General features: G+C 34.5%; 15 protein-coding genes, 1 non-coding gene and 1 pseudogene across 17 annotated transcripts; 9 read left to right on the top strand and 8 right to left on the bottom strand.

Moving 5' to 3' along the window:
* The first annotated feature begins 2514 nt into the window (after positions 1-2514).
* Positions 2515-3018, top strand: LOC122611297 (histone H4). Its single transcript, XM_043784305.1, has one exon. It carries the CDS (start codon positions 2574-2576, stop codon positions 2883-2885), a length of 312 nt encoding a protein of 103 aa, XP_043640240.1. The 5' UTR covers positions 2515-2573; the 3' UTR covers positions 2886-3018.
* Positions 3019-8028: 5010 nt separating this feature from the next.
* LOC122589340 (uncharacterized mitochondrial protein AtMg00810-like) lies at positions 8029-9204 on the top strand. The gene has a single exon (XM_043761631.1). The coding sequence runs from the start codon at positions 8029-8031 to the stop codon at positions 9202-9204; it is 1176 nt and encodes a 391-aa protein (XP_043617566.1).
* Positions 9205-36000: 26796 nt separating this feature from the next.
* On the top strand, positions 36001-39102 carry LOC122602473 (ubiquitin-conjugating enzyme E2 7). Its single transcript, XM_043775123.1, has 6 exons — positions 36001-36142; positions 36228-36330; positions 36959-37056; positions 37154-37254; positions 38151-38228; positions 38865-39102. The coding sequence occupies exons 1-6, from the start codon at positions 36094-36096 to the stop codon at positions 38940-38942; spliced, it is 507 nt and encodes a 168-aa protein (XP_043631058.1). The 5' UTR covers positions 36001-36093; the 3' UTR covers positions 38943-39102.
* A 2323-nt stretch (positions 39103-41425) lies between these two features.
* Positions 41426-43031, top strand: LOC122585672 (CASP-like protein 4C2). The gene is made up of 3 exons (XM_043757800.1): positions 41426-41786; positions 41975-42110; positions 42645-43031. Exons 1-3 carry the CDS (start codon positions 41542-41544, stop codon positions 42864-42866), a joined length of 603 nt encoding a protein of 200 aa, XP_043613735.1. The 5' UTR covers positions 41426-41541; the 3' UTR covers positions 42867-43031.
* A 561-nt stretch (positions 43032-43592) lies between these two features.
* LOC122596396 (12-oxophytodienoate reductase 1-like) lies at positions 43593-46060 on the bottom strand. The gene is given in 5 exon segments (XM_043768968.1): positions 43593-44281; positions 44283-44319; positions 44412-44588; positions 44967-45420; positions 45677-46060. Coding segments are annotated over 4 exon segments (915 nt in total). The 5' UTR covers positions 45115-45420; positions 45677-46060; the 3' UTR covers positions 43593-43728.
* A 149-nt stretch (positions 46061-46209) lies between these two features.
* On the bottom strand, positions 46210-46281 carry TRNAH-GUG. Its single transcript has one exon. It is a non-coding gene; the product is annotated as a tRNA-His (tRNA).
* A 2545-nt stretch (positions 46282-48826) lies between these two features.
* LOC122596386 (UDP-glucuronic acid decarboxylase 3-like) lies at positions 48827-53155 on the top strand. Its single transcript, XM_043768958.1, has 13 exons — positions 48827-48927; positions 49303-49404; positions 49504-49590; positions 49677-49764; positions 50472-50563; positions 50742-50806; positions 50885-50973; positions 51139-51216; positions 51322-51415; positions 51669-51735; positions 51819-51882; positions 52246-52286; positions 52795-53155. Exons 2-13 carry the CDS (start codon positions 49324-49326, stop codon positions 52978-52980), a joined length of 1032 nt encoding a protein of 343 aa, XP_043624893.1. The 5' UTR covers positions 48827-48927; positions 49303-49323; the 3' UTR covers positions 52981-53155.
* Positions 53156-53725: 570 nt separating this feature from the next.
* Positions 53726-55202, bottom strand: LOC122585806 (annotated as a pseudogene).
* Positions 55203-63306: 8104 nt separating this feature from the next.
* On the bottom strand, positions 63307-64707 carry LOC122589370 (malonyl-coenzyme A:anthocyanin 3-O-glucoside-6''-O-malonyltransferase-like). The gene has a single exon (XM_043761661.1). It carries the CDS (start codon positions 64705-64707, stop codon positions 63307-63309), a length of 1401 nt encoding a protein of 466 aa, XP_043617596.1.
* A 2506-nt stretch (positions 64708-67213) lies between these two features.
* Positions 67214-67695, bottom strand: LOC122597962 (histone H4). Its single transcript, XM_043770560.1, has one exon. The coding sequence runs from the start codon at positions 67605-67607 to the stop codon at positions 67296-67298; it is 312 nt and encodes a 103-aa protein (XP_043626495.1). The 5' UTR covers positions 67608-67695; the 3' UTR covers positions 67214-67295.
* Positions 67696-76322: 8627 nt separating this feature from the next.
* On the bottom strand, positions 76323-76932 carry LOC122597942 (histone H3.2). The gene has a single exon (XM_043770538.1). It carries the CDS (start codon positions 76852-76854, stop codon positions 76444-76446), a length of 411 nt encoding a protein of 136 aa, XP_043626473.1. The 5' UTR covers positions 76855-76932; the 3' UTR covers positions 76323-76443.
* A 7125-nt stretch (positions 76933-84057) lies between these two features.
* Positions 84058-86845, top strand: LOC122589378 (probable receptor-like protein kinase At1g30570). Its single transcript, XM_043761673.1, has 6 exons — positions 84058-85072; positions 85469-85734; positions 85838-85973; positions 86072-86208; positions 86368-86440; positions 86535-86845. The coding sequence occupies exons 1-6, from the start codon at positions 84058-84060 to the stop codon at positions 86843-86845; spliced, it is 1938 nt and encodes a 645-aa protein (XP_043617608.1).
* Positions 86846-91159: 4314 nt separating this feature from the next.
* Positions 91160-91722, bottom strand: LOC122597951 (histone H3.2). The gene has a single exon (XM_043770550.1). The coding sequence runs from the start codon at positions 91682-91684 to the stop codon at positions 91274-91276; it is 411 nt and encodes a 136-aa protein (XP_043626485.1). The 5' UTR covers positions 91685-91722; the 3' UTR covers positions 91160-91273.
* A 6987-nt stretch (positions 91723-98709) lies between these two features.
* Positions 98710-102836, top strand: LOC122603758 (ACT domain-containing protein ACR9-like). 2 transcript variants are annotated; one of them, XM_043776564.1, is made up of 6 exons: positions 98710-99139; positions 99865-100083; positions 100180-100285; positions 100826-101177; positions 101735-102002; positions 102476-102636. In XM_043776564.1, the coding sequence occupies exons 1-6, from the start codon at positions 98986-98988 to the stop codon at positions 102538-102540; spliced, it is 1164 nt and encodes a 387-aa protein (XP_043632499.1). In that variant the 5' UTR covers positions 98710-98985; the 3' UTR covers positions 102541-102636. The 2 variants fall into 2 exon arrangements, with proteins under 2 accessions (XP_043632499.1, XP_043632491.1); XM_043776556.1 differs by having other exon boundaries at positions 98725-99139; positions 101735-102019; positions 102476-102836.
* Positions 102837-103531: 695 nt separating this feature from the next.
* On the top strand, positions 103532-106965 carry LOC122583661 (cellular nucleic acid-binding protein-like). Its single transcript, XM_043756045.1, has 4 exons — positions 103532-103609; positions 104146-104257; positions 105533-105625; positions 106148-106965. Exons 2-4 carry the CDS (start codon positions 104154-104156, stop codon positions 106749-106751), a joined length of 801 nt encoding a protein of 266 aa, XP_043611980.1. The 5' UTR covers positions 103532-103609; positions 104146-104153; the 3' UTR covers positions 106752-106965.
* Positions 106966-113628: 6663 nt separating this feature from the next.
* Positions 113629-116753, top strand: LOC122583652 (DNA-binding protein HEXBP-like). Its single transcript, XM_043756039.1, has 4 exons — positions 113629-113952; positions 114170-114281; positions 115155-115247; positions 115724-116753. The coding sequence occupies exons 1-4, from the start codon at positions 113676-113678 to the stop codon at positions 116319-116321; spliced, it is 1080 nt and encodes a 359-aa protein (XP_043611974.1). The 5' UTR covers positions 113629-113675; the 3' UTR covers positions 116322-116753.
* A 425-nt stretch (positions 116754-117178) lies between these two features.
* Positions 117179-118322, bottom strand: LOC122584707 (ER membrane protein complex subunit 4-like). The gene is made up of 2 exons (XM_043756754.1): positions 118211-118322; positions 117179-117914 (listed from the first exon to the last, which is right to left on the bottom strand). Exon 2 carries the CDS (start codon positions 117912-117914, stop codon positions 117375-117377), a length of 540 nt encoding a protein of 179 aa, XP_043612689.1. The 5' UTR covers positions 118211-118322; the 3' UTR covers positions 117179-117374.
* Between the last annotated feature and the right edge of the window lie 15525 nt (positions 118323-133847).

Genomic DNA, 133847 nt, shown 5'->3' on the forward strand with positions numbered 1-133847 from the left:
TGAGAAAAATCAAGTCTATAGGTTGACATGTCGTTATTCGGGTTAGGTCGAGTATTGACAATCACTAATCTTCCTATCCTACTAAAGAAGGATACCAAGTGACATAAGAATAATTTATGTGTTGGCTATCTAAGGTGACCAACAAGGTTTTTTTTTATGTCAGTATAATATCATATATTATTTATATATATATCCATTACTATTTATTTGTATATAATATTAAGGATGTGTATCAGTGTATGTAAGGGGTTTTAAAATGAGCGGGTCTTTTGAAAATTGAAATAAAAAGATTCCACACATCTTTCTCTATCTATCAATTAGTGGTAATACATGGCAAATTCATTTGAGGTTTTATCTTTTTAGTTAATTAAGCAGATGCTATGTTGGTATGCTCCTGTGAAATTCATTTGAGTTTGGATTTACTGACAATTAGTATAACTCTAATCGGTGGTGTGTTATACAAGTTATCTGGACATCTATCGAGTAGAAACATGGGCTGTATCACTGAATATGGAACCGAAATAGCTAATTCCTCATATTTTTTTTGGGTAATTTCTAGGTTCAAGATGCCTTACAATATTTGGTGTGATAGTTGCAATTCTATGATTGTAAATGCCTTGAAGAAACAAATGGGGAATTATTATTCTACAAAGTTGAGAGTGGTTGTACGAAATTATAAGTGTCTAGAGCATCCATAATGATTAAGTCATCCAATAACTTTTATTAATTCTATCTCATATTTTCATTTTCTTTTTTTATTATTAATATAATAAAAATAGTAATTAAGATGTACTTTTTCAATAAGTTAAAAAGTGATAAAATTATAATAAATTTAGGCTCATTAGATTCGTTTTGACAAGATGTTTTCGATTATAAATTTTGTTTTTAAAAAATATAAATATTAAGTGTGATTATCAAACAAACTAGATTATTATGCAATTTTAATTAGAAAACAAAAATATAGAAAAGCAAGGTTACAAATGAAAATTTTAAGGGGATAAAATGAAACTTTCTATAAAAAAAAAAGTTTTCCTTCAAAAGCTTGAAGATTTTCAACCTTTTGTTTAAAAAAACTTTTACTCATAATGGTGTCAACCTTTTATAAGAAAAAAAAAAAGCTATCCTTCAAACATCATTGGAGAAGGAAAAAACTGTGTTTCAAATTTTTATATACTTTTATATTTTCTTCACCACATTTCATATTAGCTTTGTATTTATTTTTATATTTTTTTCTCCATATCTTTGTCTCCACATTTTTATATATATTTCAAGTTTATAGTTTTCATTTTGACACATTTCATAGTCACCAATATCAATTTTTATGGCAACTCAATGATAAATGTAGACATGAAAATTACTTGAAATTTAATAAATGTATAAATTAAATAGACCAATGATAAATGTAAACAATAGAATATTTAAAACAAATTAATTCAACAGCTCGCATTTTATGTGGGAACTAAATCTAGTATGATACAAGTCACAGTGCACATTTGCTAAAATATATCTTAACTTTATGTTCATTTTATCATACTAAAAGAAAATTTTTATAATTATAAAAAGTTGTAAACACATTTTAAAATAAAAATAATAAGTAAATGATCGGAACAACAACAAAACTATATTGTTGTCCTTACATTCCCTTTTCCTCACGTGATTTAATGGGGAAAAAAAGTTGATATAAAAGAGTGATATGTACAACAATTTTTATTATTTCCTTTAAAAAGATACAAGTAGTAATATAAAACGTAAAAAAAAAATATTAAAGTTAACAACCAAACATTTATTTTAGACAAAACTGTAAGACTTTTTTCTCTTTTCATAATACATCTTCAATAATTTGACATATATTTCTTGGTATATATAAGTTTATTTTCTTACCCGGTCGGTGATCGGGTATTAAGCTTACGTTTTATAGGTGTAAAAGAAATAGTTTAAAGATGAAGTAAATAGTTTTTATATGCATATCAATATCATATATTCAAAAGAAATACTTATTGATTATTTTTGTATGTGGTTAAGTCAGACAGTCTGATAGTTGTTTAAAAATGTGATAGTTACGACTTACGATTGATTTGGTAGAGATTAATGGACAACCGTATACAAATGGAAAAGGACGTTAGTCTTTCCGTGATTAATCCCTATTATATAAGAGTGGGTAATGAGCGTAGTATAGGTTATTCGAATGGTTTATAGCCGATGTGTTGGTGCAAATAAGATAGGACGAAAAATAAAATTGGACTACGAAAACCTATGGATCAAGTGAGGATGTTTTTGACAACTTTTGAATGTAACAGGTGAAATGTGAAAATGGAAATTTCAATTACCCATAGTCCACGTCATGGATCCGCAATCTACACCCTTTATAAAACGCATAACACGAATCGTGAATATCCACCGTCAGATCTTAAATGAGTAGTATTTTTTCACAGCCCGCAAAAACACAAATTCAAAATCTCCCCAAAATTTCAATCCCTCCCATTTCCCTTATTTAAAGGAGCCCTCCCTCCCTCACATTTCAAAACATTCAAACCATCAAATCTGAAATTTGAAAAAATCAAAATCATTAAAAAATGTCAGGGCGAGGAAAGGGAGGAAAAGGGTTAGGAAAGGGAGGAGCGAAACGACATCGTAAGGTGCTTCGAGACAATATCCAGGGCATCACCAAACCGGCCATCAGGAGGCTCGCAAGGAGAGGGGGAGTGAAGAGAATCAGCGGGCTGATTTACGAGGAGACCCGCGGAGTGTTGAAGATCTTTTTGGAGAATGTGATCCGTGATGCCGTTACTTACACGGAACACGCTCGTAGGAAGACCGTCACTGCTATGGATGTTGTTTATGCTTTAAAGAGACAGGGCAGGACTTTGTATGGTTTTGGTGGTTAGATATTTTTAGAGGTTTATGTATGTATCGTGTATGTATACATGCCTTATTATTAAGTTTATTAGTATTGTGGATCTGTAAGTGGTGATGAATTTAATTCATCTTATTATAATGTTTAGTTGAATTTCACCTAAATTGTGCTTCGTGTTGATTTTGGGTTTTTCTTATTTTATAATATATATTGCTTAATTTGATTGTTCACGATTGAGTTATTAAACTGATCAGGGAGCATAATAATGGTTTTTTTCTTGATTATTAATTTCAGAGTATGAGTACTTTTAATTAGCATCTTATTATTCTAATTTTTTGATTTTTTTTATATCGTTAGATTTTCATATTCACCGTGTGTATATAAAAACTTTTTTAAAAAACAATATTTTAATGAGAACACAAACCATTTCAAAGTGTTATCTGTAAAAAGTCAACTTTAGCCATTAACAATGAAATACGCAATTTTTGTAGAATATTTGTTTAGGCTTATTGTGCTTTAATAACTCAATAAGCTAATAAGCTTCCTTAATGGATTATTCGATAGTTTATATAACGTAGATGAAGGTTGGAAACAAACCACCACGAAAATGACATAGTGGATAGATGCTTTTTACAAAACGTTTTCAAGTTACCAGGTAAAATGCTCAAAAAATAATTATCACTCCGATTAGTGAGGTGATATAGTCATATAGGTACGACCGTACGACCACTGTTTTTGTCAAATTACTTGCATTAACAGTCTAACACGATATAAACCGGGCTTATGAATTTTAAACTCATGGGCTAGAGCTAGAGCTAGGTGGTGAAAATAGTTTATTTTGGGCCTTTTATAACAAATACAAGTATACAACGCCCTCAAACTTGACCCGTTGACCGTATCTGATTGGATTTGAGTGGCCCAGTTTGAATATACATAACTCTCCTTGTTCATTAGTGTTAAATATACATGTTGGTTTTTTATATTTCAAACTTGAAAACTCAAGTTTTGCTAGAATTGTAAAACAGGTAAAAGGTAAGGGTTTTATTTCTATTGCTTTATATTTTCTTAAATTGCAGGGGCTGTTATTGTAACTTGGTGGAAGGTCGGTGAAGGCTGCATATATATATGTTATTTCTCTATTTTTAGGGTTAAGTTCTTTTCCTCTTTTCTGGTTCTCTCCGTTTTTTTGATCATCTGTATTCTGTCTTTATATTTTGTTCCTGTAAAAGATCATCTTGATCTTCAGTGTTTCTTGTTCATCTGAGAGGTGTAGTGAGGTAAGTTGTATAAGTGTGATTTGTTTAGTTAATCGCATCCATTAGGGGAACGATTATTTGTTTGTTTGTATTGTTGATAGCACTCGATTGAGGACTATCTTGATTAATAAAAGTGTTCATTCCACCGGGTATATAATTTTTACATGGTATCAGAGCCAGGTTTCCGGTGATTTGAAGGTCTAGGGTTTGAAGGAAAAATTAGGATTCGTATTTTTTGGGGGTTTTGTGATTCGCAAGATCTCTGGTATATAAAATTAGGGTTTTTCATCTTATAAACCCTAATTTTGTTTCTCTAGTTGTTGGTTTGTTGCTTCCGCTGAGTATCATTGGTGATACTCTCTTCTTCCTCAACTCCTTCTTTTCAGATAGCACTGTAAGTCTTCTTTCCATTGTCTGGTGGATTGCCTTGGCTTGATATATAGCGTTTTGTACGGCTGCCTTGACCCTCTTCCTTGAAGAAGAGTGGAATCCTGGTAGTAGTCTTACCTGCAAACTATATTGAACCTTGTGTGATCTGTTAAACTCCAGATAATTTTTTTTTTATTATTATCTTCTTATTTGTGCTTTTGTTTCTGTGTGTTATTTGTTCTTGTCTTTCTTTATTTGTTGATTTGCTGTCTATTTGTTACTCTGTGTTTGTCTGCATTGCTAAATATGGGTGACACTAGTATAACTACTGTGAGTGGTCTTGATATTGGTAGTCCTTTGTACCTTCATGCTAATGATACTACTGGTGTTCCTATTGTGTCTATCAAACTTGTTGGTACTGAGAATTACAGAATTTGGGCTAGTGCTATTAAACTTGCATTGCAAACAAAAAATAAAATGAGATTTATTGATGGTACTATTGTGAAAACTGCTTATGCTTCTAGTCCTGTTTTATCCCAGCAATGGGACAGATGTAATGCTGTTGTTTTATCTTGGTTGCTTGGTTCTGTGTCTCAAGATGTGTATTTAGGGCAAGTGTTTTCTGAAAATGCTTCTGAAGTTTGGACTGAGTTAAAAGAAACATATGATAAAGTGGATGGTTCTGTGATTTATAATCTGTTGCATAAAATTAACACTTTAAAACAAGGTGGTTTATCTTTATCTGAATACTATCATAAATTGAATTCCATGTGGAGAGAACTTGATACTCTTACTAAACTGCCTACTTGTACTTGTGATGCTAGAACTGAGACTGCTACTCATGATAAATTGATTAAACTTATGCAATTCTTGATGGGTCTTGATGATGTGTATCAACCAATTAGAAGTACTTTGTTAACTAAAGATCCTTTACCTGATGCTAAAAGTGCTTATGGTGTGTTATCTAGAGAAGAGTCACTTAGGTTTAATCATAAATTATCTGCTTCTGAGAATAAACCTAATGCTACTGCTTTTGTGTCTAAAACTGTTGATTATAAGAAGAGAATTGGTAATAATAGTAGAGGTCCTAATCCTAATCTGGTTTGTAAGAATTGTAATATGATAGGACATACTATTGAAAGATGCTATGAGCTTGTTGGTTATCCTCCAGGTTTTAAGAAACATCCTAATCCTATTAGACAAAATCATGGTTATAAACAAGGATTTAATGCAAATTGTGATGTTAAAATGAAATCTGATCAAAATTCTAATGAGAATGTGAAACCTGTGCAACCTGTTCCTTCTTCTATGCCTTTCACTAATGAACAAATGCAGATGTTAATGTCTTTGTTGAGTGACAAGCAGTCTGCAGCTGTGCAGTCTAATATGGCAGGTATACCTACTTTTATGAACAACAATGTGTTCTTCAATGCAAATTTTCATAGATTTTTCTGTGCTAATACTATTAAGAACTTCATAATCTGGTTAGGTTGGATCATAGATTCTGGGCTAATCAACATATAACTGCTTCTGATGAAAATATGTTTAATGTTGTTGATATTTCTAGTCTTAACCTAACTGTTGGTCACCCTAATGGAACTTTGGCTAAAGTCACTAAAGTTGGTAATTTGAAACTGACTTCAAGTGTTGTGTTATATGATGTTCTTGTTGTTCCAAATTATTGTGTTAGTCTTATGTCTGTACATAAAATGGTTAAGGATAGCAAATTATTTGTTGGTTTTGATGAAACTACTTGTTATATTCAGGATTTGAGAATGGAGAATGTTCTGGGGACTGGTAGTGAGAATAATGGTCTTTATCTATTTGATATGTAAAGTAATGTTATTGGTAAGTCTAACAATGCTGTGTGTATGTCTTTTCATGTTTCTAAGTCTCTATGGCATTGTAGATTAGGTCATCTTGCTGAACAAGTATTAACTGTCTTAAAATCTGATTTAAATCTTGGTAATATTGAACATTCTTCTGTCTGTGATGTTTGTCATAAAGCCAAACAAGTTAGAGAACCTTTTCCTCTTAGTGATCATAAAACTTATAAAATTGGTGATTTGATTCACATTGATTTGTGGGGTCCTTATAAGGTTATTAGTAGGGAAGGTTATAAATATTTTCTTACATATGTTGATGATTTTTCAAGAGCTGTCTGGGTTTATTTGTTAAAAACAAAAGATGAAGTTTTCAGTTTATTTAAGTCATTCTATGTTTTTCTGCAGAATCAGTTTAAAGTTAATATAAAAACTGTTAGGTCTGATAATGGTACAGAATTTGTAAATTCTAAGATGAATGAATTTTTTAATGAAAATGGTGTGATCCATCAAACTTCTTGTAGTCATACTCCTCAACAAAATGGTATAGCTGAGAGAAAACATAGACATTTATTAAATGTGGCTAGAAGTTTAATGTTTCAGGGAGGAATTCCTCTCAGTTATTGGACTGAATGTGTTCTAACTGTTGTTTATCTTATTAACAGGTTACCCTCATCTGTTTTAAGTGGCAAATCTCCTTTTGAAATGATTTATAAAAGAAAACCTAACCTCTCCCATTTAAGAAGTTTTGGATGTTTGTGTTATTCTACTGTTTTAAATAATAATGATAAATTTGCTCATAAATCTGTGAAGTGTGTTTTAATTGGTTTTTCTCCTACTAAAAAGGCTTATAAACTTTTAAGTCTTGAAAATAATGATATATTTTACTCAAGGGATGTCAAATTTTATGAAACCATTTATCCTTTTAATATAAAAAGTTCTGAAAGTGTTGAAAAAGTTTCTAATCTTGATCTTGTTAATTTCTTTAATAGTTTAGAGTGTAATATCCAAAACAGTGTTGCTTCTAATCCCAATGATGAAGGGAGAGGTACACTTAATGATGATGGCAACTGCTCCCAGACTTTTGGTAGAGCACCTGCAACATCAATAAGTGATGAATACCAATCTGAGGGAAATTCTTTAATTATTCAGTCTGGTATTTCTAATAATGTTGATAACAATGAGGGTAACCTTGGTATTAGAAGGTCTGAAAGAACTCATAAACCTTCTGTCTGGTTAAATGATTATGTTGTTGAGTCAAATTTGGTTTATGGACTAGAAAAGTATGTGAATTATAGTCTTCTTAATAATGTGAATTATTGTTTTTCTACCACTCTTAATAAGAGTTTTGAACCTTCTTTTTATGATGAGGCTGTTAAGGATCCTAAATGGATTGAAGCTATGAACTGTGAAATTGAGGCTCTTAATAGGAATAATACTTGGACTTTAACTAGTTTACCTAAAGATAGAGAAGCAATAGGGTGTAAGTGGATATATAAAATAAAATATAAGGCTTCTGGTGAAATTGAGAGGTTTAAAGCTAGACTTGTTGCTAAGGGTTTTAGTCAAAGATTTGGTCTTGACTATGAAGAGACCTTCAGTCCTGTTGTAAAAATGACTACTGTAAGATGTTTTATTAGTATTGCTGTGAAAAAGGGTTGGTCCTTATTCCAATTAGATGTGAACAATGCTTTTTTTATATGGTGACTTAGAAGAAGATGTATATATGACAGTTCCTCCTGGTTGTTTTTCTGAAAGTAATAATCAAGTTTGCAAGCTAAACAAGTCTTTATATGGTCTTAAGCAAGCTCCTAGGCAATGGAACACTAAATTGACCAATGCTTTAATTGAAAATGGTTTTATTCAAAACAAATTTGATTATTCTTTGTATACTAAGAAGTTTGATAAGGGCTTTGTTGCTCTGCTAGTGTATGTTGATGATATTTTTGTCACAGGGGATAATGTTTCTGAAGTAAATGAAGTTAAAGATTTTTTAAGTAAGAAATTTTTGATTAAGGATTTAGGTTTCCTAAAGTATTTTTTGGGTATTGAAATATTGCAAAATGATCAAGGTGTATGTATGACACAAAGAAAGTATTGTTTGGAAGTTTTACATGAATATGGCTTACTTGCTGCCAAACCTATTGATACACCTATTCCTGCTAATGTTGTTCTTAGTTCTACTGAATCTGAACATGACAAATTCTTGACTAATATTTCTAAGTATCAACAACTGGTTGGTAAACTTATATACTTGACTCATACAAGACCTGATATATCTTATGTTCATTGTCTGAGCCAACATATGCATGCTCCTTTAATGTCTCATTTCAAGGCTTCTTTAAGGGTTCTCAGGTATTTGAAAGGTGCTCCTGGTACTGGTATTCAATTTAATAAAAAAGATAACTTTGATCTTATTGTGTATACTGATTCTGACTGGGCAAAGTGTCCTAGCACTAGAAAATCAGTTTCTGGTTTTTGTGTTTTTCTGGGAGGATCTCTTGTTTCTTGGAAGAGCAAGAAACAAGCCACTATTTCTAGATCTTCTACTGAGGCTGAGTATAGATGTATGGCATCTGCTACTTGTGAAATTATATGGCTGAATAATCTGCTTCAAAGTCTTCAGGTTAATTCTTCTCTCCCTATAGATATGTTTTGTGATAATAGCTCTGTTATACAACTTGCCTCTAATCCTGTATTTCATGAGAAGTTTAAGCACTTTGAATTAGATTGGTATGTTGTTAGAGAAAAAGTTACTTCTGGTCTTATAAAAGTTGAGAAGATTGATTATAAGAATCAAGTAGCTGACATTTTTACTAAAGGGTTGAGTATTACTCAACACAAGAGTTTGAGCAAGAGATTGAATCTGTTTGATATGTTTGGAAAACTAGGAAACATTTAAGTGTTAGTGGTTTTCAAGTTTGAGGGAGGATGTTAAATATACATGTTGGTTTTTTATATTTCAAACTTGAAAACTCAAGTTTTGCCAGAATTGTAAAACAGGTAAAAGGTAAGGGTTTTATTTCTGTTGCTTTGTATTTTCTTAAACTACAGGGACTGTTATTGTAACTTGGTGGAAGGTCGGTGAAGGCTGCATATATATATGTTATTTCTCTATTTTTAGGGTTAAGTTCTTTTCCTCTTTTCTAGTTCTCTCCGTTTTTTTGATCATCTGTATTCTGTCTTTATATTTTGTTCCTGTAAAAGATCATCTTGATCTTCAGTGTTTCTTGTTCATCTGGGAGGTGTAGTGAGGTAAGTTGTATGTGTGTGATTTGTTTAGTTAATCGCATCCGTTAGAGGAACGATTATTTGTTTGTTTGTATTGTTGATAGCACTCGATTGAGGACTATCTTGATTAATAAAAGTGTTCATTCCACCGGGTATATAATTTTTACAATTAGACTATTAGGCTATCTCCAATGTTAAAGACGTCCTTAGTCGTATGAGCTGCTACATCATATCCTTACATATCTTTATACATCCTTATAAATCTTTCAAATCCTATGATTTTATCTCCAACCATACGAATATTCTTAGATATCCTTACATATCCTTACATATACTTTTACCTCCAACTAAAAACAAAAATATATTAGGTAAGGACAATTAAGGCATGCCCTTAGGTAAGAGCATCCTTTAAAAAATCCTTAGTTTTGGACAAACTTCAATGGCAATGGATATCCAATGGCACCTAAGGGTACCCCCATTGGAGATAGTCTTATGAGTGGGGGGACTTTGGGACACCACATGGGGACGACTTCCGCCATGTGACGGTGGCTCTCCCAAAGAGATGTCCATCCTTTTTTTTGGATTGAGGTATCCATTTGGGGCTCACCTCCTTTTATTTTAATTTTTAGTTTTTTGTTCTTAATGCAATTTCTATAAATATATATATATACATAATATATAACTCAAATACATTAATCTATTACACTAAAATTAAAATACAACTAAAAAAAATTATTGCTGTTCTAAAAAAATACAACTAAAAATACATTACTTCATTAAAATAAAACCGGGGTCGTCACCACATTTTGTCCAACTTGCATTACGAGATTAACGGCCATAATCGCAATACTCTTGACTGTGTCATCTTACTCATCGGAAATGGAACTAGGTGTAGATTCATTTTGACTAGCGGGAGCAACTAATGATGCGTAAGACATAGTTTGATTTTTTAGAAAAAATCAAATTATTTTAGAGAAATTTGGTAGAAAAGAGTTTAGTTTGTGTCAAAATGAGATGGTTTGGGGTTTATATAATAAGTAAAGTTTCTTTTTAAAAAAAAAATTTTTAAAATGGGAAGGAGCCGTTAAGCGGCTATTCGGTATTTTTTTTGGCAATACAAATTTTTGGGGCGGAAAATTGGTACCGAAAGGAACTTTTTTTTTGCACTTGCCGCCCCTCCAGGCAATGTGCTGGGCGTAGGGTTGTCAATGGGTTCGAGTTCGGGTTGGCAAGTTCAAGTTGGCGGGTTGGTGAGTTGAAAAACTCTGACCCTAACCTAACCCAACCAACTAAAAGTTTCAAGTCAGAAATTTCAACCCTGACCCACAACCCGTCAATCCGTCAATCCATGACCCAACCTATGTGACCTGATAAGCAAATATATATAAATGTAAAATGGAATAAATTAACCGATATAAAGCTTTATGATTGATGGTGTAAGCTGAAAACGAATGGTACAAAAAAAGAAAGAAATACAAGGGTATTATTAGTACTTGGCGCAAAGTTAATAAAGTTACCGTTTCATCCTACATCACTTGTAATCTCATAGAATTTTGAATGCTCCGCTTAATTCATATTTAAAGTTACTTTAGGTTAAAATATAGAAAATGAGAATGAGAGGTATGAATTAGTGTAATGTGGAGTATGACCTATTATGTATAATTCAATAATTTTAAAATTATCAGGTCGACCTGACAACCCAACAACTCAACCCGGACCCAACCCAAAAAAATCAGGTTGGTGGGTTGGTGGGTCAAAAATACTCAACCCTAACCTGATTTTTTTCGGGTTAGGTCAAAATTGAAGGCCCTAGCTGGGCGGCATACGGGCGGAATTGTGTGGCGTTGTAGCAAAGTCACCCTCACTCGAATCAATCTTAGGACGCTAAAAATATGAACTTTTGAACGCAAACTCTAAAATACTAGTGTATATCTAAATTCTATAGATCTCAAAACACACGAGACTTCGTAAAAGCTTTGGGAAATTTGTAGAGTCGAAGAACTCCAGGAATATGAAGCACACACAAGTCATAACTTTGTGGGTAGTTATTTTAAATTTGTAACAGCAACACTTTTCTTGAATTCTTAATATATTTTTTTTAAGAACGGCAAATTTAGAGTTAGCGGAGTATTTTTTTAATTTATAAAAATGGCTCCAATTTCAAAGCAACTCATTTTGGGAACATTTTTGTTCACAACAAAATTTAAACACAATAAACTTCAAGGTCTTATACTCTCATGTCTCTCAAATACCAATCCATATATTTATTCTTGGTACACTATTTTTATATTTACTTTCCTTTTTTTTAGGTAAACTATTTTTTGGGGGACAAAGTAAGCAAATTCTATCAAAAAATAAATAGCCACTATAGATAAGGTTATGTTTGGATAGGGGTCGTTACCGGCTTTTCAGTGTGAAAGGCTCATGACCTACAAAATCAATTAGGGATATGGATACTACCAACATACAAAATCTAAAGGGAGTGAGATCTACACAAAAGAAGAGAAAAGATTTTTCTTTTTTTTCAAAGGAATGCCATCTTTACATATAACTCTTATGGTGGACGATAAAATTTTATTTTATTTTTACCTCAAAGAACCTTTTTTAAAAGATTCAAACAGTAAAATATGAAGTAATTAATAATGGAAAGGCATTTCTGACTTTAATAGGGTGATGCCCACCTTTAGCTTTTTTCTCATGGACCATGTCAAAGATACATCTACTTTATAAAGTTTCATGGCCATGTTTCCTCAAAGAACGATCCTTTGGACCATAGAGTACAAAAAGAAAATTGTCACTTAACAAAAATTGATGTTGTCATATATTTTTTGCATCTTTTTCTTTACATTTTAGACCAAGTGTGTTAAATCCACTCATCATATCATTATCAATGTCATATATTTTTTCATATTATTTTTTACTTTTCCACTCCTATGTGGCATCATCATAACTCTAAACGTCCGTGAAAACATTTCACTTTCACATAGTACTAGATTAACAATCCGCATATTACGTGGACATATCAAGGAAAAAAATTAATTTGATATATCAAATATATTTGTATATATCATGTAATTCGATAGTACGGAGTAAAATAGAATATATATGAATAAACTTCTTAACGGAGTAATTAAAAATCAAAGTTTAATTAAATGTGATTTCATAAATTAATTAAATAAAAACAAATTATTAATAAGAAAATGTCTAATGCCAAGTAAGTTTTTTTTAATAATAATGATATCATCGTAATTTTATAAAATATCTTATGACAAAATTGTATAGATCACGAAAATGTAAAACACTAGGTATGAATTATTAGAGTTTTGAAAAGAGAATATAATTTCTTTCTTTAAAGATTTATGACATCATAAAATAAAATTTAAAAGTAAAATTAATATTAAAAAAAGTTGTTATTACATCATAATTAAATAAATGAAGAAAAAATAATATTTGAGAAAATTTGGATGTGCCATGTAAATAATTTCTATAAAATGTTTATGTTCTCACAATCTTGTTTTGTTTAATATAAAGATTAAGATTTTTTAAATACCAAACTCTCCAAGTATTACTTCATAGAAAATGTTAAATTAAATCCTTATATTTTCATTTAACGTGCATAAAAAGATTATATATTTTCATAACAAAAGTTCAGCCTTTTATGAGTGTACAACTATTTAATTATCCATAACAAAAGCTCTTAGGCAAGGCTGCAGAAGTCACTAAACGCTCATACGTCGGTCGAACAGTGAGTTGAGAGTACTCGGGCCTCTACGGGGAGTACTCAGGGGTCAAAGCGGCCAAAGCGGGAGTACTCGGAGTAATCGGCCGACTCGGGTTGACTCGGCGCCTTGCCTTTAGTGAGTATTCGGTGAGCACTCTCTGTTTAGCAAACTTTTTCTTTTATAACTTTAGGAAAGAAAATGTTAATTTTTTTTAAAAAGGACCATCGGTGTAATTAACTATAACAAATATCTTAGCTATATCCAATGAGATTAAATCCAAAACTTTCAAAATATCTCAAGATTAGTCTAAATAATGATCGAACCTTTATCCCTATCTCCAAACCAAGATAAACAAATAGCTTTATCTATACATGGGTTTTGATCATTTGAAAACTAAATTTTTCGTGAAAACTAGAAAACTGTCAAAACACATTGTGTTCTGAATTTAACACAATGTGCTTTTAATATTGATGGTGTACCCACTACCACCTAGGGTCAAATACTACCCTGGGTAGACCGCAGAGTAAGAAGCCACCCTGGGTATAACATACCTCGGGTGAAAGAAGATAAACATGAGAAAGATACGATCCTATCACTTCCTTAAATAAAGGAAGGCGTTGCTAGAAAAGAATAGTCGTGGTGGAAATTGACTCCCCACGATTACCATTATAAAAGGGGAAAAACCCTAAAAAGAGGATTCATTCACGATTCACAAGGAAAAACCTAAAACTAATATACTATCAAACCCGGCGTACAAAGGAGCCAAACTCCTACCAACAGGGAATCGCCGATCAATTCACCAAAACACCCCAAATCTTTTAACCTAATTGGCTGTACAAACAATTGGCGCCATCCGTGGGACATCCACCACTCATCACCACAAACTACACCGGAAAAGGTTGAAACCCAGGAAATTTTTCTTAAAAACAATAACGCCCAGATTCCCTGTCACGATATTTAGACTCCAATAATGTACGCCGGCGCAGAAGTTAGCAATCTATCGACGAAACGAAAGGACCCAGAGGACACACAGATCCCGTATAGAGACCTGTGCTTTCCCGCATTGGGAGACAAAAAAGCTAGTAAAGACCCGTTAATAATACGAGTAGATATATTCAACATTTCGGTACGAAGAGTATATATCAACAATGGAAGTGAATGTGACATCATATACGAACATTGCTTTCTACAATTACCAAAGGCGATAAGGGCAAGACAAAACCCATAGGCTTACTCGCAGGATTTGCCGGAGACCGCGTATGGCCCCTGGGGGAAATAGATCTTGACGTCACCCTAGGGGACCCTCCGTTTGTACGAACGGAAACCCTAGACTTTATAGTAGTACGAGCAACCTCTCCATACAACTTACTCTTAGGAAGACCGACAATCCAACGGATGGAAATGGTGCCTTCTACAGTCCACGCTATGGTACTATTCCAAACAAAATCAGGAGTTGGAATGATAAAGTCATGCTATGACCAAATAAAACAAATCAGCGAGGTTAAGAAGTCGAAGGAAGAAATAGAAGAAACAAAGAATCCCAGCCAAAACGATGACGGACAAGACAACGACAAGGTACTCGTGAACCCAACATTTCCTGACCAGCTAGTCACCATAGGGAAAGGATTACCAGAAAACTTCAAAAAGAAATTACAAAAACTACTGCAACAAAATATCGATATATTTGCATGGGAATATACGGATATGACAGGAGTACCCAGGCTACTGAATCTGGGGGAACAGAACTTTGTCATGGAACATAGGCTGAATGAACGGAAGAACATGGAACCTGTAAGACAAAAGAAAAGAAGCCTGTCAAAAGATAGGGACGAGGCGACATGCAAAGAGGTAGAAGAGTTGGTAAAAGCAAGAGTCATAAGGGAAGCCACATACCCTACGTGGATCGCCAACCCTGTAATGGTGAAGAAAGGAGACGGAGGTTGGAGGATGTGCGTAGATTTTACGGACATAAAAAAGGCATGTCCAGAAGACTGTTACCCGTTACTCGAAATAGATTGGAAAGTTGAATCTCTGGCAGATCACAAATGGAAGTGCTTTTTGGATGCATATAAAGGATATCACCAGATACAAATGGCCAAGGAAGATGAAGAGAAAACATCCTTCCACATAAGCAAAGGAACATTCTGCTACACAAAGATGCCATTTGGATTAAAAAACGCAGGAGCAACCTATCAACGACTCGTTGACAAAGCATTTCATAAACAAATTGGGCGCAATCTGGAGGTCTATGTAGACGACATGGTCATCAAAAGCAAAATAGAAGAGGAACTGCTTGAGGATATCCAAGAAACCTTTGCCACGCTTCGGAGAATTAATATGAAGCTTAACCCCAAAAAATGCTCTTTCGGAATGGAAGCTGGGAAATTCTTAGGATATTATATATCAGACAAGGGAATACAAGCGAATCCATCCAAGGTGAACAAAATACTTGACTTGCCAGCACCAAAAACAGTAAAGGAGGTACAAAGCCTAAATGGTAAGCTGGCAGCATTAAGTCGTTTTCTTTCAAAGGGGGCGGATAAGCAATTGCCATTTTTCAAGACATTGAAGAACTGTGGAGTCAAAAAGGGTTTGAATGGACAAGGGAAGCCGATGAAGCGTTCGAACAAATGAAAAAGCATATAGCTGAACTCCCCACTTTGACATCCCCAAGAAAGGGAGAAACCCTATTCATATACCTCGCAGCCTCCGCAGAGTGTGTAAGCGCATTTCTGTTAACGGAAAGGGACAGAAAACAAATGCCAATTTACTTTGTAAGTAGGATACTTCAGGGGGCATAAACAAATTATCCATAGATGGAGAAGCTTGTGCTAGCACTGGTTCACGCAGCAAGAAGATTGCGCAGGTATTTTCAGGGACACCCAATTGTGGTTCTTTCAGATAAACCACTACGACAAATTTTAACAATGTAATATACCAGAAATTGTTCGTGTTCGGGTGCGGAAGTAAGGTGTATAACAATGGTGGATGTGTGTGTGTTAGTGTGTGTATTGAGAGAGAAGATATGTATGTGTGGAAAGCTTGGAAAATGTTATTGGCAAAATGTGACAAAAGGTTACAAAAGGTTAAGGCTTGAGGGGTATTTATACTCTACGTAAAATACATAAGCTCCCCCTCAACCTTATATTAAACATACAAATTAACAATGTAAAGAAATACAACTAAGCACTATTTTGAATTTCTAACATTCTCCCCCTTAGTGCTTGGTTGTCTTTCATCGGTTCCTCCTGTTTCTCCTCCTTCTTTTCTCTGCTCGTCTTTTCTTGTTCTTTCTTTTCTGGTAATCTTGAGCTGCTTTTGATGTTGATGGCTTATCATTCATAGAACTCCAGAAAGCTCTTTTCTTGTAACTATTCCAAGAGTCATTCCAATACCTCTTAGGAATGAAATGCCAGTTAGTACCTTCTGGACGTTCATCGGGCAATCTGATGTTGTCTTTAAAAGTTAACTGGAGGAATATTATGAGGACCTCGTTCATGACTTGGATTCCAAAGAACCCATGAACCTGTCTCAGTATGAATAATTCCTTCTCTTGGTCTAATTGTTCTGGCAGCAATAAGATCTCTAACCCTTTGACGCATATCAATGGTCTCTTGGATCCGTCTTATGTGTCTTTCTCTCTGAGTCTGGATGTTTTCATTTTCACAAGGATCAGGATTATCATGTATGGCTCTGAGGAAGAATAAACAATATTTCAAAGTGCCATCTGAATACTTGGGAAAATCAGATGTACGGACAAAGATTTTTCCTCTGAAGCTGTTGATGAAAACAAATCCATCCAATTCTTTGGATCTCCAATCTGATAAGACTTCAATTCATATCCTCCTGCTCTCTGATTTGGTCTCGTGAGATTGATTCTTCTTGTTCTCCTTTCTAGACCAATTTGGAAATCATTAAACTCATAATATCTGATTAAAGCCTGAATGTGACTCTTCAGAGCTTCATAAGCAATGAGTTGATCTGGAGTCTTTGTAATCAGATGAGCATACTGATTGTAGAGAAAAAGGATGTCAGAGATTGGCAAGTATTGGAAAGATTCTTCTTGAACAACATAAATGTGACCATCAGCTCTGCGAACTCTAAATCGAACAAGTCTTTGGTTCTGGTACTTGATAGGAGCAAACAATGTTAACACACTTGTAATTGGACTCTGGAACTGATTATACCACTCTTCACTTCTAACTGAACTTTTAGCATGCATCATCTCTAAGTATGCATCCCTTTAATTTTGATGTCTGAATAGAAAGAATGCTCTCAACCTATTCAAGGTCATGTTGAGTCTTTCCTCAGATGAGCAATAAATCGGGAAGGTTCTTTCTTCAATGTATCTTGCCCTGCATACTAACTCTTCAGGCCTGGTATTCAAATCTAGCATTTGTGCATAATTCTCATAGAAATACCCTTCATTGATTTGCCAAATTCTGTCTCGAGTAATTCTTGAATGTCTAACTCCCATGCTAAGCTCTCTTGGAGTATCAAGATTATTTGTATCTTTCAGATCATAGATAATCTCTACAAAGATATCTTTCTCAAATTGTTCTTGAGACATAGCTGGTCTTGGTGGAGCATCATTAGAATCATCCGAATCAGAATCACTATCATTATTAGTCCCATTCCCTGGTTGAAACGGATCAGGATCACTTGATTGATCAGAACTTGACGTTGTTGAGTAATAATGAGAGATGTATTTAACAAGCGGAGGCAAATCATCTGAATCAGAATTATGAACTTGATAAGCTTGAGATGATGAAGGAATATCTACATTTGACTTTGATCATGCTTTTCAACTTCTTCTTCAACTTCTTCCACATTTTCAAATCTTACTTGCTCAAGTATCTCTTGATCTTGATTTCCTTCTATTGTATCATTTTGAGCAACATCAGCAACATTTTCTTGACTACTTACTTCTTGTGTTATGTTATGACCTTCTCCACTATCTTGAATATTCTCCCCCTCGGGTTGATCATCAGGATTTTGATCATCCCGACTCCTTAAGGTAGTGGTCGGTCGACATTGTTGTTCAAGCTCAGTGATTCTCTTTTGAAGAGCTTCAGTTTCAGCCTTATGCTTAGTGTCAGTACCCAAGAAATGGAGATATGAAAGAATTGAATGACATATGGCTCTCTTTGGTGGGTTCAGATTAGGCTCTTCAGATCTTAATCTACGAAGGACTGCCACAATGAGAGTATCAGTGGATATACCACTTTCATGAAGCTGACTAGCAGTATAGTCATTCAGATAAGCATCACTAATATCAGATTCTGACGAAGATGAAGAACTTGAAGAATAATCAGGAGAATCAGGATCAGGGAATGATTGTTGAATTGGAATAGTTGTGGTAGATATTGATGTTGGTGAAGCTGGAATTTCTGGGAGTGTTGGTGATGTAATTGGGGATGATTGAATAATCGGTGGTGTTGATATGATTGGTTGAGAAGACAAAGGAATAACAGTTGTAACAGTTGAAATATGAGGTGTAGAAGGTGTTGGTCTAGATGGAGGTGGAGAAATTGGAGTAACAACAGATGAACCAATTCTAAGTGTACCACCAGTAAGCAATCTACGTGGTGATGAACTGGTTTGAGCCATGGGAAGTTTACCAGTAATAGTGTATCTTGAAGCACGTAATACACTGTCTTGACCTTGTTCAATTCCTTCAACCAAATGAGTCACTAAATTACGAACAATCGGTGATATAGTGTCACAACAACTGGAGATTCAGAAATCGGAGTATCAGGAGTAACAGAAACTGGCACATCAGTAGTTCCAAGTGGTTCTACTGAGTGACCTGACGACATCATAACTGTCACAGGATTTCCTGTTGGTTCAAAAGTTTGAACAACAGTTGATGATTCGGCTTCACAACCAGAATCTTTTGGAAAGAGGACAAACATAACACCGGTGTCACTTAGATCAACCGTTAAACCCAAAGCACGAATAGCCGCAGCAACTGCTCGAGCTCGAGAGAGTTCAAACTGTCGCTGAGCCAATTCAGCTACACGGGTGCCTTCGTTCAAAGCTGGCATAATGTTAGCAATGGAAGGACTTCCAAACAATCCTCGAGAGGGCACTGAAGTCGAGCTCTCTATGTTTGTTCCGGCAGCATCACTTAGATGTGCAAATGGTACAACAATCGGTGTAAGTGTCCTAGGGGTTCTAGACAAACGTGCAGAAATGATAGGCAAGAGAGGGGCAGATGTCTCTTTAGCTTCAACATCCACAGACTCTGAAGGAGACTGGGATGGATTATGTGGATTTTGCCCATGCAATAATGAGACGTCAGTCTGTAGAGAGACTTCCGAATTGCTAGAGGAGGTTTGACCTTGCAAGAGTTGGGAGCTCTTGTCTTCTACCCTAGGTCGAACCCGGCGTTTATATGTGTTTTTGACTAATTGGAGGCCAACGTTTTCTTTTTGCCTTTCACCTAGCCCGGACCTCTCATCCTCTCTAACATTTTTGACTCCTCCCTCATTTCCTCCTTGTCCCTCCGGGATGTCCATGACATCATCAGCAAACTGATTGGCATCATTATCAGATGAATCAATATCAGAATCAACTACATCCTCTGGTTCAGCTTGTTTGAAACGATCATACTCAAAGCGTGATTTCTTGAATGTTTTCTTTTTAATATTGACAGGAATGGACTTCCTACGGCCTTGATGGTATGTCGGTGTGGGAGATAGCATAATGGATGAAGATATGGTTGATGATTGAATTTGAGTTGGAACTGATAGTGATTGAGGCATTACTGGGGGTTCAGGGGTGATGATTTCTGGAAGTGGTGTTGATTGAAATGGTGATGAATGTCTTTGTGGTGATGGTGTTCTTGGTGATGGTGATCTTCTGATATTTGAAGTTTTAGGAGGTGGTGATCGGATAGGTCTTGGAGTCCCAGACTCAGAGATAGTATTCTCAGAAGATGTAGGAGAAGAAGGTTCAGCTGGTGTTTTTCTTTTCAACTGCTTTTTCTTTGAAGAACTTCCCTTCTTCTTCTTCTTCTTCTGTTGATGCACTTTCTTACTTAACTTTAACACAAACATTTCACCTTTCTGTTTCTTACTCTTTGGCCTACCTGAACTGGATTCACCCTCATTCTCTTTTCTTTTCCTCTTAGACCCCTCACTTGGCAACCTATGCACAACTTGGGTAGGAACCGGGAGGCTTTCCGGTCCCAAAGTTGTTCTAATCCAGTCCAGATATGCCTTCTTGATATCATCAGAATCGGGAACCATATCAAGTAAAAATGATGGAATCAGATAAGAATAGTTAGGAATACTAGAGTCTCTCACAAACTTGAAAGGATGAGTAACAACTTTCCCTGTTTCAAGAAGTCTTGGAATATGCTTCTTGTTCCTGATTATACTGCGAACAATTGCTGAGAGAAATCTTATGAAAGGAATATACTTCTTGGGAGCGGATATCTTTCCATTGACTCCTACTATCAGTTGATCCCAAAGAAGTTGAGCAATGTCGTAGTGTTGATTGAACACAAACCCATAGAATATGTACAGCATTGACTGCGTCAGGTTATCCATGCCTCTTGTATATGGAGTGAGGCAGTTGCTGAGAATAGAAAAGACATAATACCAAATTCTTGGTAACTTCTTCAGCTTAAAGTCTGTCGTCTTGGTTAAAGGACCTTCATAACCAAGTGAAATCAAGGCAGCAAACATCACATCATTTGACTCAAATGTATCATAATCATTTCTCCCATTTGAGTTTGCTTCTGGTAGCCTTAAATATCTTCTGAAATCATCTAAATTGAATTCGAAGTCATATGTATTCTCTCCAGAACGAAGTTCAAATTGAAAATGGCCTTGTCGACGAAGTTCTGGAGATTTAACTTTGGCTTTAGTCCTTGAAGAAGATGGATCTTGTGGTTGCACAAAGATAATAGATCTCCACATATCAAATAAATGTGATTCAGCAAGATCAACATTTACTGTGAGAGCATGAGTAAGATGATGATTGTGGAAGATTGCTGAAATGATTGGAAAGCCGGGAGAATTGAAAGGATCATTCAGATATCTATTATTTCTCATATTGATGGAATTTCCGGCTGTGAGAATTTCTTCAATCGATTCATTAATGGCAATCTCTTCATCATGTCCAACCTCTTCTTGATGATCCATTATTTTTAGATATTTCTGATTTTAAGACATAAAACTTTTAACACACACAGAAAAATAATATTTGAATAGCAAATAACAAGGTTCACACAAACAAGTTATATAAGATACAAAGAGGTTCACAAAGGCGATCAACTCAGTGTATCCTTTATAAATCATTTGTTATGAGAAAATAAACACAGAATAGTTAAACACATATTTTCCATATATAAATTTACAAAGAAGTTCACAAAGGCGATCAATTCTTTGTACTCTTATATACTTTGATATGTATAGAACTTTGAAAATAAGGTATAATCATATAAGTACAATATACTTGAGAATAGTAAGGAAGTACACAAAGGCGTTCGATTCCTCGTATTTCAAATATATTACAATTATATGATCATACAAAACAGTTTGTCACACCACACAATAATAAAATAAAAAAAAAATTAAAAAATTTTGGAAGGAAAAAAAAATTCTAAGTATAGAAAACCAGAACGATCTAAATTAGATCGTTCTAAGTTGAACTTAGTTGAAGAAATGAAACGATCTAAATTTAGATCGTCTTGAAAACTTTAGATTGAAAAAACAATTGAAGTATGGATAAATGAAGATGAAACGATCTAAAATTGGATCGTTTTAAACATTTATTTGAGAAAAAGTTTAAGTATGGGAAAAGAAGTGAAACGATCTAAAAGAGATCATTTTACAATTCACCAGTTAAAATCAATTTTGAAGTGAAGAAAAATGAAACGATCTAATTTAGATCGTTTTGGAAAAATTTTGAGAAAAACTTCACTTCACCTTTTTAAAGATTTTCTAACACTTAAAAATATAAAGTGAAATCAAATTCATGATCTCTCCTTACACTTAAAAGTATCAGTTGAGCAATCCAAACTCATAAGAATTCAGTTACCCATCAACTGAAATCCAAACACAATTCATCAATCACACAGCGTTCAGACCCCAAGACAATCCTGACAAGATCGTCTTGGTCTCAGTCACAAGGGTTTTCAAATTAATTACATGAAATGAGAATAAAAAATGGTCTTTTATAAAGTCGTTTTATTTCCAAGTCATTTAGAAGCTAAAACGATCTAAATTAGATCATTTTAGAATCAAACAACTTAGACATAAAATAACTTTGCCAAACACGAAATATTAGCCAAACAGACAATTACTTCAGCACACACAATGTATCAAAATGAAATTTAAGCATAGCTAAAACATTTAGAAACATAATAACCAACATCACAATGACATAAACCATCTAAAATGAACTTAACAGAATTTAAAGATCAAACACTGATCATACTTTCACAAGAACAGAGGGGAAGGGTGTTTTTTTATTTGAATTTTCAAAATCATCAAATAAAGCATTTAAACATGTAACAATCATTCACACTTATCCTAAACATACTTTTAATGTACATGATTAACATAGAAACACTAACAGGCATGAGAAATTCAAGAAAAATCAAAAAATGAGATCTACATTCAGTTTCGAAATAGTACCTGTGGATGTGATTAGATGATGATAGTGTTATGGAAAGAAATGATGACAAAAAGATTTGCAACAAAACCCTTAATTTTGTTTTGATGATCAACAACAAAGATTATGATGATGATATTGGGTGTGTGAGTGTGTGTGAGTTTACGGGTATATGTGATCGGATAAAAGACAATAAAAGGAGATTTCCCTCCTTAAAGAAGAAGATAAAGAAAGTGGGTCGGGTCAGGCTGACTGGATCGGGTTTGGTTATCTGGGTCGGGTATGGATTAAATCGATATTGGGCTCAATTGTTTTTGGGCTTTTTCATATAACAGAATTTAAAACAATAATAAACAAAACAAAACAAAACAAACAAAAAAATATTTTTATGAATTTTAAATTTTCAAATTTTATATTTAGTTTTTCTAAAATAACAATGAGTTTCTAATCAAATAGTGCAAATACACGAACTCCCCCTCGATTCATGAATTATCCTTTCTCTCCCCCTCAAACATTGCATGATATAAAACATATTGCACGTAAGCATAGCATCAATGTTTGACAGATAATGAATGAAACTAAAGAGATGGAGGATTTTTTTCAAAACATGCAGAGGCAAGTAAGCGTATTGGTAATGAGCACTTATTTGAGATGGTTTCTTTGAACAGAAACTCATTCCAGGATCATGTGTTGAATATCTTCCAAAGTGGAAATACGTAACACATACCTTTATTACCTACAAAAAAAATTAAGTTGTTCTCGGTACCTACTGTTGAATGGGTCCTTTTGGGTTAGAAAAATTGGTCATGGTATACAAATGAGGTTTACGAACAAGAGGTTTACTAATTGAACTTTTCACTTGATGGTGATTTTTTGTTTTATTGTTTGAATATGTGGGATTCTGTTTCTTTGGAGTTTTAACAGTGAACCAACCAACTTATCCCTATAACTAGTTATACCCTTAGATGCTTCTTTTGTGAGGAAAATTTGATTAGTTTTTGACATCTTGGATATTGAACTATGTTTAGAGATAGTTTTAAGAGCAAAGGTTCTAGAAACAGATGAAACATGAACCTTAATGGTGTTCTTACCTTTGACAGCTGGTGCAAGCTGACTTTTGGGTGAGTAAAATGAAGTTGGAGCAATCTTAGATTTAGATTCCTTCTTTGGTTCAACTTTAGGCTTTTTGAAAGAAAGTTGTTTAACTTCTTTTTCAATTTTTGATTGACTTTTTGGTAGAGAACCAGTTTTTGTAGTCATCTTTTCAATCAATGCTTTTGCTTTAGCCTTAAGATTTTCAGGAATCTCAATTTTATGCTCTAAAGTCACTTTACTTTGGTCATTAGATGTGATCACAGGGGTTTCAAAAGCTACCTTCTTGACAGAAGCAAGATGTTTAGCCTTCAAAGCTTGAATTTTCTCTTCAATCTTGAAAAATGATGATAACATTGTTGTGGACATATCTTGAATTTCTTGAGAAGAGATGCTATCATCCTGCAGTACTTTTTTAGAATTCTCACTCCCATTGGATGGAGTAGAGCAATCATCAGAATTATGATTAGTCATCATATGGGTAGGGGTGGTCTCACTTACCTTTGGGAAATAATCTTGAGTTTTCAGATGTTCAATGACCTTTTGTTGAGACTTAATTTTTTGTTTTAGGTTTTCAATTTCTTTTTCCAATATGATAGTTGGAATATAAGCTCTGTGAGAAATTGATTGTGAAGACACTTGTTGAGACTCATTTTCTTTCACTGAAATGTTGTCTATTTCTTCTAACTCATAAATTGATCTGTTGTGAGTTTTCTTGTAAGTATCATTAAGAGCAACATAATCAATGTTTATTTGAATTGGTTTTGGTCTTTCAACATCATCTGACTCAAAGTCATCCTCAGATGGTCTGATGAATTCTTGAATCATGCCAAGGCGAAGAAATTTTTCATCATACAAAGCACCAAGATCTTCTTTTTGAATTTTCTCTAAATGTGCTGGATTCTCACAACCTAAACCAAAAAGAAGTTCTGATCTATCAATCTTTGATTTATTGTAATAAGCAGTGAAATCCAGAAAAGGATTTTGTTCTATTTTGTAGATTTTCTCTTGGTAGAACAAAATGTTTGCTTTCAAATCCTCAATCTGTTTTTGAAGAGTTTCAATTTCAACTCCTTTGAAAAAACAAGAACTGTTTAAGTCAGAAATCTGTCTTTCATGTTTTTCACAATTTGGTCTCATATCTTTCATTTTGTTTGTGAGAAACTCTGTTAGGTCGAAAATCGACTAAGTATAATTTGTTCAAAATAGTTGAGGTTCAGTGAAGAAAGCTTGCTCAGGATTCTGAAGTCATTCAGAATATAGCTCACTGAAGCTTCACTTCAGATTCAGAATCAACCAACACTGAAGACGTTCAGACGAAAGTCAAAGACTGAAGACTGAAGAAGAAGACCATCTCAGAAGCAGAGCTCAGAGAAGATCTTACCTGAAGTTGAATCTGAAGAGGTTCAGTGAAAAAGTACTTACAACACTTTTTCACTGATTACGAGGAAAGTCTTTTTGCAGTTTTAACTACCTTTACCCGGTTAATTACTATCAACCTGGGATTGGGAAAGTTTTAGCAAAAGGTTGGGAATAAAGTATGTCAAGTCACATCAAAGAAACTTAAATACTTTACCTTAAACAAGCGTGTTATGGATTTGTCCCACAAATCCATCCAACCATATTTTGTACGGCATACTGCCATGTCATCAGGACATGTTTGCCTATAAATATAAGACTTCTCACACTTGCAATATTGCTTGGAACTTTGGCAATTGCAACGTGTGATATTACTCTAAGTATTCTTACGAGTAATTCCTCGTAGCATAGATAATTTGTATTTCTGGGGTTGTTTAGATATTTTCACAAGTGTGATTATCTTTGTTCCGCAACAACTCTTGTATTTTGTTTATAGAAATAAATAAAATACATTGAAAAGTACATCTTGACTCATTGCCATAATACTTGATTATATTTAGTAATTTATATAGTTTCAAGCAATCATACTTTATTACTCTTATCCATTATCTGGATCGTAATTCTAACTAGTCATATCTAGTTTCGATTTACTTGTCAGTCGGGTTTCTTGATATAACTTGTGATTATTATTGTCTAACCTTATATCTTGTTATATCTTGATCTCTTGTACATCTTGTTAGGTGGACTTACAAACTCAACATCTGCTTGTCTTGCATTTGCTCTTATCCATTCATTGGTTTTCTCAAGCTGTAAGGTCTCAATGGTTTGCTTGAGTGAATGGAGAGTCTTTTCAAGGTCTTGACATTTATTGGTTAAATGGGCATTGGGTGAAACAACTTGAGAACTGTTACTTGACAAATGCATTTCTTTCAAAGAGTCATAGTTAACTTTGAGAGCATCATGAGCTATTGAGAGTTGAGAAAAATCTTCGTTAAGTTTATCAAACTCTTGTTTAGCTATGTTCAAATTTGTTTTCAAAGTAAGATTTTGCTTTGTCAAAGTATCAGCAGTTGTTTGAAGAGACAAGTAGTCAGTTTGAGTAAAAAATTGTACCTCTCTAGATGAAATGTCTGAATTGATTTTGATTGTTGTCATTTGAAATGATTGATTTACAACTTGAAAAAGAATATATTTTTTTTAAATTTTGAATTTTATAAAAAACTTGGATTAGAAAATGAAACTAGAACGATCTAAATTTAGATCGTTTTAGATTTTTGGAAAAAATTTCTAAGTATTGAAAAAAAAATGAAACTAGAACGATCTAAATTAGATCGTTTTAGAATCTTGAAAAAATTTTCTAAGTGATGGAGAAGAAAGAAGAAAGAAAAAAAATGAAACGTTCTAAAAGAAATCGTTTTGAGGAATTGTAAAGAAAAGTTAGAACGATCTAAATTTAGATTGTTTTAACAATTTTGGGTGAAAAATTTTCTAAGTATGTAAACTTTGAAAATTTGGGCAGAGTAACACAGTGATTTGGAAGTTTTTGAGCAAAACCAATCTCAAGGAGATCAGTTACCCAAGGAAGTGTGTGATTCCCAATCACAACAACTTCAGAATCACGATCCACACAACACACAATTCACACAGAATCACAAAAGCTAGAACGATCTAAATTAGATCGTTTTAACTTCAAAATGGCCAAAAACTAGAACGATCTAAAAGAGATCGTTTTAGTTCCTCCAAAAGAGATCGTTTTGTATACCAGAAATACAAACAGAACAGACAAAATAGTCGGTTTTTGATACAAAATTGGTCAATTCTCACTCAATTTTGAGAATTAGGATTTGATCCAAACATCAAAATGCTCAGAAAATGATCGCGCACAACCCTAGAAACAATTCCATATCTCAAATCAACTTAATTGTGAAAATCAAATTTTGATCAAATTTTCTAAAATTTTGATTTTTAATCAAAACTTTGAATTTAATTCTGAAACTTAACAGGATGTTTTGAAATATGATTTGGAATGTTTTTGTGAACAAAAACTGGAAAATTGAATGATAATTGAAGGTAAATTGTTGAAGAACAGAAATGGCGGCAAAAGTTTGCTTTGAACACGAAGAAGAAGAATTTGAACAAAAATTCAACGAATCTGTATTGAGTTTGTTCTGGATCGTCAACAAATTGTTGTTTTGCTCTGATACCACATGTAATATACCAGAAATTGTTCGTGTTCGGGTGCGGAAGTAAGGTGTATAACAATGGTGGATGTGTGTGTGTTAGTGTGTGTATTGAGAGAGAAGATATGTATGTGTGGAAAGCTTGGAAAATGTTATTGGCAAAATGTGACAAAAGGTTACAAAAGGTTAAGGCTTGAGGGGTATTTATACTCTAAGTAAAATACATAAGCTCCCTCTCAACCTTATATTAAACATCCAAATTAACAATGTAAAGAAATACAACTAAGCACTATTTTGAATTTCTAACAAACAAAGCCCGAAAAATCGGGAAGGATGGAAAAATGGGTAATCGAATTAGGAGCATATGACATCGAATACAGAGCAAGACATGCAGGTAAGGGGCAAACACTGGCATACTTCATCACTGAAATTAAGGAAACAGGAAACTCAACAACTCACTCCACTACACTTGTAGTTACGGGGGAGGCGGATTCAGAAACCTGGGAATTATATACAGACGGAGCATCGAGTTCAGAAGGCTGCGGAGCAGGAATAAGATTAGTAAGCCCAGACAAACAAGAATATACATATGCCCTAAGATTCGAGTTCGAAACAACGAATAATGAGGCAGAATATGAGGCACTAATAGCAGGATTAAACTTGGCAAAAGATATGAAGATTCGGAGTATTAAAGCATTCGTAGACTCCCAGCTAGTAGCTAACCAAGTAAAAGGAGAGTACGAGGCCAAAGGAGAAATAATAAAGTTATATTTGGGAAAAATGAAGGAATTGATAGAGCAATTCGAAAGCTTTGACATCAAACATATACGAAGAAATCAGAATAAAAAAGCCGATGCTTTAAGTAAGTTAGCCTCATTGACATTTGAACACCTGGGAAAGAAAGTGCTGATAGAAGTGTTGAAAGAAAGATCTATATATGAGATACAGGTGCATGATTTAGTCAAAGAAGAAGGGAAAAACTGGATGACCCCAATAATTGAGTATTTGATAAGTGGAATATTGCCGGAAGACCAAAACGAAGCTACGAAGATAAGAATAAAGGCACCACAATATAAGTTGATGGACGGAAAGCTTTACAAGAAGGCATTTCTAAGCCCATGGTTACGCTGCGTAGGACCCAAACAGGCGGAAACAATAATTTTTGAAATTCATGAAGGAATCTGCGGACTACACGCGGGTCCAAGGTCAGTCGCAACAAAAGCGCTACGCCTGGGGTACTTTTGGCCATCAATGCACAGAGACGCAGCAAAGCTTCTGCAAAACTGCGAAGGATGCCAGCTATATGCAAACGTCCCCAGACTACCAAAGCAAGATATGACGTCAGTGACGTCTGCATGGCCATTCACGAAATGGGCACTTGATATAGTGGGGCCACTGCCAAAAGCACCAGGGAAGGTAAAATTTTTAATTGTGGCTATTGATTATTTCACAAAGTGGGTAGAAGCCAAGCCAGTAGCAACAATAAATGGAAAAGCAATTGAGAACTTTGTCTGGGAATATATTATATATCGCTTTGGGTTACCACAAATGATTGTCTCAGATAACGGGAATCAATTTGCGGAAGGAACCTTCACGGAAATGTGCCAAAGATTGAACATAAAACAATCATTTACGTCAGTATATCACCCACAAGGCAATGGACAGGTAGAAGCGATAAATAAGCAGATTGTGAAAGGAATGGAGAAAAGGTTGGGGCGTAGCCATAATGGTTGGGTAGATGAACTACCACTAGTACTATGGGCACACCGAACAACACCCAAGCAAAGTAACAGCGAAACCCCATTCTCCCTAGCTTTTGGATCAGAAGCAGTGTTGCCCGAAGAAATACAGGTTTCCACATGCCGGACAGCGAATGTGAGTGAGGAAGAGAACGACACAGAAATGCGAATCAACTTAGACTTGCTGGAAGAAAGAAGGGAAATTGCTTCAATAAGGGAGGCTGCGTATAAGCAAAGAATTGAGAAATATTACAACAAGAGAGTACACCCAGACAGTTTCAAAGTTGGAGATTATGTCCTCCGACTTAATAGCGCAAGCCAAGTGGAATACCAAGGTAAAATGGGACCAACGTGGGAAGGCCCATATAAGGTGGACACAGTCATCGGGAACGGGGCCTACAAGCTTTCAACACCAGATGGAGACCCCGTAAGCAGGATGTGGAATGCAACAAACCTGCGTAAATTTTATTGTTAAAAAAATAAAAATAAATAAATAAATTTATTGTTTTTATAATAAGCATGAAGATAATAGAAGATAAAACCTTCAACTCTTATCAGCAGATGAAATAAAATTTGTATTTCAAACAAAGTGCACTAGATTTATAATTGCAAGCCTGAAACATTAAAGAACGGTGGGGACGCCTACCAGACCAATACAAGGACGGGTTACAAACCCTCCAGTATGAATATATACAAAAAAAAAAAAGAAAAAAAATAAATAAAAGAGAGAGATAACAAATCAAAAATAGAAAGATAAAGTTATCAGTAACAAGGAGAGCTTTTAAGAAGCAAGAACTACGAGATGGGTAAGAAGAACCCAAACAACAACAAGCTCGGATGAAAAATCCGACAATAAAATTAAGACCCGGTGGATGAATCCGGGCATAACTTATAAATATCAAAATCTTCACCAGCAGCTTGGTCAACAAGAGACTTCCCGGAAAATGGGTTAACCTTGGTCAAGTGATGCACAAAAGGAATCACTTCCGTCATCACCTTCTTATATTTCGCCTGAAGAACGGACAGTTCAGATCGGAGAAGTTGGACCTGATTTTCTCTATTCACCATCCCATCTCGAGCAATTTGTAACTGGATATCTTTTCTATCAAGGGCGCGCTTCAAACCCTGAACGTCGGAAGAACAATCATCAGTAGCAGCAACAAAGCCTTGAGCACCAACGCCATTGTCAGAGCGACGTCTCAAATTTTCCAGATCCGACTCCAGTCGACGAATTTTTATCATATCAACATAAGACCTTGCACCGAGTTTAAACTTTTGACCGATGGTTTTTATCCGGCCATGCTTACAGAAGACGCTTCTCTTTTTCCGGCAGCCCTACTCCATTTATGTAAACCTAACAATGAAGAATAACGATCCAGATCTAATCGCTAAACCTTTATATATCGGGATACGAGACGCACTACCATGAATTTACAGAAAGAACCACAAAGTATATGCTTTTGTCCAAAATTACCCCTCTTGGAGATCTTCTAGAAGACAGCAGATATGGCAGAGACTAACAACATGATATTGGCATCTCACATTATTAGTCTGGGGGGCTTGATGGTGTACCCACTACCACCTAGGGTCAAATACTACCCTGGGTAGACCGCTGAGTAAGAAGCCACCCTGGGTATAACATACCTCGGGTGAAAGAAGATAAACATGAGAAAGATACGATCCTATCACTTTTTTAAATAAAGGAAGGCGTTGCTAGAAAAGAATAGTCGTGCTGGAGACTAACTACCCACGATTACCATTATAAAAGGGGAAAAACCCTAAAAAGAGGATTCATTCACGATTCACAAGGAAAAACCTAAAACTAATATACTATCAAACCCGGCGTACAAAGGAGCCAAACTTCTACCAACAGGGAATCGCCGATCAAAACACTCCAAATATTTTAACCTAATCGGCTGTACAAACAAATATGTTTTTCGAAAACACATTGTGTTAAGTTCATATCGCAGTGTGTTTGAACAATTTTCTGATTTACAACGCTATCAAAAACACACCATGATTTAAAACTTAACACAACGTATTTTAGATTACACAATAAAAACACATTGTGTTTTATAAAAACACATTGTGTTAAGTTCAGATCACAGTGTGTTTTGACAGTTTTCTTAGTTTCACAGAAAATTTAGTTTTCAAATGAACATTCCACATCTATACATACAAAAACTCAAATTCAACTTTACATCTAATCTAGCAAAAAACTTAATATGTTGCCAATTTTAAATCTAAAAAGCTAAATTTTCTACAACATCAGTAATGTCAAAAGTTCAAAATCATATTCCTAGTTTGCACAATGACCAAAAATGCATATATACATCATTTTATAATGATGATGACTATCTAAGTCACAAAACTTTAATGAAATACATCAGATAATATCATAATATCATTCTTTTCTTTCAGCCGAATCTAAACCAATAAATTGTCATTGTCAAATTTCAAAGCATATTAAAAGTCTCAACAAATTATCTTTACTTACTTTATAAAAAGGATAAAGACATGGGAGTGTAACCAACTATGACCAAAAGGTTATGTAATGTACCCATTTACTCGACTTGCTATCTAGTGTAATCAACTTTGTTTTTTTGGTTATGTACGTAATGTAAGCAACCGGCTACAAAAGGTTTTCATTCGGTTATATGTAATGTATCTGTATCTATATCATATCATACTATCATCATCATTATCATCATCATCCTCACTAATATCGCCGGAAAAATTAAAATCGCGATAACTTTGTTGTTTCTTCGAATTAAGACTTAAAACTAACACCAATCGACTCAAAAATTGATCCCGCACAAACCCTAGTCAAAAGATGTTGAAAATAATACATATATATATATATACCCTTTAAATTTAATTTACACTCTTTTGATTTCCATCGTAAATTTATACTTTTTACCCAACTCGTGTAATACGTAGAAACATATATAATTAATGACATGTTAAATTTTTATAATATCATAAGTCAACAATTGTATACATATATGAGACTCTTATTTTGAAAACCCACTTTTTTTGTAAGAGTCGTGATAACTCTTAAAATTCATACTGGAACACATGGTTTTTTTGTTCATTCACATGTGAAACGTTATAATAAAAGTCCATATTTCTTCAATTATGAATTAATGTTTCCTTATCATTATGCTAGTGTTTTATAATAAGCATAGTCCAATATCAAATTACATAATTTTTATTGTATTAAGAAATAAATATTTACTTTATTGTAAAGTTAGAAAATACAAGTTTCAAAAAAACATTTTAATAGAAAGAACAATCTTATAGATCGGATATATGATCAGATATTCAATCTATATTTTTATATCATTGAATACAAATTTTTAATAGTAGAATTTGCAATATATATATATATATATATAAATAAGGGAAATGATCTGTGCTACAGATTTTACATAAGCTTAGGTACTGTCACTTTAAAAAATGTTACAAATTAAACCTTTGAATTTGATAAACATACATAACCCCCTTTATTTTACATAACCTCCCCCTGAATTTTACATAATCTCCTATTGCTTTACTTAAGATAGGTACTACATGTTTTACCTAACCTTTCCCCCTATATATATATATATATATATATAAGACTGTTAGGTACCTAAGCTTAGGTATGGAACACTCACATATTTTTTTTTTAATCCATAAAATTCATGGGGGCCGAAGTATTTATTCATTAATCAAGAAATATTAAAAAATTTGTATGTGAGGGGTTCCACACCTAAGCTTAGGTGTCGGATAACCTTATATATATGTAAAGCAAATAAGGTTTCAATTTTCAACTTTTAATTTCAACAATGTATACATGATAATGCATGATATATCATACATCAATGCCCCACAACTTTCAATTTTCATTTTCATCTCTCTCCTCAAATCTCAACCACTCATTTTTTTTATTTTTCCTCCATAAATCATTTTATTAATCGCATTCATTCATAATCTTTTATCTCATAAACAGTACATCGATAAATTATAAAATTACTCGTATATGGGTGTTCTTCAAATTTCATGTTCTTTCATTAAAGATGTCATATTATTATTATTATTATTATTATTATTATTATTATTATTATTATTATTATTATTATTATTATTATTATTATTATTATTGTGATTCCCTTGCTTTATTTAAATTTAGGGGGTGCCTGGCTGAGGGTAGGAAAGACAATGAATAAAGATGTTTGATTGTATAAAGCAAAAGTATTGAATGCTTAGAAGTGGGTAATGAGACATTACCCAACAAATTGAGGGGTAAGGTAATCATTACTTACCAAGCTTATCCTTTCACTTTTCCTTTCTCCCGCCAAGATCCGTTGGAATCCACCACATCCATTCGTCGTCTTCTCCAACATCCCCACCAACCATCCTCCATGGAAAGCAAGAACAGTCGGCGGCCCGCACGCCACCACCTCCGACAATCTCATCAACCACCACCATACTTAACCCATCAAAACCCAAACCCACTTCTGGCCATCACTGATAGTTGTGCATCGCCACCCATACCACCATCAAACACCTTTTTCTAATCTATTATAACTAGCCGAGTACCCGTACAATGCAGCGTAAGTGATGGTGATGTGGTTATTAATATATAAATAACTAACGTAATTGAGATAATGTAGTTATAATAAGGGTTGAATGATATACGTTGTAAATAATTGTATTAAACATATTATATGTATATTAGGTGAAAAATATTTAAATTAATGAATAAAAAAAGGTATTTCAATATTATAACTTATAATGTTTTAACTTATAAATAAATAAAATAAAATTATTTATATTGTATATCTTATATTTTCATGTATATAAAGTTTTATATATTTGTATTTCTAATATCATCTAACTGGTACATGGATTTAAAATTTATCAATAACTTTTGGCATTTAATAATTTATTAAATCAGTAAAACTTAATGAATAACACAATAAATTTTTGTGAAATTATCAATGTAAAAAAACAAATGTTAATAGAGTGAAATTAAATATTTTAATTCATTATTATTACTTAAGAAAATTGTATTTTTGATATATATAAGTATAAAAATATATCTATTCGCGTATTACGCGGGACAATAATCTAGTATATATTAAAAGACAATTGACTTATTGAACAATTACAACTCTCAATTTGTCAAAATTAATTAATTAATTAACACATGTCTAAATTAATTTATATTTTTGTCACCAAGTTACACTTTAATCCAATGTCAAAACAGTTACTCTATTTTTTGTAATTGTCTATCTAATAACAAAATACACCTAAAAAGTAGAGATTTGGATTAGTTAGATATAATATTAATATCAATTTTTTATTTTATTAATCTCAATTAACTTACACTTTTTATTTTATTTTTATCATCAAATCACACTATAATCAAATATCAAAATAGTTAATAATTTTATTATATACTGTCTATTTAATAGCAAAATAGTAGATTTTAATATGATATAATATTTATATCCATATTTTATTTTAAAACTTATCTAGCTTATTAAAAAAATATGAATAAAATAAGTTATAATTCTATATCTTAAAATATAAATAGATACTTTTCAAATGATTAAATATATTATATATATATATATAAATAAATTTTTTTTTATCATTTATCTATAATATAACGGTTAGGGATATGCTTGACACCTTTTAAAACTTTTTATAGGGTGAAAACTCTCTCCAAATTCTCTCTCTCTCTTTTTTTTTTATATATATAGATTTTTTCATTTGTTTATTAAATAAATAATTATATTTTAAACTTCATCATAAATCTTTTTCTATCAAAACAAATATTTTAAAATTTTAAAGATATATAATATTCTTAAAACTCTCTCAATATATTATTATATACAATTACCATCCAATTACCCTTTTTTTAAAATTATTATATATACAACCTAATTTTTTTTTAATTAAATATTGTCATTCATATTATTTTTCTCTTTCATATTTTAAGAAAAAACATATATCATTTTAATTTTATTTTTGATATTTTGTTCGTGTTTGTTTATTATTTGATATGGAATTCTTATGTTATTGCTATTTTTCATATCTTTTAATTTAGTTTGTTGTCAATTATACTTTGATTATGACTTCTTCTACTATAAAAAAGTTTATGCTTTTAAATTTGTTTTTGTTCGTGTTTTGTTATTTTTTACCTGTTTTATCATTTATTATTTTGATATTTACCTTGAAATATATATATACATATATATATATATATTGAGACTATCCATTCATCGAATGAGCCTAAAAACTAGTTAAATATATAAAGTAACGTCATTGTAATTAATAATATAATATATTAACAAAACTAAATTTAAACTTACAATGATATTTTGATAAATAAAATTAATATTATCTACAATATATGATAAATATCTCGTGTATTTGACACTTGACTAAATTTAGTTTGCATTAATTTACACCACAACTATTGTCTTCTAAAATATTTCAGTTACTACTTTTACATCAATTGCATTTATATCAACCACTTCACTTGACGTCGCCATTACTATCAATAATCCTCGCCATCACCAACAGTCACCGTCATTTGCAGGCCGCCGCGTCGTCACGAATACCATACTACTAATTTACATTTATTATTTTTAAAATTTTTTTTATCAATAATCTTCTACAAATAAATATTCTAGAATTTACCACCAAATTTATTTATTTTAATCAAGAAACAAAGCCACTAGTATTGGGGGGCATAGTTTATAAATCAATTGAAAGGGCTTACGCTAAAATTCTCCTTTCATTTTCCTTCTCTCTCACATCGGCCTCCATTCAATCAAATCCATCCATGGCTTCTTCTTCCCAAGCAAGTCTCCTTCTTCAGAAACAACTCAAAGGTAATCTTATCATATATATCTATCTCTATCTATATGCATATATAATATATGATGATCTGGGGTGTTTTGTACTTTTGTGTTATAGATCTATGTAAAAACCCTGTTGATGGATTCTCTGCTGGACTTGTTGATGAAAGTAATATTTTTGAATGGAGTGTCACTATTATCGGACCGCCTGATACTTTATAGTAAGCCCCTTTTTTTCCCTTTTTCATTTTCTCTTCCATTATATCATAATATATTGAATCTATATATATATACTTTTGTTGCAAATTGATTTTCCGGGTTTTGTTTAATTTGGTTTTAGGGTCTTAGTTGGTTTTATTTTGTTGATTGAATGTAATATTTTTAAGGATTTATATTATCATAAATCAGTGAATCATAAGTTAATATCTTTAATATAATTAATATAATTGTAAAAGTTTTTTGTTTTTTTTTTTTTGCTTGATTATGCTGCTTTAGTGTATATAGCTTCGTTCTAGTGAGTGTTTTTTCATATAAAGATTGAAGCTTTATGTAATATAGGTTAATTATATTACTGGATCTTTTGGGTTTTGGAATTATATGGATCGTACACGATATAATTGTTAAAAGATTAAAGTTTGATGGGATTTAGGTTAATTTTTAAATCATGATAAAGAGTTTGTTCATCAATTGTTGAATTTGCTGCTGATTTGTCGTGAACAAGGCTATCTTTATTGGCTTAATATGTTTGGCTGTCTTTTTTTGGAGCATATGATAGGAAATATAATTGTTTAAGATTATATTATATGAAGGTTATGTTCTGACTCTTCGTTTTGGAATTCATTGTTTCAGTGATGGAGGTTTTTTCAATGCTATAATGACCTTTCCACAAAATTATCCGAACAGCCCTCCAACCGTAAGGTTTACCTCGGAGGTGTGGCATCCAAACGGTTAGTAGGGAACGTTTGCGGCATTCTTTCTTATTTTTGAATATTTAGATTTCACCCGTGTTAAATTTGACTAGATGTGACTTTTGGTGTTGTATAGTTTACCCTGATGGAAAGGTCTGTATATCGATTCTTCATCCCCCTGGTGATGATCCTAATGGCTATGAACTAGCAAGTGAGCGCTGGACTCCAGTTCATACGGTAAGTCATTTCCCGTTTTACTATAAAAAATGTATGTTTTATGCGCACGTTTATGAGTTTTCATCATGTGTGATGTTCATAATCTGATTTCTTTTACACAAGAAATGCCACAGTTTTGTGCTTGTCAATTAGGAAATGTATCCTTTTTGCAATTCGTAAAGCCCTTGTTGAAATAGTGGTCATAGTTGATCGTATTGGTGATCACAGATTTAGGATTAACGATACAGGATTTTTCGTTGCATCCCATATAGGGTTAACAAGAAGACATGATTTTCTTATATATGTGCATGTAATTTAGGTAAACTTGTATTGAGGCCCAATAGAAGGGAGAAACTTTTTATGAATCATATTTTAAATATACAAGAAGTAGATAATTGAGCTTGAGCATCATATTGCTCATTATAGTATAGGTATAACCATTGTAATAAAGAGTATGGAGGAGTAAGAAATAGGAATGTTCCGATTGCAACAATATTCAATGTATGATGGGTTAACAAGTTGATCACCCATAGTTCCATAGTGGTTAAATAGTTCAAAAGCAGATTGCAGTATAATCAAGTGTCCTCAACCTTCTATATAGCTCATTAGCTCTATCCAAATTTTTTTTATCAATTATCATGCTAATAATATTTGTAATCATACAAGTTTTGGTACTACTCTTTATATATCAATTATTCTTGAAAAATAGTTGTGCTGATACTTGAATTTATTTGCCATGTTTTCTCGTCCTATACTTCAATTTATCTGCCACATTCTTTCCACAAAGCAAAATATTTGTGCTCACATAGCTTGTGTTATTATGCTACTCGATTGGCTGATTTACAATATGCTTACTCTATTTCTCTCGCTTGTATCTTTAGGCTTCCCACTAATTGATCAAAGTACAATGTTTACAGGTAGAGAGCATTGTTTTAAGCATTATATCAATGCTTTCCAGCCCTAATGACGAATCGCCTGCTAATGTGGAAGCTGCGGTAACAAATATATGCTCCTTCTATATTTACACATTCATATTGCATAAAAAGGGTAACATAGTTGGGTCATATTTCTATTTAGAGGAACATGGTAGTATCTGATGCAAATCCCTGCAACTAAACTTGGTACACAAATCAAGCCGCGTTCTTTTATTAAGAAAATCAACCACCAGAAAATATCGAATGTTCCAGCATATAAGCATAATAGTTCCCTTGAAAATAGCTAAACATCTGCTAATAATTAGGGATAAGAACAAGACTCAAGTTCTAAAAGATAAGAACAACTTATTAAGCTAAAAAATCAATGTAAAATAAAACCAGCTTTGAGTGGGCCTCCTGGACCGGGTAACCTTGTTACTCTGTCAAGCCAGCTGTAAATTTGACCTTGTTGACTCTTATTAATGTGACACTGGTGTGGCGGTGGCTTGGCGCATGACATTTGGTTAACTGTGCTTTTAAACAAAAGGTGGATGATCTTTTAGAGTGAAAGTATTGTGATCCCCATCACAGAAAGTTGACCAAAGTATTTGTCTTTTGATGTACTTGTAGACTTGTACATTCTTACAAATTGTTGTTTCAACCATATGATGTCTCAACATGCTTTAAATGTGTTATAATCAAATGTTGTGTTTCCAGAAAGAATGGAGAGACCGAAGAGACGATTTCAGGAAGAAAGTTGGCCGATGTGTGAGGAAGTCGCAAGAATTTGACTGAATCCAAAGTGGTGAGTCCTTATGGCTGATTTGGCCTGTGTGGAACTGCCATGTTAAGTTTCTTATTTTATATATCCTTCTACACTCTTGTTTCGCTTTACTTAATGTTAACGACTTATGGAATACGTTCAAAATGTCATTTTTTGGGATGCTTTTTTGTTTCTGGTTCCTCTGCTTGGTAATTTTTGACTTAAATGTTATTAGTCTGATAAGCTTGTTAAGATGGACCGGTGTGAAATGGACAATGCATGTTCTTTGTTCAAACGACTTGCATCAGTTAAATGAACATTGCTTGTATCGTGAAGTCATTAGCTGGTGAAAAGCTGTACTTTTAACATGCAATTTCTATTGCTGGCATTTTGAGGGCTCAGGATGGATGACCTGTTCCGGTGTTCTTTTAACAATGTGCTGCACAGTCTTTTGCTAACTACAAATAACAAGTTGGTGATTGATGTGCTTGACATAGACCAAAAAAGGACCCTGGAAAACTATTAGTAAGAGAAGCTTTGGATAAATTATGTCAACCATTACATATTGTTTATTTAACTGTTAACTATCGTATCTAATTGAAAGTGAAAGGTTTAAAATTGAATGATATTGATATTAAACTATAACGCTGAGGATCATCATCTTCGGCCTCAGGTCAGGCTTGGAGTGGTCGTGTTATTAAAAAGTTTTGTAAAAACATATATTAAATAAGGTAACAGTCGCTAAGTTGTCTTAATCCAGCTAAGTTGTCTCAATCAGTCGATCCCATGTTATGTGCTACAAGGTGTAAAGGTGATTTGATATGAGGTCCATGAGGATAGAGAATCAACTAATATGCAGTAATAATAGAACGAAGCATATGCAAAGAAAACTTATAATCGTAATATCTATAGTTAACTTTAGTGTGTAGTCATTCTTTAATAAATTACGAGTACACATCACGAACGTATGACTCAAGAAATACATAGAATTAAGAGTCGACTCTTGACTTTCTTATCATGTTTTCATTCGAATTCTATGGTTACGAGGCCTTCATATTCGTTCTTAGTACAAAATTTTTTTTTTTTAAAGGTGAATTTCGCTGGAAACTTCATGTCGCGATTCGACAACGGAAGGTCTAACATACGTTGTCTTAACCGAGTCCGCGCTAGAGAATTCCCTTGAAGTAAAAATGTCTATTTCAAATACCCGATGAGGGGAAAACCCCTACTAATCCGTCTGAAGGCACGACGATCAATAGGGGTAAACCCTGTCCCCTCAGCCTTGAACATGAGTATACCCAAGCCAAACCCTCATAAAGGAACTTTCTTATGTCCTTTCTAAGGCTTGAACTCAAGACCTAATGGATAAAGGGATGGTATTTCAACCCTTGAACTAATGCTCAAGGACAGTACAAAATAACTAGTAGCGACAAGTGTTATGGGTCATGGTTTAGTGTCGTTAATGTTCATCTCTTGGGTTCTCGTCCCGCTATGGTAGGTTTTGGCTGTGTTCATCGAGAGTCTTTGACTGCTTTTTTGGATTAGTTTTATTCATAAAAGTTCGTTTCTGCTAAGGTCATATTTGTTAATCGTCTTTACATCTTGTTGTACTACTACTACCATCGGCTCTCATTGTGTGATGGAAACTATTTGGTTTGAAGTTCCATTACTATGTTAGAGTCATGGTCAGTTTATGCCCATTTTCATCCCAAAAAGCTTTCTGCCTATTATTATGTTTTGTTGGGTTTGGATAGCAAGGTTCTCCTTCGATTGTAGGCTTGTATCTAGGATACTAGTAATTCTTATAAACGTTGTAGATTTAGTGTCGTTGTATCAGGATTAGAGTGATTATATTTATTTATATACTGCTAAGTTTATTAATTTATAATACTAATACATTGTCAAAGATCATTTATAGCAGTATAGTATAATTACATGCCATGGTCAAAGTCAATAAAAACATGTATTGAAAAAGGCTCATCGTCCATTCTTCCTATAAACTTTTTGATGTCTATCAGTTATACCAATATCATTATAATGAAAAGATAAAAGGCCAATGTTAAATTTCATAATTATTAAGCAAATAAAAGTCTTTTAAAATATATGTAACTAAGTATAAGAACATCGAATTAAAAGATGAAAACAATAGATGGATTGATATTTAAAAGAATTTAGTAAATTTGAGTCTAAGTCCAGATCGAAATATAACCGAGTTTTGGATAAAAATATAACTGAGTTTCCATTATAATTGGAGTTAGATTTATAAAAAGACAATGATACTAGGCTTAAATTTTTATACTTGCTATAAACCTTTAAAGTCAAATGAAACACCTTTACGGCTTTACATGCTTGTTTTTAGTAAATCTAATATATCTGAACAGTGAACACACACACACACACATTACTTTTATTCCAAAGCAGATAATAATATATCTAAGCAAAGAATGTGGAAAATAAAAAAGAAAAAGTAAAGAAAAAGACAGAAGCATTTTGAAATCAAAAGCATCCCTCTTTTTTCACACATACTTCACATTTTCACACACAAAAACACACACCCACTCTCTGTACTACTTTGAGACACTACTTCACTTCAACCATGAAAATCAAACCAAACAAAATCCTAGATTAAAAATGGTTCGAAACGGGGGTGTTGAGAGTCCGTCTCCACGACCACGAATCCATCAAACACATCCACACGACACGCCTGTGTTTCAATCAACTGTCTCCCAACGCAACCTTCGACGTTTCAATTACATCATTCTCACATTCCGTCTACTCGCCTTTTGCTTTTCGCTCTCTGCCGCGGTGTTTATGCTTACCACCAACTCTGCCTCGCCTTCTGATTCGCCTAGATGGTACCACTTTGGTGCCTTTAGGTAATTAAGCTGCTAATTTACTATACTTATTTTTCCCTTTTATGTCAGAGAGAGAGATATGACTGCTTACATCTCACCTAACCCGGCCCTAATTGGATTGGGTACCTTTTTTTTTTTCATTTTAAAGACGAAATTGTTGGGAATCTATAAGCTGCTAATTAATGATGTAATGAAATGTGAATATGCAGATTTGTTTTTGCTGCAAATGGAATTGTTGGGTTGTATTCTTTTTTCGAAATTGGAGCTTCTGTTTGGGAAATTTACAGTGGTTTTACTGTTTTTACCGAGTTTTCTCAAGTGTGGTTTGATTTTGGCCACGATCAGGTTTGTGTTTCTTTTCGACTTTTGATGAAAGTTTATGTTGTGTAATTGGAATGAGTCGAGTTGATACAGTGTCAAGTTAGTGTTAGTTAATTAGGTATGTAAACAAGTCGAATTTATGTCTACACTGTAACCTCGGTCTTGAAGCTTTTAAGGGTTTGTTTGGGAAAACTTATTTGAAAATTCTTATCTTTAAATTAGAAAATAAAAAACCTAGTATCACCCCGCTTATATTGTCAATGTGGGGTTAGCCTACTTGGTAGAGGCTCATGTCTTCTGGAGTGTAATCTGGGTTTAATCGTTGGCATATATGTATTTGGATAGTTTGGGCATTTTGTGTTATCAAACTTATTTCAAATGTATAGTTATGTTCAAATACTTGGTTCAACTAAAAAATCCACTCTCAAACTTCAACTGGAATTTCGTTGATTCAAGTATTTTCCAATTTATTCTTGAATAGCTCCCGTGTTAACTCAGAATGTTTTTCCTATAAAGAATGTTGTATCTATAGCTAAAATCAGGTTTTCAACGGTACAGGTTCTTGCCTACTTGTTGTTATCTGCCGGATCTGCAGGGACCGAGTTAGCCAGGCAACTGAAAGCTGTCACCACATGTACGGCCAATAATGCATTTTGCATTCAATCAGACGTCGCACTGGCATTGGGATATGCAGGGTTTTTATGTATGTTAATATCGTCTTTGCTTTCTGGATTTAGAGTAGTTTGTTTCATAATCAAAGGCTCTCGTTTTGTTCACTAGTATTAGTAGTAGTATGAGGACTTAAACAGGTGATTGCTGACTGTAGGTAGACTTATTGTGTGTAGTACTGGTAGTATGACATGATTTGGTATGGTGTAGGTTGCCAAATTTGTTCTTTAATCGTGCCGAGTGTTGTTATAATAGATGATTCTATTTGTCTCTTGATTTATGTTAGTGTTCTGTCTTGAAAAATAATGGCTATTTCATCAGTTTTTATCATAGAAATTGTTTCAAAAAACTTGGACTTTGTATGAACTTACACAGGCTAGCTGATAACAATAAGTTTGTGTTCTAGATTGACTAGTCGGACCACGAGTCCCACACAAGATCGTGAGCTCGTGTTTGAGGTTTGCACGAGTCTTCAGCAAGCCTTTCACCGACCATTGTTAATGGTCTAATGCGAGAGTTTAAAGTTTGAATATAAAAATTAAATGTGATCAGTAATAAAATGGAATTAGTATCTGTGTTTTGTTGAGTCTTCCATTGAATGTTTGAATATGACACTTCCACTTTTGAATTAGATTCTCTATAATCTATATGTACGTCAGATTTGGATTGTACCATTAGCACTTGATACTTTCTCCCAAAATAAAATAATCTTAGAAAGTGAAATGTTGTGCTGGAATCTTGCTTCATTATATATTAACAAAAACAAAACAAGAACAAACTTTACACTAATCATAAATTAAAAAGAAAAAGAAAACCCTGGCAGCAAGTTTGGAAAGATCAGATTTGGAGACAAGATTCTGTTGAAGTGGTTGAACATAATCCATTGTATTACTCTATATGGTATTTGACCAAATGTTTTACAAGAAATTTGAAGCTTCCAACTTATGATGAGTTTTGTCAAATTTTAACAGATTCAAACTGTGGTTTCGAGAAAAGGATAGTCAGTGTACCCAATAACCGGATCAGGGGTATAAAACGTCTCCCTATTGTACTTATTAAGTGGGGCGTTAAGCTCAAATCTTTTTGGCAAATCTGGATTTGCCAAAAACAAACGACCATAAGCAACAAGATCCGTTCGGTTTTCAGCCACAGCCTTGTTACCATCTTCTATATCAAAGCCTCCAGCAGAAATAAAAGTACCTTTAAATGCTTTTCTCATTGGCACAAGACTATCTGGGCATTCAGCTTTTTCACCAACAGATTTCATTCTTGGTTCAACCACATGACAATATGCAATCTTATATGCATCCAAAGATTTAGCCATGTAAAGCGCTAAAGCATTTGGATCTGAGTCACCTGACTGCATATAGTTCGCGAATGGGGATAATCTTATCCCGACTTTGTCAGCTCCTATTTCATTTACAATGGCTTCAACAATTTCTAGAGCAAATCTGCAACGGTTTTCTAGAGAGCCACCATACTTGTCGGTTCTGTCATTTATTTGGTCTTTCATAAATTGGTCAACGATATCCATGAGCGCCATGGATCTCAACTCCATCAAAACCTATATGTTACATATGAAAATCATCAAAAGTGTTGCATGTCCATTTCAAGAAAAGCATCAATAGTATGGAAGAAAACAAAAGGTATTCTTACCAGCTTCGATTGCATTTCTTGCAGCAATTCTGAAATCATTAACAATATCAGGAACCTCCTCTGTACTTAGCTTTCTTGGAGGTGAGAATTGTGCAACATCAATGCCATTGCTTCGTACTTGAGGCATTAGTTCTTTATCTGAGGAAGATACAGGGGCTTGCCCATTTGGCTGAAATCCTGGTTGATACATGAAGCAGATCGAAATTATAACTAAAACTATTAATTATAGCTATATTAAAGCTTAGTGAAACGGTTCAAAGTTATGGTTAAAATATATTCTACTAAAAAGTTTAAAAATATGTATCTTGAGGAAAACCATGCCCGATATGGTTAAACGTCACCAGGTACTTTACATTATGCAATATCATTTAGCATTTTCATGGTTTGGGTCCTTTAATATGGTTCAAGTGAGATTAAATTAGATGTTTTATTAAGCAAACTATCCTATGCCTACTCTTAAACTAGCTCGAATGCCCAAGATGAAACCAGCTTCAAGTTTAGACCATTGTTTAGCTCATCACAATATATAGAAAAGCAAATGGAAAAAAAGGATACCTGTATTTGAAACCCTCCCAACATGCCAAATTTGACAGAAAAAAATTCCGCCTTTAGCATGAACAGCATCCACGATTGGCTTCCAGGCCTCAACCTGTTCCTTCGTCCATATACCCGGTGTGTCTGGATAGCTGAAAAAAGACACCATCTGTAATCAAGAAACTACTACGCCTACTACTTCCATCTCAATGTTTAATCATATCAAACACACAGGTTCATATATCCTTCTGAGTATAAAGAAACCTTGTGTCTCTATACTCAGTGCTAAAATAAGTAACCATGTAATGAAAGACGGATTATTTGGTCACAAATTAAAACTTATCGAAAATGGTAATAGAAATAGAATTATCCTCGGGCAGTTTCTGAAATTACGGTTGCTTCAGAAATGAGTAGGCCTCCTTTGGTTGAGGGACATTGCCAAAAGACCTGTCTTGTTAGTGGTGCCAAAACAACTCTGTAAAAGAAAATTGCATCAAATGTTTCTACACATTAGGAGTCAGGAAATCAGCTAATTGGAAATATGGAGTCAACAAACTGTAAATGATGAATATAACATTATCAAGCTACCACAATCAGAAAAAGATGATTATATCTTCATGTTTCGACATAATGGATTAGATTAAAATCAGTTTTTACTAAATATCTATAACTTATTATTGCAACTTGAACTCACAACAAGCTAGATAATGATGGCCGTAAAGAGTTGACACCTTTTATCAAGTAATTTGATCTCGGTCATGAGCCCGCCTCTTTCAAACCAAAGTTTATGAAGCTCAAAATGAGCAAAAGACTCGGGTCATGGGTCAAGTTTTTGTTGCATTCCTGGGTCACTGGTCGGGTCGGGTCGGGTCGGGCGGGGTGATGCTAAAAACCGAGAAAATGTTAAGGAAACTCGTGACCCAATCCGAACCTTCACGTGTAGGGTTGCAGTTCCGTTTTTCATGCACTAGCGGGTCACAGGCTAACCCAGTTCGGGCCGGGTGTCGACCCAATGTTGTTAAGCAATGAAAAACGAAACTGACAAAGCATAATTTAGACAAAGCATAGCAAATTAAGTAAGACTAATCAATAAATCAAAGCATGTTCTTTATCAGCACAAAGATAAATGAAACTGACATGCCGATCAAGATTAGTGCAAAGTGTATGTTTGTTTGTGTGCTAAGGTATTCTGGTCCACGTAGATAATTCAGTGTTTCTACCAATCACTGAAAACACCATTTTCTTGAAAAAAATCAGAAAAAGATGTGGGTGCTGGGATTCGAGCCCAGGTCTCCACGGCCACAACGTGGAATTCTCACCACTAAACTACACCCACCGACATTTGTTAAATCGGATCTTAAATTTATATATACTTTAAACTGCTTTCAACATTAGTTTTTGATCAAATGTGATATTGAAGTTTCACAATTGGTATCTTCTGACTTACATATATGATTAAGGAATTTTAGCAAGATAACAACATTTTATATTGGTCAAACATTCCTATCAATTAAAAACTTATTGATTAAAGTGAAATTAAGAGGAATGATACATTCAAAGCTTGCACGTCATAAAAAAAAAACTAAAAAGTTGTCTTCTTTGCTCATGTTGTTATGTTCAAGTCATAAATATATAAGATATGTCTTCATTAAAGCTAACATTAAGCTTTTAAAAAAGTTCTTTTGAAACTAAATACTATGAATTTTGATTTATGCGACCAATTTAAAGATATTTTTTTTAAAGGGTTGTTTAATCCATGAGTAATATCGCTTACGTGTTTGTTTTAACAACTGTTTATACAATTTCTAAAACGTATTGTAATTGCCAGTTTAGTTTCCTCTAGCTAAAAAACAAGTCTATAACTTTGGCCTTCGTGAAATTGACAAACGTAAATATTGTGGCCCTTATAAATTTTCTTCTTAATCTATGTTACGTAATTTATCACATAGGTGTATAATGATCTAACCAGAATTTGCCCCACATATAAGTACATACATTAATAGTCATTAATTTAAGTTCGACTCTTTCATCCACGTTTATATCTATTCCATCTGATAAAATGGGTTTTCTTTTGATCTTAAAAAAACCCTACTCGTATCTTATAACAAAACTAGATTAAACCCGCACGTTGTGCGGGATTAACTAATAACATAAGTAAAAAATACAATTACAGATAGTTACATTATTATTCATAATATTAAAATATGTCTGATTACGACTGATTCAAACAATAAAATTATAGTTTATGAATATATGATATACGTCAAATATGTTTTTTTTTAATGGCAAATATAATACACTACTAAATTACACCATTGTCAAGGATTGAACATTGGTCTACACTTCAAAAGGCAAGACTCTCTACCACCTCACCTAAATGATAATAACTACGTCAAATATGTAGTATAACTACATCAACAAACAAATTACAAACAAAACTATACAAATTTAGGTGTCACCAATAGAACATGAAGAGATAAACATAAAAAATAAAAAAAAAGAATTAATTTAGTTGGTGCATCCCATATGACAAGTGAGTTTGTATAATTTTGTTTGTAATTTGTTTGTCAATTTAGAATTTCCCATTTATAAATCATAAAAAATTGTATATCTTTGTGAAAAAGAAATCCATCCATTAAGTTTTAAGAAATATACATGAAATAAAATTAAAATTAAATTAGGAAAACAATGTTTAGCCGATATACATTAATATAACATAAGAAATCTATCCCTCCATTCCATTAAGATATACTTTGCTTCCATTAAGATATACTTTGCCGTCTTATTTTATTTTAACTTTTTTTTATTATTACTTAATTAATGATGATGATTAGGCTAAAGTATAATTTTTAAATTGTGCTTTAATGATGATTAGGTTAAAGTGTAATTTTTTTAAAGTATGCTTAAAATTAGGAATTTAATGTAAGTATGACACCTAGGAAAAAATACTACATGACATGATTTCATAATTGTCACATAATCAAAAACATATCCTCTCTTAGTTATATAGAGAGATACCAAATTTCAAATGAAATCAAAATATTGGTTGTCACGAATAACAATATGATAAACACTTAAACAGTAGAACTAATGCCATGGCCCATGGGGGCTTAGACACAAGGCAAACTGGGCGATCGCACATGACCTATTTTTTAAAACCTCGTATTTAAAAACTTATAGACATGTGTAAAATATAAATATACACATTATTATATGTTATATACGGTATCGTTACTTTTAATAATTAATTATAAGCATTCTGACGGATGTTATCATACGTCGCCAAGTCAAATTTTTCGCTCCTGGCTTAGGGCCTTTTTCTTTCGGCTTGTCCTAGGGACGACCCTAACTAATGCTATTTAACAATGTTCACTCTATGAAAATAAAACTAACACGTAATTACGTCATATTAGCGAGACCAATTACTTCATGGTTAAAACCACACGATCATGTATGACTCGTTTTAATTTACTTTAACGTAATTCTACACTTAAAAAATTTGTATGTTTATATTCCTTTTATCTTTAACGGCGCAAATTTGTGATTGTTCGTTGAAAAGTATTGTAAAAAGATAGAAACGATTCCGACGTGTAATAAACGTGGAATCGACTTGACTACTCATTATTCACGATTCTTGCTTGCTTGTTGAGAATTACGTGACCATTCTCGACGTGGCAAATTAATCCCATCATCAAAATAATTAATCCACAACCAATCCCATACATCGCACCTCACCATAACTTACCATAAACCTCCATATCTCACTCTCCATAACAACCCGACCCCACAATCATCCTTAATCAACGTCTCTCATTCCACCTCCACCACTGCACCATCACGTAGCGTAAAATCACTCACCACTCGGATCTCATATCTACCTATACATACAATGCATGTGTATATATACATCAAATAAACATCTCACATTTTTACAATTTTTTACCAAATTTTTATAATCAAATCACCGCGTAAATATCTTTGTGTAAGTATATCTAGTTTTGAATTTTGCTTATTTATTAAGATTCAGATCTGTTTTAAAATGTTTGGTGATACATAACTTTCATGTGATGATATATTCATGATCTGTATGTATAGTTTTTTGCGTGATTTTTAAGATTAATAATTTAGCTGCTAACAAACTTGTTGTAATAATAAATGTTTTGATTTGATGTATTTAATTGCCTATTTAATCTCAAGTTTTAGCATTTAGAATTTCAGTATATTCTTAGGATTTTACTGCCAATTTAATTATCCAGTTAGGTAATAACTTAAATTAGAAATTTGATATTGTTAAAGTTTGTATATTTAATGTTTGTATTGACATTGACTTAGATGTTTATTTTTATTTTTTTTATAGGAAATAAGTGATCTAAAGAAAATGGCAGCTACTGGAACAAATAATTCTACGGCTAGACCGCCACCGAATCCGTCTCCGTTACGTTCTGCAAAGTTTTTTCAGGTACAATGTGGTGAATATTGGCAAATGATCATGGTTTGTTTTTTTAAAAAAATATTTTGAGATGTGTGGTTTGGTAAAAATTGGTTGATGTTGATATAGGCGAATATGAGGATATTGGTTACTGGAGGAGCCGGTTTCATTGGGTCTCATTTAGTGGATAGGTTGATGCAAAATGAAAAGAACGAGGTATACGGGTTCTTATGAATGTATTCTGATGTATTTGAGATCCGAATAATATGTAGTAACGTTGTATGGATTTGTTTTTATGTTAGGTGGTAGTTGTAGATAATTACTTTACTGGATCAAAGGATAATTTAAGACAATGGATTGGTCATCCAAGATTTGAACTTATTCGACACGGTATGTGTTCCTAGTACAACCGTTGATTATACTAGTTCAAGGATAATCATGTTGTAACGTTGCTTAGTTTAAATTTCTGTATATGAAAGATTATTTACTTTTGATTGCCTATCCCATAGTGTCGCCTAGCAGAGTGTCCGGTCTGTACAGTGTACCCCTTGGGTTTCGATGACCCGTCTGTGTAATGTTATTTTATAAGAAATATAATAAGTGGATCCATGTCATACGGTTGTTAGCAATCAGTTACCTTATGATATTGGTGACGAATGTTCTTGCTGAAGAGTCATGCTTAGTTTATTTAATATTTATACTTAATGACACAAAAGTTACTGTTTCATATGAAAGATTAAGCTTTGAGAGGATCAGAACATAAGGTACTTGTAGACTGAAACCATATCTTTGATTCTTTGTTTGGTTATGCATCACTAGAAAATGACTTGGAAATCATGGTCAACCCTTCTAACCTCATTCCAGAGCAGTTGCTCGGGCATCAAAGAAAAACCGATGTATTCACAATCTCCTAAAGTCGGAATGCTCTTAAGGCCAGATAATAACACAACTTTGTGATCATGATCTTAATTAGATATAGCCAAGTTTAGGGAGTTATCATGTAGCATTCTAGTTGATTAAGGGAAATTTAATCTTATTGCAACACATGGTGCAAACCTTTCAACTTGTTAACCTAATTTATCTTCTTCGCAATGCAGATGTCACAGAGACATTGTTGGTTGAGGTTGATCAAATATACCATCTTGCTTGTCCTGCTTCCCCAATTTTCTACAAACATAATCCTGTTAAGGTATTTTACTTTTATTCAGCACCCAAGTGCAGTTACCATTTATATTTCTGAAAATATTTTCTTTGTTGTTACTTTTTGAAATTTCATCATTGCTTAATCATTTTTATGTCATTCTGGAGTTAATTTCATGTGCCATTATTACCACTTGTTTTTTTTTTAATGTATGGATCATAAACAGACGATAAAGACAAATGTCATTGGAACTTTGAACATGTTGGGACTTGCCAAGCGAGTTGGAGCAAGGTTTGAATGTTTACTACCTTCTTGTTCTATTCCGATTCATATTTGTAGACTTAACTAGCTCTTCTTCTTTTTCTACAGGATTTTGTTAACTTCAACTTCAGAGGTTTATGGAGATCCTCTTGTGCATCCTCAGGATGAGAGCTATTGGGGAAATGTCAACCCTATTGGTAAATTTTATGGCACTCAAAGTTCTTGTAATATGTATATTTGAGCACTTGTGTCTTATATATAAGTCCTGTATTTTCTAACCAACCAACGTAGAGGTTCTGTCATAGTCAAAATTTGGATGGTCATGAAATGATGACATGAATCTGCTCTTGTATGTATTTCAGGAGTTAGGAGTTGTTATGATGAGGGAAAGAGAGTAGCTGAGACTTTGATGTTTGACTACCATAGGCAGCATGGGATAGGTGAGTAGTATATTACTCTACTAGTTATACTCAAATACATATAACATATCTGGTATGTGTCAGAAGATAACGGATTATGTTTTTATATATGGATGTTGATAACAGAAATAAGAATTGCTAGGATCTTCAATACTTATGGACCTAGAATGAACATTGATGATGGTCGTGTCGTCAGCAATTTTATAGCTCAAGCCATCCGGTAAATTGTTTCTACAACATTGCTTCTTCTTTTTTTTGTGCTAAATGATAGTAGTTTTTTATACTTTTTCAGACGTGGCAGTTGTGACTCATTTACTTATGAATTTGTAGATTTGGTTGTGTTTAATCTCAAATGGGTCAGATAAAACTTATTAGCTAAAAGTGGGATGGGTCAAAAAATTTGTATTCAACCTAGTTTTTGTTTGTTAGTACTCCATGATTTGTCACCTAAAATCTATTTCTCCTTAATGCAGAAATGAACCGTTAACTGTTCAGTCACCTGGAACTCAAACTCGAAGTTTTTGTTACGTCTCTGACATGGTAAGTAACATTTTTTTTGGATATTATTTACATTCACCAGTTCCAGTTTAGTTATGTGCGTCCCTTCGTTGTTTTTTAATCAGGTTGATGGTCTTATTCGACTTATGGAAGGAAATAATACAGGCCCAATCAACCTTGGGAATCCAGGTTAGTAGATATAGGCATAAATACTAGAGGTGACAAAATGGGCCAGTTGGGTAAGGTAACGGGTCATAACAAGAAAATGCATAAATGTTGTCATGTTGAAAAGGAACATGTTGAGTTGAGTGGTTGACCTGAAAAACTTCTTTTCAAACAAAATCTAAATTCTCATAAACAATCAGTGTGTCAATTATGAGTAGAAAAGCTATATAACTTCAATAGTAATCCCTTACCATTTTATTTTTGAATTAAAATGATTTACGCGATTCATCCATTAAAATTACAATTTGGCCAATTTACAGCCCAAATTACACTTTAGCTACTGAATAATCAGTATCAGCAATACTGACTCTTAATTTTTTCACTCAGGTGAATTCACAATGCTTGAACTTGCAGAGAATGTGAAAGAGGTCAGTTCTGACTTCTGAAGTTGCTTTTTATGATACTCGTAGTTTCATAATTCGTGTTTTATAAATGGCATTCGAACGGTTTTTCTCATTAAATGAAGTAGACCTTTCTTCCTCCCATAGTCCCATGAATCTAGTGATGTCTAATTTAAAACCTCCATTATTTGAAAAATATCCAAAGTGCTCTGTGCTCTGTTCTCTTACGAAATTAAAATAGACAAATAGCTAATGTGAATATTTCTGAAGATAGAATATTAACTTTGTCCAAAAAATTGAGTTTAAAACTGCATTAGAAATATTTGATCCTTCACATAATAGTTCGTCTTTAAGAAACTGCTTGAAAATACTTTAAGCAAGACAAAATAGGAAAAACCATGTGAACCCACATCAATATCATCATATTTTATCATCAGGTTAAATGAGAAAAGGAAAAATGTATCTTTTAACCTTACTAAAATAGGTATTTTGCAATATGATTAATATGAATTTTTATTTTGGGGAAATGCTTCAGCTGATAAATCCTGAAGTGAAAATCATACATGTGGAAAACACACCTGATGATCCTCGACAAAGAAAGCCAGTGATTACCAAGGCAAAGGAAGAGCTAGGTTGGGAGCCCACAATTACATTGCGCGATGGCCTGCCCCGTATGGAGGACGACTTCCGCAAGAGGCTTGGAATTCCCAAGACTGCATGAGGGCTGTGTTGATCACAAGTTTAAGAGTATATCATATGAGTGCCCTTGAGAGACAATACCCTGTTTTTGCAATTTCATCTTGTGTGTGTTCTAATTGTTACATTGTATACTCGTTTTCTTTTATTGGAAATGAGCAGTCGATTATCAAGTTATATGCTGAAATCATTTTTGTGTATGGCAATGGTTGATTTTGTTGCATATCGAGTCCTATATTTGAGCCAAGGTGAGTGATCAAAAACCATGCACCTATATAAACCCTTTCAACAAGTTTCAAGTAAAGGAATGGGTCCAAGAGCATTAGTTCAGGTCTAAAAGATATGTAAAATCAAACCCAGATATGATAAAATACGAAATTAACAAGTAAAATATTTATAACTCCATTTGCCATTTATTAAAAACAACCATATCCATCAGCTACTACAGATCCATTCAATTTACCTTTTAATCTAATCTAATTAACTTCCAAAACCATACTAAGTTCTGCCCTGCCTGTTCAAAGTATAGACGACATCCATAGGCTTAACAGTCTTCCTAAAAGCATGCTTCGTGTAAGTAACAACATCATCACATTCTCATATATGTTCCTGTCACATCCATAGAAATCAATAGTCCCAATTTTACAGAAAATGTACGAATTTCTTAGTGCCCAATTTTAGAGAAAATGTACTAATATCATAGTGCTGTACTCTTTATATAGAAGTCAGATAATTTCAATAGATAATAATTCTTATTTCATATGAGCGCACAACATTTAAATTGGAGATAAACAAATAAACAAGAACATTGCTAAAAGTGATAATATAAATCATACTCGTTCTTGTTGAGCAAGTATGCTTTCTAATTCATTTCTAGATATTGTAAGGAAGGCATCCATTTGTTTAGCAGGAAGACACAGACCAATTTCAATGTCTTCGGGTGAATCTTTGCCCACATTGACAGATATCGAATTATTAAAATCAAGAGATATAGTTTCATATTTTTTCGGATTCCCCCACCCAAAATCAAGATTGTAAACATTCAGCTTTGGGGTTCCTGCCACACCTATTGTTGGAACCCGAACAAAAACCTTCTCCAACCATGTCTCGGCATCTTTTAGCACTCCTTGCTTATTGCTTACTATTCCCTTTATAGCCGTTACTATTAGTTCAACCGCAGTAGGAAATCCATTAATTCCTGTCAGCAAAGAGGTTTTAGTTGGGGCATAACATATACTGAGACAATTCCCAAAATAAGTTTGAGGAACAGGTAAATCTAAACGAGCTCTCTAATCTACAGCACAAACAAACCGTTCCAGCTCATATTCACCCTTTTTTCCTTCAACCTGAAGACGTGATTTTGCTGTGCAACTCCACACGAATCCACAACACACCGTGAACGCTGATACATATTCTAGTGTTGGAAGTTGAACCAGTAGCCATTTCTTTACCCGATTTATTTGTGAACGGGTCAACACAACTGTGGCTCGAACTTTATCAGGCAGGGGAACTAACTGACATGCCTTGTATGTTTCATCAAGAGATTGGATTTGCGGTAGACTCAACACCATTTCATCTAGAGAATTTTGGTATTTGATCACTACTCTATCATAACACGGCAAAGATCCACTGGCTAAGAATAACTCATCCTTGCCAGATTTCATTATTGAAGTCCACGCCATCAAAAAATGATACTGAGTTTTTGCATCACAAAGAACATGAAGGTTTGTTAGCCCGATGGTTATGCCATTGTTTGGGAAAATTGTTACTTGAATTGAAAACAAGGGGATTTTCACGAATCTAGACACCTTAAATGCATCTTCAAGTAGAGGCACTAGAGGGTGAAACTTGTTACAATCTCTAGGATGGTTTCCTTTAAGATCATTGAAATCAAGATGATTACACTCGGCAAAAGTAAGCATCACGGAGTCACCTTCCACATGAAAGATTTCGGGTCGTTTTTCAAGTCCTGAATGATTTGCATTAGGCAACACAACCAAGTTGCTTGCAAATGGAAAAAAGTGTTGAAGGGTGATGGATAAGGAGTGTCTGAGGTTGGGAATGACTGTTTCAATAAAATGCGATTTTGAATGCGGGAAGTCGTAAAAGAAAAGCTGGCGAACCGGATGGAAGAGAAGCCAAGCAAGATCGAAGAAAGTAAGAGGGAGTGATCTTTCTCCAACAGAGTTGGGTGGTGCTGAGATCTTGCATTTCTCAATCACATTCAAGCAAGTCATATCAGCCATTTCTTTGTAGCACACCACACCACCTCTTTTCTTGTCTTAGAGTTAATATAAAGATATAGATCTCAGCTTATAAGTATTTGAGTTTAATCAAAGGTTTTGTCAATACTATAATATAGTATGGGAATCAAATCCTAATATTCGTTTAGTAGATATAAGTGATTTTATTGATCAGTCCAAAAACTCCATTGTTAAGACAAATGTAGTTGGTATTACAATGACAAAATTGTTGTTCTGTTTTTTGCTTTGCTGTTGTTACATGTAAAATGTAAGGGTTTAGTGTGCTGGAATGCAACAAACTATACCCAAAAAGTTATAGTGTGCACGAACTAACGTTTTTTTTTATTGTATGCATAAACTTAATAAAGAAGTTTATATCATACCACTTTTTGTGACCGACCAATAAAAACCTTACACGTGGCCGGTCCAAAAAAAAAAATTTACACGTGACAGCTCATACGGGCTGCCACGTATACACATTGCATGATTTGAACATTTTTACTAAGTTTATGCATACAATAGATTAAAACGTTAGTCTGTGCACACTATAACCTTTTGGGCATAGTTTGTTGCATTCCGGCGCACTAAGACCAAAATGTAAATCATTTTATTTCTTTTAACACAAAGCTGGTAAAATGGGTGAGTTGGGTGGATTCATTTAACCGGATTCGTTTATTGGGTTGTGGGCTTGCATTTATTGTTGAGTTCGAGATTTATATATCCTCAAACACGAAATTGGGTAGGCAAGCTTTTGGGCACACACACAAAAAAAAAGGAAGTGGGTGGAGGGTGCTTTTCCGCTAGAGTTTGGGGTATAATAGCTAGATAGAAGAAGCTGAAGTTTGTTAATAGTCCTATTGGTTAAGAATATGGTTCTCGCCTGTCGGCATAATAAATTAGATATATAATTTGGTAGGTGACGATTTTAATGTCAAATTGGAACTATAACTCATTTGTGCATTGTTCATTTTAAGTTGGATTTCTCAAGTATTAACTAGATTTATACCCGGTCGTTAACCGGGATAGAAACAATAAAATATATTGATAAGCATACAAAACATGATCAACTTTATCTCATAAACTTAAACAAAATAATCTTACATTAAAATAGTCATTGGTATAAGATGACATTGTGAAATCTACAAAGAGATTTAAATTTAATTGTCCTAACCAGATCTTCCTTCGAGAGTTACCCGGATTTAATCAGTTTGATATATATTAAAATTTTCAATGCTTGATCTTACCCCAATTTTGACTTGAAACCGACTTGAAAGATTGGGTTAGGGTGGTGAAATCTTGACCTGGTAACCCGCCAACTTGATTTTTTTTGGTTTGGGATCAGGTTGACTTTTGGGGTTGATAAGTCAACCTGCCAACAAACTCATTTTATCCCACAACCAATTTGACTTAGAATCAACCCCTCAAGTGTCAACCCACCAACACACATGACACGGGATTAAACCGCCAACTCATTTAACTTGCCTACATACCTTTACTAACCCATGTGACCTGAAATCAACTTACCAACCCACCTGAAATCAACATATTAATTAGATCGCTTCGGTAGAACTGACTCAGGTTCGAGTTGAAGTTACTGTCTTAAAAAATTTATGAGGTTAAGTTGGGGTAATAAAGTTTCAATCCGTCAACCGTATGCAAATCCGAAATAGGCTTACTGCAAAGTATATGATTGGTCTTAGTTTTAAATAATAAGTACCAATATACCATATTAAGTCTCTACCTTATAGCTTTAATATTTATATTATTTATACATAATTATTCAATCTAACCTTTTTTTTTAAACATTCCACCATTAAATTTTAATCAAATTTAAAATAGATGATTGACAAAGCTGGTCACCATTACCCCAGTTACCGCATATAGTACCGAACTAATATGTTTGTTTTGATATAAACATATGACATAAAGTTGGAAAAATATAAATTTATCTTGTATAGAAAGCTTTAAAATGTAAACTCAGATAACTATTATTTCTTATGACTTTGAACTTAGATTCAACAAACTAACATTTTTATAACATTTTTACTTGACATATGAACTCTTAATTAAACGTTTATATTATAGTTTATCATAGTAGCATTCAAACAATCTTATAGATTTATTCGACATGCGATCTCACAATTAAATGGTAATTTATTTTATTTTTAATTATTTAGAAAATCTGTAAGCCAAACTTCTTATATATTTGTTTAATTCATATTTTAAATATTGTTTAGTCTATAGATGTGTTACTTGGTAATTATAACACAACATTATTATTATTATTATTATTGTATAGATACATATATATAATTAAAAGCTAACAAAATAAGGAATAACAATACAATTAAAGAAACAAAACTAAAGATTTAATATGATTAAAAAAAAGGGACCGATCAGTATACATATTGTTAAAAGGAAAAAGAAAAATTGATCTCCTACAAAAAATAGTATGATGATATTAAATTGTTGTATGATAAAGAATTTAGAAATCTAAAATATATATATATAAATTAAATGATGATATACAGGTATACTAATTTTCAAACAGTTGAAGAATAATAAATTATGAGATTGCAAAAGTTTTCAAAAATTAAAGCTAATAATTAAAATGATTATGTACGTCTGGTTTTGAGTAAGCTTTTCCACAGCAACCATAAATAGTTTCCACCTCACACCCCATCGGTCCTTTAATATAATCACTATCCCCTTCCATTTTTAATCTTTTCTTCTATTATATTACATTGCATCATATTAATAAATTAATAATAGTGTTGATTTTTATCAGTTGTTAAAACATAAAAACCATTATACGGTAAAGTTTTTCTCATGTCGTGTCACTGATTTGTCGCAAAAAAAAAACATGCAAGGGGGCTTTGGAGGCTTTTAGGAGTTTAAAAGCCCCAAGCTTTCACCGTTAAAATGATAGTGCTGTTTGGATATTCATTTGAGATCAAAAGTCTCAACCCGAAAAAAGCTCCTAAAGAACCTGAAAAAGGGTTTTTAAAATAAAAGTTTTGTGTAAAAAGGTTGAGATAAAAGTTTCAGCTCCTAACTACATCTCGAAGCTGCTAGACACAACCCTAGCTTGAAAGTTTTATACCAAACATACCCTAAAACTTAGTTAAAGTTTTAAAGTTTATGTTTTCTATCTACACTAAAAAACATCATAAATACTAATGGAATCCTATACAATATCTATCTTAATTAAAATGTTTTGTATTTATTAAAGCATCTAGATGCTACAACGTTTTTGTCATAAGCTTTTGCTACCTCTATCTATGTATCATTAACTAAGTTAACGTAAAGAAGAATTATTAACAAAAGTTGGTATATAAGACTGTATATATGTAAATGTCCATAAGCAACTTACACGAAATGCACAACTTCATCACTTACAATATTTGTTAAACTCTAAAAAGCAAGTTTATTAATGTGATGTATAAAAATAGTTACATTAAATATCATAAAAGATATACCATAGTTAGATAACATAGTTGACTTTCAATTTAAATGGTGGAGATTAATTTGTGGGTTTATTTTCAATGGTTTAGATCAAAAGATAATCTTATTTTTTTCTCTTTGTAGTGGTAGTCATATATATATATATATATATATATAATTAGTTGTTCATACAATCAATTTATGTCTTTTACATGAAATGTCAAAAGTGATTACGTGTGTTCATGGGCAGGAAGCGATCTTCAATATAATTAGCTTAAGATCTTGCAAAAACAACGTGATTAGAGCTAAATGTGTAGTTCTACGACGTTTTTTCCACAAGTTTTGGTAACAAAAATGAACCAATCAATACGTGACATGTGTTTGTGCCAAATGTTACCAAATAATAGGGTGTAGTGCCAAATAACGTCAAAACCTTTGACCGTAAAACATGAATCTTTGACCAGAAAACATGAACATTTGGCCGGTAAACTGCAACTTGCGGCCGGAAAACAACAACTTTTGACCGGAAAACATGAACTTATATGAATAGAAAACTTGAAATCAAAAGTAAAATTGGGCTCAGAAACTGAGAGTCAAGAATTCGGAAGTCAGAGATGTCATAACTTTCAACCCAAAGGTTTACCCCACCAAGATATTCACAAGATCATCCGAGTTTCATTTTACAAAAATCTTTTTATCATCATCACCCTTTCAACGACAACCTAACTTGTCCAACGATATCATCATCGGAAACCTATTAGTTTTCCGACCATTATTGCTTTGAATGTAACAAAAACGACAGCCGAACAAAGATTCCGGCAACGCTACCGTAATATTAACACTACTAAGTTAATCACATAATAATGTACGGAAATATAAGGAAACAAATATATATATATAGGGATAAGTACCCAGAAATACAGCCAACTAATGCTTAACAGTTATTGTGTGCACTAACTTTAGATCAACTTTATTATATTCAAGAAACTTGTTCAATAGTCCTATAACATGCAAAAGTGACCGGGTCAAAAGTTAGTCGGTCACCACTTTCACGTTGACCCGTTGACTGCTTACATGACATGCACACAATAACTTTTTTGGGATTAGTTTATGCACACAATAACTTTTTGTGATTAGTTATTGTGTGCATGCCACGTAAGCAGTCAACGGGTCAACGTGAAAGTAACCGGTCCCACATAGCCATAATCCCGTTTTATGCTCACAATAAACAAAACTTCAAGTTTCGTGAACACAATAAAGCTGACCCAAAGTTCGTGCACACAATAACTTTTGAGCATTAGTTGACTGCATTTCTGGGCACTTATTCCTATATATATATGGGTTAAGTACAAAAATCGTTTGGAGAAGTGGAAGCTGCCCACCAGGATATAGCTCCCTATTTAGTCCTGATGTGATTGTTTTTTGTTATGTTTTGTAACTCTTGTCTGGTCGTTTCCGTCGTGCGTCTAGATAGGTTGATGGATATGTAAAGTGACATGTCGCTTTACACTTTGTGCATGGTATTGTAATTGTCGTGCTAACACTAAGTTAGTATGCCTGGACCTTATATGATTTTGATAAATTTAAAGCTAACAAGGGTTTAAGAAGAACTGTTTTAAATTTATAAAAATGTTGTACAAGTAAATACCTTAACAAAACGCAAACTAACGAGCAGTGGACCCGATCGAAAGTAGATAGTGTTGTGGTAAGTACAGGATCATTCGCATGGACACTTGCACCATTTAGTCTAATAATGTGTGTAATTCTATCGGTTGGGGTTGTCACGATTCCTATTAAAAATAATGCAAATAAAAGTAAAATAGAAGCCGCAACCGCTTATTCAGCAAGAAACTTCAGTTAAATCTGAAAATTGAATTGAAAGCAAATAACAGGTAATAAATTAAAATACTTGTTTGGCATCTCCGATCTCATGGTACGACCAGATTACTTATCCTACCTACTTGCTAATCACGGCTCAGATTCTCGTTAGATTTGTAAGTCTATCTGGTCGCCCTCGTTTGTTGGACTGTCGAAACGAGATTGACTAAGGATATGTCGAGGTGCGGAATCCCTCGAGATAACCCATGGTTTCTATATATATATATATATATATATAGGGTGACAATCAAATAAGAACAGACTTAATATAAGAACACAGTGAAAACACTTAAAAACTACATTTTGATGCATTAAAAGTCTCTAAAACTAACATAGTGTATAACTAATTATCATATATAAGTGTTTAACAACATATTGGTCTGTCAAAATTGAGAAAGTCATGTTTTTTTATTTTGTGCATACATCTTGGATGCATATTCATCAAAATGATGCATCCAACAAAAAACGTGATTTTTTCGATTTTGACGCATCAATGTGTTGTTAAACACTTAAATAATGATAATTAGTTATGCACTATGTTAATTGTATGGACTTTCAATGCATCAAAATGATGTTTTTAAGTGTTCTTACCAAACTTATTTTAGGAGTGATCTTACCGAAGTGTTACCCTATATATATATATATATATATATATATATTAGGGATGAGCATATGGACCGAAAACCCGAAGCCCGACCAAGACCCGACCGGACCGGACCGACCGAGCCACAAACGGTCCGGTCTTTAGTCTTGGATTTCAATGGTATATCGGGTTCAGTCCGGTTCGTTCCAAAACCCGGAAAAAGACGGTCCATGACTGAAAACCGACATGTGCTGGTGGGCTTAATTTATTTATGGGCTTTAGTCTTTAGTTCCCTTTCCATTGAGTCCAAAACTCCAAATGTAGCAGCCACAAGCCCACAAGCTAGCATCCCAGCAGGTTTTAGCCCATCGCCCCAGCAGGTTTTAGCCTAGAAGTTGTATATTGTCTTTAGCCCAGCAGGAAAAAGCCCATTTTTCAAAAATTTTGTAACATTTCGGTCTGGCCCAAGAATAACCGAACCGACCCGGAGAAGACCGAGACCAGACCGGACCGACCGAGCAGGTATCGGGTCGGTCTTCGGTCTTTGTTTTCTGCCACTTCGGTCTACGGTCCACATCGGTCCGGTCCGGTCCGGTTCGATCTTTTGACCGTGCTCATGCCTATATATATATACATATATATATATATATATGCGTGAACATAAACACTCATATTTGGTTAATATAGTGAGGCGGCTTTCCGGATAAACTATATCCACTTGGTATCCTAAATCCTAAGCCAACCAACACGAGTGTGTGTTTTGCGGTTCATGCGTGAGACGAGTGACACCACAAGATCTACTAGATTTGTGTATTCTTAGCTCTAGTAGTTTCTCTCTCAAAATTTTGCTCGTTTCTCTCTCTACCACTCGTGCTTCCTTGAAACCGCGCACCACACACTCTATTTATAGGTCAGGGCAGGTGACACTCAAAATCCATAGGGTTTGCGTGTTCCCATGACAGCCCATCAGGCTCATAAGGGTTTGGCCCATATGCGTGTTTATTGGAATAACGCCATAAATCTAATCAGATCGGAAAAACAAAATCGATCAACAATCACCAAATACTGATGAAGGCTCTGATACCATGTGAAGATTACCTTAATCAGATTAATGATTGATTAATAATGGCAAAATATATGAACAGAAAAATTAGTATTATTATAATTATTACGAAGTTCATTATTACAATGAATATAATCAATAGAATCTGAATCAAGAAGATTATCCAGTCAAATAATACATAAATTTTGAGGAAAAATACAAGGGAAATATAGAATGGGTTGATTGAATGAGCCCTAAAAAGTAGATAAGGATGCTCATATACACCCACAAGTTTCTCTTCAGCCCTTAGATTATAACTTCCTCTTTTGTACAACTTTAGTCCTTAATCAACCAACTTTTATCATCAGAGCAGTCCTTTATCCTATATTAAAACACATTGTTTTAATTGAACATGAACTTGTGTAGAATAACAATGAGATATCATTACATTGTTTCTTTCTATATTGGCAGCTAAATTTCAAATGATAACCATAAATAACCATAAAGCAAATGGTAATGCTGAAAACGAGTAAAGCTGCAGTTCCTCTAGGCGAGTCGAGTAGTCGACCTTAGCTTGCTTCTTTTGGCAGAGTTCTAAGTTTGGATTGTTTACTTGACTATCCTTCATGAGTTCATGGTGCAAGATTGAGTGCAACTTGAAAAGAATTTTCAGCACGGCCTAAAAGGGTAAAAGCCCAAATTTTAAATACAAACTTAACTGTTGATAACTTAAATTTGTTCATAAAGTAGTTAAATTTAATAACCAAAAACCATTAAAACTAATTGGAGGCTGGCCCTCAAACACAAGCTCGATTCATTTTCTGTTTAGGTACAAAACTAAGCTTATATTCTATGTTCATTAAGCAAACGAATGATCATTAAGCAGTTATAAGGATCCAAATAAAAAAACAAATAAAGCTGCTGTAATGTGAAAACGAATAAAGCAGGAATTTCAGAAGACAAGTCGAACTTGACTGAAGTTCTAACTTTGGATTGTTTACTCGACTATGAGTCATGGTGTAAGATTGAGCTCAACTTAGAAAGGTTTTTGAGCACCGCCTAAAAACACAAAGTTTAAATAAAAACTTTATTGTTGATAACAACTTATTTTGATTGAGCACGGCTTAAGAACATTATTAAAATTGATCAGATGAATTATACTCATTCTTGCAGAGCAAGTATGCTTTCTAATTCATTTCTAGATATTGTAAGAAAGGCGTCCATTTGCTTAGCCGGAAGGCAGAAACCAATTTCAATATCTTCGGCTGAATCTTTGCCCGCATTGACAGATAGTGAATCACTGAAATCAAGTGATATAGTTTCATATTTTTTCGGATTCCCCCACCCAAAATCAAGATTGTAAACATTTTGCTTTGGGGTTCCTACCACACCTGATGTGGGAATCGGAACAATAAACTTCCCCAACCATGTCTCTACATCTTTAAGCACTCCTTGCTTTACGTATTCCCTTATAGACATTCCTATTATCTCAACCGCAGTAGGAAATCCTTCCAATCCTGTTAGCAAAGAGGTTTTAGTTGGGGCGATACATACACCGAGACAATTCCCAAAATAAGTTTGAGGAACAGGTGGATCCAAACGAGCTCTTAAATCTACAGCACAAACAAACCGTTCCAGCTCATATTCACCCTTTTTTCCTTCAACCTGAAGACGTGATTTTGCTGTGCAACTCCACACGAATCCACAACACACCGTGAACGCTGATACATATTCTAGTGTTGGAAGTTGAACCAGTAGCCATTTCTTTACCCGATTTATTTGTGAACGGGTCAACACAACTGTGGCTCGAACTTTATCAGGCAGGGGAACTAGCTGATGTGCCTTGTATGTTTCATCAAGAGCTTGAATTTGCGGTAGACTCAACACCGTTTCATCTAGAGAATTTGGGTATTTGATCACTCTATCATAACACGGCAAAGATTGGCTAGCTAAGAATAACTCATCCGTACCAGATTTCATTATTGAAGTCCATGCCATCAAAAAATCATACCTAGTTTTTGCATCACAAAGAACGTGATGGTTTGTTAGCCCGATGGTTATGCCAGAGTTTGGAAAAATCGTTACTTGAATCGAAAACACTGGGATTTTCACCAATTCAGACACCTTAAATGCATCTTCAAGTAGGGGCACTAGAGGGTGAAACTTGTTACAATCTCTAGGATGGTTTCCTTTGAGATCATTAAAATCGAGATCATCACACTCAGCAAAAGTGAGTGCCACTGAGTCACCCTCCACATGACAGATTTCGGGTGGTTTTTCAAGTCCTGAATGGCTTGCATTTGGAAACACAACCAAGTTACTTGCAAACGGAAAAAAGTGTTGAAGGGTGATGGATAAGGAGTGTCTGAGGCTGGGAATGACTGCTTGGATAAAATGGGATTTGGAATGGGGGAAATCGTAGAAGAAAAGCTGGTGAACCGGATGGAATAAAAGCCAGGCAAGATCGAAGTAAGTAAGAGGGAGTGATCGTTCTCCAACAGAGTTGGGTGGTGCTGAGATCTTGCATTTCTCAATCACATTCAAGCAAGTATTGGCAGCCATTTGCATGTGGCACAGCAAACTACCTCAGCTTATAAGTATTTGAAATGTTAATATTATAATACTGAATGGGAATCAAATGCTAATTAATATTCGTTTTGTAGATATAAATGATTTTAGTAATCAATCTAAAAACTCCACTGTTAAAGACAAATATCAAGACAAGTGCAGTTGGTATTACGATAACGTTGAACTTATAAACTATTTTCTAAAGGAAACCATTCCCATATAGTATAATATTGACAAAAATTTTGCCTCGGCATGGTGGAGGGGTGGTGGGTTCAAACTTCTAAGTGGTACGGCTTACGACGGTGGAAGGAAGGCTGCGTATTATGTGGGTAAAGTTTTTAGTGTCAATGTTATCGGGAATGCTCTTATAACTTTATAAATCAATTATCCTGTTTTGTATCGCAATCTCTCAACTGGAAATGAGTTTCAAGAAAGTACTTGATTTGTTTGGTAAATTCTCTTCTGGTACCTAACTATACATCAACAAAGTTTCCCGGTCAACTACCTCATACGCATTTGACTATGTTGAAGTCAACATTGTTACAATGGGGATGATGCAATTTCTCAAACAATCAAATTGACCCAACAACACAATGGACTGGTCTGTCTGATCCGCTTGAGTTTGATACGCCATCAGGGGACAATAAAGCCAACTTAGGTTCGGCTATTAGGGAATAAAAAAGTGACTATGACAAAAGGGACATTAGAAAAGCTAAGTTGCTAATGCATGTGATGAATAAAACGAGTGAAGAGATTAAAATGTAACTAAAAACTTTTGAAACATGGAAATGTTGCAATATATTTGATTATGACTATGAGATGTGTCAATGAATTGCAGCTGATAAACCCAAAAGTGATATCGATATATAAATGTGGAAAAGCCAACTGCTTATCCTTGCCAAAGAAAGAAGCGATCAATGACGCCAAGGAGGTGTTGGGTTGGGATGCCATCTATTGATTTAGATGACTGCGTTCCTTGTATCAGGGCAGGGAAGACTCCAGGGGCGGAGCCACATTGGCATTAGGATGGGCCAAGGCCTACCCCAGCAGACTACTTATACTGTAATTATATGTAGAGGAATAATAAAGTTGTGGGTTTATAATGAAGTTGACTCATCCCACCATAATAAAATGAAAAATAACATTGGCTCATCCCACCAATGTCTCTTACTTTGCACAACATGACAAACATGTTTTTATCCGTCATTCTTTCTTGGACTAATAGAGCCTCAACTATGGAAGTTTAATAGTTTTCATTCTCTTTTTCTTATTTCAATCTAACAAAGGTATTTTAATTGATTCATTCTATTTCTTTCTTCTTTTTTTACTACTTCGTAGGTTTTTATTCCAATCAAACAAGTGTATTATTTATATATCTAATAACTAATACTATCTTATGAAGTATTTTGCCTTTTTTTTAAGAAAAAATGATTTGAACTACCCAATATACCCCTATTCTTTATTCACTAATTTAAACATCTCCACCTAATAATACCTATAATAACCTTAAATTTCAACCATTCATTTTTGTCGCCTCTGTCCTAAAATCTCAGCCACCAATTTTTTTATCAATCATCTATAAATCATTTTATTCCTCTAATTCATTCAAAATCTTTTAACTCAAAAACCGTACATCGATATATTATAAAAATTATACGGGTGTTCTTAAAATTTCATTCTACTGTTTATGAACTAAATTGATGTTATTTCGCAGCCATTTTTCGACCACTGTCCAGATAAAAAAAAAAAAAATTGGCCCTCCCCGTATCAAATTGCTGGCTTCGCCACTGGAAGACTCGACACAATTTCAATCTGTTGGAGTGCATTCAGATTTCAGTACTAACTTAAGTATGTTTAAGAATTGTTGTCCTATTTTTTGCTTTGCTGTTGTTACATGTAAAAAATGTATAACATTTCTTTCATGGGAACCGAACTGTATTTAGAATCAATCACCAACGAAATCATTTTATTCCTGTAAACAGAAAGGTTGTAAAATGGGTGGGTTGGGTAGAAATCATCTAAACGGATCGTTTATTTGGGTTTTGGGCTTGCAATTACTGTTGACTTATCAATTTTGTTTCTTCGTTATAGCCATATACGAGTAGTAATCTGTTTATGTAACAATAACAAAGTAATGAGAAAGGAAATTGTAGCAGTTGTAACGTTGAAAACAAATAAAGCGGCAATTTACGGGACAATTCAACCTTGACTTGACTTCTTTAGGTGAAGTTCTAAGTTGGGATTGTTTACTTGACTATCCATCATGGAGCAAGATTGAGCACAACTTGTATATGTTTTGAGCACGGCCTAAAAACACGAATTTTTCATTGAAGATCAAGACTAAGAGTTATCAAAAGTAACAGAGAATGTAAATTGAATTTGAGTTAACTTAAATTAATTAATAATACAATTAACTAATGATAAAATTGGCTAAATAATCCAAATGCAAAAAAAAAAAAAAAAAAAAAAAAAAAAAAAAAAATTGAGATTTCAACAAATCAAAGCATTCGATTCATTCATTACAGATCCTCAATCAGATTCAATACAACCACAAAGCCCAAATAGATCTATTACACTACTAATTAACCTCCGAAACCGTACAAAGTCCTGCCCTGCCTCTTCAAAGCGTAAACGACATCCATGGCGGTGACAGTCTTCCTGCGAGCGTGTTCCGTGTAAGTAACGGCATCACGAATCACATTCTCCAAAAAGATCTTCAACACTCCGCGGGTCTCCTCGTAAATCAGCCCGCTGATTCTCTTCACTCCCCCTCTCCTTGCGAGCCTCCTGATGGCCGGTTTGGTGATGCCCTGGATGTTATCTCGAAGCACCTTACGATGTCGTTTCGCTCCTCCCTTTCCCAACCCTTTTCCTCCCTTTCCTCGCCCTGACATTTTCTGATGATTTCGATTTTCAGATTTCAGATCTGATGAGATAAACAAAGAGACTGAGAGAGATATGATATGAGTTTTGTGAAATGCGATAGAGGGAGGCTGCTTTAAATAAGGGATGGGAGGGATTGAAATTTTGGGTGGATTTTGAATTTGTGTTTTCGCGGCGTTGTGAAAATATAGTACTCCGTATTATTTAAGATCTGACGGTGGATATTCATGATCCGTGTGATGTGCTTTTATAAAGGGTGTAGATTGTGTTTTGGGGAAGTGGTGGATCGATGACGTGGACTATGTGTAATTGGAAATTCCATTTTCATTATTTACCTGTTACATTCAAAAGTTGTCCAAAAACATCGTCACTTTATCTATAGGTTTTCGTAGTTCTTTTATATTTTTCTCTTTTTACTTTCTACTAGTATAATTTATTGTTTATTATTGGAAATGAGATAAATTACAAATCAGTACTACTATATAAAAATTATAACCCCATGTTGAAAGTTTACAAAAATGAGACATGCGAATTGACCAAAATATCATTAATGAATTAAATCACCACAACTCTTAATATTAAATTACATCATTAGTCTATTATATTATTAAATATCTCTACTAACTCCTTTAAATCAAATATCTTTACTTACACCAATAGATGTCGCCACCATAATCATCATCGGCTCGCCGTCGCATTGCACGAGTACCATGCTCGTACTCCTTAAAGTGCTTTGCTAGTAAAGTTTTAAAAGTCTAAACTTAAAGTATGGACCATCAGTAACATCTTGATCATTAAAATGACTTATGCTTAGGAAGGCCAAATTATACCATTAAAAAAGTTCTTGAGAGAGAAGAAGGTGAGTAGACTTGCTCATAAGGTCTCTCCCTAAGCTAGAACACCGAATACCTCTTTCATATTGTCACATCTGTTTTTTCTCTATTTTCATCCACCTCTTCCACACTCACTCTTTATAACCCCTCTTCCAGAACTTTTATTTATTTTATTTTAAATTTATCTAAACAATAAATTAAACATTTTTATTATTAAAAAAAATATGATATTAATTTTCACATAATATAATTAACCTTAAAACTTTTAAAAACTTTCAAAACTAAATTATCAATAAAATAATACTTCAGAGTCTAAAATAAAATTTATATATATATATATAAACATATGTAAAACATGAGAGACTAATAATGTTAATATATTAAAATTTATCTCCTTCTTTGTTCAGCAACACACCCAGCCACACACATGAAAATCAAATAAATAAATAAATAAAAAAGTTGGTCGACTTTCACATAAAAAATCAAATAAAAAAAAAGAAGAAAAAGAAAAGGTTGCCCCACTTTCAATTCTCTCCCTCTCGTCCAAGCCCATCGACCCAACGAAAACACCGGACGAAGAAGTTGGTCGACGGAATGCTACCAATGGCATTGTTCGTCGACGGATCTTCGAAGGGGCTGTCGACGAGTCCTTAGTGACCGGCCTAACCACTTTAAAAGGTTTGATATCCAAAATGGCAAGATTAATACCCATAGGTTAAGAACTTCAATCAAATACAAATCCAAATCCCATAACCAAAAGGACCTAAATGTACGTATAGTTCTCATTATCCAAGCATATTGCTCCTAGTACTACGACTCTACGAGTAATGATCTATCAATTAATATATTGTTGGGTTTTCGTGATGGACAACTATCTAATATATATATATATATATATATACTAGGATTTTTTTACCCGTACGATGTGCGGCTGCTTTAAAAAGGTACTCAATAAAGTGAGATTTGAGTTAAACTTGCTTAAAAAAATATTTAATGAAATGCTTAATATATAAACAAATGAGTTAAATGGAATGGATTAATAATGATCGTAAAAAAAACATATGAACGAACAATCTATTTAGTTTCACTTAATTAAATTAGCAATAACGTATTCATTATCATAATATTTTTAAACTAACTCTTCGTCTACCATCATAATATTTTTCTCATCATCACAATGGAAAAAAATGTATTGTTAAAAAACAAAAGAAAAAAGAGATTATATTAACCATTATCATAAAATTCAAAAAAAAATAAAAGAATTAAACCAAAAATTGTACATAATTTTCATAGTGATATGAACGAAAGAATTAACATATCTCTTTCAGAAAGTTATGATATTATACAAAGCTCTAAACTCATATAAGATGAATATAGTTTAGTGGTGACAAAAAAAACTTATAAACTTTAAATATTGCCACTAATGATTAATGCGATGAGAGTTTCAACTAACCAACGGCCTGAGCAAACTTTCATATAATCACCATAAAAAAAACGAAAGAAAACTCAGCTTTGCGCAGTTTTGTTATAAAATTCATTTGATGAACTTAAACTTCATATTTTGACACGAAACCAACTTCACCAGAAACTACACTTCTTGAACTTAATTTTAGGCACCAAAAACGTGACTTAACAATCTCCCATGACCAAGATATGACCTCTTAAAGTTAACAAACTGAATCTGTCCAGATTCTGAAATAACTCAAACTTACTGTTTTAAAGATTACTACAACTAAATATTCATATATAAACTTTCAAATCTTTCCAACACCTATTTAAATCTGTTATTATGATTTCCATGCCTTCATAATTGGATTTCTTAAATTACATTAATTATTACGCTACAATTAATACGTAAACTTTTAACATCAATATGGTTTATACTTCAAGCTCTTGATTTAACCATAAAAAGACATTCATTAGTTATTATAAATTTTGCCATAATATATATTCATCACATAGGCTACTTATAATGAAAGATCAATAAGTAAATAAAAATTATATATAGTTATATATAAATATATATATATATATGAAAAGAAAAGATAAGTGTTTTACCCCAAGATTGATGATCACTCCTTAGATACCTTGACAAAATTGAATATAAATCTATAAGAATTTAACTATAGATTTTTATATATAAAAGATTTTTAAAGTAATAATGAAAACTATTTAAACTCACCAAGATTGCTATGACAAAGGAGTAATTAAGATTTTGATGATGGTGCTCCCTTTTTTTTTGTGTTCGATGGTAGAAGAAAAAAAAACAAAGGGTTTTAGTTTTTATTTAGGATTCATTTATATTTGTTATAGAGATAAGTGTTTGAGTTTGGATATAATTAGGCTATATTATTATTATTATTATTATTAAGAATAATTTAAATGGGATGGGATTGTGACCCCTCAGCCGTAAATTCCAATTCATAAGGTTGGATGGATATGTTTTGTTATTTAAAATAAACTAGTCAAATTGCATATGAAATTTTTAATTTGTTTTATTTATTTAACTTCCAATTTAATTGTATAATATAACCATTATTATTATTATTACTATATTATAATTAACCTTGATGATTATAAATTTTGACTCACCATTAAATAATGTATAGAGATTTATGAATTTCTCGAACATAATTGTAACTTGTACATGTATATGTTGTGTAGATTCTAGTGATTTTTTGGACTTTGTACAACTGCTTGCTGATTGAGGTGAGTTTCGTGGCCCCTTTTTATTTTATTTGTTTGGGGGAAAATGATGCTCAAAACACTTTTCATTTCTTTACTAGTTGTGCCAAAACTTGTTTGTTTTCTTGGACAAATACGTGTAATTATGAAATGTGTATGCTAGCTTGTTTGTGTTGATTCTATGATGCAATAGATGTCTGTTGATATCTATTGAAGACTATTTGAAATCTATCGACCAACTATATACTCCAGCTGGTAGTTGTTGGTATTACAGTATGTGATTGAGATGTTGGCAAGTAGTGATGTGATTGTGTTGTTGGCAAGTAGTGATGAGTTTGTGTTGTTGGAAAACTAAGATGGCATTGATCGGTATTTGGTATGCATACATGCTACTACATGTTTATATTTACACTATTGTCCAAACCTCATATATCATGCACAACAAACTCATTTGTATTCATATAAACCTACGAACTCACCAACATTATGTTGACATTTTCGAGCATTCATTTTCAGGTAATAACAATGCTTAAGGAGATTGAGCATAAGGACTTTAGGAAGACTAATAAAAAGGTCATTCATGAACTCCTAGTTGCATTTAATCATTGAACTCTATTTGCTATTTGTTACATCTTTTGCTATTTGAGGCGTGTTGCCTAGACTTATGATAGCTTGTGGAATTACATTTTTTTGGATTTCATTTAGTATAACTCTATTACAAATTCCATGTGCTATTGCTATATCTTTTCGTCATATCCTACGATTCCGCCTAAGGTGGGGTGTGACAGATTGGTATCAGAGCCTTGTTTATAGAGAATTAGGTGGTTTGACCTAGACTATAACCTAAGTTCCCACATATAGCATGCATAACAGGGACTATGTGTGCATCAAATATATGTGTAATCATTCATGAGCTATTTCACGTATTTGTGACCAATATGTGTTCTTTGTGTGAACTAAGTGCTTGTATATGTTTTGCCGCTAGAAATGTATTACTGATACATGCACTATGAACCTATGATCACTAGTAAATCCTACAATATTAGATTTAGCTTGTTTGGCAATAGTTCTATGTAGGATGTGGTAGTTTTGAGAAAGCCTAATATTTAGACCTATAATCACCTTAGTTATTCAAGCTTTTCGTCTATAATTAGAGAGGTTGGCCATTGAAGGCAAACACATCACCTTACTTGTCTTTAGGAAACTAGAAGTGGAGCATACATAAGTCAGAAGGATATTTTTTTTGTTTGTTTCTTTTAATTCTAATTAAAGCTCAATTGATCTCTTGAGTACAACTTAGAAACCTTCTAGACTGCTCTCTTTAGTGACACATTACAAACATGTAGTGACTTAATGATCTGGTGTCCTTAACGTAGATAACACTCCACACATGAAAATACACATATTCGAGAATGGGAAGAACTAGGGTGACCATGCAAAGTAAATTACAATAACGGGTGCACACGTAATTGTAATTTGCAACGCATGCTAATCCTGGGGAATCCTATTGTCTAGGGTCATAGTGATATGGTTTTAGATCTGTATGGTTAAATGTATAGTAGCTCCTCTCCCATACCATCGCTAACCAGTCTAGATTATAGTCTCAAGATATACCTTAAAAATATAAACTCGTTTCAATTACAACTACAACTATTTCACTTTAAAAGACTATTTCTAGTATATGCGAAAAATCCTTAATCAAAATCCTTATAATAAATGTCAGATAATGCGGGAAAAAAAAACACCACTTCAACATATATAATTAGTCATGCGCGCGCAAGTATATATATTGTGTATGTATAAATAATAATACAAATATCACCTAATCCAAAATTTATACCTATCACATATCTCATAATTATTATTCCTATTTAGTTATTTTATCGGTTTCTTTAATCATCTCATTTAATTATTAAATTCAAGTATTATATCATTTTGTAACCTATTTATATTATCACCATCTTAAAATCTTATATTATCATCATTATGTGGTAATATAGATCCCAAAATAAGCCTCAAACACCACACATAGATTTTCATGCTCTATTTGAGAGACCATTATGGTAGGTTATCCTTGACTCGACAAAGTAATGTAGAAAGTGAATGTAACCCTTCGTAAGCATTTTGGAAAGCTAAACCAATCTTTGAGCAAATGTTCAACTGTCACCTAAAGAAAGTGTCTAGAGTATCTTTCTAATAATTATATAATAAAACATTGTTGGGCTAGCACGAGATGAATTCATATCTCTCTCATTTTGTTGAAAATTTTAGATGATAGATTTTTAACTCTATATCTATTAATCCTTATTTGTACATTTTTTTTTCTAAACTCATTTGTTCATCTTATTTTTATTATAATAATAAGTTTTAGTTCACTATCTTATACATATTGCTAAATAATTATTTTCATATACGAAAATTTATACTCATTTATAGTAATCATAACAATCCTATTTAGTAAGCTAGTGTAGCTAGCAAGACATATACAACAAATATAAGGCACATAATCAGAAACAACTTAAAGGCCAAGAACATCATCAAGTAAACTCAAATGAAGTCCAATAATTCCACGCATGAATGTATAATCCCACATTAACCCAAAACATACCAAAGAAACATATAGTCGATATGATAATAGCACTTCATTTTTACTACAAAGCAAAATTATATGATGGACGTTTGAATGATGCCCCGTAAGTGGGAGAAAATTTTTATATTACCTCAATTTATTTATTCAAGTCATTTGCAATCTTATTAAGTGAATCCTCCTACAACTACATTAAGTTTAACTAAAGAGGTTGTTATATATTAATACTATTACCAAATAATGTATTACAGTTGATTAGCCGGGTTGTCCATAACAATAAAATCCCTAGTATTGAGGTTTTGAATTAAGATACGTTGAACACTTAGGAAAATAATAATAATATAATAATAATAATAATAATAATAATAATAATAATAATAATAATAATAATAATAAGTATAGTGGGGTATTAAATTTGAAGGGAATGGTTAAGGGAGAAAAGAAAAAGGGGAAGATGGTGAGAAAATGGAGCTGGCGTGACAGTAAAAAGTATTAATGGAAATGGTGAACGGTTAATAGTGGTCTAAAAAAAAGATTGAATTGGTTAAAGCACAAAATATATCAATGCTAGCTATGTAAATTAAAAATCTAACCAAAAAAAAAAAAAAAACCATTAACTAAATTATATGTGTTGTGGACTTTAACATAATTGTGACACAAACTTGAATGAAACATTCAACGTTTTCTTAAAAGTCAGTTGGTGAACTTTTGATAAATGTTTATAGTTATCGTGTATGCAACAATATTAAGGCAATAAGGTTTGATGTGTTGTGACTCTCTTAGAAGATTCGGTCAACGGAATTCTTTAAGTCATATCTAGTCATCAATTTGATAGAGTCGAGGTTATCTTAACATATTAAAGTCACCCTGCGTAGACCTTATACAAGTAGTGAGAGATACAAAGACTACCATAAGCTATTTCTACTAAATAGTTAAGATTGGAAAATTTATGGATTACTTAGAAGAGTAAAGTGGTTAGACTTGATATTGTACAAGAAACTACCATGATAATCTTCTCAATGGAAGGACAAACATAAGCTATGCATGATCCTCAAAAAGAACTATTACAAAAATATTTAGAAGTTAGCGTCAACAATAAACTGCTACTCAAAGTGTCGCTTTAGGAAAGTTTCTTACGATTAGTAAAAGGGCAAGTTAGCATAAGTTTCCGATTTCTTTCAAAAATTATTAAATGAGTCGTTCGGTTAGCCTATAATACAAGATTGCATCATGAGTTACGCGTTGGTTATGATACATTTCATGTGTCGAACCCTAAGAAATGCCTTGTTGGTGAAACTTTGAATTTATCAATGGATGAGAATATAAGATTCAAATACCATAAGTTACATTTGCGTGGAGATCAGTTTTGATTACGAATTTAAAGATGTACGAACTAAGACATTATAAATTCAAGTTGTTTATATTGAAGGGAACCTTCAACGAGCACCTAAACGTACCTTATGAGCAAAGGGAGCAAAAGAAATATATATTTATGTAGATAAGTATATTGTATGGTTACGGTGGGTATGTGGTATGTCATCGGTGTGTTGGTAGCGTGGTAGGTTAGCTGTATATATATATATAAATATTAATAGTACAATGAAGGTGGTACGGAACTGGCCGCGAAATAGCTTAGATGAAAAACCAACATCCACAATTCTTCAGTGATAGATTTCAACAATAATTCCGACTGAATTTCGAGACGAAATTCTCTCAAGTAGGGGAGACTGTGACATCCGTCACCAAAACCAGTCATTTATTTTAGTCTGTAACTTACATTCTTAATTTTTTGACTAGTCAATGTGCCTACATAGTATAACAAACGTAGAGATGTGTGATCATTCTAATATGTGACTACTATTATTTTATTTTCCAATAATTTAAGATTTAGTCACTTTACATGACATATAAAAATATGTCATGTAAAGTGACTAAAATGCTTTAAAATGCTTGGTTAACTATTGGTTAACTATTGTTTTATAAGAGTTATAGATAGATAGATATAGATATATACATTTTGAGTCGATATGTAGATAATTTAGGTTTTAAGAATAAACAGTAGAATGTATTGTTGTTATTTCAATCTATACTAAAACTGAAACCCAACTTCAAACCACAAAAAAACATGAACCAACCGAATGACCCACAAACAATATGCGAAAAAATGACTAACACGATTCTTGAACAAGACCCTCAAACGACACAAAGGCTTAACGTCGATCAACTCATCAACATTCATGAGCCGATAGTCACTAAAGAACTGCCCATAACCCTCTAAAACAATGGACTCATACTTGAAACTGAAATAACAATTGACAAATGAGAACACCCCAAAAAGATGAAAACTCGAAACCTATAAGACACAATTCGATACTGATACCCAGTAACAGCTTACCAATAAATTTGCAACTAAGTTTAGAAACCATTACGAAGGCAAGAAAAAGAGTTCTTAACAAAATAAAAAAAAAAAAAAAAAAAGCACCCAAGAAGACCAATTAAATCTAAATGGAAATTGAGTAATTCTACTAATTGGCGATAAATAAATTTTGTACAAAAATAATAATAATAAATCCTTGAGAGAAATTTAACAAAATATATAACACAAATACATATTCATTCAATTTCAACATAACATTGTTAATTTTCCATTCCATTAAAACACATCATAAAGACACCAACTTAAAAACTAATAAAAAAAGCCCAAATAACATTCTCTAATTATGAAAACGGAATTAAAATTTATTAAGCCCTTTCACCTCTAATCCTCCTAGCTAACTGCATATCTTTGGGCATAATCGTCACTCGTTTAGCATGAATCGCACAAAGATTCGTATCCTCAAACAACCCAACCAAATACGCCTCCGACGCTTCTTGTAACGCCGCCACCGCGCTGCTCTGAAACCTCAAATCCGTCTTAAAATCCTGAGCGATTTCCCTCACGAGTCTCTGAAACGGCAGCTTCCTGATCAAAAGCTCAGTGCTCTTTTGATACTTCCTGATTTCTCGCAACGCCACAGTTCCTGGCCTGAATCTGTGTGGCTTCTTCACTCCGCCGGTTGCCGGAGCTGATTTTCGAGCGGCTTTTGTTGCCAATTGCTTTCTGGGAGCCTTTCCTCCGGTTGATTTTCTGGCTGTTTGCTTTGTTCTTGCCATTTTTTTGATTGATTAAATTTTGGATCTGAGAATTTGAATGAGATTTGTGTGAGTGTGTGTTTTTGGTGTGAGAAAAAAGGGGAGATGGGTGGGTCTATTTATAAGAGTTTGAAAATTTTGAAAAATTTGGTGAAATAGTTGGCGGTGGTAAAATGTTGGCCGTTGGATTTTCGAGAAAAGAAATCGACGGTTGAGATGAGATGTGGAGATTGATTGCGGATCGATATCCGTGTGCTTTTGTGTTTTCACTAGTTGTCCTTTCTTACGGAGTATGTATACGGCTATACGACTACTTAACTTTTTTTTTTTCTGTTTTTTTAACAACTGCAATTAACTTTTTACATTTTCCTAGTTCATCCCTTGAGCATATTCAATAAACTTTTTAACCTTTGAGGAGATTGTTAGATTTACGTAACAACCATCCTGATAAAATGACAATCAACAAATTATCCTATATGACTTAAAATATCTTGCAAAACAAATATTTATTGAGCAATGCGCTGCACATGTTATTACTATTTTCTTCCAAAACAAATATGTCCCAAAAGTACCCGTGTAGATATTTATTTCATCAACAACAATATCATTTTATTGAGTAAATTCCCAAAATATGCTTCTTTTTCATTCGAAGGAAACAAACATGCTGGTTTAAACTTTTTTTCCAAAACTATGCTTATGAATAAAAATTAAAAGAAAATAAGATTTTCACGTCTTTTTTTTGCCTTGTTCTATTTGTTGTGTCTTTTCATTTAATATAAAAATTCAATAATACTTTTGGAAAGGCTTTTATCTTAAAAATATAGAGCGTATATGCAGTTAATAACTACGTACGTACTTAGCACTTTATATTCATGATGTATAAACTAAATTTTGTCATTTGAAATGTTTAACAAACTTATAATTAACAATTAAAAAAGACAAAATTAAATGAGTGTAACAAAAACTAAAACTACTATTGAGTTATTTTACTCCTATCCCAGAATAAATATTTTGTTTTGAGTTTTAAAATCTTTAGTTCTAAATAGAGTTTTAAAATCTTTAGTTCTAAATATTGACCTTAAATATATATGTGAAACTATATATATAACCTAATCGTATAATAAATCTGTACGTAGTATGTTATGTATAGTGATCGAGGAGAGAAGTACACGGTAAGCAAGAGTGCAAGACGATTGTGTCTTTTTGTTTTAACTGAAATATAGTTTTAGTAATTTGTTATTAGACATTAAAAAAAATTTACTATAAACAAAAATGAAAGAGAAAAACATGCGTTATAATATTATTTATTTCTTCTAGTTATATTTTTGGTCAAAGACATAGTTTTAAAAATAAATTATAGAACAAGCATAATAAAAAACAATCATATTATGAGAAATTACTCCATTTTATTTTTTTCCTTTAATATCCAATCATTGTCGATATAGTAATCATCAGACAAATGTAGTTAATTCTTTCGATATATATAATATATATATATATATATATAGGGGTGGGTTATTTTGAGAACCATCAAAAAAAAAAGAACGCAAGAACCAATCCTGGCCATTGATTTTGATCTTGATGATATTTAATTTTCTCTCTCCTCATTTTCACCCAATTCATTCAAATGGTTTTATCTCACAAACCGTACATCGTTAAACGAAAAAAAAAGCATGGGTAGTCTTAAAATTTCGTGCTCTTTCATTAGAGATGCGACTTGATATACTTTTGACAAACTTTTAAATTTTGATTTTTTTTTTTAATTTTTTTTTTTAGCGATAATCCTACACATGTCCTGCACATGTGTAGGACGTCCTACACATGTGTAGAATATCCATCCTACACATGTGTAGGTATGTCCTACACATGTGCAGGTAAAAAAAAAAATTCAAAAAAAAAAAAAAAATTTCGAAATTTAAAAGTTTGTCAAAAGTATATGAAGTCGCATCTCTAATGAAAGAGGACGAAATTTTAAGACTACTCATGGTTTTTTTTTCGTCTAACGATACACGGTTTGTGAGATAAAACGTTTTGAAAAATTTGGATGAAAGTGACGAGAGAGAAAAAAGGAGATGAGATGTGTGGCCCAGATTGGTTCTCGCGTTCTTTTTTTTTTATGGTTCTCAAAATAACTTTCCTCTATATATATATATATATATATATATATATTGGTGGGTTATTTTATATATGTATATATATATATGTAGGGGATGAGAATATAAGGCTGTCGGGTATCTAAGCTTAGGTGTGGAACACTCACATATTGTTTTTTTAATCCATAAAAATCATGGGGGCCCATGCATTTATTCATTAAACAAGAAATAATAAAATATTAGCATGTGAGGGGTTCCACACCTAAGCTTAGGTGTCGGACAGCCTTATATTTTCTTTTCCCATATATGTATATATACATATATATATATATATACATATAGGAGGACAATCAAATGAGAACAGTTTTAAAATGAGAACACGGTGAGAACACTTAAAAACTACATTTTGATGCATTAAAAGTACATAAAACTAACATAGTGTATAACTAATAATCATTATTTAAGTGTTTAACAACACATTGATCCATCAAAATCAAAAAAATCACGTTTTTTGTTTTGTGCATCCATCTTGGATGCATGTTTAACAAAACAAAAAATAATGATTTTCTTGATTTTGACATACCAATGTGTTGTTAAACACTTAAATAATGATAATTAGTTATGCACTATGTTAATTTTATGGACTTTCAATACATCAAAATGATGTTTTTAAGTGTTCTCACCGATCTTATTTTAAAACTGTTCTCATCGGAGTATTACCCTATACATACATATATATATATATATATAAGGGATTATTTGAGAACTCCTAAAAAAAAAGAACTCAAGAACTCCTCTACACCCTTTGATCAAAGAAAATGGATGGACAAGATTAAAAATAAAAAAAACTCCTCTCAACACTAGAGGGGTATTTTCGTCAGTTCCTTTTTTTTCTCTCTCTTACTTTAATATAATTCTATCTAATTCACTAAAAAACTTTTATCTCACATACCGTAAATCGTTAGACGAAAAGAAAAGCATGGGTAGTCTTAGAATTTCATCCTCTTTCATTAGAGATGCGATTCGATATACTTTTGACGACTTTTTAAGTTTCGTTTTTTTTTCCATCACGTTCATCTTACACATGTGTAAGTTGTACTTACCCCTAATACATCTCGCTCTAGGGTTTAGGGTTTGAAGGTCGATGGGTTAGCCGTAACCCTCGGGCTTCAAACCCTAAACCCTAGAGTGTGAACCCTCATCCTTTTTAGGTTTTTAGGGTTTAGCATTTAAGGTTTAGATTTTCCAGGGTTTTTAGAATGTAGCGTCCCCCTCGGATTAGCAATTAAGCTTTAGGGTTTAGGGTTTGAAGTTGTAGGGTTAGCCAACTTCAAACCCTAAACCCTAAAGCGTACCGTGTACCCACTCTAGGGTTTAGGGTTTGAAGGTCGGCTAACCCTCGGGATTTAAACCCTAAACCCTAGAGTGGGAACCCTCATCCGTTTTAGGTTTTTAAGGTTTAACATTTAAGGTTTAGATTTTCTAGGGTTTTTAGAAAGTAGCTTCCCCCTCGGATTAGAAATTAAGCTTTAGGGTTTAGCATTTAGGGTTTTATAATGCGTCCTCATCTTTTTTGAACTTTATAAGTAACTTACCCATGTGTAGGTTGTACTTACGCATGGGCAGGTGATACAACTCACTACTTCTAGGTCTTTCTTACACATGTGTAGGTGGTACTTACACATGTGTAGGAAGAACGTGATGAAAAAAAAAAACAAAATTTAAAAAGTCGTCAAAAGTATATCGAATCGTATCTCTAATAAAAGAGGACGAAATTTCAAGACTACCCATGCTTTTTTTTCCGTCTAACGATGTACGGTTTGTGAGATAAAAGTTTTTTAATGATTTAGATATTTTTTGATTTAATAAGAGGAGAGAGAAAGAAAGTGCTGGACAACTTTTTTAATAATGACAAACATGCCCTTCCTGATCTTGATGAATGGAGGGCTGAGATTGGTTCTCGCATTCTTTTTTTTTTAGTGGTTCTCAAAATAACTCACCCCTATATATATATACATATATATATAGGGGGACAATCAAATAAAAACAGTCTTAAAATAAGAACGGTGATAACACTTCAAAAACATCATTTTGATGCATTAAAAGTCCATAAAACTAACATAGTGTATAACTAATTATCATTATTTAAGTTTATAGCAACACATTGGCCTGTCAAAATCAAGAAAATCATGTTTTTTGTTTTGTGCATCTATCTTGGATGCATATTCTTCAAAATGATGCATCCACCAAAAAACGTGATTTTTTCGATTTTAACGGATCAATGTGTTGTTAAACACTTAAATGATGATAATTAGTTCTGCACTATGTTAGTTTTATGGACTTTTAATGCATCAAAATGATGTTTTTAAGTTTTCTCACCGTTCTTATTTTAAAAGTGTTCTCACCGGAGTGTTACCCTATATATATATATATATACATACATATATACATATGTATATATATATATATATAGGGTAACACTCCGGTGAGAACACTTTTAAAATAAGAACGGTGAGAAAACTTAAAAACATCATTTTGATGCATTAAAAGTCCATAAAACTAACATAGTGCTTAACTAATTATTATTATTTAAGTGTTTAACAACACATTGATTCGTCAAAATCGAAAAAATCACGTTTTTTGTTTTGTGCATCCATCTTGGATGCATATTATCAAGATGATGCATCCAACAAAAAACGTGATTTTTTTTTATTTTGACAGATCCATGTGTTGTTAAACACTTAAATAATGATGATTAGTTATGCACTATGTCAGTTTTATGGACTTTTAATGCATCAAAATGTAGTTTTTAAGTGTTATCATTTGTTCTCATTTTAAGTTGGTTCTCATTTGATTGTCACCATATATATATATATATATATATGTGGGTGGGTTATTTTAGGACCACCTTTTATTTTAGGACCAAATAGGTTATGTGTTTTTGTAACTTACACATCACTATCATCATCTACTACGATATACAAGACTTTTTTTGTAAAAACACTAAGACTTTCAGGCGACGGGCCCACCATAAAATCATGGTGGTAGTCTGAGATGATCATGGTGGTGGTCGGAAATGATCATGGTGGTGTGTAAGTTACAAAAAACACATGTCCTAAAATTGGTTCTAAAATAAGTAGTCCTAAAATAACTTGCAGCGGTATATATATAGATATATAGATATCCTACCAATGTTACGTACCCTTAAGTAAAGCACCAACTTTCTTCTTTCCCTCAACATAGAGCTAGTAACAATTAGGGGTGTTCATTAAACCGTCAGACCGTTAAAACCGGGATACTTGGATTGGTTTGGTCGGATTAAGTTGCTAAAGTCTGGTCTAACGGTTTTAGTTTTGAAAAATCGGGTTCCTTGGTCCGGTTAGAGTTTGAGCAAATAACAAACCGTCAAAACCGGACCGGACCAAAATATACGTGTATGTATGAATATATATATATATCATAATTTGCAACTGAGCATATTGAATATCACAACAAGCATTAACTTGGCATTTGGAGGTTTGTTTATACTTACGCATTATGCCGTGTATAATTGGAGGAACGTTTATATTCAAGAAAGCTTCGCAATGGATATAATATAGAAACAAATTGGAAGGCATAATGGTGACCCTATTGCAATTCTTTAAATGAGATATATATAACTTGAAAAGTCTCTCCAATTGTACATCATTAGATGATGTATATACATATATAAAGTTTAGTTGTCTTAGAAACCGTCGAACCGGCTTACGTGGTTTGGTTTGGTTTGGTTCGACAATACACTTGGTCTAGTTTGGTTTGATACATGTAAAAACCGGATATGTCGGTTTGGTTTGAGATTTAGTTAAAACTGGATCAAACCGGACCACGAACACCCCTAGTAACAGTCTATTGTCATGGTGGGTTAATTTTAACAATCTATATGCCAATGCCTTCCTAACATATTGTTGCTCGAACCTTCCGCCAACCATTATATTCTTTCATCACCATCTTTGTTTGAATGGCCAAACTTGTTTGATTGCTTTGCTTATTTTATCTAAGCCAAAGTACTTTTTTCGTCCCTGTGTTTTTTCGAATAAACAATTTATATCCCCGTCGTTAACTTTTGACTAAAATCGTCCCTGTGGTTTGCATTTCGTCCTTAAATCAGTTAACCCTTGCACGTGGGGAGCATATATGTCTTTTCACTCATTTATCCCTATGGTTAAGTGCAAAAATTCGTCCTTATGGTTTGTCGTTTTTGCATTTTTCATCCTTGTATTTAACAAACCTTCAAACAAAAATTTAATCAAAAACCAAAACAAACTCAAATCAAAAAACCTATACATACACCTACATATGAGGATCTAATTTAATACCGGCCGGTACAACTAATTTAATTTATTTTATTTTTTAAAAAATGTTATAAAACTTATTATAATTTAACGAAAATACTCAAAATATAATTACAACTCACTAAAAAAAACCAAATAGATACTTTATAACAAAATACAAGAAAGTTCACAAATTACAAAAAATAACATTAAAGTATTATAAAAATAATTTTTAAAAAATTCAAAAATTAAAAAATGTGAATACCAGAACGGTAACACTGAAAATATCAAAAATAGTTGTACCGGATTACAAGGTGTGGGCATGTGACATGAAATTGGCTTTTGAGACTAAAAACAAATTTGGTTTTATAAATGAAACAATTCTCAAAAATGTAGGTGATGAAATTTTGTCAAAACAATGGGATAAGGTGTAAGTGTAGAAGTTTATCTTAGGGAATTTTTTTTTAAAAAAAACACATCTGGTTTGAGAAGAACTAAAAGAAACATATGATAAGGTGGATGCATGGGTCAATAATCTTTGGCTTCCCAAATGGACAATGACTTTCAACCCCTAATCTCAACTAATATGTATAAGGGAATATATATAATGCATTTTGCTAAAATAAATCAGTTGACCTTTGTACAAAACAGATTGGAACTTCTAAAAAACTATTGCACACGTTGATGCACCATAATCAGTTGACTTGATCTAGTCACTAGCTAGCCTTGTGGTTCCCAAAAATTAAAAAAATCTAGACATTATTATTAATTTTCTCCAGATTATTTTGTTAGTAAGATCGTAACACCCAACCGCAATTGCAATGGATTTTCCAACGCAGCAATTATGCCATCATTTCTCTCTTGCTGACATTCAACTAGCAACCCAAAACTTCAACGATGGAATGGCTGTTGGTCAAGGAGGTTTTGGAAAGGTCTACAAAGGCTATATCCAGACCCAAAAGAGTAGTAACTCCATTGTCGCGATCAAACGTTTAGATTCGATGTCTGATCAAGGAGCACCGGAGTTTAAGGCTGAAGTGGAGATGCTTTCTAGGCTGAGACATTCTCACCTAGTGTCTCTACTTGGGTGTTGTGTTGATGGCGAGGAGATGATCCTTGTTTACGAGTACATGCCCCATGAAACTCTATACCATCATCTGCACAAAACTAATACCCCTTTAACTTGGATGCAGAGACTCAAGATAAGCATTGGGGCTGCACGTGGGTTGGATTATCTCCACACTGGTACAGGTACCAACCATGGAGTCATTCATCGAGATGTGAAGAGCTCAAACATTCTGCTGGATGAGTATTGGGAAGCCAAGATATCAGATTTTGGGTTGGCCACGATCTGTCCTATAAATCAATCATCTACATACGTCAATGCTGTCATTAAAGGAACATTTGGGTATCTTGATCCAGAGATATTTATGACTGGAAAATTCACACGTAAAACAGATGTTTTTGCCTTTGGAGTGGTATTGTTTGAATTGCTATCTGGACGGCATGCAGTCCTTCCTGACGGCGATGAGGATTTGAGTTTGGCAACATGGGCTAAAAAATGTGTTAGAAAGGGGAAATTAGATCAGGTAGTTTCTGCCGAAATAAAAGAGCAATTGTTTCCCAAAAGTTTAAAGGAGTTTTCCCAAATTGCATACCGCTGCTTGCATACAGATCCAAAAGAACGGCCTACAATGTCTGAGGTGGTGCTAGCACTTCAACAAACAGAGTCATTACAGCTGAAGTTTTTAAATGATTCTATAAAACCTGCAGGCGTTTTTGGCTTCGCTTGGAAAATGCCAAGTTACTTTGCTCTCCCAACTAAGGATATCTCTGGTACATACACTTTTGTGACTTTGCGTTTCCTTATGCTTGCTTTTTTATATTATATATATATGGGGTGAAATCTTGTGTTAAGAAATGATACAATGGCAGAGAATAAGCAACAATCTACATATCAACATATGTAGTATAGATTATCTAGTTTGATTAATCATGACTTTATGACTTTGTGTATAATGATCAGATACGTAGACATTTATTCTTTCATGCTGAAATTGAGCGGCTTTAGTATTCTTATCAATATTGTAGGACACATAGATGTCTTTTGGGTTAATCAATATATAAAGGAAAAATGAATGTTAATTTGATATTTGGTTACTTGTTTTTTTTAGCATGTTATCATTAATGTTACGAAGTTGTTTCTTTTCTTTTTCTGATCTCCTCTTTAAGGACATACTGATACGAATCCAACAAGAAACAGCAAAAACAACAATCGTTACAATCCAGTGCTTCCTAAAATCGAGCAAATTCATTCCCATGATATTAAAATATTTTCATATACCGATCTCAAAAGGGCTACAAGGAACTTTCAGAATGCTTCAAGGTGCCGGTGGGGTTTGGTCTTCTTAGGTTGGGTCCATGAGAAGACATATTCCCCTTCAGAGAAAGGAGTTGGATTGGCCATTACAGTGATGCATTTTTTGGAGAAGCCTGAGGTAAAAAGAACCGTCCTTCAGTATTTCGTTTCATAGCTTATTTGTAGCATGGTTAGTTAGCTTACTTATTGAATTTCCATCTAATTCGCGTTATCATATACAGGGAAACTTAAAACTGTTGAGCGAATTTAGTCATCCGAACCTTCATCGGGTTCTAGGATACTGCCTAGAAGATGGAAGATTCTACCTTGTACATGAGTTCTTGGAGGAAAGGAGCTTAAGGGATCACTTATACGAAGGTATTACTTTTTTACATAGCTTTACTACCCCAGTGTAATTTTACAAATTGTGAAAACAGGACAAGTTTAGATACATAAATATTTTTACATTGTTGTAGGAGATGCAGCAGAACTACCCTTTACTATGAGGGTTAAAATAGTAATAGGAGTTGCTCGTGCCTTGGTTTTCTTAAAACGTAAGCGGCTGATTGTCAAAAACTGGATGCTAAATACACATGAGATTTGGTTTGATGAGGTAAGCTTTGAGCAATTATAGATCTAATAATTGGATCTCTATATGGAATTTTCTAGCAGTGAACTATGTTTCACCATTATCTCCTTGCGTCAAATATACAAATAGCAGCAACTCTTTTTTAATGAACCATATATAATGATCTATTTCACCACTTGTCAGGATTTCAATGCAAAGCTTCTTTATTTCGATGGGGCAAAGCTGGTAATTCAAATGCCCCGGCCATTAGCAGTTGGTAAGCAACTAGGAATTTCAGTTGTCTCGTTTATCTTTTCTAATAAAGGTAGTATGACGACATCTGTATCTCATACATGCATGTCAAATTTCAGCCTGGTCACCTTGGGTAAGACAGTGTGATTCTGAGGGTATTGCACTGTTACTGATGGAGATACTTATAGCGCAGCCTGTTATAACAAGCATGGATTTCGGGAAACTACATTTTTACCGTTTGTCCCATGTACTCAAGGACATGTCAGATAAGAAGATCAAAAATCTTGTGGATCCGCGAATGAAACTACGTGCTTCTCAAATCAAGAGAGTGCGCGAGTTAATTTCTCTAATATACAAAATCTATGAAAGCCCTTACAATCTGGAGGATGCCTTGTTGGAGTTAGAACAGTTTTATTTCAGAATGACATAGCCACAGCAATGACTATTCTCATAGTGTGTAAAATGAAGCAGAGTGTATCCAAGAGTTGGCAGACAGAAGAAGAAAACGGGCAAGAAATAGACCCAACTTTATGACCATAAATTTCTTCAGAGGAGGGGTCAGTACTGACCCTCTTTATATGGATCAAAACCCCACAAAGAGAGGAACTAGATACCAAACGCCTTTGGCAGTTTGGGTCTGATCCAAATTTGCCCGTTAATGTCTCCAATTTGCCCGTTTGATCCTGAAAATTTGAATTTGTTGGCTACTTTTATTTGTTTCATTATCGAATAAAATATATTGACTCTCATATTTTCTGATCAATACCTTTATTGCAATTATCTTGCTTTTATTCTGCATCATAAACAGATCGGATATGTTCAAGATTTCTATATATATGTGACCTCGGATATGGAAGTTTTGGACATTTATATATATTTCTGAATATATATGATTACAAACAGAAATGTCTTTTATTTATCTATTCTCGATTTTGATACTCAAAATCTTAGAAAAGCATTGTACCTGCAGTCTACCTGATTCATAGATTGCCTGAATGATGTACCTTAAAACTAAATAAATGCATATAAATAGTTTACAAATATAGAGATTTATAGATATTGTGGGGTTGTTATGGCCACCCTTGGCCGCCACGTAGCTCCGCCACTGTAAGAAACCAAAGTTAAAGTCGGGAACAAAGAACTTATATGTATAGCTAGACTAGATTACGCATTTATAATGCATGAAAGTTACACCTCTCCAACACGAAAGGTTGCAACTCTTCTCCAAAAAACAGTTAGAAAACTGTTACAAATGAAGAGTTACATTTAACAAGGGGAAATTAATTATTTAGGAATTAATTGGTTGGAAAAAGTGTTATATAACCTGGAGTATTAAATAACTCTCCGGGCGCCCCCTTGACCCCTGTTATATTAACGGATATCCAGCCAGTTCTAATGAGTGTGCACTCCACACTCACCAACGCATATCCAAGCTTAACCCAAATCCATGGTCTCAGGTAAATTACAGTTACACAAAAATGGCCGATAACACTAAAATCACCAACACTATACCTTACTTTTAGCCAAACCAAAGACCAACATTTATTTCTTGAATTGTTATGTGTATAGTAAACATGTGATCAACTATATGAACAATGACTTTTTCTATGTTGGTCGTGGAATCAGCATACATTCCTTCCAGTATTAATCATGCCAGATAGATAAAAAAAACAATTAAGAATGATATAATAATTCAGTTGACTTTCACAGGAAAGTTCGGAAAGTTTAAAGCAACTAAAGTATTACAAGTTGATCCACCATTAGCTGGCTTGCTCTAACTACAAACGTACTAGAAATCATCATGTCTTCCGTATTCAGTTGATGTTAGAGCGTTCTCAATAATCTAGATTAGTGCAGATCTTAAAATCCAACAACGATTGTGATGGCTGCATCCTCTGAGCAACTATGTCATCAATACTCTCTTGTGGATATTGAGATAGCAACCCAAAACTTTGACGAGAGATTAATTATTGGTCAGGGAGGATTCGGGAAGGTCTACAAAGGTCAAATCAAGACAGAACAAAGTAGTAGCACAGATGTAGCCATCAAACGTTTGGATTCAATGTCTTATCAAGGAGCAGCAGAGTTCAGGGCTGAAATCGAGATGCTTTCTGGGTTGAGACACTCGCACCTTGTATCTCTACTTGGTTGGTGTGTTGATGACGAAGAGATGATCCTTGTTTACAAGTACATCCCCAATGGAACTCTTTATTATCATTTGCACAAAAGTAATACCTGTCTATCTTGGTTGCAAAGACTCAAGATAAGCATAGGGGCAGCACGAGCATTGGACTATCTTCACACAGGTGCAGACACCCAGAACAGAGTCATCCACCGTGATATCAAATGCTCAAACATATTGCTTGATGAGGATTATTCAGCCAAGATATCTGATTTTGGGCTATCCAAAATATGTCCAATAAATCAATCATCAACCTATGTCAACACCGGCATTAAAGGGACTTTTGGATATCTGGATCCAGAGGTCCTTATGACTGGAAAGTTCACAAGGAAAACAGATGTTTTTGCCTTTGGAGTAGTATTGTTTGAATTGCTGTCAGGGAGACATGCTGTCCTTCCCAGTGGCGATGACGGTATAAGTATGCCACGTTGGGCTCAGCATTGTGTTAAGAAAAGAAACTTAAATCATGTTGTTGATGCTGAACTAAGTGGTAAACTATCTCCCAAATCTTTGAAGGAGTTTTCCCGAATTGCATACCGTTGCTTGCATAGGAACCCAAAAGAACGCCCTACAATGTCTGAGGTGGTGGTAGCACTTCAGCGCTCCCTGGTATTACAAGAAAAGTTTGCAAATTGTGCAAAACCAGAAGCGTTATCTGGATTCATTTGGAACATGCCAAGTTATTGTGTTTCCCCAATTAAGACAATCTCTGGTATGAACTCTTGGCAACTTATGGGTCGATCTGTATTTATTTTTGTACTCGCTTTATTTTTTGTGCTTCTACTAGGAAATTCTCACTTTAACTTTTATGAGCCAGTTGAATTAGTATTTGTCATGAAGGGAGCGGAATATTCACCGTTTCATATTAATAATGTTAATGTAGGTTTTTTATACATTTTAACTGTGATTAAATTATATAATGTATCTTTTTTTTCTTTTTCCATAAGTCCATGGTGACCAAAAATTTTCGAAGAATAGGGAAGCCAATATTAGTGATCGCAGCTCAGTGCTAGCACAGGATGGCGGTGACAACAACAAAGTGGTTCTCGATAATGAGAAAATTCGTGCCCAAGATTTGAAGATATTCTCATATACTGATTTGAAATGTGCAACAAGAAAATTCCAGATTAAACTGTCATCACTTGGCAAGCATTTGGTTTTCAAAGGTTGGGTCCATGAGAAAACATATTTTCCCGCTGAGCTAGATATTGGATTGCCCATTGCTGTGATGCAGTTTAAACATACTCCTAAGGTAAACAGGCCATCTTCTCTAACTTCAAATCATAGCTAAATGACATGGAAAGATATACATGTATTTTGAAGCTTTCTTAGCCAAATATGGCATTTTATGTATAATCTGCAAAGACATAAATAATGTACAACACGGTTGACTGACATTACATTCGTATGCCTATTACTAACCTCAATTATCATTGAATTTTAATCCAAGAATCTGCATATGGAGAAGGAGATACAATTAATGGGTGAATTTCGTCATCCGAACCTTCAGAGGCTAATTGGATACTGCTTTGAAGGTGAACAGTTTTACCTTGTACATGAGTTCATGGAGAAAAGGACCTTACTTGATTGCCTCTTTGAAGGTACTTAAGATAGCATTTCATTACCCAATGAAATTTTTGATTTTGAAAAGTAGTCAAGCTGGATATATAGATATTTATTTTGTCGTCGTATCAGCTGGAGCAGAACTTCCCATTATTACGAGAGTTAAAATAGCAGTAGAAGTCACACGTGCCCTAGTTTTCTTGCACCGTAAACAGATGATTGTTGAGGGCTGGGTGCTTGCCGTACGATATATTTGGCTTGATAAGGTATGCAAAACTATACATTGCACATGCTATAGTGTATTCACTTTTAGACCTTTATCTAGAATTATTGCAGGATCTTCTGCTTCTCTATTTTCCTCTCTTGAAGATACAGTTGAATTGACTTCTTTTGAGACTCTATTACGCATACCCCTTTTTTCAGGAGTTTAACGCAAAGCTTTATTATTATGATGCGGCAAGGTTGATAAGCATTGATGAAGACGTGTTCTGTAAGTTGTCAATGATTTTTGTTACTTTATTCTGTTTAATATTTTTGTATGATATATAAAATTATTATCTTGATTTTCAGTCCCTGGGAGTAGGCAGTGTGATACCAAAGGTCTTGGAATGTTTCTGCTGGAAATGCTGATGGGGAGAACGATCGTTTTAGACGCACACCTGAATCGGGTAAAAAGAGAACATTTTACCTGCAAAGTCTCTGAGATGTCAGATAGGATGATCAAGAATATCGTGGATTTTCAAATAGATATAGATGCTCCTGATCAAACTGACAGAGCGCGTGAACTACTTTCTCTGGTAGAAGTGTGTATTGGAGACAATGCGTGTTCAATGGAACAAGCTTTAGATGACTTGGAAAATTTTTATAAAAGAATCACAAGACCAGAGTGGGGTGTAAATCGATGCTCTTAACTAAATATATTTTTCTATATATGTCTTGTATGTAGATCGACATCTATTTTTTCAAACATGCATCTGAATAGCGTGTTAGATAACAATGTATCGCATGGGTAAATATTCATTCAATTTCAACATAACAAAGAAGACCAACTTACAAACTAATTAATACCCAAATAACATTCTCTAATCATAAAAAAAAAGGAATTAAAACTTATTAAGCCCTTTCACCTCTAATCCTCCTAGCCAATTGCATATCCTTAGGCATAATTGTAACTCGCTTAGCATGAATCGCACACAAATTAGTATCCTCAAACAACCCAACCAAATACGCCTCCGACGCTTCTTGTAACGCCGCCACCGCGCTGCTCTGAAACCTCAAATCCGTCTTAAAATCCTGAGCGATTTCCCTCACGAGTCTCTGAAACGGCAGCTTCCTGATCAAAAGCTCAGTGCTCTTTTGATACTTCCTGATCTCTCGCAACGCCACAGTTCCTGGCCTGAATCTGTGTGGCTTCTTCACTCCACCGGTTGCCGGAGCTGATTTTCGAGCGGCTTTTGTTGCCAATTGCTTTCTAGGTGCTTTTCCTCCGGTTGATTTTCTGGCTGTCTGCTTTGTTCTTGCCATTTTTTTTTTGGTGCTGGATCTGAGAATTTGAATGAGATTTGTGTTTTTGGTGTGAGAAAAGGGGGAGATGGGTGGGTCTATTTATAAGTGTTTGAAAATTTTGAAATAGTTGGCGGTGGTAAAATGTTGGCCGTTGGATATTTGAGAAAAGAAGGGAACGGTTGAGATGAGATATGGAGATTGATTGCGGATCGCTATCCGTGTGCTTTTGTGTTTTCACTAGTTTTGTGCTTTCTTACGGAGTATGTAGAACAAATATTATTGCAAAGAAATGAAAATGATATAAACGACAACTTTATTTTATATTTTTTTAACCACTATTTTTTTATTAATAAAAACTTGATTTAGGGCAAGATGTCAAAACCAAAACGAGTACAATTATACATCAAACTAGTAGAACATATTTTTCATAATGCCATGAATATACAGAGCTATACGATAGTTACTAGAAATCCACAAATAAAACACGAAAACGATAGGCTTAAGTAATTCCCCAATACTACTTGGTTAATGATCATCATAGAAACTATGATATGAAGTTATGATTAATACATCTATAAAAGAGCTTAATACTATATATCCACCCAAATGAATAAATGACTTGTTTTCTTACAAATATTATTACGAGTAAATATTTAGTATGATTTGTTACATCTATTTTACGATGATAGTAATATATACGAGTATTTAGGTAAGTTCAAATAGATGAGTTTCGGTTTAACTAAGTTAGTTAGGTCGACTAAATTGATTTATAATCGAAATGTAAATCGACCAATCCAAATCCAGATTAATACCAAACCAATCCAATCCGCTTCGGGTTAATAAGGTCAAGGTCCATACTTCTGTGTCGTTTTCTACATCAGATACGTAGGATCCAACGAGTAGGGATTATTTTCATCTTATTAATCATTTAAGTATATTTTTATTTGTTATAATATGGTTTTTAATATTGATATGAATAATAACGAGATATCAATAAAATGGGATTCCAGTGTGAGGGTTAATTGTAATATTGTTTTAGTGGGGTGAGTCATTGTATTGATGATATAACACCAATAAACTGAGATTTCAGTGTGAGGGTTAATTGTAATAAAGCTTTGGTGTGGTAAGTCTGTATATTGATAATGTGACACCAATAAATTAAAGTTTCAGTATGGTGGGTTAAAAATGGTCTAATGGCCAACCGGCTTTTTACAAAATTTATTACTTTTTAGGTTCTTCTGTTATGTGGGCTTTTTGGAACTTTTTGCATTTTTGGATCTTTTTGTTTGCAATATATGGGTTATCCTTCAGCTTATTCTTTGGGCCATCTTGAGTTAACTGATAGTGGGCTATGAATTATGAGTACCCGGAACCTAATGTCATACGGTCGTTGAATAAGTATATATTTCATGAAATGGGTACCCGCGCAATGCGGCAACGGGTGGTAATAGTGGCGGTGGTGATAACAATGTGACGTAAATGGTAGTGTATTTATTTTATGGTTAAAAGATGTATTTTTTGTAGATAATTTGGATAAATATTGGTGTAAAATATTTTAAGAATATATTTAGTAGATTTAGTGTGTGAGTTAGAAATGTGTTGACAATTAAGGGTATTTTGAGTATTTTAAAAGTAGAAAGTTAAAAAAAGGGAAGTTAGTTTGTTTATTAATATAGTATAGATAAACCAATTTTCAAGCAAATACATCCATGAAAGAGTCGTTTTAAACTAGACGGTTGTAGATTCAATGAGAGTACATACATCCGTACATTATCATATCATAACCAATTAACCATGCCAACAAGTTGTTTAAGTCCCCGTACCGCGGGCTAAAACCACTTAGTTCATAATATGAGCAATGCCTGCACATGTAACTAATTTATTTCTAAAACATTTTTTTTCCCAAAAGTAACCATGTAGATAATTAATTCATTAATTAACAACAATATCATTTTATGTGTCATTATCAATAGTAATTTTTAACACATTAGATTCGAACCCCCATTTGATCAACACAACTCAACAACTTTTTCGATGTCAATACCTCTATGGGGCAGAAATTTCAAGTCCTTGCCTTTCCTTTCGGGATGCATAACCCCACCAGGGAAAAATGTGTAACCCCACCACAGAGGGTATTAGCGGCGACGTCGCAGCTAATACTGCGAGCCCCATGTCTGTAATGGTAAATCTGAACGAGAAATTAGCGGACCCCCTGTCAGTGTCAGAGTATTAGCGGCGACGTCGCCGCTAATACCTTGATCGGGTTGACTTTTGCCTGATGGTGTTACCTTCTGCCTTAGTATCAAATCATTGCCGATATAGTAGTGGTAAGACACATGTAGTCAATTCTTTCGACATATTTAAATGTAGATATCATACCAATGTCACCCTTAAGTAAAACACCAACTTTCATCTTTCTCCTCACCCTAGAGCTAGTAACAATCTATTGTCATGGTGGGTTAATTAACAATCTATGTCAACACCTTCCTAACATATTGTTGCTCTAACCTCCAACCCAACATTATTCTTTCATCATCATATTTGTTCGAATGGCCAAACTTGTTCGATTGATAGGCTTATTTTACCTATATTACCACATAATAAAAATATTTGCGCTTATGATTTCTTTTAATTGTTATTAAAAGCAAATATCTACACACTTTTAACATATATCTAGATCTATAATTTATTTATCATTAGAACACAAATGATACGTTGTGTTCTAACTTTATGCAAATATACCACTATTTGACTCCCTCATACATTCAAATCACAATTGGTTTTCTTTTCCTTTAAAGACATTGGCTCAACCACAACAAAAATAATTTCAGTAGCAAGTAGGGTTGAACATTTTTTGAAGTAGCGGCAGAGGCGGATCCACAAAAATTGGTCATTGGGGGCAGGGTACTAAGGTATTTCGTATATCAAAATGGGTCGGGTCAAGTTGACTAATAAAGAGTGGTGTCTACTTATCAACCTTTTTAAATTTGTTTGTTAGTAAAATAAAATGGTAACAAAAGTGCCCGATTAAACCATATTCATTTCAGTTAAACATATCTTTTTTTTATATATATAATTCTAACAATAAAAATAATTTGTTAGCTTTAAATGAGCTTGTTGCATGAACAAACCAAGCCACATAAAATAAGTTGGTTTCGTTTTTAGACTATATTCAAAAAATTTATGTTAATATAAACTCCATTATAAAGATTTTAAATGAAAGTTAACCTAAACTAAGCCATACTTAATATATATGCTTATTTGGTTGATTAAAATATATTGGGTGAAATATAACTACTCGGTAGTATATACATGTACATATATAATGCAAAAACATTGGTTTTGATAAATTGATCAATAATAGTTACTCCACCGTAAGAAGTTTTAAAGTGGATCATATAAGAAAACAATTGAATGATTCAAATAGAGGTAAAAGATTATCCCACATCGCTTACTACATAAAACAAATACTTTTTTTTGTTTTATATAGTTAATTAATGCCTTGACAAATGACTTGGTTGTTGGTAGTATTTCTAGAGTTCCAGTTGCTCGAGGGCACACTCAATTTTAAGTTAGGAGCAATTACGTAATTAAGCATGTAAATCTTTATTTTACTAGATATAAATTATGCTATCAAGTATTGAGTTATAGGGGCATTTGCCCCCACTACTTAAAGAGTACATCCGCCCCTGAATAGCGGTCATGTTTTGGTGCTGTTTTAATCCCGGTATTGAAAAGTGGAACCAAATTTCAAGTGAAACCGAGACTCATATACAATTTTGACGGTTCCTTAGACTGGTACCAAATGGTGCCGGTATTAGAAAATACCGAGAAAACCTATGGGATTCAAGGTTCAAATTGGGACTTAATTAGGTACCCAAGTTCTCCCCCATGATGCTACCAACCAAGCTTGAAGGATTCTATGATTTGAGATTTTTTTTTATGTTAACCGTCGGCAAGTCGATTAAATTGATTTTCCATTATTTTATCGATGCATTGTTGATTGTTCCATTAAGAGATATGTCATGAGCTAAAAATCTGTACTAGTCGGAATTTGACATTCTCTGAGTTGGTATTAATTTTTTATTGTTAATTCTGGACCGATATCGTTGATTTCAAACGAGTACGAAATGACATCAATCTCGTGCTCGTTACTACTTACTAAGACCATCCCCATCGTGGTTATATTGGTTCGGTCGGTCACACTATTTATGTGGGACCCAGTCAAAAGTTGGCCAAACGGTTCACTCCATCCAACATACATCTCCATAGTTTATTATATATAGGTACGGCCACATTCATTATCATGTAAGATTCTGTAAAAATATAGTTTTGTATTTACACCTTTCTTTTGTTTTTCAAACTTATATTAGCTTATTAACCCGGTTTCAACCCAAACGTTTTATAAAAACGTATCTTCGTCATTGAAGTTGCAGCAGTCCAATAGTATTCATAACTTCGAAATAATATACTTTATAATTAACTTATTAACCTGCATAATATGCGAATAATTTAAAATTCTATTATCACAAAATTATTGAAATGATTACCATGTATATATTATTAGAGTTTTTAAAGAAAAAATAAAAATGCAATAAATTTTAAAAGGAAAATTTTTATGACATCATAAATAAATAAAGTTAAAAGAACAAAACTTTAAGAATAAATTTAAAAATGACAAATAAGTTATTTATTTAAATTAGTGATATCATAACAATCTTCTTTTATTTAGTATATAGATAGAGATAACTTAATTAATATATTTATCTATAAAATATTTATACCCACCACACGAATTAAAAGTTCTAAAAGGTGAATACGTGAAATAATCGTTCTCTTTCATCAACTAAATCTTAATCAATATTTGTTTTATATGTAGTGAAAGTTTTTATTTTAGTTTATACTAAAAGTTTATATTCACGTGATGCAACAATGTAATAACTACGGTGACAGGTTATGGTGGCACACAGAGGTAGCGATGGTGGCAGCGGCCAGGTGGTGACGGCTGCGGCGTGGTGAGGACGGCAAAAATAACCAATCTACCTTTACAATTTAAATCTTAGTTAATATTTATTTTATATGTAGTCCATGTTTTCATTTTCATAAATAACTTATTTGACTTATTATAAAATAATATTAATAGTTTTGCTGGGTTGTGAATAAAAATTGAGTTTAGTTGGGTTGGATGGATATAAGAGAGAAACTAAATTTTTAATAAATAATGTTAGTGGGTTGGGTTGTGAATGAGGTCCATGGGATGGTCTAATAGACTCATGGTTTTGAGCTTGTCCAACTTGAGGAGCCATTGTCTTTCATTTTGTCTCTTTCTACATAAAATCAAACAAAATATTTATTTATTTTTTTGTAAAGTTAATTTCGATTCAGACATGCTGAAAGCATTTTTAACCAATAAATTGCTGGACCTCCAACCCCTGCTCATGGAAAATACCTTGAGATGGGAATTCCATGACTCGAATCCGAGACCTTGGAAAAAACTCACCTCCGAGACCTACATAGTGGATTTAAAAGATACCTTGACCAATCCACCTAAGTGGAGTTTTGAGAATATAATATTACCACCACAGAAAAATCAAAATTATAAATTTATATTTTTTATATACAAAAGATAATAATAATAATTGCTAAAATAATATCTCCACATATATTTTATGTGCAATAGTCATCGATCGTTTTCTTAGAAGTTAGAATACGACCGTTTTGTCTTAATAATGCAGGGGATTTACTTTCATTAGCTTATATTTTTTATTTATATTTATATATTTCGATGAATTAATAAAATACTATATTTACTTTATATAGCACCCACATGATATTCTAATGATATTCTAATGCTCAATATTTTCATTCTTTATATTATTTGTTGTAGTCAAATCATATCACTTCCCCAGCAAATTATATCAATATAGATAAATTGATGCTACATACAGCACTACATTAAGCATGTGAAGGTCAAATTAGATCTTTTGTTAAAAAATAAAATAAAATTAGTTGTGCTAACCCAATGTCATGTCAACACTTATAATCAATGATCCATAATTCAAGTGGTGATCGAGGCACTAAAGTTTTTTTTCAGAATCTTTACAAATACAAATTCATACTCTATTAATCCCTATTTCTTGAAGGAGCCTGGTGGCCAGTGCCGTCTACAAGAATGGTGATAAAAAAACGAGGTTTGAGAAAAAAAAATAGTAAATTATAGACCCCTAAAATAATATTCGATAATTTATATAAAAAAGTAAGAGTATTTGTATAATTTGTTTCGCTTCTAATTATAATTTTCTATTTGTAATATTTACTTGACTAGAAGAAAAAAACATGTATGTATGCTAATTAAGAAATTTTGATAGACCGGATTATAAATATATACAGTGAAAAAATGTATTTTTTTAGAGATTCATTGAGATATGCACGTGATAAAATGTTACATAAATCATAATTATGAAGAATGATTCATTTTTGGACCCTTCATAATTATATGCCCTAGGCTTTAGCCTTATTGCCTTGGTCCAAAACCGGCTTTGTTGGTGGCATTTTCACGTTGGTAGTGTTGCTCGGCTCGAGATAACGGGACCTGGATTAGACAACCAACTATCCACTGTCGAGTTAAGACCTCACAATTTAACAGTGAGAATTTCTTTATATTCAAAAGTTCTCTATCAAAAAATATCCACACTTTTAAACTCGCACACAAACTAATGCATTTCGATCAACATTTCAATTTCATATTTTTCGTCACTTAACTTTATACAAATATTAATAAGTATTCATACTCACACAAATAAAGTGACGAAACAACAAAACTCTTCGTTCAACCGAAAAAAATAAAATAAAGTACCAAGTTATCGAAGAGCTAGTGACAAGGGACGTACCAATGATGTCCTCAAGAAAAGAGCTATTCGGTTAAGCCAAACGTTGTCACGTATCTAAACATTTATGCCATCCACAAAATTAACAACCATCGACGTGGAAAAACACACATTTCAACACCATCAAGTCAAAATCCAAAAAAAAATAAAATACTCCACACTTTCTTTTATTTTCATCCAAAGCCAGCCACCATTCCATTTTATTTATGCAGATTTTAAAAAGAAACAAAAACCATCTTTTCACAGAGCTCCGGCAAAAAAGTAATAATAATGACAATGGAAATGAGAAATAATAAACACGCCGGAAACACTAAAATCACCTCTGACGGCTAATCTCCGGCAACTTTGAAAACACCCCACCCCATCTTTGTTTCTATACTAAATACTCATTATACATATAGAAAAAAAGCAGAGAGGGGGTAAAAGTGTAAAATGGGTATGTCGTGGGACGACGTTGTTTTGATAGAAGAAGGTAAGAATTCGGGTGACCCGAATGTGGTGACGGTGAACTGCCCCGATAAAGCCGGACTCGGGTGTGATTTGTTAAGGATTGTTCTTGCATTCGGACTTTATGTTACTCGTGGAGGTAAATACTAAAACACCATAATTACTATTTTTATACAATAATTTGTCATGCAATTCTCACTTGATTGACTTACAATAAATAAAAAATAGTAGCCAACTAAAAAAGTTCATTACTTTGCCGTTCAAAAAAAAAAAGTTCATTACTTGACTTACAATACATAAATTTGGGCTCGCAAAACGAGTTGCCTTAGAATTAGTCTGCTCGGAAAACGAGTTGGATCACCAGACTCGTAAAAAGACCATTTTTTGTATATTATTTTGTTTTTTTTTTTTGATATAATCAAGTGAACCTTTTTTAAGCTTTATGGAGGTTAGTTTAGTTACTTATAAATTGATGTATGAGAGAAAAAAAATAATAATAATAATTGATCATGTTGATTCCAAGAATACCCTGGAACAATTCTTCTAAGATTCTTTGATTAAAAAAAGAATACCGAAAATTACGAAATATCACACTAACACACAAACATTTGTGGATAGGAGAAAAAAAAAGACTTTTTTCATATCATGATTAAAACTAATTACTAGCACAAACTACTTCCCAATTCATAGATGAGTTTATGAAAAAGAAACTGAAACCATTAATTAACTAAATTAAACTGGAAAGAAACTAAAGAGTTAAAAATAAAGATAATGATATTCTGATTGTTTCACTTCATTCTAGATGTTTCCGCATCATAAATGTACCTTGCTTAGATAATAATTTTGTGCATTTTTTGTTGAAAGATTTTTCGACGGATGGAAAATGGTGTTATGTTGTTTTGTGGGTCGTGGCACGACCAAGTTCGCTAAAAGTTGACTGGGAAAGCTTAAAGGAACGGCTCGTAGCTTGTTGTCCGTCGTGTATGCCTACGTTTTATCTTGACCATATCTCTAGCTGTTCTAAATCGTCTCCGCTGTACCTGTTGAAGGTTTTCTCCATGGACCGAAAAGGGTTAATACATGGTTTGTACTTTTACCCTTGGGTGATTTTCTTGTTTCACCGGTCTTTGTTTTGTTTGGATCTTTATTGTTTTCTTATTTTAATTGTGATCATTGTAGATGTGACGAAAGTTTTATGTAAGCTTGAGCTAACGATTCAACGATTAAAAGTCATGACAACACCCGATGGAAAGGTTTTGGACCTTTTCTTCATTACTGATGATGTGTAAGTCTTTTCTCATTTACCTTGATCACAGTAAACATCATCTTTTGAGGTGGTGTTTGAAAATGCAACTTTTAAAACTTATATATCCGATTAGTTACAGTAATCAGTTAATAATGTTTGGATATAAGTTATTTTCCTTTTAATAACATGTTTCATATTACCTGCAATGAAACGAATTATCAAATGGTATTATAACGTTACAAATATTCTTTTTACTAATTTGAAAGTCTTTTAATTTACTCCTGCTAAAACATATCCCCGCCCCTTTCACAAGGATGTCATTTATGGCCATGTCAATCAGAATTAAAAAAAACCTCAAGCAAATTAATTCTATCTAATAAAGTGAGAATTGTAACTTCAATCAGCAAAAGTGCAAAACCACGCTTAAACATCATGCCTGCTTATTATCGGATTCTGATTAAACATTATCAGTTTTAAATGATATCCAAACACCTCTGAATTACTATATACTTCGATAAGTAATGCTCTTTTGTAGCTATGAACGTTAGCAGTTGAGTAATATGTTATGCTTGTTAACAGGAACATATTGCATACCAAAATTGGACAAGAAGAAACATGTAAGTATCTTAGTGCCGAGTTAGGAGAGTGTTGTATCAGCTGTGAAGTTCAGCTAGCAGGTCCTGAGTATGAATATCATCAAGGGTTATCTTCTCTTCCTGAAGCAATTGCAGAAAAACTATTCAACCGTGAGATTTCAGCCATGGAAGTTGGTCCACTAGCTATGAGCTCTGATAAATCCAAAGTAAAGGAGGCTAGTGTAGTAATTGATAATCTGCTGAGCCCAGCCCATTCGTTGCTTCAAATACAATGTCGTGACCAGAAAGGCCTCATTTACGACATCTTTAGAATTTCTAAAGATTGTGATATCCAGGTATATGCAACTTTATATCGTTCTATGTCTCTAGTTTTTGCGAAATGGGGTAGTTTGATAACAGGCCAAAACTGGTTTTTGCTACTGTTTGCGTTGACCTGAATCAGTTTTCGTCTTAAGTATATTATCTTTAACCACTATTTCAAATATGATCACAAAAAATATATCACATCAAAAGTAGTTGACCTTTTTTTTTTCCAGGCATGTGTGTAATTCTGGAGTAGGAGTAGATTAGAATGCCGTTCTAACAATAAAAAAAGTAGTTGACCTTTTTGAATAAATTGATTTAGATTTAGCAGGTTTTATGCATTAAGTATACACTTTGGGTGGCTTTTGATTCGTTTAATGCCTTCCTTTTAAGCTAGTTTCTGGGTTATACATGTTAGAGTCAGACCATCACCTAAATTGATCTATCGAGAAATAAATGGGTCAAATTGGCATAGGGAAAGAATGAAAGCACACTAAACTTGAAAGCTAAATGATATACGTGCAAATTTTCAAATTTTAAATGAAGAAATATGTACTTGGTGAATATAACGTATTATTTTTATATTTAGATTGCACATGGAAGAGTCTCTAGCAATGTTAATGGGATTCGGAGTTTGGACCTATTTGTCCAAAATCAATATGGGAAAAAGATTCTGAATAATGAGAGCCAAATTGCTTTATGTTCCCGTCTAAAGGAGGAGATGCTACATCCTTTAAGGGTCATGATCACCAACCGTGGCCCTGATACAGAACTTTTAGTTGCTAATCCTGTGGAGCTATCCGGAAAGGGAAGGCCACGTGTTGTATATGATGTCACTTCTGCATTGAAGTCACTTGGTATATGCATCTTTTCTGTAAGTGTAGTTTAAATCTTCAGCACATTTTTCTTAGATGGAAATTCTTGGCATTAGCTGTGACACGGTTTGGGTTGGTACTTTGTTGTTTTTAAGAATGACAATTATCCATATATTCACTCATTTTTACAAGTTGTCCACCAGAGACTTTTACCCACAGCGACACAGCGTCTTGGTTAATGGGTCACATTGAATACTGTTCAGGCAAACTCCTTTTTGGTGGGTTGGTAATTTTTTAATATATGTCAACTTGGTTGGTTGTAGTTGGGTTGAGCATAAATGGTACAGTATGCAATAATAAAAAGTCGAAGTCACATTGGTTGGAAAACCTTATCACTTGCTTATGTTAGTACACTACAATACTACATAGAGGAATCGTTTTGCTCCCTAAAATCCACAAGGAGTGTTAGATTTAATCTGCGATTCTAAATGTGTTTCTCACTTGGTTTTCTATAGGCCGAGATTGTGAGACATTCAACGTTAGACCGCGAGTGGGAAGTGTACAGGTTCTTGTTGGTTGAAAACCGAGTTTTTCTACTAACCAGCAAACAAGCAAAAGAAGATGTCGTCAATAAAGTTAGGAAAACGCTAATGGGCTGGTAAAGCTACATACTTTCATTAGTTTGTGTGTGGTATAGAAGTTCTTGTTTTAGTCTGCAATGATAGAGCAAAGATTTGGTTAATGTTTTCTGTTTTTCTATATTGATTTGATAATTGTATATACTTTTAGTACTAGTATTTGTGCTTGTGCTTATCTTTGTACGTGGGAAGGGCACGTATGTGTGTGTTTTCTTATCTGAGAGTGATTCTTATTCAATTCTTATGTGTACCAAATTTAGCATTCATCCCTTTTTTTAAAAACCCATTCAGTTATTTTTTCTTCAGTTCCAACATCTACTGACTTCTCTCACCCATCTGCTTTCATAAGAAAAAACGAACAAGACTTGTTACATGTGAAATAGTGTAAACTAAGAGTAAATTTACTGTTTTCTTATAGAAATAATCTAGGGATTAGGACCTGAGAATGTAATGAAATATGTACAGATATTTATATTATGTAATGAACTATTTGGATGTTTATTGTATGTAATGAACTTTCAAATTCAGGTTATTGGATGTATCCGACTAATCAAAAACTTACAAGTGACAGCTTATATGATTGTCACATATACCCGGATATATCCAAAAACCAGGATTTGAAAGTTCAATACATACAATAAACATCAAAATATTTCATTATACAACAAAAACATTCGTTCATAATTCATTACATTCCCATTTACTAATCCCAATAATCTAATACATCATTTCCGAGCATATAGGGGCTCAATTACGACGATAAAGGTGTACTTTGTTTCATTCGTACTTGCGCAAAAGTCAAACTGAAACTCTAAAATATAGGGGTTCAAACTTTAATTAAGAAAAGGGCATGGACTAAATCTGCACATAACTCATCCTAGTTTCATATTTACCATTTAACTCCGTGCAATTTATTCCTCAATTATAACTGGGAATAACAATCTAGGGTTTAAAAATTTTCTTCTGGCGCTTCAATTTCAGTTGAATTAATTTTAACCCACAATTTCTAAGGTAATAAAGTTACTTTCTTTCATACATTTTTACGCGCTTATGATTTAATTACTGTCTTTTTTGTACATTTAACTGTGACCTCAATATGATGATTTTGTTAATTATGATTTAATCTATGAAACTACTCTTATATATTAAATAATAATTTATAAATTGTATTTAATGCTTAATTCATTGTCCAGCATTGTGTTTTTCATAAAGGTCTTAATGTAGTTAGTATATCCGATTCTGCATATACATATATTTCTTGTTTTCCGGTTGTCAGGGCTCTGCATAGTTGCATTAGAAGAGGGCTTTTCAATTAAATAAAAATAAGTTCCGGGTTTATGTGAAAACCGTCTTTTATCCAAAGTTCGTAATGTGCATCATAGAACGCCGTTAAAATGAGTTTAACGTTACCGTGTGTTGAGAGTTCATGAAATGCATAATGCACAGTTATTGGTTGTAATGTATTTAAGCTATTATAGTTATGAGTATGCTACAGTTCGTATGATGGTTTATTGACGGTTTTTTGTGTTGGGTACTTTGGTGTACAGTCTCCAGTATGAGTCGGGATAGGAGCAGAAGTCCAGGTTTAGCCAGTCGTTTCCGTAGGGATCGAGCTTCTTACCGTGATGCACCCTACAAAAGGGATAAGCCTGCATATCGGTATGTTTTATTTATTTATTCATATGTCTTTCGAGATTTAGTGGATAATAAGCACAATGTGCTAATAGATATCAAATGGCATAATGGAAGTTGAGTTTAACCGTGTGATGGACTATGGTTCTGGACTGAAATCCAGAACATGGAGGTTCCCTACTTGTTATATGTGCACATTGTTGTAGTGATTTAATGGTCTTTTTTTGTGCGTGTTTCTGATCAAAACAAGGTTTTCCAGTTAATGGCATAAAACAATAACGTTTCAGGTTAGAATGATAATAAATTAGGACAAGTAGCACAAAAAGGTATCCAATTTCATCGATATTTAAATGTTGGGTTTCTTACGTTTTTGATCAATTTGGGTGCTTCTGAACCATTGGTGAGCTTATAAGGGTATAAGGCAACATAAAACATGAAGCACATGCCAAGAATCATTGCTTAATCTGATTATTAGTTAGCAAATGTCAGCGAGGCTGGGTGCTAATACCAAGATGAAATGTATCTTTGTGAGGTAGGAAACAGTCAAGCTATACAAATAACTGTTCAAGGATGCGTTGTTTCCTGTTTTCTTCGAAGGTGAAGCTAATAACTAGAATTATGTAGTCTTTACGTGGTGATTTGAATTATGCTGGCACAAACCCGTATCAATATGATTGCACGAACTTTGGATGATTAATTAATATTCATAATGGAAGTAGGAACTAGGAACTACGAGAGTATCATCATTAATTCACTAAGATTTTTTCTATCAAGTTGAAGCTTAATTCACTATGATTCTTTCTATCAAGTTGAAACTTTTCTCTTAACTATAATGCATAACCTATACGGGGAATATCTTACCTTGCAGCTTTTTATTGCTTTTCACATATGTGCTCGTATGAATTTAATTACGTCACTTAGTGATTGCAGTAACCACCCTACCCTTTATGCATCAGTTAGTGGTTATGTAACCAAATTTACATGCCAATAAAACTCAGTATATGTTTTTTTAGTGGCATCTATTGGTCTTCGTCAATGATAGTTAGAAAACTCATACAACATTCTCTAGACTAGTATGTAGTAACTTAATTTCATTTGAATATGCATCAGTTAGTGGTTATGTAACCAAATTTACATGCCAATAAAACTCTATTTGTTTTTTTAGTGGCATTTATTGCTCTTCGTCAATGATAGTTAGAAAACTCATACAGCATTACTCTAAACTAGTATGTAGTAACTTAATTTCATTTCAATGCTTCCTGGTATTATAACTTTTCTTTATATGACACTCTTACTTTACAGCCAAGATTATCTGTGCAACAAATGTAAGCAACCTGGACATTTTGCCAGAGACTGTCCAAATGCGACTGTCTGCAACAATTGTGGACTTCCTGGGTAACATGAATATCCTATTCATAACATTCAACTTCATTGTTCATTCTTTAAATAAGTTAACAGAGGTGGCTGGGTGGTAGCAATGTAGCATTGATCCATATACTTATCAATGTGTTGATTTAGGTTGCCTTGTATCTTTGGGTGAAATTCAAAGATTTAGCTAAAACAGATCAAATTGGTCGACCAGACCAAATGGTTTGAAAGTCATGCGAAAGTTTATTTGTTTGATGCGTATAATCTCCTAATGCTTATTTTAGGATCCAGACTGTTATTGAAATAAATTAAGAACGTTTGTGATTACAATTTATACAATAACATATATAATAATAATTTTGTTAAAATTGGATGTAAAAGTGTTTGCCAGTCAAATAATTAGTCCTGGTACTATAAATGATCCTTTTTTACAAGGACCCATTTTGAACCTGTTGCCCAGTCCAGCCCATCTTGCCACCTCCATGTTTCAGTAATCAGAATATCAGATAGTTATGTAACCAAGACTAACATTTTGCCTCTTACTTTTAGTCATGTCGCATCCGAGTGCACTTCAACTACTATGTGTTGGAACTGCAAGGAATCAGGACACCTATCAAGCGAGTGCTCCAACGATCCTGTGTGCAATATCTGTGGTAAAACAGGGCATCTAGCTCGTGATTGCCATAACCCAAATGTTTCCACCTATGATGCTCGTCTTTGCAACAACTGCTACAAACCCGGGCACCTTGCAGCTGAATGCACTAATGAGAAGGCTTGCAACAACTGCCGAAAAACCGGCCACATTGCCCGTGAATGCAGTAATGATCCAGTATGCAACATTTGCAACATATCTGGGCATGTTGCCCGCCAGTGTCCAAAATCTGGCATGTCGGGGTTGGCTAAATCTCGCCCTTCAAGCTTTCTGGGTTCTTTTGGCTCATCGAGGGCTGACCCTTTTCGGGACATGGTATGTCGTAATTGTGGACGCCCCGGTCATATCAGCCGTGACTGTTTGCCTATGCCTATGACTATGCCTATGGTCATCTGCAATACTTGTGGTGGGCGAGGCCACATGGAAATCGAGTGCCCCTCTGCGCGAAGGTTTAACTCATTTGAACGTGCATTTCCTGACCCTCATTTTCGTAGGTACTGAACGGGCTGTGAGTCAGCATGTTGCTTGCACTTTAAGTGGTCTAACTCATTGTGAAGATGGGCTTTTGATATTTCAAAGTATTAATTAGGGAGGTTGCTTGTACTATGTTGAATCTATCTTTACCATAGCCATAGCGTAACACAATTTTGATTGAGGCATTTGGCGGGATTATCGGAAATTAATATTAACCTAGGTACCTATATATCTTTTGATTTGTTATAGACTTGTTTTAATCATGAATCATCTGTATATATACTAGCATGGTACACGTGAAATGTGTAGGTGGTAGAAAGTTTCTAGTGGTTTTGTGGGGTTTTTCATGGGCGTGGTGGAATAAGGGAGTGATGTGTTGCATAATATTGAAGCTTGAAATTTGTGTTTTTCAAGAACAATGACTAGTTAAACATCAAAACTTCTATCAAATAGGATAAAACTGAAGATACATGTATCAGTATGATATTGAAGACTTCATTTTAAGATGTAATGCGGGGATTTTTTTTCTCCTGGTCCATTGCTTTCGGCATGATGGAGGGGTCATGGGTTCAAAGTGGCTCGGTTTACCTGGTGAAGAGGAGGCTGCGTAATATGTGGGTACAATTTTTAGTGTCATTGTTAACGGGAATGCTCTTGTAAAGATCTATCATCTTATTCATGTTTGTTTTTATATGCCTCTCCATGTTTTGTACCGCAATCTCTTCAACTGGAAAATGTGATTGCAGCAAACCATAAACTAGCGTACATGTCCGTTTAACTAAATATTGTATGTCAAAGTTAAGGGTTTGGTTAACAAAACCCGCAATGTCATTAGGCAATTGTTAGCCCTAGTGGCTGTAATCAGTTTAGAGTTAGCATATACGGGGGTACATCATAACCATAACGAAACCCAGATCAACAACTTATTTTCTTTAACTTAGACGCAACAAAACTAAATAATGATGTCATTCGATTCATTTCTATTGTGCTCATTCAAAATGAAAAATGAACAATACTCGTTACATGTGAAATAGGCTAAAAACGCGTAAATGTCTAAAAAAATTTAAACGAAATAAGGTGTCACTAACTCATCAAAATCCATAGTGAATGTGCCACACAAATGACTCAAATCCAAACAGAACTTAAAATGTGTCACATACATTTTCTGTACGTGCCACATATTAGGGCTGAAAAACAAAAAGACCCAATTTGACACTTGACTCAACTTGTAATCTTTCCAAACACAATTCTAAGCTTCATAACACTACATTTCAGATTTCAAACAAGTATTTGACATGATATATGATAATTACAACCATGTTCGACCAAAAATCAATGTACAACGAAACGGGTCGCTTACCCGAGTCATTGACCTACTAGATGCTTACAATACCATATACAATCCAAATAGCTAAAAACTTGACCTTATCACAGGTTTTATACCAAAATAGACATGTTTAACCAAAAATAACATGTATCAAGAGCCAAAAGGTACCAAAGGGATGTTCTACCCAAATTACCCAAAATGCCAACCTTTGAGATGGCAAAAGACTTCACTTGAACTTCACTCTACAACCTCCTTGCTCTTGCTACTACCAACTCCTATAAGAGAGTTAAACACTAAAATATAAGCTACGCTTAGTGAATGCATACACATACAATCATAATCATGTCATTCTAACTTTGTGCATCAAGCATCATATAAGCCTAGCAAGCTAGCCTTTTCATACAATTCAAACAACATACATTCATTTTTCAACATGGCCATGGATAATTTGGCTAGTAGGAATTTACCCACCTACTAGCTCTTACATACAATATGACTAGTAGGAATTTACCCACCTACTAGTTCGCTACTAGTTCGCACAATCAATCAAACAAATGGGTCATAGGAATTTACCCATTTATGACCTCAAATAACAAGAACATGATTATATGCATATACACTCACCTCAAACTTGGTTACTTGACACAATAAGGCTACAAATTCAACAATTCAATCTTCAATACCTATACAAGAATAAACACATACCATCTATGAGTTCCATGACTCAATTGCCTTACATGAAACTATTTGCATGCATCGATTCTAACACTATGGTGTTTGGCCACTCAACATTCTTCCATCAATTCAAATTCTCATAAAAGAGCTTTATTTCATAATTTCTAGCCAAACACCACAAGATATAAGATTCTTACCAAGGGGGATTTTCATTAACAACATCTCTTTCAATCGAAATATCCATTTATCAATCAAATTTAGTTAGGGTTCTACTTGAACATATCAATAACAAAAATCCCCAAATTCTAGAATCAAGAACCCTAATTTTCAATAACAAAATAGAACTAGGGTTATAGAAAATTAATACCTCAAGAATGAGAGACAAGAGTTAAGGCTTTCAATCACCATTCTTCCCCCATTTTCTTCTTAAAATTTCAGCCACCACCCTTCCAAACAACCCTCAAATTTTCAATTTCTTATTCAATTGGTGGTGATTGTTGTTATTGTTCCAGGATTGAAATTCTTTAATTTGAGTTTTGAAACCTTAATTGCATGAATTTTGATGGATTGAGAGATGAATTAGTGAGAAGTAGGTTGAAAGAATGAGTGGGAAAAACATGAGTCATAAGACTAAGTGGCTGGCTTTTCTTCCCTGAAGGCCACGCCCATTTCAATTTTAATGGGTTTAATACCCGCTAGCCACTAAAATTCCAACTAAATTAACCCCTTATCTCAAAACAAAATACTAGGAAATTAATTTAATGCCAAAACTATGAAAATGGTTAATTTTCGTTTACCTTAAAATATTGGGGTGTTACAAATCTCCCCCACTTAGAATCGATCACGTCCCCGTGATCCATGCCATGTGCAAGGACGGATGGTACACCAACATGTCCTGCTCGGTTTCCCACGTATACTCGGAACTTTTATGATGCTTCCATTGTACCTTGAAGGTGCGTACCGTCTTATTGTTTATCCTTCTCAACTCCTCTTCAACTATGGCAACCGGTTCCTCGACATAAGTTAACTTTTTGTCTAGCTCGATTTCATTTAAGGAAACACACGTTGCATCATCAACAAGGCATTTTCGGAGTCGTGACACATGAAAAGTGTTATGAATGCGAGATAGCTCTTCGGGCAACTCCAATTGGTATGCCATTTTGCCCACACGGGCTACAATACGAAACGAGCCTATGAACCGTGGACTCAACTTTCCACGCTTGTGAAATCGTAACAAGCCCTTCCATGGAGACACCTTTAACATAACCCGATCACCAACCATAAACTCAATGGGCCGTCTCCTAACATCGGCATATAATTTTTGTCTATCTTGAGCCGCTTTAAGTCTTTCACGAATCTCGTCTATCTTTTGCGTAGTCTCAAGAACGACATCGGTTCCTCCTAATTCCCGTTGGCCCACTTCTCCCCAACAAATGGGAGTTCGACATCTTCTACCATAAAGCATTTCGTACAGTGACATCTTAATACTAGAATGGTAGCTATTGTATGAAAATTCCGCCAAAGGTAAGTATGCATCCCATGGTCCTCCAAAATCAATAATGCATGCTCGTAACATATCTTCCAATGTTTGGATGGTTCTTTCGCTTTGACCGTCCGTTTGCGGGTGATATGCGGTACTAAAATGTAACTTAGTACCCATATCTTCATGAAACTTCCTCCAAAAATGGGAGGTAAATCGAGTATCTCTATCCGAAACAATAGAGATGGGGATGTCATACGGAGCTACAACTTCTTTCACATATAAATCGGCTAAAACTTCGGAAGATGATGACTCACGAATGGGCAAAAACAAGGCACTTTTCGTTAACAGATCTACAATCACCCAAATGGAATCAAATTGATGTTTGGGCGTCTTAGGGAGTTTGGTAATGAAGTCCATAGTCAAGTGCTCCCATTTCCATTTGTTATAAAGAACCTATTTGTTTTTTTTTTTTGAGTGAATTCTAATTATATTTTGACTATTTTCGTTATATTATAGTAAGTTTTATAACATTTAAAAAAAAAAAATTAAATTAGTTGTACCAGCTGGTATTAAATTAGATCCTCATATGTAGGTGTATATATAGGTTTTTAATTTGAGTTTGTTTTGATTTTTAATTAAAATTTTGTTTGGAAGTTTGTTAAATTCAAGGATGAAAAATGCAAAAATGACAAACCATAAGAACGAATTTTTCACTTAACCATAGGAACAAATGGGTAAAAAGACATATATGCCCCTCACGTGCGTTGCACGTGAGGGGGTTAACGGATCCAAGAACAAAATGCAAACCACAAGGACGATTTTAGCCAAAAATTAACGGCGAGGATGTAAAGTGCTTATTCGAAAAACCACGGGGACGAAAAAAGTACTTTGGCCTATTAAATAAATACAAAAACATTACAAAGTAAAGTAATTAATAATTCCGTCTTTTATGGATTATACATCTCAATACCATTTTACTTAGACTATCTTTATCGGTAATTTGTTAGTTTGGTTCACCCAATATAATAATAATACTTCACTAAAGGACAGATTCTTGGCAAACTAACTCACACGATCTGGTCTTCATTTCAAACTAAGATTGAACCTATGTTCTTTCCACATGTCAACTATCTAGTGGATAGTATCAATATAAGATAATAAAGCTATATATATAATTGTATTAATAAAGTTAAAAAAACGGTTTAGGTTGGGTTGTGAATGAGAGTAAAAATTTGAGTTAGATTGGGTTGTATATGTGGAAGAGAGAGAAATTAGTTTTTAATTAAATATTTAGTTGGTTTGGTTTACTGATGTGGGTAGTCTTAATGTATTGGGGATATGCGATATGAACAACCTCATTCTTACCCAAGGTAAAGATGCTACTTCGAGTACTACATAAGTTAGAACAAGATCTCCGACCATGTAAGGCGTAAGGATCGAACTAATGATGTTTGTCTGTAGATATAAGAAAGCTAGCCATTTGATCCAAACCTTGCTTGTAAAAAAGGGAAGTTTTCAACAAAGGGACTTCTATAATAGGCAAAAATATTTATTAATAACCTAATACATTATAAGACATCAAAAACTTTCCTATTTTTTTAGATTACATGGTTGATTTACCTAAAATGCTCCCTACCAATCACCATTCAACACATTTTCCAACTAACATACACGGTCTACCATATATATTTTTAATAACATTTATCCCCAAACTTTTTTTTAATAACTAAACTACCTTTTTTACGCCCATTCATTTTACATAAATGACCTACACTACTCATCGTTATGATTAGGCGTTGACCCCACCATCCATCGTCTTTATCATCATCGTCGCTGCGTTGCGAGAGCATTGAAATACGAAATAAAGATATACGTTGTCTTGATCGTACTTACGCAAAAGTCAAACTAATATACTAAAATATAGAGGGTTAAAGTTTAATCTTAATAAAAGTGTATGGACTAAAATTGCACATAAATCATCCGAGTTTCATATTACCAGTTAACTTCATAGAGGAGACTGACTGAGACGACGTAGAAGTTTTCGGGTTTGAATTTCAGTATGAGCAAAATACTTACAGGAATGGACACAAAAGTTTTCTCATAAATAGGTTTTCTTTAAAATTGGTGTTGAGTATAAAGAGGATGATTTGTTTCTAAAAAAAGTTCATTTAATAATTTAAATAGAAATAAGGCCCCAAACTTTTGAAATAAGCCCAAGAGAAAAAGTCCCGCCCATAAAGCTCCTAAAACACCTTTTAAAGTCTTCTGTAACGTTGGTTTCAACTTTTCTCCTGGCGCTTCAGTTTCAATTGAAAATCATTTTTATCCACAAATTTATAAGGTAATAAAGTTACTTTTTTCCTATACATTTTTACGCGCTTATGATTTAATTACTGTTTCTTTCTTTTATACACCTAACTGTGATCTCAGTATACTGGTCTTGTTTGTTAGTATGATTCAATTTATTAAAGGGGCTAACAAGTATGCTGCTACCATGATTTACAGGGGGGGAGATTTTATATTCATACACATGATTTAAAAAAAAAGGGGGGGGGGGATTGTGAGGGGAAATTTAGAAGCAAGCTGCTTCTAGCAGCATTTTTGTTTTTCCCTTTATTAAAATACTTTTATATGTTTAACAATTAAAAATTAGATTGAATTAATCCTTAATTTAATGTCCTGCATAGTGTTTTTTATAAAGGTTTTAATGTTGTTATTATATCTGATTTCTGTAAATACAGATTTTTCTTGTTTATTGTTTTTTCGAGCTCTGTCTAGTTGCATAAGAAGGTGTTTTTGAATAAACAAAAATAAGTTTCAGGTTTATGTAATTACCGTTTTTAATCCGAAGTTCATAAAATTAGTCAGACTGTTTGTGTTCCAACGGATTTCTTGCATTTTCGGTATTGAATAATGAATAATGCCTAAATGGTTATTCTTTTGTTTAGCAGAATGGGAGATCATAAGCAAAAGAAAAAGATAAAGATAAATTTAAACTGGGTGACACAAGAATCGTATGTGTTTTCCAATCATAGTGTACCCGCTAGGAATATGAGGAAAACGGGTCTTGGTTCTGTTATATTTGGATGCAAAAACAGCACAATCAAAGAATGCCTTTCTAATAAGTTATTTGGTTAGTTGATTATAGTTTTGTGTATTGCTTATGAAGAAACGGGGTACGTTTTTGATCTTTTTTAGATAGGTTTGCCAGAGGGTCACTTTTCGTATGTTAGAAACATCAACAAAGGGCTTGTGGTATTTCTGTTTAATTATAGTGATAGAAAACTACATGGAATATTCGAGGCAGCAACTCACGGTCAAATGAACATTGATAAGTATGCCTGGGTGAAAGATGGTGATGACACCGGATACACAAATTATCCGGCAACAGGTATCATTCTCCATTTTAAAGCGATAGTTTTTGTAATGGTTTGATAACAAATATAATGCTGATACATTGTTTAATATGTGTTATTCTGCATTCAAGGTGCGGATTAGTGTTAAACAAGAATGCAAACCATTGTCTGAAAAACAGTTTGGGCCTGCTATTGCTGATAACTACTATGAGAGCAAACACTTTTACTTTGAGTTGGATCATGAACAAACAAACCAACTGATCTCATTGTTCAGATTAAATCGAGTCAAGGAAGAGATTTACCCGCAAATTACTACAAGGCTGAACTATATTAATCAATCTGGTGAAAACCAAATTGACAGGGGTATACCTTTTTACCCGAAATCTGGTAAAAACGACTTCCTAAGTTAGGATACTATATTCTGATCAAACATGTTTTTAAATTTTGTACCCGAACTAGTTGGGACTATCTTGTGATTTTTGGGATTTTCCTGGTACCGGCACTGATTGGGACCGATCCGGGAACCAACAGATGTGTTGGAAAAAGTACCATTTTCCGGTACCAGCATTTTGGAATTTTTGCTCATGCTTACTTTGGTGCACAGTGTCCAGTAGGAGTCGGGATAGGAGCAGAAGTCCAGGTTTAGCTCTGCGTTTCTGTAGGGATCGGGCTTCTTATCGTGATGCACTCTGCAAAAAGGATAAGCCTGCATGTCGGTATGTTTTATTTATTTATATGTCTCGAAATTTAGTAGATAATGAATACAACTTACTAGTAGATATCAAACGGCATAATGGATGGAAATGGAGAGTTTAACTGTGTGGACATGGCTATGGACTGAAATTCAGAACATGGAAGTTCCCTAGTTATATTAGCACATTGTTTCTATATTTGTGTCTGTTTGTATGATAACCTTTTTTTTTACAATCAAAACAAGGTTTTTTATTTAATGGCGTAGGAACAATAAAGTTTCAGGGCAGAATGATCAAAAAGAAGTCGGAGACCCAACATTTACAACAATATTAAGTTAGATACCTCAGAAATTGAGCCTTAATTATAAGCACATAACTACATAAGTCTTAAGTTAATCAATTTGGGTGATTTTAAACCATTAATTTAGGTGCTTCTCAACCATTGGTGACCTCATAAGGCAACATAAACATAGAGAACATGCCAAGAATCAATTTGGTGGAAATTAGTGCTAATACAAAGATGAAAAGCATTTTTGTGATGTAGGAGACAGTCCAGCTACACAAATAAGTGTTCAAGGACGCGTTGTTTCCTATTTTCTTCAGGTGAAAGCTAATAAGAAGAATTATGTAGTCTTTACGAGGTGATTTGAATGATGCAGTCTGGCACAAGCCCGTATCAACACGTTTTAACAAACTTCCAATAATTCATTAATATTCATTAACATCCCTTAGTGACTACAATTTACAGCCACTGCCATACCCTTTAGATGTTGACAAAACCCAGTATTGTTTATTTAGTGGCATTTATTGGTCTTTGTCAACGATAGATAGAAAACACATACCATTATTAATCTGGACTAGTATGTAATAACTTAATTTCATTTCTATACAGTACAGCCAAGATTATCTGTGCAACAAATGTAAGCGGCCTGGACATATCGCCATAGACTGTCCAAATGCGACTGTCTGCAACAACTGTGGACTTCCTGGGTAACATAGATATCCTGTTTATAACACTCAACTTCATTGTTCATCCTTAAATTTAAAATTTTAAATAAGTTAATAGAGGTGGCAGCATTAACCCATATCAATGTGTTGATTTGGGTTGTCTTCTATCTTTGGGTCAAATCAAGAGATTTAGCTAAAACAGATGAAATTGGTCGACCAGACCAAATGGTTTGAAAATCATGCAAAAGTTTATTTGTTTGATTTGATGCGTACAGTCTCCTAATTCTTATTTAAAATGAAGAATCTGTATAATTACAATCTGTACAATAGCATATATATAATTGTTTTTGAAAAATGGACGTAAAAGTGTTTTGCAAGTCAACTATTTTGTCTCAGTACTATGAATGATCCAGTTTTACAAGGACCCAGTTACCCAGTCCTGCCCATCTTGCCACCTCTATGTTTCAGCTATCAGGTATTTATGTCACTAAGACTAACATGTTACCTCTTACTTCTAGACATCTTGTATTTGAACGCACGTCAACTACCATGTGTTGGAACTGCAAGGAGTCAGGACACCTATCAAGCGAGTGCCCCAATGATCCCATGTGTAATATGTGCGGTAAAATAGGGCATCTGGCTTGTGTTTGTCATTACCCAAATGTTTCCACCTATGATGCCCGTCTTTGCAACGACTGCTACAAACCTAGGCACCTTGCAGCTGAATGCACTAATGAGAAGACTTGCAACAACTGGGGGAAAACCGCCCACATTGCCCGTGAATGCAGTATTGACCCAGTATGCAACATTTTCAGCATGTATGGGCATGTTGCCCGCCAGTGTCCAAAATCTGGTATGTCAGGGTTAGCTAAATCACGCCATTTAAGCTTTCTGGGTTCTTTTGGCTCATCGAGGGATGACTCTTCTTGGGACATGATATGCCGTATTTGTGGCCGCCTTGGTCATATCAGCTGTGACTGTTTGCCTATGCCTATGTCTATGATCATCTGCGACAATTGTGGCGGGCGAGGCCACATGGAAATTGAGTGCCCGTCTGCCTGGAGGTTCAACTCATTTGATCGTGCATCTCCTGACCCTTGTTTTCGTAGGTATTAAACGGGCTGCAAGTCAGCATGCTGGTTTAACTCAAAGTGAAGATGGCTTTTGATGTTTCATTTGGCGGGATTATTGGAGGAAGTTACTCATGATGCACTTGTTAGGGTTCCCAATTTGTTTATCCTTTTATTACATTTAATTTGCTGAAGACTTGTTTTAATCATTAACCATGTACGCATATATAAGCTGGTACCCGTGAAATGTGTAGGTGGTAGAAAATTACTAGCGGTTTTGTTTCTGTTGGTTTTCTGGAGTTTCTAACAAGGCGTATTTTATGAGCGTGGTGGTGTAAGAGGGTGATGTGTCATAATATTGAAGCTTGCAATGTTTTCTTCAATAACAATGACTAGCTGAACATCAAATCTTCTATCAACTAGGATGAAACTGAAACATGTGTATCTTAATGAAATTGAAGACTTGATTTAAGATGAATGTGGAAGAAGCTACAACAAAAGATCATGAAACAAACAATTTGAACCCCTTAGACACTTGGAAGATACGTTTTTCACCTGGTCCATTGCTCGCCTTAGCATGGTGGAGGGCAAGTTAGAAGCTTTTTCTGTTTTCATTTCTACTCATATACTCTCTGAGATGAAAAACACAGCTGGTTCTTACAGGTTAAATGACGAGTTATCCAATTTCATAAATATGAAGGCTAGTGTAGACGTCAAAATAGACATGTGATTGGTTGAAACATGTTATCGCAGCAAACCATAAACTAATGTACATGTCCGATTAACTAAAAATAGCAGGTTAAAGTTAAAGACTTGGTTAACAAAACCCGCCAAAGTCATAGGCGATTGTTAATCCTAGTGGCCATTCGATCAGTTTAAACATAAGGAGGTACATCATTAGCATAAGAAAACCCAGATCAATAACACATTTTCACTATCTCCGGTATAACAAAACTGAATAATGATGTCAATTCATTCGTTTCTATTGAAAAATAATGCATAGTGAAACAAAGTCATACTACAAGAAAACCCCACTTTGGTTCTCTTTCACAATATAATAACTTAAAATACACTGAATCAAAAGCTGGCAAAATGGATCTTAGTGTAAAGCAATACCTCCACCCGAATATTCAACCTCATGGGCAGGCGGTAAAGATGAAACCCAGTCAGAAGCATGCGTCGGAAGAAGACCCAAAGTGTTTAGCTTCCAAACACCGAGCATCATACCCCCCAAATTCAACGCAATATAAAGCAACTTAGGAGCATTAAGGTCAACTTTACTATCCTTGTAAGGCTCAAAAACCTTACCGACTCCTTGAAGGGCACTTAACGGTTGCCAAAGAGCTGAAAACGTTATACCAATGCTAAACAAGTGCACGGTGTTTCCAGCCATCCACATCATAAACCCCATCATTAGTAAATTCTTGAAAGGCGCTTGAGCGACCTCCCATGCTTTTTGCGACTTCCAATTTGCTTCGGCGTCTTTCTTTTGGCGACTAAGAGTAGAATCATCTTGATCATGAGGGACACGAGTGAAGCCAGGAGGGTCGGGGATGTCACGAGCGGAAGGCGCGGATGAATTGTCCGTGAAATCCACCGCCCATTTCCGACTTCCCATCACTCCTTTCCCTTTCTCCATCTACATAAAATCCAACAGGGCAATAGGTCATACTGTATTTTAACTAAACAATAAGGGGGTTAAATGAATTAGTCCTATTTTTGAGCTTAATTGAAATCTCAGTCAGGCCAGTAAATCTAAATAACAAAATATCACAAAATCCATGATGAATTTAAATATTTAATAGACACATAGTATTTATTGCCTTAACACATATATATACCATAAAAAATTTATAATAAATCAAAATTCGATTGAAATTAAGCAATTGAATATTGGAATTAATTAAAAACGAAAGGAAAAGATTTTGAAGATACCTTTTATGATTTTATTATCGGTAGATATTCGAGAGAGCAGGGTGGAGATTCAGTAGCGTGTCTGTGTGATCGATCAAACCCTTGATATTTTGTGATACAAAGTGTTAATAATAAATACAGTTTGACCCCGCGAGTTCAAGTACAACATGACTCGCATCATAAGTTCTTTTATTATTGCCAAAGTTGATCCTTGGGGTTTTGGGTTTTTCTCAATTTGAACACTACGTTATGAAAACGATAAATGTGACTGGTTTGATCGACTTATATGGTTAGGAATTTATTGGCGATACATGACATAATTAATGATTAACCTCTAAGTCCACCAACTTCTTATCATCTCTCTCTAGCTTCATTTTCCTTTTGAGAAATTTCAATGGGAATTATGAAACCTTACAGAAACACCGTATCATTATAAATTTAACACCAACCCTGAAAGAGTATCCATAGATATTAACTTAGCGTCATCTTTTCCTCTATGTGTATTCTCAATGAAACTTTAAACTTTTAAGGACTTGTATTAAAACATGTTTTGTGGAAAGAAATAAGGATAGGCTTTTCGTATAAGCTCATCACATTTAAAATATAATGAGTTCATAGGAATGTTAGCTTTATACAAAAGATTAGGATTCTTAGGTGAAAGTTCCATGTTCTAATAGCTAAACAATGAAATAACATTAACTATCTAGTGAGTATATACATCAAGCACATTTGTTGACAATATAATTTAACAATTGTTAAGCTGGACAAACACAAACGTTATCCAAAACTGATAAAATTATAATCTTAATCTCAAATAAATAATTTACTTGTTCTTAGTATTTGATTAGTGTGTGCAGGACTATTGAAGTACAAAAAGGAGAGGAAGGGACTAAAAGTGTCAAAGATCATGGAAGATTAAAGAAGGTTTAGAATAAAGGTCGGTTATATCTTCAGGGACCAAAAGTGTCAAAAGGAGATAGCTGAAGATGAATAAATACTAAGCTTGCAACTCCAAATCGAAAGCAGAAAACATACATACATATTATTCTATATTTTATGATCTCTTTCTCTCAAATATTATTCTGCAGAAAATTCATTGTAATAATAATTAGAGTTTAAGTTTTTTATTCATTGTAATAGAACAATCAACAATATAGTTGATTGTATCACAAACGATTAGTGAGGGTGATTGTTTCAGGTATAAATCTATTGTTTGATTTTAGAATCATTTAGGTTATTAGATAATTTTTTGACATGGTATCAGAGCCAGGTTACTGGATTTGATATTATCTTGTTAATAACCAATAATAATAAATTAGGTTTCGGATATAGATTTGATTTCTTCAAATTAGGGTTTTCTAATTTGGGGCCTTTTCGATCTAAGGATTTCCGGTTGAAGATCTTGGGTTATTATCGTGTGTTTAAACTTCTGGTTCGTGTTTGGCTATCCTTGTGTTTAATCGACTAAGTGAATCGGTTAAACATTAAGGATTCTTCCGCTGTTCATCTTCTAAAGGGCTCTGTAACACCTCTCACGCTTTTATCTTTTTATTTTTCGTCTAGATTATTTTTCTGCTCTTGACCTACCACTTGAGTGGCAAGGAATCCTGAGAACTACGGAATAATCTGGTTTGTTTTTGCTTATTTTTATTTGTTTGTGTTTGATTGATTGTGATTAGGGTTAATTTGAGAATTAATCGGTTTCTGGATAATTGAGATTATCTGTGTGTTTAATTTGTTGATTTAATTGAGATTAGATCTTGTTTTTTTTTGTGATTAATTGTTTGAAATTTACTTGTGTTTAAAATGGATGATGATAATGTGATTAATGGTTATGAGTATGAATGTGAATCTGATGTAAGTGATAGCAATGTAACTTTGATAAGTGATGTGACTAATTTATACCCATTACCCACATCATGATTGGCCATTTTAGTAGATGTTTTAAGTCGTTTTTATATGCATTTGGCGCGTTTATGGTGTTTGTTAGTGTTTTCAGGTTTTGAACAGGTTATGCATTCATTTGGTACATTTTCGGTTGATTATTGGCCAGGAAATACGTTATGGTAATGATAGTCGATTTGAATGGACGAGGCGGCAGAGCTTAGCAAGTAATCGAGACCGAAACAAATTGGTCCTGTACAAGCTGTGGACTGCGCCGCAGTAGGAAGGCACAAGCCCACTGCGCCGCGGTCCTGATCCACGGAAATAAATGGAAAAACCCCCACTGCGCCGCAGTGGGGATGGCAACAGAAAGACTGCGCCGCAGTCTGTTGAAAAAGAAAAGAGGCCGTGGAATCATACTGCGCCGCAGTGGTGATCACACGAACCACTGCGCCGCAGTCAGCCGAAGTCAAAGTCGACCAACACCTCACTGCGCCGCATTGAGGAGAAGTCAAGCCCCATTGCGCCGCAGTGGGTGCACGGGAGAACACATCCTGACTTGTTTCTGCATCAGATTTTGAAGGGGTATAAATATAAACCCTAGGCACAAATTTCAAGGCATTCAAACTCTTTCTAGGAGCTACTCTATCAGGATTCTTCCTTCTCCAATCAAGTGTTTCACTTAGGCGGATTCATCGAAGATATTACGGGCACCCATCTAGATCGTATCTACATTATTGTCTTGCAATTTATTTTCTTCAAACAATTGGTACATCATGTTTCTTTTCTATTTTATTGATTATTTTGAATTGATCATGAGTGGCTAACTGTTTAATCATCCACCTTGATGAAACGAGACGGATAATGTGATTGCTATATTTTTAATTCAAAAGTGTTTATTTAATTATCGTTGTTCCGTGATCTTGATGATATTAATTCTTTTCATTAATTAATTTCGATATTGGTTGCATATGATTCTTCGTTGGTGATACCAGTTGAATGTGTATGTGATTTTAAAACGGTTACTTGTCTATAAGTAATTATCACTAGTTCATGGTATGATAGTGAATATCATTTTAAGAAGAGATTAAATTTGTCAACGTGATTAATATCGGTTGGTGGTACCACGTTATTGTCACATAGGTTCAATTGATAATTTGAGAGTCAATAAAACTGATTATTAGGAGGATTGTCTTGGTCTTGGTGGTACCGGCTTGGGTAATTCGAATAGTAGTTAGGTGATTCGATAATTGTTCACAGCTGGTGGTACCACGTGAGTAGTGTAATCTTGTCACGACTATCTTTTAAACTCTAGAGAATTTGTTCTTCATCAAATGCAATCATATTTGAAGTCAAGGGAAGTCAAGGTGGATGACTTTTAATTACATTGTCTGAACTTGTTTTTTAAATTTATGCAATCATCTTGCAAATCAACTTATTTAATTGTCAAAGGGGAATTTCGAAGCAACACCTGTTTTCCAAACCATTTAACAAGCAACTAATCATTTCACAGTCCCTGAGAATGAACTCAGACTTACCTCTTAACTAAATTACAAACGATCGGGTCCACTGCCCGTGAGTGCGTAGTAGTGAGTTTTTGGGTAGTTTTAGTTTATAAATTTAAAGCTCGATTTTTGCACATCAAGTTTTTGGCGCCGCTGCCGGGGATTGTGTGCCGAATTAGTTGTTCATTTAGTGGTTTGATCCTTCCTCACTCGTGAGGAAGTTATTTGCTTTATTAGTTTAGACTTGTTTTATTGAACTATCACAGGTGCATTTGACGTGTGGTGTTAGTTGTGTTTTGCAGGATACTTTAATAGTTGATGATTTTGCGTTCTTCGGGGAGACCTCTTTTTAGCCCACTAAAAACTCCACCTAGACGTAGGATCAGTTACACAGCACCACCGGATTCGGACGAAGAGGGCTTATATCTAGAGGAATTTTTTGAGCTTGCGCTTGTGAAAGAAGAGATGGGTGACAATCCACCAAGAGACCCGAATGATATCAAGTATGGGGACCGAGCCCGCAATATTGCTTCGGCTCGTGGTTCCGCTATTAGAACACCGGCGGTTGATCAAAACTTTAATTTGAAACCGAATCATCTAAAGAGCATCGAAGAGCAAAAGTTTGATGGAAAGAAGAAGTGGGATCCATATAAGCACTTGGAGAGGTTTGAGAAGTTGGCACGGCTCTACCAATATGGCCAAAACCAAATGAATGCCGTGAAACTTGAAACCTTTCCTATCACTCTTACCGGGGAAGCCGAAGATTGGTTTAATGATCTTCCCGATAATTCAATTACCACTTGGGATCAACTCAAGGAAGCTTTTATTGGTGAGTTTTACTCGGTTAGAACTCAAAGGCAATTGGAAAACTTGATTAGGTCTTTCATGCAAGAAGATGGGGAAGATGTGGTAGATGCATGGATCTGGTTTAAAGAAATGTTGAGGAATTGTCCGGGTCATGAATTGACCAAGGAGAAGTATGTTGAATTGTTCTTTGATGGATTGACCAAGGCTTCTAAAAGAGAAATGGGATATGGGATATGCTTTTGGTGGGAGTTTTAGCAAGATTACTCCAAATGAAGGTTTTGACATTTTGGAGCGAATGGTGAAGGATAATGCGGCCATGGATGATAAGAGGTTTATGAAGAATGAGAGCCGATTCAAGCAAAACAAGGTTGCAAGGGCCGATGGAAGCAATAGTTCTAGTGTAATTGATGAGATTCAAGCTTTATCGGCAAGGATGGATAAAGGTTTTGCTAACCAAGAAGCGAGATTTGGATATATAGAGCGAGATGTGAAAGTGCTAGCTGATGGATGTGACCATTGTGGAGACATACACTATTCTGAAGAGTATCCCAACCGGGGACCTGAAGATGTCAACTTTGTTCAGAATCAGCAAGGAGGTTTTCAGAGGAACACCAGTTTTCAGAATCGGTCATCAGGTAACAATTCCTATAACTCTTCTTTTCCTGCTAATACTTCTCATTTTTCTGGTAACAGGTGGCAAAAGAGCAGCTATCAAAGTCAGCCACAATAGCAGGAGACTAAGCAAAGTCAAGGATCGGGTTCCTCCTCTTCTATTACCGATCCTAATGCCGAGCTGAGAGAGATGATGAAGCAGATGATGAGTAATCAGATTGAGACAAACACAAGTATCCAAAACATAAGGGAGGATACTCGGGAGTTGAGTGAGAGGCTAGACAAGATTAATGGCAAGGTGGAGATGAATGCCAAGAATCAAGATATTAACTTTAAGGATCTTGAAAGTAGGATGGCTGCTCTAACTAGGCCCCAGGGTGCTTTGCCTAGTAACACTCAGCAAAATCCAAAGCAGAATCAAGGATCCAGCAGTAGTCAAAAGTACACTCCACCGCCTGTTCGTCAGGAGCAAGCGAAGGCCATTACTACTCGTACAGGTAGATCCTATGCCGCTCCTCCTAATCCTAATGTTGTTGTTTCAGATGTGCAGGATACAGGAAATGAAGAAGTTGAAGATGTTGATGAGGAGATTATGATGGAAGATCAACCGACTGTGAAGATTCCGGTTACCCCACCGGAACCGGCAGTGACACCCGAGGCTAAGCCATATAAGCCTAAAGTTCCATTTCCACAGCGGTCCAGGAAGGCCAAATTGAAGGAACAATATGATAAATTTGTTAACATGATTAAAAATATTCATATTAATGTGCCTTTAGTTGATTTGATACAGGGAATGCCAAATTATGCGAAGTTTATCAAGGAACTTGTTACAGACAAAGGAAAGATGGATGAGGTAAAGGCGACATATCTCAATGCTGAGTGTTCTGCGATCTTGCAGAATCAACAGATTCCGCCTAAGCTTGAGGATCCAGGGAGTTTTCTTATAACTTGTTCCATTCGTACTTTGACTTGTAAGGCATTAGCAGATTTAGGTGCAAGTATCAATTTGATGCCTTACTCGGTTGCTGACCACTCTTTTCAGTATCCCATTGGGATTGCTGAGAACATGACTGTCCAAGTAGGTCATATAGTCTTTCTTGTTGATTTTGTGATCCTGGAAATGGAAGAAGACACTAAGGTACCCTTGATTTTAGGTAGACCATTCCTTAACACCGCGGATGCTATCATCCGGGTGAAAGATAAGGAAATTTCATTGGGTGTGGGTAAGGATAGAATAGTGTTTAATGTTGAACGATCTATTAAGCATTCTTACTCGACTGATGAATCTTGTTTCAGGATTGACGTCATTGATGATGCTTTGGATCAAGAGTTTCAGGAATTCATGGAGACAGAAGTTGATGAGGAGCTCGTTTGCTTGGGAGCTGGAGACATTGGTGATGATGATTTGTTTGCAAAGGTGATGACGCTTAATATGGATGAGACACCTCCAGAAAATGGGAGCTTTGAAAAGGTTGTTGCTGATGGAAGCTCAAGGGTGCCAAACTCGGTTGATGTACCTCCTACTGATGGAGTATGCTTACTTAGCAGGTAAATCCTCTTTACCCGTTGTCATCTCGTCTGCACTTTCGAGTGACGAGAAGAATCTTCTTTTAGCCGTGCTTAGAGCTCATAAGCGGGCTTTTGCTTGGAAAACCACCGACATTCCAGGTATTAGTCCTGATTTTTGCATGAATAAGATAGATTTTGTTGATGATGCTAAGCACGTTGTCCAGAGACAAAGGAGGCTTAATCCGAATATGAAGGAGGTGGTTAAGAAAGAAGTGATTAAGCTTTTAGATGCAGGGATAATTTTTCCTATAGCTGACAGTTCTTGGGTAAGTCCCGTCCACTGTGTTCCCAAAAAGGGGGGCATGGCGGTCATTGAAAATAAAAATAATGAACTTTTGGCCACTAGGACTGTCACGGGTTGGCGGGTTTGCATAGATTATCGTAAGTTGAATGATGCCACCCGTAAGGATCATTTTCCCCTCCCATTTATTGATCAAATGTTGGAAAGACTTGTCGGAAATGCATACTTTTGTTTCTTGGATGGGTTCTCCGGGTATTTCCAAATACCCATCGACCCGAAAGACCAAGAAAAGACCACTTTTATGTGCCCATTTGGTACCTTTGCTTACCGGCGAATGCCGTTTGGTTTGTGTAATGCCCCGGGCACCTTCCAAAGGTGCATGATAGCCATTTTCCAGGACATGCTTGAAACCTCAATGGAGGTTTTCATGGATGATTTCTCAGTTTTTGGGGATTCCTTTAGGTCTTGTTTGCATAACCTAGATAAGATGTTGACTAGGTGTGAAAAGGCTCGTCTAGTTTTGAATTGGGAGAAATGTCACTTCATGGTAACCGAGGGAATTGTTCTAGGTCATAAGGTGTCTAGGGCCGGAATAGAAGTGGATAGGGCTAAGATTGATGTGATAGCCAAGTTACCCCCGCCTTCAAATGTGAAAGGGGTACGTAGTTTCCTTGGCCATGCCGGTTTCTACCGGAGATTCATTAAAGATTTCTCTAAGATTACTCGTCCGATGACCCACTTGTTGGAGAAGGATGTCCCTTTTGTTTTTGATGAATCTTGTTTAAGTGCTTTTCAGGTATTGAAGGATAAGTTGACCAATTCTCCCATTATGGTTGGACCGGATTGGAATACCGTTTGAGCTGATGTGTGACGCGAGTGACTATGCTGTTGGAGCGGTGCTTGGGCAAAGGATGATAAGCATTTCAAGCCAATTTACTATGCTAGTAAAACTTTGAATCCCGCCCAGCAAAACTACACCACTACAGAGAAGGAGTTACTCGCGGTAGTCTTTGCATTTGATAAGTTTCGGTCATATCTTGTGCTACGTAAAACTGTTTTTTTCACTGACCACTCTGCTTTGAAGTATTTGTTTTCTAAGCGAGATGCAAAGCCTAGACTGATTCGATGGATTCCATTGTTACAAGAATTTGATATCGAAATCAAGGATAAGAAAGGTGCCGAGAACTTAGCAGCCGATCACTTGAGCTGGTTGGAGGACCCGAACCGGGAGGAGCTTCAGGATGGGGAGATTAAGGATCACTTCCCCGATGAATATTTGAATGTCATTTCTAGTTCTGATGAAGGTCCTTGGTTTGCTGACATTGCTAATTATTTGGTTGCAAGTGAAATACCAAATGATTTCTCGGGTCAACAGAAGAAGAAGCTCATATCGGATGCTAAGCATTATTACTGGGATAACCCATATCTGTTTCGAATTTGTGCAGGTGGTATAGTTAGGATATGTGTTGCGGGAGCTGAGACTAGAGAGATTTTGGATGCTTGACATTACGGGCCAACCGGAGGTCACTATGGTCCGTCAGTTACAGGTAGAAAGGTTTTTGATTCAGGTTTCTATTGGCCGACAATCTTCAAAGAGGCCCAAACGTTGGTTGAAACTTGTGACATTTGCCAACGCCAAGGAAGCATCACAAAACAGGATGAAATGCCACAGCAAGGGATTCAGGTATGTGAGGTTTTTGATATTTGGGGCATAGACTTCATGGGACCATTCCCACCGTCTAACAAGTCTCAGTACATCCTAGTTGCTGTTGACTACGTGTCTAAGTGGGCCGAAGCCAAGGCTTTGCCTACAAACGACGCGAGAGTAGTCATTGAGTTCTTGAAACAGTTGTTTAGTAGGTTTGGTTGCCCTAGAGCCTTAATTAGTGATCGTGGAACACATTTTGCTAATCATCAACTAGATAAGGTTCTTAAGAAGTATGGTGTTCATCATTACTTTTCAACTTCTTATCATCCACAAACCAATGGTCAAGTAGAGAACACCAATAGGGCTTTGAAAAGAATTTTGGAAAAAACGGTCGGGGATAACCCCAAGGTTTGGTCAAAAAAGTTAGATGACGCCTTGTGGGCATTTAGGACCGCTTTTAAGACGTCTATTGGCACGACGCCATATAAGTTGCTCTACGGTAAGAATTGTCATTTGCCGATTGAATTAGAGCATAAGGCGTATTGGGCTTTGAGAAATTTGAACCTAGACATGATGGAGGCCGGTGAACTTAGGTTGTTGCAACTCCATGAGCTCGATGAGCTTAGATTGGGAGCTTATGAGAATTCCCGGCTTTACAAAGAAAAGACCAAGATTTACCATGATAAAAGGATCCGTAGGAAGGAATTTAAGGTTGGTGCAAAAGTGTTGTTATTCTTGTCAAAGTTTAAAATCAAACAACCGAAATTGACTTCTAGGTGGATAGGTCCTTTTGTGATTAAACATGTGTATCCGTCCGGTTATGTCGAATTGTCTAAAAGGGATGGAAATGGGTCTTTCATTGTCAATGGTCATAGGCTCAAATTGTATTTGGAGGAGGAACAGGAGGAGGGGATAGTTGAAGAAATCCCCATTTATGATTCACAAGTTTGAAATGGTGATCGAGTCTAGCTCACGACTCGTAAATAAATTAAGCGCTTCTCGGGAGGCAACCTGTGTTTGATTTTGTTTTGTCCAATTGCTTTTAATTTCGTTAGATAGTTTTAATTTGTTTCGTCCAGAATGTGCAGGTTCAAGCGTGTTGTGAAGCGGATTGAGGTAAGTTTGTGTTTTCAAAACCGGAAAACAAATTTTCTGGAAAATTCCCCCACTACGCCGCAGTGGGGGTGGCAAACTTGACTGCGCCGCAGTAAGTTTCCACAGCCTTAATTGACCATCACCCCACTGCGCCGCAGTGGGGGTGTGAAGGAAGGACTGCGCCGCAGTCCGAATGCTCGGCATAAAATGACCATGACCTCACTGCGCCACAGTGAGGGAAGCCTTAGCCCACTGCGCCGCAGTGGGCGTGTTGACTGGTCAAGAAGGGGAGCGGGTGTTTAACTAAAAAAGGAAAGTAGGGGATGTTTTTTTTACCACATATTCAAATCTAAACCTTTTCCTTTTTCTCTCTAAGGTAAAAACCGAACCCCCCCCCCCCCCCCAAGAACACCCTTGAATCCGAAATTTTTCCCATTATCCACCAAATTCTTGCATTCTTTTTTCTTTCTCTTCTTAGATTACCAACTAACCATCACTACCATGGGGAAGAATGTAAGTTTTTCTTGTTTATTTCCTTCTAATATCTTAATTTTGATTTCTAGATTTTGTTTGTAATATTGAATTGATTGGTGGGTTTTGTTAATTAAGGGGCATGGATGATAATGTAGTGTCTAATTTCACGAATCTAACACTTGTTCATCCGGATTTGAGTCTAAATCAAACCTGGGGTTTTAAAAATTTGGGGCTTTTGATGAACAAGTGTGGGGGAGGTTAATGGAAGTAGTTGTAGCTATAAATTGTTGAAAGATTGGTATTTAGTGGATTATTGCCCTCTTTTTTTCTGGAAATTCGTGATGAACAAACAGAGTCTGCCCAGAAATTCAAGTGACTGCGCCGCAGTGGTGGTGGATTTGATCCACTGCGCCGCAGTCTATAGGCTCGTGACCCGCACGTGTTTAGAACCTCAAAGCGCCGCAGTGAGGATTACTTCATACCACTGCGCCGCAGTGGTAATCCTCGACCAGTTCTAACTTGCACTGCGCCGCAGTGAGGGGGTGTGGATTCCCACTGCACCGCAGTGGGGCACCATACTGCCCAGATTATATTCGTCTTTAATACGGTTCCTGGTTTGTATTACAAGTTTCACATGTTTATTTGTCTTCTGATTTGTGCTTGTAGGATGCTTCAGGAACCGACAAAAGGAAGCAAATCGAGGAGGGCCAAGGAAGCGGTTCGGCCCAGAAACAAGCAAAGGCTTCGCGGGAGGCGGTAGAACCGCCAACACTCAAATTTTGGCCAGGGCAGATGAACGAGAAGCATACGTGGTTGGAGTTTAACAGGGTTAAGCAACCCCACAAAAACAACTTTCTCAATGAGTTGTACTCCATTCACAAGGAGGTGGTCTGTCCACCTCGATATCTTGCTCCCATTGCCGCCCAACATTTCGGCATTCAAGCCGACATTAATGGGTGGTTTAGGATAGAGGCTCAGGTTGGGGATAGTTGGTTGTGAGTGATATGTGGCAGAATGTGTTCAACAACCGGGAGCCTGTGTATAGGGAATTATGTTTGGAGTTCTATTCAACTCTAAAGGTGACGAAGGAGTTGAATAAGGTGAAGGATTTATTTGAGGAGCGTTGTGTAACTTTCCACTGTGGAGGTGTTGTGAGGAAGATATCTATTGCCCAGTTTGGCTATTATACTGGGATGTACACTCTGGACCAGTTGAAAAGCAGCGAGTTTCGGGGTTTGTTGAGACAGGGCCTATATGTTAAGCAGGCCTTTGATGGTGAGTCCATTCCTCAGTACTGGACTCGGATTAATGGTGGTGAAGCTTGGCCGTCTGGGGGGTCAGGCAGTGTTTCTAAGATCAGGAGTGTGTGATTGAGGATGCTTCATCGCATGATTGTCACGTTTCTGGTACAGCGGTCCACTCACTGGGACAAAGCGTACCAGACTGATCTCTGGTTAATGAAGTTGTTTGCTGAAGGGGCCCCTAGGAGGTTTGCTTTGGCACCCATTGTTGTGTTAGATAGGATGTGGAACCACTCCGATGCGGAGCTGGTTTTGGGGTACTTTGTTACTATGATCAATCGGTGCATGGGCATTTTTGACACTGATGAGTGCCAGACCGATCTTTCGCCCCCTATCTTTCAGGAGATTTTGACCGAGGTCAAGTTGGTGAAGGCCAAAATGTGAAGAAGATGACGCAGACGGAGAACTCTAGGCTGCTGGATGATACTAGGTTTGTTGCACCGCCTCCAGTTATGGAGGGCGCTGAGGATGTTGAGATGGGGGATGCTCCACAGGAGCAGCCTAAGAGGCGGGCTCCAGCAGGTATTGATTTTACGTCACTTCAGTCTGTGGTAGAGAGAATGTACGTTGATCAGCAGGCTTTCCATGGTCGTATGGATAGCTTTAGGGAGCAGGTTAGCAGGGATATGACTATGGTGGGTTCTAGACTGGGAGAGTCGTTTATGATTCGCGCCGTTACCAGCCCATGTGGGAGGCGCAGTTGAGAGGGCAGGATTTTAGCCCACCCATGGATCTTCCAGATTATCGTCCTCCCGCCATGTTTATCCCACATTAGCGAGTTGGTGGAGGTTTCTACTTTCCTCCCGAGCATGTGGTTGAGGAGTCTCCCATTCACGATCCAGGTGCCTTGGGACCGGATATGCCGGTTCGTTTTGGTTCTTATACAGGTACTTATGCAGGTATGGACGTGAGTCAGACTGGCGCCTCTGAGCCGACGTTTGCTGAGCAGGTGGTTGGTTCCTTCTTTGATTACGGTAACCTACCTGGTTACCAACATTACCCACCACACCTCCACCACAATGATTCCACCATTTTGTTCGGTTGTATTATTTGTTTGAACGATTTACTATTCCGTACTTTTTAATTTTCTTTTGTTGGCTTGTATCCACCCTACGGGGCGATGAAACATTATTCATGGTTGTTTTTCTTTTTTTTGGTAGATTTGAATAACGGTATAATAATTGGATGCTTGATATTTTGATGAGTTTTTTTATGCAAAGTGAGCAGGTAGTTGATAGCTGTAGTGCAATTCAAGTGTGGGGGGGGGGGGGAACCCTTTGAATCCCCTTCCCATCTATTTTCTATGGCGATATTGTTGATTGTTATGGTGTGCATATGCTGGCAGTAAGTTCAGCGCCTTATTGTATTGCTATGTTTGATGCACACACTACTCTCGCACCTTCCGTTTTGGCACAAGTTGTTTATCCCGCCAACCAAAGTGTCCTTCCTATTTCGGAAGTGCCATTTGTAACACGGGGTCGATAACTTGTTTCAAACGGAATGTGTCCTCATTCCGGTATGTGCTTTTATTTTCTATGTCGCTTACCCCTATTTACCTTTGTTTGACCGAATATGGACATTGAGGGCATTGTCCATCTTAAGTGTGGGGGGGGGGGTGGCAAATAGGTTTAAGCTACGGGATATATCTTTTTGTTGTTTTGTCATTGAGATTCCTATCAGTTTGTTGATATGTCCCTCTCATAGGCCTTTGGATTCTATCTAGGGGTTGAGTCTCTCTTTTGAACTCTAACTATGATGTGCATGTTTGAAACTGGTGCTATCAATTTGGCGGGATAATAGAAGTTGATATTGATTTTTAAACTTGAGTTGAACTTGTCCTTGTGGTATATTGCTTTTGACATTTAATGGATTACTTATTAAGCAATTTTACTACAAACTGTTTCCTTGACAAAAATCTTTAATTGGCGAAGTGTGTCCTGAACGGTTATTTGGCTAATCCTTCGGGATTGATAACATTACTTGCATACTCATATATATCCAAAACACCAATTGTGAGATTTCATCAATTCATATATAGTTGTTCAGGTAACGGTTTTGGTTGTTTGCCTCGTAAATACGTCCCTCTCTTAGGCTCTTGGATTTATTCGGGAGTAGGGTATTCATTTTTGATGCCTTGCACTAGGATGTGCGTGTTTGAGGTATTTCTAAGCCATTTCCAGGTTCTTCTGTTGATAAGAGTGTGCCGGTGATGTGTTGATTCTAGAACTTGGCCTGGTGATCTTGACGAGCGCATTGGATGACGAATTGGCATTTAGGTTGACCATACATTTTTCTTTCTTTCTTTTCACTTGTCTTCTGTATATCCCTTTCACTATACAACCTTATACACATACATATACTTGTATATACACAATTTCCCTTTTCTTTGCATACCTTAGATAATCATATACGCTTATACATTCTTTGTAATTTAACCTTTGATCCTTGTAATAAATCAGTTACATGAAATTTCACCAACTATACCGTAGTCTAATCTGGGGGGCCGTTGATTGTCATGGTTTGTTTGGATGGTTTGGGAGAGTTTCATGGGTTGATTTGTGGAATATTCTTGTCTATGAGAATACGTAAACGGGTTAAGTTATTGAAGATTATCTTGGATTGTTCAAACAAAGAAAGTGAAGTGTTATAGACATATATCATTGTAAGAGGATATTTGCTAGTAGAGTAAAAATGGTTCAAAAAGAATAAAGAGAATTGAAAAACAGAAAAATATAAAAAAAAAAGAACTTGGGCTACTAGTAGATATTCTCATTTCTAAATGTCTAGAAAGTGGTTCTATTATTTTGGAAGATTTGGTTGTTGTAAGTTGTTTGAAGTTGATACACACCACAATGGTGTTGGGTTTTGCTTGGCTAATTGGGGTGGTGTTCGCGGATGGCAGCTTTGGGTTGGTAGTTTGATGACAATCAATGGTATGGGTTTGTATTAGACTACTTTGTACACTTAACATATACATTATATACTTTTTCATTTTTCCACAATTCTCATCAACCTTCATTCCTAAATTCATTTTACATAATCATATACATAGCCTTAGTTTAACTATACACCCACCCTTAATGCCTATTTTGACAATGTGCTTGATCCTTGCGCCATAATGGTGGAGTGACGATCCTGGCTCAAGCCTATGGTAAAAGAGTATACATCACAACTAAGCTATGAGTGATTCTTCATTATTCGACCCGAAAGTAAGTTTGTTGGAGTAGAATGATATTGATAGGATCGTTTGTTTCATTTATGCTTAGTTGATTATCGTGGCCTATGGATTGTTCAGGTATTGTCAAACATTTTGAGTTTTCATTTAAGATTAAAACTGCTTCACCCATTTTCTGTCATTTGACATGCTGGGTGTTGCTTCTTTTTGATACTTGTCATGTGTTTGATAGTTTGGTTGTCAAGGATTACTTTTTCTAAATACTGGATTTGCTTGAGGACAAGCAATGCTCAAGTGTGGGGGGATTTGATGTGACTAATTTTACCCATTACCCACATCATTATTGGCCATTTTAGTAGATGTTTTAAGTCGTTTTTGTATGCATTTGGCGCGTTTATGGTGTTTGTTAGTGTTTTCAGGTTCTGAACAGTTACGCGTTCATTTGGTACATTTTCGGTTGATTATTGCCAGGAAATACGTTATGGTAATGAAAGTCGATTTGAATGGACGAGGCAGCAGCGAGCTTAGCAAGTAATCGAGACCGAAACAAGTTGGTCCTGTACAAGCTGTGGACTGCGCCGCAGTAGGAAGGCACAAGCCCACTGCGTCGCAGTCCTGATCCACGGAAATAAATGGAAAAACCCCCACTGCGCCGCAGTGGGATGGCAACAAACAGACTGCGCCGCAGTCTGTTGAAGAAGAAAAGAGGCCGTGGAATCATACTGCGCCGCAGTGGTGATCACACGAACCATGCGCCACAGTCAGCCGAAGTCAAAGTCGACCAACACCTCACTGCGCCGCATTGAGGAGAAGTCAAGCCCCATTGCGCCGCAGTGGGTGCACGGAGAACACATCCTGACTTGTTTCTGCATCAGATTTTGAAGGGTCAGGATTCTTCCTCTCCAATCAAGTGTTTCACTTAGGCGGATTCATCGAAGATATTACGGGCACCCTCTAGATCGTATCTACATTATTGTCTTACAATTATTTTCTTCAAACAATGGTACATCATTTTCTTTTATATTTCATTGATTATTTTGAATTGATCATGAGTGGCTAACTGTTAAATCATCCACCTTGATGAAACGAGACGGATAATGTGATTGCTATATTTTTAATTCAAAAGGGTTAATTAATTATCGTTGTTCCGTGATCTTGATGATATTAATTATTTTCATTAATTAATTTCGATATGGTTGCATATGATTCTTCGTTGGTGGTACCAGTTGAATGTGTATGTGATTTTAAAACGGTTACTTGTCTATAAGTAAATCACTAGTTCATGGTATGATAGTGAATATCATTTTAAGAAGAGATTAAATGTCAACGTGATTAATATCGGTTGGT

The sequence above is a fragment of the Erigeron canadensis genome, chromosome 1, assembly GCF_010389155.1.
Source record: "Erigeron canadensis isolate Cc75 chromosome 1, C_canadensis_v1, whole genome shotgun sequence".
Taxonomy (NCBI): Eukaryota; Viridiplantae; Streptophyta; class Magnoliopsida; order Asterales; family Asteraceae; genus Erigeron; species Erigeron canadensis.

Bases quoted from the DNA above. Each gene is read 5' to 3' on its own strand.
- LOC122584707 (XM_043756754.1), bottom strand. From the start codon at position 117,914: ATGGAGAAAGGGAAAGGAGTGATGGGAAGTCGGAAATGGGCGGTGGAT.
- LOC122611297 (XM_043784305.1), top strand. From the start codon at position 2,574: ATGTCAGGGCGAGGAAAGGGAGGAAAAGGGTTAGGAAAGGGAGGAGCG.
- LOC122597962 (XM_043770560.1), bottom strand. From the start codon at position 67,607: ATGTCAGGGCGAGGAAAGGGAGGAAAAGGGTTGGGAAAGGGAGGAGCG.
- LOC122597951 (XM_043770550.1), bottom strand. From the start codon at position 91,684: ATGGCAAGAACAAAGCAGACAGCCAGAAAATCAACCGGAGGAAAAGCA.
- LOC122589340 (XM_043761631.1), top strand. From the start codon at position 8,029: ATGACAGTTCCTCCTGGTTGTTTTTCTGAAAGTAATAATCAAGTTTGC.
- LOC122596386 (XM_043768958.1), top strand. From the start codon at position 49,324: ATGGCAGCTACTGGAACAAATAATTCTACGGCTAGACCGCCACCGAAT. The intron at 51,416-51,668 runs GTAAATTGTTTC...TCCTTAATGCAG, and splicing joins TTTATAGCTCAAGCCATCCG to AAATGAACCGTTAACTGTTC. The intron at 52,287-52,794 runs GTCAGTTCTGAC...GAAATGCTTCAG, and splicing joins TTGCAGAGAATGTGAAAGAG to CTGATAAATCCTGAAGTGAA.
- LOC122603758 (XM_043776556.1), top strand. From the start codon at position 98,986: ATGGGTATGTCGTGGGACGACGTTGTTTTGATAGAAGAAGGTAAGAAT. The intron at 100,084-100,179 runs GTTTGTACTTTT...TGATCATTGTAG, and splicing joins CCGAAAAGGGTTAATACATG to ATGTGACGAAAGTTTTATGT. The intron at 101,178-101,734 runs GTATATGCAACT...TTTTATATTTAG, and splicing joins CTAAAGATTGTGATATCCAG to ATTGCACATGGAAGAGTCTC.
- LOC122597942 (XM_043770538.1), bottom strand. From the start codon at position 76,854: ATGGCAAGAACAAAGCAAACAGCCAGAAAATCAACCGGAGGAAAGGCT.
- LOC122589378 (XM_043761673.1), top strand. From the start codon at position 84,058: ATGGATTTTCCAACGCAGCAATTATGCCATCATTTCTCTCTTGCTGAC. The intron at 85,073-85,468 runs GTACATACACTT...CTCCTCTTTAAG, and splicing joins CCCAACTAAGGATATCTCTG to GACATACTGATACGAATCCA. The intron at 86,209-86,367 runs GTAAGCTTTGAG...ACCACTTGTCAG, and splicing joins ATGAGATTTGGTTTGATGAG to GATTTCAATGCAAAGCTTCT.
- LOC122583652 (XM_043756039.1), top strand. From the start codon at position 113,676: ATGTGTTATTCTGCATTCAAGGTGCGGATTAGTGTTAAACAAGAATGC. The intron at 114,282-115,154 runs GTATGTTTTATT...TATACAGTACAG, and splicing joins AAGGATAAGCCTGCATGTCG to CCAAGATTATCTGTGCAACA. The intron at 115,248-115,723 runs GTAACATAGATA...TCTTACTTCTAG, and splicing joins AACAACTGTGGACTTCCTGG to ACATCTTGTATTTGAACGCA.
- LOC122583661 (XM_043756045.1), top strand. From the start codon at position 104,154: ATGAGTCGGGATAGGAGCAGAAGTCCAGGTTTAGCCAGTCGTTTCCGT. The intron at 104,258-105,532 runs GTATGTTTTATT...CTTACTTTACAG, and splicing joins AGGGATAAGCCTGCATATCG to CCAAGATTATCTGTGCAACA. The intron at 105,626-106,147 runs GTAACATGAATA...TCTTACTTTTAG, and splicing joins AACAATTGTGGACTTCCTGG to TCATGTCGCATCCGAGTGCA.
- LOC122602473 (XM_043775123.1), top strand. From the start codon at position 36,094: ATGGCTTCTTCTTCCCAAGCAAGTCTCCTTCTTCAGAAACAACTCAAA. The intron at 36,331-36,958 runs GTAAGCCCCTTT...TCATTGTTTCAG, and splicing joins GGACCGCCTGATACTTTATA to TGATGGAGGTTTTTTCAATG. The intron at 37,057-37,153 runs GTTAGTAGGGAA...GGTGTTGTATAG, and splicing joins GGAGGTGTGGCATCCAAACG to TTTACCCTGATGGAAAGGTC.
- LOC122585672 (XM_043757800.1), top strand. From the start codon at position 41,542: ATGGTTCGAAACGGGGGTGTTGAGAGTCCGTCTCCACGACCACGAATC. The intron at 41,787-41,974 runs GTAATTAAGCTG...GTGAATATGCAG, and splicing joins TACCACTTTGGTGCCTTTAG to ATTTGTTTTTGCTGCAAATG. The intron at 42,111-42,644 runs GTTTGTGTTTCT...TCAACGGTACAG, and splicing joins TTGATTTTGGCCACGATCAG to GTTCTTGCCTACTTGTTGTT.
- LOC122589370 (XM_043761661.1), bottom strand. From the start codon at position 64,707: ATGGCTGCCAATACTTGCTTGAATGTGATTGAGAAATGCAAGATCTCA.